The 144,179-nt window shown below is 38.6% G+C and overlaps 2 protein-coding genes across 8 annotated transcripts; one reads left to right on the top strand and one right to left on the bottom strand.

Annotated features, from left to right (window-relative positions):
- Positions 1 to 64,539: 64,539 nt before the first annotated feature.
- On the top strand, positions 64,540 to 86,094 carry FANCL (FA complementation group L). 7 transcript variants are annotated; one of them, XM_082048330.1, is made up of 14 exons: positions 64,540 to 64,699; positions 67,066 to 67,124; positions 68,048 to 68,108; positions 68,990 to 69,046; positions 70,716 to 70,813; positions 72,929 to 73,025; positions 76,294 to 76,362; positions 82,584 to 82,734; positions 83,539 to 83,622; positions 84,174 to 84,219; positions 84,309 to 84,390; positions 84,981 to 85,097; positions 85,317 to 85,388; positions 85,913 to 86,050. In XM_082048330.1, the coding sequence occupies exons 1-14, from the start codon at positions 64,604 to 64,606 to the stop codon at positions 85,946 to 85,948; spliced, it is 1,125 nt and encodes a 374-aa protein (XP_081904456.1). In that variant the 5' UTR covers positions 64,540 to 64,603; the 3' UTR covers positions 85,949 to 86,050. The 7 variants fall into 7 exon arrangements, with proteins under 7 accessions (XP_081904456.1, XP_081904457.1, XP_081904458.1 ...); XM_082048333.1 differs by having other exon boundaries at positions 64,592 to 64,699; positions 67,071 to 67,124; positions 85,913 to 86,094; XM_082048334.1 differs by having other exon boundaries at positions 64,620 to 64,699; positions 68,053 to 68,108.
- On the bottom strand, positions 85,645 to 126,114 carry VRK2 (VRK serine/threonine kinase 2). Its single transcript, XM_082048329.1, has 14 exons — positions 125,860 to 126,114; positions 125,477 to 125,617; positions 117,739 to 117,794; positions 117,152 to 117,221; positions 116,236 to 116,323; positions 116,017 to 116,125; positions 114,663 to 114,755; positions 105,604 to 105,736; positions 97,274 to 97,394; positions 94,713 to 94,771; positions 92,842 to 93,023; positions 88,903 to 89,076; positions 88,396 to 88,572; positions 85,645 to 86,255 (listed from the first exon to the last, which is right to left on the bottom strand). The coding sequence occupies exons 2-14, from the start codon at positions 125,610 to 125,612 to the stop codon at positions 86,010 to 86,012; spliced, it is 1,644 nt and encodes a 547-aa protein (XP_081904455.1). The 5' UTR covers positions 125,613 to 125,617; positions 125,860 to 126,114; the 3' UTR covers positions 85,645 to 86,009.
- Between the last annotated feature and the right edge of the window lie 18,065 nt (positions 126,115 to 144,179).

Raw genomic sequence — 144,179 nt, 5'->3', positions numbered from 1 at the left:
ACATCCCTATATCTGCTGAGCTTGAGCAACTGGAGAGACTGGAGTAGAACGGGAAAATACAAATCTGAGTGGCATCTATATATTAGTCAACAGGCCAGATTCTCTTACTTTACCCTCCTAGGAAGAGAGAGAAATACTCATTATTCAGAGATACGCTGACCCTCCGAAGGACCTTCCCATCCACCCCTGTGAGCTTTCTCAGGCAAATCAACCTGCATGGATACTTTACCAGTATTGATCGAGAGATCAGCTACCAGAGATAATAACGTTGTCTCTGTACTGTATCCATGCCTAAACCCAGAGTTGTACAGGCAGGAATGACTAGTGAGAAAAAGCACAAAAGTTTATTGAGGTAGAACTACTGTAAAGCTTGGACATGAAGGAAAATAATAGAAAACTGAATTTATTCCTAAATCTCATTTTAACCTGCTGTATGTCTGACTCCTGTAAATACATAGTCAAAGAATTCTGTGGCTGCTCTAAGCAACAAAAGAGTCATTAATTTCAAACATGCTACCCTGTTCATTTCCATTTAAGTCTCTTCTGCTGACATGCCTGATACTGTTTCACTGGGTGTCGATGCTCTTTAATCTCCTTTTAAGATTCCAGTCATAGCTCCTTAATGTTTATACATTTTCTGTAACATATTAACTCCAGAAATACTTAGATATCAAAAAAAAAAAAATCACACACACAAAACCCACCAAACTTTTAAATGAACACACAGGATAGTGTATGAGAGCAAGCACACAACTTCATATTTGGGACTAGATCTTATTACAGACTTTGGAAGGACTTAAGGCTCTCGGCTCCTTGTGTTTGGTATAACACACGACATTACGTTTATGTGTACCATTGCCCTCTACAGGATGGAATTCTGGATTTACGTAAGCACTGCGATTATTTTGCTTTTCAGCAGCAAGCTCATAAAGCAGTACATTTTAAATTTTGTCTCAGAAGATTCTAGATTCCGTATCTGATAACACAGCCTGTGATATGAGAGGCAACAGAGTATACAATGTAGATCAGCTGTACAAATACACATTTAGAAACATTCCTTCAAAGAGCAATGATTGTAAATAGAAATGCAGAAAGCAACTAGCATCTTCAGTCCCTCAATAGTGTATTTCTTTATATAGTAAGTAGTTTTTACAGGACATGTCCAATAAGGACTTTTGCATATCTAGACTATTTTGAAAATGTGTCACATTTTCAAAATGTGAAATGTGAAAAGCATTTAAAACATACAAGAAGAAACCTGCAAATACCAATCTGGCATTCTGTCATATTATTTCACCATTATCTGCATTCACAAACCTGCGACAGCAATTCTGGATACAGAAAAAGAAGAGAGTTTTTACATGTCATTACTTACACAATATGCCCAGTTTTCACTTAAAATCTGCTCTCTGGGCACACTTAGAATGCTGGAAAAGGTTCACGGCAGAAACAAAACCTGAGGGGTGTTTGTAAGAACAAACTGACTCTGAATGAGATCTGACTCTAACAAATGAGAAGTTTTGGCACTGATTTAAAAAAAAGGCAAAGTTCTCATGGAATTCCGACCTGCACTTTATCGGAAATTTCACACTTCACAAAGTATTTATCTCGGAACTTTACAGAGCGCAAAAATGAGTTTTAGCAGAAACACCGAGACCATCTCAACTTCTACCATGGTCTGAACTATCACGTCTCTAGTTGCCTGTGATTTTCAGATTTAAGTTTAAATCAGATTATTTTTATAAAGACAGACCGGGAGACCACTGCTCCAGTTTACTTGTTAGGAATGTACCCTTCATTTAGAGAATAAACTTCACCGTGTAAAATTCATACATATAAAAATAGAACAGATACACATAGGCCTTCTAAAACTGAATAAGCCCCTATCAGGACTTTCACATGTGTCGGTGGTATATGGATCTCTTTTATTATTATTCATTTTGGCTTTTGTTAATTACAGAAAAGGAGAAATATCTTTTATGGAAATAAAAGCTCTTTTAAAAAAACATTTCAGAAAAACATGGAATGAAACATTAATAACAAACTGAAAGGATAAGCAGAATTGAAGTCTGAAAAATTCTATATTTGTATTATACAGGCATTGTTTTCATTCTTGGCACCTTATTTTTCATGTACATAAAGAGAATGTGAGCTACAGCAGGGTGAGACAAAGATCAATGCTGAATGTATTACTTGGCATTGGTCAGACTCAGTTTAATAAGAAAAGAATTGATCCATTAAGCTAAACCTAATTCTTGGCCGAAAATGGTTGAAATCTCTCCTTTATACTGCTAGCTTCATAAAGACCTATAATATTTGGAAGAAACAACTCAGAGCTGAGTTTAATAAGATTAAGTGTATTGCAAATATACTTAACGAGAATCTATCAAGTTGTTAATGATTACTATTAATATCAAACAATTTTTGTATAGAATTTTTTATTAGAGTAGTTGTAAAATATAGCCATGTGAAAAGCAATATAAAAAGGGTTTTAGGTAATTTGTAACAGCTACAATTGCAGAACCAAAACCTTAACCTATAAGATATAGTAATTTATTTTATCAATCCAGTTTCTCATACAAGTGCAATTCAATTTGTAAAGTATTTAAGTGCCAGTCATTAACACTGTATAGCAAAGTGCAGAAGGACAGAATCTACTACATGTGATTGTGTTATTATATGTGAAGAGACTGCAAAATAAATTACTTTTTCTGTCAGCAAGGCTGGAGACCTATTGTTAAAATCCAACTTCAGATTTCTATGAACTCCTCTCCAAAGCAGTTGTTTCCTAGCTGAGACGGCTAGAAGCAGTTCTGGGTAGGGGGAGCTTGCCCTGTGTTGTCAAAGGGACGTGTTGACATTCATGTGCCTCCTGGCATTGCCAGCAGGAACGTCCCCAGCCCTGCAAGGCACATCCCAGCTCTGTCTTGTGGCCTCTCTTTGGACAAGTACAAGCACAGGTTGAAATCTGACCCATCAAACAGCCTTTAAAACTGCCTTGAAACACATTTTATAGACAGGATTTCCTCTTTTAACAATATCTAAGAGAATGAGAGCAGGAATTATTCCTTTACCTAGGATGTGAGCAGAAGAGGACATAATTTGAATCAATTCAGCAGTGGTTCCAGTTTTAATTAAGATGACAATGCGACAAAAATACACGCACACAAAAAAAATCAAAACTCTGAATTCAGTGAAGAGAATTATTGAAATAGTGGGTGAGACTGAATGGAAAACAGCACTGGAGGAAAAGAACAGAGAAGGAAACGGAAAGTACTGCAAGTCAATTATTACATGCCTGAAGGTTCTATGAGCTGTCTAGCAGCAGAACATCGAGTGTTAAATATATATATATAGTGGACGAAGAGGAAAATGCAAGAAAATTAATTTTTTAAAAAAGCATATTTAAGGAATAAAAACATAGAGAAGACAACTGGCAAGATTATAGCATGAAGTTAAAAGACTGTAACATACCAGTGAGGAAAAGCATGGGGGAAAATGAAAGGAAAAGTTCACAAAAGGTGAGGAAATTGTAAATAAAGATTTTTTTCTTTTCAAGCACGTAAAGAGCATAAGGTCACTGAGAGAAACAGAAGCACACCTATGAAATGGCAAATGGCAGTTTACTAACAGGAAGGAGACACTGCTTAAAAATGAACGCTCCATTTTATTGTCCATAAAACAAGGTTGGGACTGATGACAGGATCAGACATAAATTTCCTGGGGGAGGAAGAATAAACACCAAAGAAAATCAGTAACACACCAGAACAGCTCATCAAGAAATTAGAAAGTCTGAAGGTTGACAGAACTCCAGGAATAGACTGAATTAATTCCGAGCTCAGAAGGATATGTCAGAAGAGATAGAGAAATCATTAGCAGACATATTTAAAACCTGTTCAGAAATACGAGCTGCACTGAAGAGAGGTTAGTGACAACATTATCTAGAAAAATACAAACCCCTGACTTCACACCCATGTCATACTCTTGAAACATTATTATTGCAGGAAACAATATGATGAAGAGTTTGTATAGCTGCAAGAGAGATTGCTGGCACCGCTCACCAAAGAGGTATCATGCCTAAAAATGCCCTCAACACTTTTTTAAGAGTCATTAGAATTTATTGATCATAATGAATGGTACAAACATGTATTCCGCTCTCTTTAGAAGAGTCTCGGATAGATTGACACATGGAAGACTCATCTGCAAGGTCAGGAAGTATGGGAACAATCTAAGAAAACAGGTTATGTTTGAAAAACTCGTAACCTAATCCATGAAAAGAAACAGGACCAGATTCAGAATGACTAAACTATATTCAGACAAACTAAAAACCTGGCAGAGTAGAAGTGAAGACAAATTCTGTGTAATAAATTGCTGCTAATAAAACTAGCAGTAAATAACAAGCAAAGGAGCTCCACCCTTGAAAGGTGTAAAAATTCAAGACTCTCACGTTGATGTACTCCATTCATTTCTGGTTTTCGCAAGAGAAAGAGGTGAGGAGCAAGCCTTCTGAACATTAGAACAATTAAGAAAGGGAAATAATTTTTTTTAAAGTCAGTGCAAATTGCAATTGATGGCAGAAGTAAGCCTCCGGAATGTTCTCTGTTACTGTAATATAAAACAATAAGAAAACATGTTGGCATTCTCAAGGATCCTGGGGATTGGCCCAAACCTTACAGTAATCAGTAGTTTTCTTCACAGATGTCAATGCACCTTTAGGTGAGATTATTGTCTATTTTAGAAAATCACAGAATTTTCAGCAGAGGAAAAAAAATTAGGGGGAATATATTCTGACTCCACTAAGGAGGAAGCGCTCATGTTAGAACTGCCAGAAACACCAAAGGACTTGCTAAGGATGACTAACCAAAGGAACAAAGTAGGTAGATTTAGAGGACAATCAAAGGAAAAGAACACTTAGTGGCTTAGAATGGTTGAAAGCTAGAGAGAAATAATTGTGGGGCAGCTCTGTTCCACCTTTATAGCACATCATCCCAATGGTAACAGTCATACATAGAGTTAATGTCTTGATTTCCTATTAAGATTAGGGGGAAAAAAACAAACCACAGTAAAAAACCAAACAAAACCAAACAAAACCAACCAACCAACCAAAAAAAAAACCCAAACCAGCCACAAAAACACCACCACACAGACGTCTGATTATAGCATCTGTGATTTCTGTCATGCCTATGATGCTTCACTTTTTTAAGAGGCTTAGTCCTGGTTGGTGGTAAACAAAGAGGAGTCCCCGAAAACCAGCATTTATCACACAGCCTGATTCACAGAAGTCCTTTTGTGTTTTCAAATGAAGCTGTTAAACCATCCCAGAAAAGTTACTGGAAGGTGTCACTGTGGCAGAGCACGTGTGTGCAAGTGCACGTGATGCGTAGGTGGTAGACAGCGGAAATTCTTAGTTAAAAGGACCTAACGACTGAAAGAGGAAAAAGACAAATTACGGTGCAGCTAATAATATGCCTGTTACACAGTGAATGCTCTTGCATTTACTCTATTTGAAATCTGTTACATGTTATTGTCTATTTTGCTTTTTAATTTTCAGCATGGTCTCCTTCACTGGTGTTCGTGTTGAACTCAGGAGTTCCTATTTTCAAATTGCAGTGGAAACCTCATTTTGAACAATTTAGTCAGGCAATGAAGGAAAGCTGGAGGTAGTCAGGCAGCAGAAGTTTCTGCGATACCTTAGCATGCTGTCCTGATTATAGTGCTATTATAGTTTGCTGTTCATAGAAATCAAGGAATTTATGAATCATTAAAAGGTGCAGGTGATAGAGAAGTTATTACAATAGCATTCAGAAATAATACAGAAACTATCACAAAAGCTACAGCATTAACACCATTGACTGAATATAAATGCAGTTGTGAAATTCTGTGATAGCTCCGGATGTACATATGCCAAATTTTCGACCAGCCTCAAACCAGTCACCTGCATGGGTTTGATATGCAACTGCTTCTATACGAAACTGGTTTGAGTGTACAGAAAATGTACCAACACTCTTTAAAAAGTACATTTTGATTGTGTAAATACCATGGGCTGGACCTTACGAAAACATGGGCTTGCAATATTAATAGGTCTTATGCTAAGTTACTTATTTTCTTATTTTTTGCTCATAATTTCCCTATGTATTAAAAATATATTAGGGATCAAGCCCACTAGCCCTTAATTACATTAGTGACCAGTTACTTACATGCACTGTTCCTTGCTGAGGACAAGACTTATTTTATTTTCAGTCATTCAACAAGGCTTCCGTAGAACAACAGCTAAAGCATTTCTCTTTGTGTGTGTAAACATCACACATGCAAAAGAAGGAATATAAACATTTGGGGAAATTGTTACTTTGTTTATCTGAAGATGTGATTTGTAAAAGCCTGACTTTCTGAATTTCAAACATGTCTCCTGAACAACATGAACAACTAGTACTTAACATGCACTGCTACCACCACCAAAGGTATCTAATTTTTCTTATTGATATTATTATTTTAGGTGGATAACCATAAAACTATCAAGACCAAATCCAGACCTATGTAAGCTTTATGCTTCAGAAAGCTATTCAGCTGCTTTTTAAAATACACAAAAGCAATAGGAAGTGAACAAGATTCAAGAGAAAATATGACATTTATCACATGTAAACAGAATTTGTCATATCCAAAAATTCGCTTTTTTTTTTTCTGGTCTTTCTTACACATATCATTTTATTGACTGTTTAAATTTCTGTGGGACTCAAGAGGGCAGAACCACAGGTATTTTGCTCAGCTGCTACGGCAAGTTCTTAGCTGTGGTCATTTTGCCTCCTATGACACCCTTCCTGCTTCTCATATTAGCCCTTGCATTAGTCCTCTGCTTGCTATTTTTCCAACTTCCTTTAAAACAAAGAGGAAAGACTCCACGCAACAGCAAACCAGATGAACCTGTTAACTGTAGCCCAACTCCCCTTTATCCTCTTTGAACGGAGAGGCCTGACAGTTCACTGAAGGGGAGCGGCAGGTCAGGTTTGAAGTCCATTAATGCAGCGGCGAGGGCTTGCTTGCTCAACACCTTTCCACGCCGTCTCTCACTCTAGTTAGAGCTACAGTAAAACTTCCTTTGCTTTGATGAACACTGAAATTCACCAAATTCATCTCTCAGAACACATTCAAGACAGAAGGAAAATAACTATCTTTACTAATCTGCACCATTTTTCTTGACATGGGACGAAATAGGCAAGATTCCTCGGTGTTATCTATGCTGACTGGATTATCTTTCTCCCAGGGGCACCTTGGGAAAGTCCTTTAGTTTCTCTGAGTCCCAGTTTATCCATCTATAATACAAGCCTTTGTCATGGTCCTGGCCATTTCAATAGTACATTCACAGATTCTTACATTTAACCAAAAGTACAAAGGACGGGGCAAAAAACATTTAAAGGATGGTCCTTCCTTCCTTGCAGTGTTCCTCAGCTGTACGTGGCATCACCAAATGCAAAACATTGGTTTGCATGGAAAAGATACACTGTTTGTATAAAGATTTTAAAAGAACAGCAAGCAAACTCTAGAAAAGGTGCTATGGGGAAGGAGGTGTTCTCCACCTGTGAGGAGTCATTTAGTTGTTGACAAATCCCTAGTAATACTAAGCTGTAGTTTTACTCTTCATCCTAATAGCTGGGATAGAGGAATTTATACATATAGGTTTTCACAATGTGTTTTCTCAGAAATATTTATCATTATCAGAGGCCATAGATGGCATCCCATAATGCTGCTTCTTACTGTAGTTAAAACGGCAGGGAAGAAATCTGTCTCTGTCCTCAAGTTCCATTACAATAAAAAAAGCAATAAAAGAAAACTAACAAATGCATATAGAGTAAATAGCTATTTCTGATAAATATGTGTCTGTCATCATGGCTGCCCAGTGATGTAATCACTTGCTCTGCTGTCACAAATGACGACCACCACAAACCAGCCGTAGGAACAGTATATCTTTATAGAGCACAGCACATCGCTGTGCATCTCGGAGAACAGCCTGGCTCTGTTTTCTCCCAGAGACACATACCCTAACATTGCGTACATGAAGACAGCAACAAAGTCTCACTTCAGCCTTAAATCTCATTTTTCAAGAACATTCCAAAATACCACGTGAGGCAAATGACTCTGTACTAACTGTATCTGTCTCTGAAGGAGAAAGTGTTGTGGCACTCCAGCTGGGATTTCCACTTCGCGTAGGTACGCTGCTGATAGAATTACTCATTGATAACTGATCAATCGAAATTACTTCTGACAATTAATAAAATTACAAGTGCAAAGTACTACTTATTGGCAAATACAGTGTGCTGGAATCTGCATGTTTCTTCATGTCATATTCCCTGTGCTGGCTTCCCGGTAGGATTTTTAACAATAAAATAAGCTGGTTTGTGCCTAAAAAGCATATGATAATGAAGTTTTCCCTTTATATATCTTATATTGTGAATACATCTTGTTTCTTTGTGTAAGTTTATATTGTACGCTTCTGGATGTATTCAACCTCAGGTCAGAATTATTAAAGAACTTTCACAGGTGAACACAAAATCTTTATTTAGCAATAACACCTAGCAGAACTTGTGGCAGACAGTGTGCCTGCCTGGCAAGGATGGCTGCCATACAAATAAAAAAGGATGGGAGAAATGAAGACGCTCAACATTCAACCGGTGAAAAGTTGAAGATCCACAAAACCCTTGAAGACACCGAATAACTTGCAGGATTAGGATGAACATGTAAAAGATGAAAATTCCTGTATGCTAAATCAAGTGCAAAGCTTGGAAGTGTTACAAAACCAGCAAATGTTTATATGTATATATTTAAATGGAAAACAGAGTAGAAAAAGGACACAGAAACTGACCTTCACCTTTATGAAGAGGATCGGTTATTCTCATTCTACCGTGTGCCACAGGGCTGGCAACCAAAAGCGAGACGTCTTCTATTTTTCACTTCTCAAATGCAAGGATTTATTGTGGAGAATGCAAAAATTAATGAAGATGCTTTTAAACCATTTAAATATGGTTTCTACATAACCTGAAGTTACTGCCCTCACATCTGGATCTCTAATCTCTTACATTGCTTGTTTTCATTCACTGGTTTCAAAGACAAACTAGTCAGGTAATGGTGTTTTTCTCTTTTTCATGAGTAAAAAGCGCCATGCAAGAGATGAGAATTAGGCTCCTGCTATTTAACAATTACTTCTACCAGCTTTGTGCTTTTAACAAAGGATTGATATTGACTTTCCCTTTGGCCTTTGAAGCTCCAGGCCACTTAACCAAATATCCAAATGTGTGCACTCATGTCAGTAACAACATCTCAGAAGATCCACAGCAAAAGACAGCAGAAGTATATCTTCTTGAGGCTTTTTTTCCCTTGTGCACATCAATTTCTGCATATTGCACTTGATAAAACAGCTTCTTTATTTCTGAATAGATGCTTCTTTCCCAAATTCGGTGCTAGACTGTTCACTGCCAAGGAAAGACAAAACCTTCAGCCCTTTGCCTGATATTTTCAGTCAAAATATGTGAGCAGCCTATATAGTGCAGCTGAACAGCTCGACCTCAAACCATTGTTGAAACATACCTGCATATTTCATTCCATTTAAGGCAGATCTATAAATGGGACTCTCAACAGTTCAAATTCTCTTAACTCAAATGTTTTAATGCAACTAACAGTGAGGATCAAAGGTTTCTCTCATACTCTGTTACGTTACTAAATGCATAAGGTCCGGCTGAGCTAAATGTCAGTTTCTGACATGCTTGATTCAGCCTTGCTATTTAGTAGTAATTATGGACAGAAGTCTCATTTGGGTGTATTGATCCAGTCTTTAACACGAGGAATAAATTCAGCAGCTGAGCTATGGAGTGAATTCTCAATCCAAGAACTTCTAGAAAGAACAAAGAAGCAGCAACATGTTTGTTGTAGCGCTGGTTCTTACACACGTATGTCTGTAATTAAATATGCTACAAGATGTTCCTTGGGAAGAAGCCACATGTCGAACAACAAAAAACTCGTGGCCCACCAACAAGCCATGTATGTGAAAGGTTCCATTCTGCTTCATGGAAGACAGTATCCCAATTCGGGGAAGCATCTAATCATATGTTTCGGTCCATCAGAATTCATGAGAGCCCTTAAGTATGTGCTTATTTTTAAAAGATGCTTAAGTGCCATTGATTTCAAGTACATGCTTAAGAGCTGTCCTCAATATAAATGATTTATGAAACTAGCGTTGATGGGAGTTTTATCACTGATTTTAATAAGAGCAGAACAGGAATGAAAGAATTTTCAGAATCCCAAATGCTTATCCAAATTGAATGTCTATGTGACAATAAGGAAAGTAAAACCATATAGCGCTGCATATTTACATTTCAGCTACCTAAAGAAAGAAATTCTGAAATGAATGAAAAATCCTCAGCTACTCATGCTAACAAAAGACACTTATCACTGAGAAGGAATAAGAACTTCTCTGTCTCTGTATCACCCTAAATTTTTACCTTAATGCAGATTTTCTTAGAGGTTTGTGGGTTTTTTTAAGACTAGCAATACAATGTTCTGGTTAAATATACTTATTTTTTAAGTTATAAAAAAATCCATAATATAATTCTATGAGAGTTACCATAATAGACTGTAACAGCTGCTATGGTCTATTGTGTAAATAAGTAATTACAGAATTTACAGACTATCATGTAAATATGTAATTATGGACTTTTTAAAATGTGCATTATTTCCTCGATAGTCTATCGTTTAAATATGTAATTATGGACTTTAAAACATGTATTATTTACTCAGACTGCAACAGCTCCTTAGGACAGAGCTGTTCTGGCCTATTGGGTAAACACGTAATTACGGAAATTTTAAAAATATGTATTATTTATTTGCTAGTGCTGTTGTCAATACATCATGACAACCATTTTTAAACGGCTACCATATAGTCAATATTCTGTCAAGTTTTCCTAGGTCACATAAAGTACCTCTCGGCATGGTCACAGTGCCATATAGCGAAGCCTTTCCCTTGCCGGGTACCTTACCACAGCGTCATGAACAAAAACCAAACAGAGGACTCCACAAAAAGTTCCATTAATTGGCCTTTTCCACAAAGATTCATCAATGCAGCCATAAGAAAACCCTTCTGTCATTTCTTTCATGATTTTCATAAAGTTGAGTATATTTCCCTGTGGTTAGAGGCTGGTGTGTGCTAGAATATTCCTGGGAGGTTTTCCAGTAAAGCGATGAACTTAGAGTCATGCAATTAGTGGGGGGGTTATTTCCTAAACCACATGTGCTCCTAGACGAGACCTTCTTGTGTAGTTTAATCCAAGAGGAATCCAGTTTTGGTACTGGGAGACCATCCCACAATGGGAATCAGGGTGCTGGAAGTGGACATGATCCCTTCCAAACATCATTCTTCATCTGAACCAAAACACTGAGGTAGAAACATCCACAGAACACACTCGGTTGTGCCACCTGCATTCTGATTGCTGTGCATCTTAAGCAGGAGACAGGTTAGAGCACAGTTCTGTAATTTATGAAGAGAGGCATTTGGGCAATGTACAAAACTATGAATTCCCGAAATGCTTCTGATGACAAGAGAATATTCTTCAAAGTGTTGGGAAAAAAAATTATGAAGGGGGTTTCACACACCTAAGATGGAACTTCAAAAATACTATTATTCTGAAAAAAGGGTAATTACCATTACCATTAAATATTTATGGTTTTAAACTACCCATAGGCCCCGATCAGAGAGGAATGCTAGGTGCTCTGCAAACATTTATGAATGTCTCAACCTCAAAGACTTCACAATTTAAGAAATATTATCAAATATATTATACTTTATAGAATGCTTCTTGGAAGGAAAATGAATGTGTTCGCAGGCCAAAATGTATGCACCAAGTGTAGGATCTGCTGTGTCTGCATCTATATATCAATAATTCTAACATTTAGACATGATTTTCCTAATAGACCATAGCAAAAGCAAAACCAGAATAACTTATTCTTGTAAATATATAGGACAGTTATATAGTGCGGGACTGTGTCACACTTCAAACAATCCTGTCCTTACATAGGAAATAGGGTTGGTATTGTCATTTGCCTAAAATTAACTCCTCAACTGGAAAAGGAAGGAAAGATGAAACTCATAAAAGGAAAAATATTTTACTAGTAAGGTACATTGCCATAGGAAGATATATATTATTCATTTTTACTAATGCTGCTTTCTCCATAGTCTACAAGCCTCACGTAATAATAAAGCCTTAAGAACTGAACCTGAATGGAAAACACCACATTGGGTTGTTTAAACAAGAGTACTGATAAGAACAAAATAACTTCCATCCTAAAGAAAGATGGGAGGGCAGCGGCAGGACTGAGACTGAGTCCAGCTCAGCCCTTCAGGACGGGGCTGGAGTAACTGAGCCAGTCTGGAACTTCACTTCTGAGGAACAGCAAAATAAACTGGGATTGCATAGTCCTGGGGAGGTGACACAGCAATGTGCTTTGGGTACTTGGAAAGACAGAGAGGAGTGAACACACGGCTCTTTATGTCCAGTTTAGCTAGGACAAGTGATACTGAAATTCAGTATGGGAAGGGAGATTTAGGGCAATGGGTCACCCGGGAAGACTGCAAAATATTTGTTACCGAAGGTTTTTAAAAATGGAGTGAATGAACTTTTACCAATAATGGCACAGCCATTCTGCCTTTGAGAAAGGAGGGTGGCCTCTTGAGAGCCTTTCCTGCCTTGTTTCTGCTCCAGAACTAACCACAAGCCCAGAACTGTAGTCTTATGCCTAAAAAGTTGATGAAAGCCATTGAAATTTTAAACAACAAAGAACTCAAATATATGCTGAATAATACACATCTTTGATACAGTCTAAATAAGGATAACATGCATATTTCAAGATCATACTTCATTTTAGTTCCCCTGAACAATTATGTACAATAATACTATTTGTGCAAAGATAACCTTAAAGAAGACTTCACCCTGACAAGTCATTAGCTGTGCATACATAATGCTTTTAGTATATGCAACATTAGTATGGCCTATTATTAGTCAGGGCTCTGAGTGCACCAAGAGGCTCTGCGACCACTTGTGCCCCTACCCAGGGGCACCAGGTTGTGCTAGACTGTGAGAAAAGAGCTGTGAGAAGACAATTTCTTACTTTCCTATGCATCAGTAACATGTTAGCTTCAACTCTAAAAAGGTCCCACTGTTTCTTTTCGAAAGGCAGAAAAAACTGTTTCATCCAAACCTATCATTCGATTAGCAAGAGAAAAAAGGCTGACAAGTCAATGTATAGGAATAGGAACTACAAGTGACAAATGCAGACCCTGTTAAAATGAGAAACAACACTCCACATCTGGAGCTTTGAAACCTCCAGCCCGAAAGAGGATTTTCAGCTCTCTGTGATGAGTTCCGCTGATGTTTATGGATTTTCTGTGACCCTGTCTTTCTAAAAGCAGTTGGAAATTTTTGTTCTCTGCGTACTTCACCACCTGTATAAAGCAGGAAAGTTGTAGGAACTTGGAGGAATAGCTGCATGCTACTCTCTGCAAGCTTGGAACTGAACGATGGGATTTCCTTACAGAACCTGAGAATCCACAGTACTCCTTGCTCTTTTGAGCTGTTTATTCTGGAGCTCAGCCTGCATTTGCAAGGTCATGCCGGATACTACTCGTCACACTATGTTGCTTATGCGTGAAATCCTCATTTTGTGCAAAGCTCACAAATATATATTCATGTCATAGTATCTTAATGTCCAGGGATAGTTTGAGCATGCCAAAATGAGGGTGGCTGCCACACATGCTCTGCATTATTGTGGCAAAATAAGGCAAAGCATCAGTTTGAGACTAGAAATCTTATGGGAAGGTTAGCATAGCTGCACTCCTGGAACTAGGCGGCTGGTAAAATAGATCTTGCCTTCTGTGGCTGTAATTAGTTATGTGTAAAGTAGACACGCCAAAATTGGAAGCAGTGTCCATTTTGTAATAGTAATTATTATTGTGAAGCCATTTTCAAGGTGGGATTATGGGCACTAAACCACTGGGACTGACTGTGCTGCCCATGCGTTAAATCCTCATTTTGTGTAGCCTTAATGAAAAAGATAGTTTCTTGTAATACGTTCTGTTTTGTCAGTTGCTCCTACACAGCAGTATAGGGATGCTTGCGTTGTGCTTAATACATGCAGTGATAATTTTTCCACATGCTCTTTCTGTAAATGTTCCACCACAAAACATTCTGTTAAACTGGAATTAAGGTTGTAAATACGCATTAATAAGTTAGAGTAAATTCTGTACTAATTGACTGCCCATACAACCTCATTGACATCGATGGAGACAAAGCTACTGAAGAACATGATGAGCTGGATTCTTATCCCAGAAATGCTATTCTATCTCCACATACAGATGTATGAGAGAGAATCAAACCCTGTGCTGAAGTTTATAAAAAACACGTGCTGGAGTATCAGGAACTCAAGATTCAACTCGCACTTTACAAACATAAAGGACAGGATTGCAAAAGCACCTGTCAGTGGCCTGAATCTGCTCTCATTGGAGTGAATGGCATTTTTACCATTGACAGGAAAACTAAGCCAGGAATGAGCACTTTTGGAAATCCTATCCTTTGTGATCCAAATTAGAATAATTTAGGTTTGTTTTGTTCCCTCAGCTAACCGCTTTGTAAACTCTTATCTGCCTTTCACCTACAGTTACATCATAGGATGAACTGCACATCACAGTGATCCCAAATTTATGTTCCAGACACATAAAATATATCCTACTGGCAAAATCTCTGTTAATTCCTTGAGGAATCAAAGTCAGTATTATTTCTCCTCTTAGCCTTGACAGATCTGTCCATTCTTGTAACTCAAATATTTCTTTTCTTTCAATTTGATAAGATCATATTTTACTGTTAACATATTAGGAGAGGGAACAGTATCAGAGAGTAAGCAAATCAGACAATAATTAACAGAAAATTAAACAACAGTAACTGATAAAGATACCTTCCAACTAGTCTTTGAATGAGAGCACAAAAATTCACTATAGTGTTGTGAGGCTTGGTTTACTCCTGCCTGTAATTTACTTTGAGGTCTTAGCATAAAAGGTGCTTAGAATTGAAAAATATCATTATTAGCATAAAAATGAGGTATGTTCTATTTATTTTGTGTATTAATTTAACAGAATGTATTATTACACAACTTCATACTGTAAGCACAAGGTCACACAGGATATGACTTGTCACACTGTGTTGCCTATGCATGAAATCCTCATTTTGTGCAGAGCTCCAAAATATATATTCATGTCAGAATATCTTACTGTCCAGCGACAGCCTGAGAGTTTCATTCTATTACATACTGGGGAAACAGATTCAGCGTCATTTGAGAGGTCTCTTCTTCTCTCAATACCCGAATGAACTCTCATTAATCAAAAAACTACAAGCACTCACCAAAAGGGAACCGGCCCCATTAATGCTCTGTTCAGTTTAAGACAATATTATATCCATTCTGCCAGCATTTTTTTTATCATTTCTACGTGACTATCCCAATCAAACAGCCAAAATACGGCACTGATTTATAAAGTTAGTTACCAAAAAAACAGAACCTAACTTTACTAACTACAGTAAATGAAATAAATTGTTTCTAGGGATGGAATTTCACTGGCACATATCTCAGGACAACCCTGGAGACAACGTGACCTGCTCCAAACCTCCAATCAGCCCAGTAAGCACACACTAAAAGTTCAAGATTTGCTTAAACTGAACATACCAATGTTTGTAGTTTGATAAGCACGAGTTCCTACTTAACTCTGTTAACTGCCAACCACCAACTCCTCATTGCTTTGCCCAGCTTTAAATGTTTTTCTCCTCTAAACACATCCATACTGAAGAACCCGAGACAGCAAAATTCTTTGAATATTAAACCTCAGGGAAGCCTTTATGTTAACAGACATAAAATTGAGATTATTGTATAAGCAGTTTCAAGTGGGACAGCTTGCTCAACAAAATCCTTAAATCTAAGGAAATGTCAGTTTGCATTAAGAAAAGAAATATTACCTTGGTCTTCAATAAAACAGCAGAAAGCAGTAGCAGTTTAGAGATCAGAACAGATAACCAGTGTAGCCTCCAGACCAGAACAGCAGGTTTGACATGATACTCAGGTAAATAGCCAGAACAGAACAGCAATTAACAGTTAACAGGCCACTTAAATTAAGAGCTTTCCTTGAGAAAACAGCCTCAGACCTTCAGAGACTGATAGTTCAAGCAGGAAGTGGCAAAAAATCGAAGTGTATGGGGAATTACCTCAACAGGCCTTTTATCCACACAATGTACAAACCCAGAAATGCCCGGCCTAAACGTAGATATAGAGGAATGTATATAGCCGCAGATAGAAGGGAATAAAGTGAGGAAAGGAAACGAGATTTTGAGCAGTGATCTTCCGAGCAATTAAAACATAGTTTTCTTTGCCATTGTCTTCAGAGCCAAAATTTTGCATGGTTTAACACTTAGCGTCAACCTCTGCTTTTTAAACTTTGTCATGCAACTTGTCGCCACAACACCTGGTGATGCAAGACAGTGCCGAGGGTTTGTATCAACACGGACCTTGCCTTGCAGGCCATTCTGACAATCTCTTAGTGCCTGTGTGCTCCCACAGACTCAGCAAAGAGACAATTGCACTGGAGAATCAAACCCGCAGTCCCCACTCAAGCACACCTGAAGTGGCACCGATACGCACCTCCACGTTTCTGTTTTCCTCATTGTTTCAAGGCACCACCGCCACGTTGGTGTGAACACAAGCTCCTCAACATCACAACCATAAACAATTGTTAATACCCACTGCCTTGGGAAGGGACGTGGTCAAGCATGAAAGGTGGATGTCTCAAAGTGCCACAGTCCCAACCCCTTTTTTGTTTATTGTGCCTCATAACTCTACGATATCAAGCATTTTTCTTTCATTCATGAGTTTGACCTACACAAACATTTAAAGTCAAGCAGTTCAAAGAGAAATAAAGGAAGATGTAGGTTTTCTACCTCTCTCAATGTCACATATCTCAATGCACTCTGAATTTGGGACAGAGCCCCAGTAATACACATAGGTTCAGCACCGCATCAGAAGAAGTGAGGAACCACTCAACTGTCTTCCCCATCCCATGTCCTGCTACCACAGCAGTCATTGTGCTGGTCCTCCTGCTCCCAGCCTCTACCCTGACACAAGAGCCTGCAAAACCCTGGAAGCAATAAACACACGTTGCCACCTCCCCAACACTGACACGGGGCTCAGTGCCGTGCAGCAGGACACACGGCCCATGTCTTCATAGCACAAGAGCGGGGGAGGACGCTGCCTGTTAGCCAGACCCAGGAGGGCAGAGGGGTCAATTTAGTTTTGCAGCTTTCTAGCATGGAGACGTGTGGGGCCAGGGGACTTTTTGATGGACGCGTGGGAGCAGCGCTTGCAGTCTCCTTGAAAGGGTCATTTCCACATTTCACAGCAGTGGCCTCCGGGGGTGCCAGTGTCAGCTCAGCAGCCTGGGGGCTGCAAGGGGAGGGACCCAGGTGCCTTTTTGGCTGTTTCATAGGGCCCACTGGGGCGGGGGGGTGGGCAGGGTGCAGTTCTGGGAACACCAGGAGCAGCTAAACCCCTTACTTGGTGGAGGGAGGTTGCGGGCAAGAGCGTTTGGAGGGGAAAGTGTTTAGCAGTGAGGGTGTTTTGGTGCAAGGAAGACCGGGGTGATGCTGTCTGGGGTGAAGCTGGAAGAAAGGGCATTTGGGAGTGAAGGAGACTGCAACAAAAGCATTGGAGGCAAAGATGTTTCGGCAAAAGGGATTTTTGGAGGCAAGGACCCTTGCAAGCAAGGGTGCTTGAGACGGAGGGTGCTTGGGGGCAAAACAATTTAGGAGCAAGAGCATTTGCAGGGAAAAAGCATTTGGGGAGAGGGCATTTAGGGAGAAGAACATTTGGCAGCTAGAGCGTTTGGACGTGAGGGTGTTTTGGGGAGGGAGGGTCTCAGTGCTGTTCCCAGCTCCCAAATGACTCCTATGGTCCCCAGGTTCGCTCTGCGACGCGGCTGTCGGACAGCGGGAGCATAAGCCGCATGCAGCCCCCCCCGCTTCACCCCCGACACCCATTTCGGGGCCTCTCACTCCCCCTCGGAGCCTCACAACCGGGGAGCAGCAGCGGCAAAGCCCCCCCTGTGCGGAGCGGGCAGCTGCGGGGCATCGCGGCAGCGGGCGGGCGGGGGGCGCGGCGGGGCCGGCGGGGGCGGAGCCGCCAGTGAGCGCCGGGCGCCGTGACCCCGGGGCGGGGAGGCGGCTCCGCGGCCGCGGGGACGAGCTGCCCCCGCTCCAGGCAGCGAGGGGGGTGCAGCGAGCCCGGGGGCAGCGCGGCGGCGTGCACAGCCCGTCCCCCCCTCCCCGCGACACCGACACACACACACACACACACCCAAGGCACCCGGGGAGGGCTGGGGCGCGGGTCCGGCCGCCGCAAGCTCCGCACTTACCCGGGCTGCGGCGAGGTGTCGGCGGGCGGCCTCCGGCAAGGCGGGGGACTGGGGGGGCCGCTTGGGTTTGGGGGGGGGGGTCCGTAATCCAACAGTCTTTGGGCTGCCAAATGTAAACACTCCGCCATGATTTCTTTGTTTAGATAATTGAACCTGCCTCCCTCTCCCTCGCCGACTCTCGCTCGCTTTTATTTATTTATTTCCCCCCCTCCCGTCATCATCATCATCATCATCATTATGGCCTGTGTGGGGTGTTTTTTGTGTGGTTTTTTTTTTTCTTTCTTTTAAAGGGTTGTTATTTAGTAGCTGCATTTAACGTCCGCTAGTTTTACAAATATTTATGTATATCTATATGTATAAATATATACATATGGGGGGGCGATTGGAAGCATTAAGGAAAGGAAGTTGTTCCCGCAGGTTTGGGGGTTACGTTTGTTTCTCGTCGCTGCAGCTGAGGCAGCTGCTGCCGGGGGCCGGCGGGGATCGGCCGGTTGGCCCGGCGCGGTTCGGTTGGCCCGGCGCGGTTGGCCCGGCGCGGTTCGCCCGGCGCTCTCCCGGCAAAGGCAGCGTCTGCCAAACCCATCACCGTGCTGCGGGGGAGACGGGTGGAAACTGCCAGATTCAAGTTTCTTTACTGCATGTCCTGAAAATTCAAGCCCGACATGAAATCAAGCTTGTTACTATTATCTATTACGATTATTATTATGCAGGAATTCTTCGTCAGGAAATAACAGTCAGAATTTTGTTACAGGAAGTGTTAGTACGACTAAAAAATGTTTCATTTGCATTCCTACCTTGACAGCAAGTTTCTCCATCTGGAATATCAGAATATTTCCTGTGTCAGTACTACCTGAAAAAGATTTCAGTGCACTTAATCAGTGCTCATAAATCCCTTTCCACAGACCCGATCCCATCAGATCACAACTTCCCAGGACTCCCGTGGAAGTGCCCCAAGAGGATGCAGGAGGCTGAGTTGTGGTGCCAAGCACATCAGCCACCCAGGAGGGACATCTTCCTCAGGGCATTCCAGGAGTTTTAGGTACCACATCCCTCAGGAATTGTGTCGAAGAAATTCTCCCTGGCTTGTATTTTGTTACTTTTTGTATTAAGTAAGAGTACTGCCCAGCTTTCTCTCCTGATGACTTTACCATCATTCAATTCATTTCTAGGAGGTATTTAAATGCTGTGAAATGTACAGCATTTCAAGAGTTGTCTTTGCTGCTGATGTGTAGAAAGCAATACCACAAAACCAATTTAAAAATCATTTTATATAGAAAAACAAGGTGATTTACTTACACTGTTATACAGTGGAGATAAAATGCTTAGTGACAGCGTGCCAATCACTGAACTGGTTGCCAATACATTTTCCTGAGTCTGTTAGTACAAAATGATCGCCATTCCTATAGACAACTGCCTCTGCTTTGAAAATAAACAGACTACTTGTGCATTCTTGGATCTTAGCTATTGTGTCTGCCTTTGGCAGGTCCTCATTCCGCAAAGGGATCACCAGTTTGCACCCCCAAACCTCCACTAAGTCCCACTAATCCCTTGTAAAGCCGTTGTTAGTTCTTGGGATAAGGATGCCTCTTTATGTACAGTGAGCACAGAGAAAAATAACCAAAAAGGAGTATATATATATAAATATATCTATTACACTGGCATGAACTCATTCAGTCAGTAAGAATACAGGGTTGTGTTACAAGTTATGATTTCAGAACTCCACAGTTATTTGTAAACTCTTTTACAATAAAATACTGGGAAGTTGATCAGGTCGATCAGAGCAGACAAACATGCTGGCGACTCTCCAGCCACCCCTTCCAGTCTGACATCTTTCCCGTATTTCATACACCAAAACAATCCCCATCGCTTCGTTTTTCACAGCGACCCCTGCCCTGCTGCCCCACTGTTTTCTTGTTCTTCTAAACAGAAGTTTAAGGATATTTCCTAGTTTCTGCTTCCTCCCCTTCCCTCTTAAAGGTTAAAGTATTTGTTTATGTTTCTGTTTTTATTTCTCTGCCAGGATTTCATTGCAATTTATCCTTTGTGGAATTTATACTTGTGGCCATTTAAATTCATTTCAGGCTAGAACTTGGCATGAAAGTTCACAGCTGCTCAGCCAGATTTGTATTACTATACTTAATTTATACTCAGCTCTTTGTTTTTTGTGTGTGTGTGTTTGTTTTTTTTTTGGGTTTTTTTTTTTTTTGTTTTTTAATGAGAGTGAAGATGGAAAAAAATTTGTTTTGGTTCCAAATGGTGGCATCATGCTGTACTGATTTCAGATCTTGTCTTCATTCCACTAGCTTTTCAAAGGGACATGCCAGAGCATCTGAGACATGCCTTGAAAAAGGTGTTGCTTTATAATCTTTTAAAAATGAATTATTTCAGTATAAAATGTTGTGAAAATTAAGCATTGTGGATGTACAAGGGTATTTTATTGCATTCTTAGATATGGCTTATGAACACTGAAACCAATGTTCATGTGATCTTAAAGAGGGCAAAGTCTTTGGTATGCTTTGAAGAATAAGTTTTGCACAAAGTTGTTAACAATTTCTGTGAATATTCAGGCAGTGCTGTGTTGGCCTCTGCAGCTACAAAGAAGAGAGAATGACAAGCAGATTTTTATTGATTTAGATTACATTGGGTAGCTTAAATTTCCTTTCTCTATTCATCAATTTAAAAAACAAAAGAAGTACTTCATCTAACCCGAATTCCATTGTATAAGTCCAGCTGAGTAATTGCTCGATAAGTGTTTCTACCAAGTTTTTTGTTTGCTTCAGGATTTTTATTATTCAACATGTTTTTCCTACAGTGCCCACCCCAGCAGAACATGGCAGAGCTACTGGTAATATTAAATAAATGTAACTGAGATAGTATGTTTTTACTGCAGCGTTCTCTAAGGAGAACTACCTACTGGCCTGAATGGGTGTCAAAGTAGAGGGATGGGTTGTGACGTAAGGATCATAGAAGAAAGCCTGCAAAGACCTGTTCTAATAAGATCATATGAGGATCTTTGTGATCCAGTGTATGTAGCATTTCATTCTGGACACTGTAAAAGGCTGTTTTGCAACTGTGAATGCACATTGCAGGTTTTTAAAACTGCAGAAAGAAGCTCAAATAAAGATAATATGCACATTTTCCTCCATTCTTCTCATCTGAGGGTTAAATATTTATACTAAAGTAACTAGTTCCTTTGCAAAGCTGTTTTCTATACTAGTTTACCTTCTCTGAGATTGCATTTGAAATGTATGTGTAGAAAAGCACAGTGATGTGTAGACTGGCAGTATTTTAATCAATGCAATATGACAATACATCCCCTAGTCATAAACGATTGCAATGTGAGAGCTATTTAATAAGCTTCACTGTTGTACAAGGGAGTAGAAAAGAAGATCTTAAAAAACAGCAGTAGAAGTCTGTTGCCTAAAAAGATAACATCCAGATTCTAAACTAAGGTTGAGATTAAATCTGTCCATCTAAGAGCACAGAAATCTACTGGACCAAAAACGAAAGACCCAGGCGCTGAGTTGCTTTTTTTTGTCAGCAGATCAGTCGGCTGCAAATGTAGGTAAAAGCAATTATGGAATAAAATATGAAAAATAAAGTTTTCTTTGAGTGCTTTGCATTGAGTTAACAAATTGCTATTGCACAATAGTAACACTGCATTAATTATGTCACTGTTTTTCCTTCGTGATAGATTATTGTTAGTAATTCATCACTGTAACTTATTAATAGTAGTATTAGTTTTTAAACAGAACAATCATATTAGTAGCATACTTGTCATATTAGTGAAAATTAACAAAATGATGAAAAATTGCTACCAAGGCTTTGGGGTTCTAACACTGCAAGGAAGTCACTTTTTCCCAATCCAACAGTTTTTCAATGAGCATGTATTTTCTTGTACACATAAAGAGACTGTTTTACAGTGTTCTCTGTCCAAAAGCCAGGAGCCATTTCGAAATATTTACACCATCCTTTTAACGCCAAATGTGTGTATTCTTTTCTGATTCTAACCCTGTATGTTCTGCCTTTTAAAAGCCTGAGAGCTGTCATTCCCAACCCCTGGCATGAGGCTGTTTGAGGCCATTAACTCCCTTTTTGTTGGGATTTGTTGGGATTTTGTTGGGATTTGTTGGGAGTCAGTTGTGTCCAGCGTACTTCTGGAGGACAATACAACTGCTTTCAACAGAGGAATCTGCATCTCCTCCAGAGGCACCAGGGGGAACTTGTCTTACATGCCTCCAAGCAGTCACTTGCGGGATGAATTTGTTTGGGGTTTTGGGGGCTTTCTTGAGAAGCAGATAGCTTCTGTGAGCATGCTCCTCTCCATTCTTCACCCTGTCCTTTTATATTTCCAGCATTTTTTTCGCTGGCACGGGATCTCTTGCTAATATGGAAAGATGGTGTACGGATTTCCCTAAGATCTCTAACAGTTACAACCTGAATTAGATAACAGGGTTATACAGTGGGATTTCCTGCTTCCTCCCTCACCAACATCTGGTGCCTCAGAATCAAGAAAAGAGAAAACATTGCCCAAACCCTAAGAATCCTGTTAGGAACTGGAGTCACTGCTGCTCTGTGAAACCAGGAGGCAAATCTCCAGCCTCTCACGTGTTTAAAAGCCAGCGAAACACAGCATTTCCCCATTTATGCAACTGGTTTGGGTTGGCTGTTCTATAACATACAAAGCAGTTTCTCTGTCCTACATCTGATAATTTAATGGAAGACAGGAACAGCTTTCATTTGATTAACAATAGAATGTCACAGTTGAAAAATAAGTATTTATTGCCAAGGAATAAACAGCAATGAAATAAAGGGTCAAACTGGACATACCTTTTATTCAGTAATCACTTGAACCTAGTCAGTCAGAGGCAAATTAAATGGTAAATGTATTGAGTTTTCAGAATGACCAAAAAGTAGCTGTTATATTCACAGGTTGTTTCTGTGCAAGATTGTTTCCTCTGAACGTGCTATTCACCAGTGAAAATATTTTGGGGTTTAGAAGCACAATCAGAAGCAGAATTGCCAGTATCTGTCTAACAATCCTCAGTCTGTTAGTGACTTCAGATACATCTCTACACAAAATCACTACTACCATAAGCTGGAACCACCCTAGGGGAGTGAGCCAGCTGATCGAGACTGCGCCAACCACAAATGTGACCCGCACATATAATAGGGTTAATAACAATGACCTTATTGCAGAGATTAATTAATGCTTAGAAAAAGCTTTTTTTCTCTGAACCGCTATTGTATTAGCCAGGTTACAGCATCTCTGTGAGCAAAAGTATGTGCAACTGTGACACCTAGTCTATGCTTTGCTAAAAAGAAGTTCCTCAGGAAACATCCATCTTGATGTTGGCACCAGCTTTATAATGACCCCAAAGTCCACATCCACTGACCATCTGCCCTGAAAGCCTCTCAGCTTCTCCCTTGGCAACAAGTCTGTGTAGGATTGAAGTGCTGCTTGAGCTCGCAGATCTGAGCTGGGGCCAGTCCCTCTCCCCACCTTTCCCAGCCATGTGTGCAGAACTCACCCAGGAATGGCCCCACTCACACGTGGGGCCACAGTGTCAGCCCGTGCCACCCCAGAACCCCTGCTCTGCAGTTCCCTTCCTTGCTACTCGGCTGCTTCTCTGTGTTTTTCTTAATGGCAAACAAGCCAAGGGGAGAAGCAAGTGGCTTAGATGACCCCACCCCAGTATGTGAGCAACAACAGACAAGTTGGTAATTTCTTGTCTTTTTTTCTGAGATTTAATTTTTTAAATAATTCTAAGCTCTTAAGGTGTTGTGCAAAAGATGGCTGCAAGCAGCTGTAGTACTTCAAAATTAAAATCTCCCCAGCAATGTTTATAAAATTGTGCATGTATTGTGGCACTGATTTTAATACAAAACATTAGATTGACATCAAATCTACACATAACATGCATTTGACTGACATGGGCATTTATTTTACATTGATGTGACATATGCCAAGCATAACAACAGCTCTGACTGACAACACAGCGAGAAAGGACTTGTGTTATCCATGTTCAATTCAGAATGTTTCCATTTTTCCCTATTTAGTGGTAATAATTGTGCTACTCATATGAGAAGATATTTTTGGAGTAATATAGCACTGCAAACTGGCCCAAGTGGCACTTAAGTCCACCGCAGAAAGAGCAAGAGGTCTGTCTAGTCTCTAAGCATTTAGAAAAGATAACATAACTAGGGCTCCAGTGAATTGGAGTTGTCAAAATTCACACCTAAGAGAAAGGGGGGTGTTGGGCCTGTTGCCAGGAAACAGCATCTGGTATCACATTTCTAAAAGGATGCATGCATATGAATGCAAGTGGGAGCTGCAGCATGATCAATCTAGCACAGAAACTGCACCTCCTGTCTGCGCGGTGGCACCCGCCCATTCCAACCTCCCTGCCCTGATTCCTTGACAATACGTTACTCAACAGCCAGAGGCATGTAGACAGTCATCTGCAGGACCAGTTACAGGTTCATCTTCAGTGTGGCCAGTGCTACAGACTCTGTCCAGGGCCAGAAAGCAAGCCTGACTACTCTTCATAAAACTAACTGCTCACACAATATTTAACTTGCTCCCTGACTCAGTTCTGAGGCCACACTTGGGCATAGTTTGAAGGACAGCACATGCAAAGAGGTTGTGTGGACAGGACTATACTAAGCCTGCCATCTGCCATTCTTCCCAGTCCTCCAACAGCCTTTTAACCTCTATTTTCCATGCCCTGGTGCCATACTCCATGGTACAGCAACAAACTCTCACAGTGCTTCAGTTACTGTGAAGACACATACACACACAAGAATAATTCTGTTGGATGGACATGTGGACACCACACAGAGCCCAGAGACTCAGCGTCAAGTGCTATGCAGTGTGGTCCTGGCCAGCTAATCTGCCTTCCCCTTAGGGGCAGAAAACATATCCGTCCTTGCCCTATTCAGGAAGGTCATGTAGAGATCTAGAAGATGGAAGATAACAGAAGGGAGTAATACTGTAAGTATTACCCATGATTCAGGGCATTGAAAGAGGTTGGTAGTAGAAATTAGAAATATTCACTGTAACTTTTCCAAGACTGCTGAGTTTTTTTGGAGGACAGAAATCTCCAGAACGGATTCTGGTAGAGCCGGGTAAAATTGTTACTGGAAATTCCCATCTCTGGGCAGGCTCTCCAGTGCCAGTGCTGGTGTGAGCAGATGACCAAGGACTGTGAGAACATCTGGGGTCCTGACAAGGACACATTATGATGTGATTCTGTAATTGTAATAATTAATATTGAATGGAAAGTATATTTCTGAGTTTTCGTAAGTATACAGACACACAAGTAACTTGCTAGTTCACTAAATTATGAAACACACTGATTCAAGAAGGGAAAACTAAATAAAAGGATATTATTCTGGGGCACCCATTCTACCAATGACATCAGCACAACTTTCACGGACTCTATATACATCCAGTGCAGGGTCAACTTCAGAGCTCATTTTTAGACAGATTTTCTGTTCACTCTCAGTATAGTCTGTAATGCAGAAAATGAAGACATTTTCTTTTTTTGGGGCAACAAAATCTAACTAGAAAGATGGCTTACGTTTCTGCAGAGAATGGCAAAACAAACTTACATAAATATTTTTGAAAAGATAAGTTTTAGCTGAAAGTAAAAAGACAGCAAATACATTTTTATGGTAAAATTTCAGATCTTCCCCCAGCAGTCTGCTAATCTCTCGGCCAAGAAAATCTAGCCTACTATAAATCCAGTGCTTTCAAAGGGGCTACAGACTCTAATCAATTTTGGTTTAATCTTACAGTGTTCTCAAGCTAACTTTGCTATAAAGAATAGGTAATATACATTAAGAGCAGCCCTTGGGATGTGTTTTGATGGCTTACTCTGTTCCACTGAAGTCAGTTAAGAGCTTTTTGACTGATTTCTGGACATAAAAGTTTAAACTGGATCATACAGAAGACTGATAAATATTTTTTGCACTTTTAAACTACAGAAGCAAAGTAATTTGTCTGCCTGGTACTGCTGGTCAACTGCTTCAGGATTCAGTCCTATAAGCACTGATTTATTTGAATGCTATTTTCTGTGTTGCTCATGACTTTGTAGGATCAACTGTCTTACTAGAAGGTTCCTAACACTGATTTGAGAATGCGCTTAATATAAAAACCTGAAAGAAAGATTTTATTGCAGAATTTACCTGTTCAGTGCAACCCATGGAGCTGTTGTCACACGCCAGTTCATTGTAACGGTTAAATATTCTCTCTTTATTTTGCATATTTTCCCCACAACAAACTTCTGCAGATACAGATATCAAAGATCTCGTATCAGCTGAAGAGAGTTGTTAAGGTTTCAGTTTTAAACATGCATTGCGAAATAGTAGGTGTATTGCAGTTATAAGAAATGTCCAGTGTTTAGTTTACATAAGGTACTTAATAAAATATTTGGAAGTAATTAGTAATCAATATTTTTTAAATAGAGTGCTTTCTTGCTAACTGTCAGCAATGATCCCTATCACTTACTACTAGAAGTATCACTGCTACTAGAAGTAGGTCGGCTAATTTTTAGTCCATGTGAGAACTGCAGTTTAGAACTGGGAGCATATCAAGAAGTTACACGTTGTTATGGTGAGCAAATACATTTCCTTGTAGGGCTGTTAAATGCAAACAGTAGTGGAGTGGAGTTTACATATCTATTCTAAATAGATGTTTTTATAGCTTGCTGTGATTTTTAAAAATTGTATCTACAATAACTATTTATCAATATGTTCTAATGAATTAGAATAATTCAAATTAATTTTGAGCATTTTTCCTTTAAACCAGCCTCTGTTTTGCCTTACGTGTCCGTTGCTTTACATTTTGAGACTTTGACAAGCCATATTTCTAGGTCTTTCCTCTGTTGTGTTATTTGGGCTGGTTTTGTCTAACTCTGTAGGCTGGTGTATACGGGGGGAGTAGTGCTGTCCTCAGAACAGACTACTGGTTACCTGCCCTTCACCTCAAGTGCTTCCAGCATCTAGGTTTGTCAGGGAAATGAAGCAAAAGGTGTTTCCTGGAGGAGGTCAAAAAATTAGTTCCCAGAGGGTAAAGAAGAGCTTCAAACTCCAGAGGGAATGAGAAGGTAGGAAGCAAGAATATCCCAAAGTGGATAAAGCTGTGTGCTAAATCCCACTCTCTCTCTCAGCACTCGTATCAGCACAACTGAATGTATACAGGCATGTTAAGATTTTATATCAATGCGGTGCTCATGAAAATGAGAGATTAACAACAGCGCAATATGATGACCCCGCAAATCAGCATAATGGTTGAAGAGGTATTATTGTGCCATGTGTGGCTTCTCTGAAAATGGTAACAAGCAGGAGATGCGTGAAAATGCTGCAAAACAGAAAAACCTGATGGTGAGTGGTTTACAAGAGGCCACATATAAATGCAAGCTGAACTGTTGCAATTACCTTGATTTCCTCTGGAAAAATAGTACATGTGCAAAAACAATTAGCTCTCCAAAGACCCTTCTTACACATGTCAAAGAAAACGGCCTTTTGGATGTTTCGGGTACTCAGCTCAAGTTGTCAGTACAAGTTTGTAATTGAGAACTTAAGCCTCTGGTTTACTTGTACAAACTTCTCCTTGTTTTAACTTTGTCTGTTGTTTAACCTAAGTTCAGGTCACTCTGAAAGACTGAATGTGCTCCGATTTATTCAGATTAATTAATACTGAGAAGATGTGCATATAAAGACACTCTTTTTGAGTCTCTGTTGCACAGGAGAAATTTAAGATCTCAAGATCTAGACTGTCCTGCTAACCTGCAGGTTGTGGCTGCCTTGATCAAGCACCAGAGCGGGTATGTGTTAACCAGTGTCAAACACATACTGGTAAGAGACAGCCTACGACTTTGGCTTTTGCTGTCTGAAATGCAGAATATTATTTAAAGTCTGATACACAGCTCTGCAGCAAACTTCTGTCCTTTTGTAATGCTTATACGATCCCATTATATAGTTATGCCAGCAAAAAAAATACAGGCTATGTGAAAATGCACTGTGGTTGTGATGTGTATCCAGATGGGGGCTCATTAGGCAACCAGAGTTAATTTAGTGTATAACTTCAGGTAAGGTTTAGCTTTTTTGTTTTATTCTTGGAAATTCTAGTTACTCTAACCCCTATGTCTTAGTCAATACTTAATCAAAAGTAGCCTTACATCCAGCCAGACTACATGTCACATGCCAGAAGCACTTTCCTCTGGTTGGTATTGTGCCAGGGTCATTTGGAAAAGAGCATTCAGGAGAGTGGTAAACTTTGTGGATAGTAAAAAATTATTTAGGATAGTCAGCACTACGAACACTGCAAAGATGCTCAATGAGACCTAATAAGCCTGCACAATGGCAGCCAAATTTGGCATTGACAAAGATGAAAATACATATTGGAAGGAACAGATTGAATTGCTCATGCACATTGCTGGGTTCTAAATTAACTGTAACAACTTGGGAAAGACCTGGGGGTCACTGCGGGCAGCTCAATTAAACATCTAATCAATGAGCAGTGGAGGTTAAAAAAGCAAACAAAATGTGAGAATATATAAAGACTGGGATGGAAAACAATGACAATATTGTAATTGCACAATTATACACATTGTTGGCACACCTCCCCTGAATGCAGTATTCATTTCTGGTTGTGCCATCTTAAAATACATTGTGGAAATGGAAGAAACCCAAACTTGGGCAACAGAAAGGAACAGAGACAAGGAGAAACTTCCATATTAACAGAGAACTGTTCCGTTGAAAGAGGAAATTAATAAGTGGGGACATGATAGAGAGATATAAAATAATTAATGGTATGGAGAAGGTCAATTGGGTGCTCCTATTTACTCTTCCCCATAATGTAAGAACAAAGTGACATCCATTAAATTGAAAAGAAACAAATTTAAAACTGATAAAAAGGAATACTTTTTTACACAATGCATAATTAGCCTGTTGAACTCACTGCAACAAGCTATCATTATGCCCAAGAGCTTAGTAGGATTCAAAAAGGATTATACACTTATTTGGATAATGAGAGCGCCCAGGGATACCTTAGATAGGATAAAAATGGTTGGGGGTGGAGATATACGAACCCTCATGCTTCAGGGCATAAACCAATCATTAGCTGTCTGGGATTAGGAAGAAACTTCCCCTACGAGCAAATTATTCAATAATTGTCCATTATGGGTTTTCTTGCAAATTCCACTGAAGCATCTGGTCCTGGCCACTTACAGCAGAGACAGGGCACTGGACCGCCGATGTGATCCTGTATGGTGTCTCCTGTTTACATTGCCCAAGTGGTCCTATGCATTTGCCATGAGCCTGGGAAAGCCACCTCTGTACCAGAAGGGCTAGTTCTCTCTGTTCTGTGACCTCCTTGCTGCATGGCTAGTACTGGGTATTTATTTATGCCTTTATTTGTGATACAGACAGGCCAGGATAAGGTTTTGTCTTTCAGAGAGGACAGATTTTTCATTCGAAATGCATGCATGGATTGCGCTGAACCATCTAATGCCAACACGTGACAGGGTTTTATCTTTGAAAGTTTTGTAAAGCCTTTTGTAGGATGCACTGATAGTCAAAAGAGCATGTGATTCTACTGAAGTATTATTAAATCTATTTTGGTTTTGATTTTGTTCCTTTTAAAAGTTCACTTGGCATAAATACATCTTGATACAAAGTCTTAAGGAAACAGTATTTAACTTTTCTGTTGTGCTACTGCTATAGCAATCTAGGTTAGATTCTCCAACAAATTCACATCAATTTACCTGCCCTAGGAAATCAGTGAGATATTCTAAGTTATTTTTTGGCGGTGTTTTCACCATAGAAAAGTCAAGTAAAACCTACCAATTTTTCTTACTGTATAATAGATGCCATTGAGATGTTTTTGCATTTATTTTTATTTTACAATTTGTTCTCTGCCATCCATTTACCCTGTTTTTAATTCATTTACTGCATCTTATGATCCAAGTTTTACTATTACTATCTAGTTTTACTATTACTACCTAGTTCTACTATTACTATCTAGTTTTACTATTTTACTGTTACTATCTAGGTTTTTTACTATTACTTTTTTTTCTACTACTACTATCTATGATTTTACTCTTACTATATAGTTTTACTGTTATTTACTATCAAGTTTTACTATACCATTTTACTACATGAAACTCTGCAACAAAGAATGTGTCAGATGAAAATATAATTCCTGCTTTAAACCAATCGGAAGAGCAGGCACATACCTACCTAATGCAGAACTGGTACAATTATTCTGGAATAGCCCTTTCACGCATCTGTGATTTACCAACCTCTGTGCCTGGAACTCTCTTCTCCACACTTCTTTACCTACAGATAGTCCTGATAAGATCCAGTAAGGTCAAATAATTATTAAATGCAACCTGAAGTGCCTTTGTTTAGTGTATTTGTCAGGACACATGGCTTCATTATTAGTTCTTACAGTACTGTGACCTGACAATATTGAAAGCAAAAGGATAACGATGCTTCAAAGACAAACTGTGGAGAAAGGAGTCAACAGTGAAGAAATAAAGCTAGGTACATTAACTTGAGGGAGTAAATTCTTAAACTCAATGGAAAATCAACTTTAAAACATGTAATTGTTTCACGATGCTGCATAAAAATCATCCTTAAACCACACAATTATAATAGTTTTTCTCACAAGAACTATGTAAATGTATTTAAATCCAGCTTATAGAAAACAGACACAATGACTACTTCTAATGGTGGAATAGCTTTTATGTTTTAAAACCAACAGAATGTTTAAAAGTTTTGTACGCTTGCTTAGAGTTTTGAAAATTTGGAGTAAGGTTTTCATACCAAAAAACCCCAGCCTGTTCTCCTCATATGTAACTTCTTAGTCTGCAGTATGTGTATTTTAATTATACATTTTCCTTACATAAGAATAGCAACCCACCCCGTTTTGAAACTTCAGAAGCCCTTAGGAGGTGTATCCAGTGTTTATCAATCTACAAGTAGCAGATGCAATTTCAGATGGAATATAACGGAGAAAATGAATGATGAAGTTAAATGCAGGGATCAGCATTTCCAGAAAGCCTCATGAATAATGACAACCAAGTTGGAAGCATAGTTTTAAAAACTGTATTCAGGGAGAGCAGCTGGACTGAGTTAACAAGTAGTTTACAAGAGCAATACTAGAAACTTTGTAAGGCTTTCGTTTGAATTCAGCCCAAGTTAGCAGTGACCAAAGGAGTTACTATATAACAAACCTGACAGTGGCCTAGATTAAGTGAGTTTTCTGGTTTTGGTCCAATTCCACACCACAGAAATCACCATTCTGAGTGATGCTGGTCAGCATCGCTGTTGGCAAGTCTCAAATAGCTGTGGATTGACTGGGCACATGGAATGAACAAGGCTGTGAGCCCCGTGGGGGTTCCTCTGGGTCATGCTGGAGGCTCTGCCGAAGCAAACAGACCTGCTGCCTGTGCTCTGGCCATTTCCAGATAAATGAAGGTCATCAGCCTCTGGGGAGGCCAATCAGTGCCTTTCTGACTTTAGATTTCACACATACAGTGGTGTTTTCTGGCTCCTAAAACCCCTCAACTGTTGGAGGACTTTAAATATTCATGTGAGCAAAATATTGCAGAGGATAATACAGCCAATATAAAATAAGTAATCATTTCCTATAGGTTTCTTTGAAAAAGGCTTCATAAGCACTGTTGAATGTTCTTGGTTGAAGCAGTAGCCAATACGGTCCTCAAAGGGGCCTCTGTTGTACAAGTCTCAGGTCTCTGCCTGTTAGGGGGCACAAATGCTGCTTGTTTTGAGATGGCTTTTGCAGCGAGGATACACTAAGTGGATGTCATTTCAGTGTAGTGTCACAACAACGTTTTTAACACTTCCACTCCGGAGTCCATCCTTCAAATGAGCCCTCATATTCGTTCAGACCCTTTTTTAATGCACACTTGCCCCAGCCTAAGACGCTGATTTTGTTGGCATTGGTTAAGATTTTTCTTGAAAGACACTCTACCCCCTGATCAGCACTCATGCTGCCCCAACAGACCTCTCATGACAGCTGAGAATCAAAGCCGTTGTCTGGTGGTGGTCTTGAGGTTCTTTCTCAACAACTTTCATATCAACTGAGAACGTAAAATCAAATGTATTATGATATAGAAAGAGAATTTCATACAAGGGACCTGAAAATGCACTGTACAAGACTGTATTAAAAAAGTAGTCACATAAAGACTCATTGCTACAGCATATTTTCTTCATTATTTCTGCCTCATTGTATGTGAAACTATATTAGTATAATGAAGTGAGAAATAGTAGGATATTGGATATTATATTTCCTGCCCAGCAGTTTTAGAGAATCTAGCTCAAGGCAAGAAAAAATGCAGTCTTTCTGCCCTGAAGAATAAACAAAAACCTGTTACAGAAAGAAAAGTGTCAGTAAGAAATCAGGTGGTCTCTTCACATGCATCAGTGCATTTCTTACCATAGCTTTATAGAGGACTGCTTAGGGTTTAGTTTAGTTTGGTTGGGTTTGGTTTAGAAACACTCAGGCTTCTTACACCAGGATATGTACTTATGTGTACCTTTCCTCTTTATAAAGAATGGAGACATTTGGAACATTGAATAATCAAGCTGCCATTGCTAAATTACTGATAATTGCACAATTATAGAAAATTATATACTAAGAAAAATGGAAGTTATGAAATAGCAGAGGACCCAGTGTTGCTGGGATGAATCTTAGTCCTGCTTCTACAGAAGACATCTTGCATTCTTTTTACATAAGCTACTTTTAATGTATAGCACTGGTGTAAACTATGTACAGCAGACTTATGCACTTAATAGGTTCAAGTCAGAGAGTTATTGTATTTCACCAGCTGCTGTTCAGATATTTTGTAATTTATGAAGCTTATTAATTTACCAGGTATTTGTTTAAAATGTCACTTTTCCCTTTACCAGGTCTTAGCAATAAAACAAAAATGTCTTATCAAAACAGTGGAACTTCACAGAACTTCCCACATTATTACTTGAAAGTCCATAAAATTAGAGAAAATATAGAAAAAAAAGTAGGACTTAAAGGAAAAATAATGCTGTTGCCCTGAAAATAACTAGAAACATGAGTGGGAGACTGGTAAAAACAAACAAACAAATTTTAAAAGATCAGATGACTTAATATGTTGTGTAAACCAGCAAGAAGTAACAATGCAATACCTAGCCAGCATCTCACGAACGTGAAGCGCAATATACAGTTGCATTGCCATCTGCCTACTTGATCTGTTGGAACGAGTTGCTCCTGGTCTTATGCAAAACGAGTTGTAAAGGGCTGATATTGCAATAGGACTGTGCATCTCGTGTATTGGCGTTAGGGACAGGCCTGGTGCACTGCTTAAAAAGGTGTGAGTGCCATTAGCTCAGCAAGCACAATGCTTTTCATTATACTGGTACTCACTTCCCACCGTCAGCTCTCAAGGCAAAGCAGCTCTGTGTTCCAGAGGCAGAAATCTAACCTTTTAATTTGAAAGCTCACAGTTCTAAATAAGTATACAGTAATCAGAAGTCAGTAAGGCAAGTAGCCCATGTCAGAGGTTGTAGTGAGGCAATTTTATTCCACTTTCCAACTGCTAGATACTTCTTCTCCCTTATTCCAGTTCAGACTGCTACGGTAAGACAGGAGGGCTGACAAGAGCTCCCACTGCATGGAACTGAGAACTGCAATCACTGGAATAACTTTGGGCAACTTAAGATCAAAAAGATCCAGTTCTTCTAGCTGGAATCCACAATAGATTACTAAGTAATACCTGGATACTTTGCACTGACTGCTGCTTGAGAAGATGTTTGTGCTGTTGGAGAGCAGGAACGCGACCCCAGTGAAGGCCAGGTTCCAGCCCTGCATGTCTAACTTGTTTAATTCATATTCATTCACTTGCATATCTGTCTTACCAACTACCATTTATTTTCATTTCACCCCATTACAAACAGTTTTGTCTGTATTACAGCAGAGTTAGTAGTTACTTCACTGGATCTGTTACTTTCAGTTCCTTGGTGAATTTACAACATTAATTGCACCAAAACCACTTTGTTTTACCTCATAGCCCACACTAAATCGCTTTTAGTGAAATTTCCCAGTACAGATACCAGTCTACTATATTTTTAATTCTGTCCAAAGGAGGATACTACTTCAGCAGTTGTCCCCAAACTCCATGCTTGACATGTATCTCAGAAAGCAAAATTATCCTAGGGATCAGATGATCAGTTTTGCTGGAAAAAGCGATTTAGCCTTCAGCTCAGGCTTTCTTTTCTGTCAAGAGATCTACTGTGAACTGTGTTTTCTTTCTGAGAACTTTTCATATTGTTTTATATGACATTTCTATACTTTCTTCCTAACACAACAATTCCATCTTTGTTTGGGGGATAAGGGCTGTAATATATTCTCATGTTTGCCACAGAGCAAGCACCGATTCATCTAAGATATGACAACCAGCATGCTTTCTTATCTACAAAAAGGGTCATCTGTTGTGCTTAAGAATATGGTGCAAATGATTGTACCAGTATATTGCTAATGCTTAAATCTACATTTCTATGTAAAATTAATTTTCTCTTTTGTCTGTAGTTGCAACTTGGAACGCTTTCCTTATATGCACTATAAAATGTTAATAGCAAAATTTAGTGTGACTTTATGACTGGAGTGTCATTTTTCTCAGCTTGATCAGCTCTTTCAAATGGCATCATTATGATCAAAGTTGTTTACAGTAATAAAGCAAGAATAGTTCCAATAAAATAGTAGGTGCCTTTACAGTTAAAGAGTAGTTGGCATTTAAGAATGCTGCAGCTACTCATTCTGTGGGTGCAGAATCACAGAAGTCCACAATATAATAGAGTTAATGCATGTAATTACAAGATTGCCCCCCTCAGGACTTGAGGGCATTGAAAGAGACAACAGGAAAAACATTATGAATCTGAAAGGGGGGGAAGTAGCAAAACTGCATATGTTGATGATATAAGGAGAAACAACTATGCGGTCAAGCTTTGAAGTCTCCAAAATTGTGGATTATTCTAATGCAACATCATTCTTCACTAGTAACTTGTCAGTGGTTATTAATTTAAGAGAATAAAATGGTGGCACTTTAAATTAAGGTAAATTTATAAATATTTTACTAATGTTACATGATTAATACAAATTACTTTAAAACTAAATTACTGTAGATACGCTTTAACATGTGGGAACACATGGATGATATTTCAAAAGATGTTTAATAAATGACGTTCTAACTACCAGCTATAAACATTAATACTCTGGGACATATGAAATAATTCCTAAACCCTAGGTCTCTGTAAAATCTTTAAAGAAACTTTGTAGCAGTGAGAAAATAATCAGTGATGGTGATTTAGACCTGTTTTACCCCATGTAAAGCATAAAGCTGAAGCCTGAGAAAGCAGGACTCAGGGAATGTAATGTGAGCAATGTGAGCAATGTGATCCATTACTAACTGGGAGTATCTGGTTCTGGTAATACATTAGGTGAAATTCCAGGTCAGAGGTTGCAATGCATAAGATAATGAAGAAAATAAAGAAAATTTGTTCAATGGAGGGAAGAAAAAAGATGGATGATTCTTTAGTGAAGCACTAAAGCCCAGTACTTCAGAACACATGGGATCAACGCTCGGCTCCATCAGGACAATAATAATATGTGATATTTGTGATAACTAGCAGTTTGTATCGAGGTTGAATAAGTGAAAACTCACTTCAAATGTTCCTACCCTTGGTAATAATTTATTAGCAAAGGTTTTACCTGGGACAGCAACAAGTAAATCCCAGACTGATCACTACTCTCCTACAATGAAATCTAGTAACAGCACTGGTTCCATTTGAGGGCTGTACTTTAGGATTGTAGGTCCCTGACAGAGGACTCAGGATGTTATTGATTTACATGACACTGTTTTAACTGAGAACACTGCAAAATAATTCAAAACCAGTTTGACATCTTGGAAGACAACCTTATATTTAGAAACGTCAAGATTGTAGAGCATGGAAAGAGAAGCCAATGATATATTTTTTCAATGAATACCAGAAGTGGTAGGGATGCATACCTATAAAACTCCTGAACAATGTGTTGCAGCACATTGTATCCTTGGAAAGGCCAATCAAGTAGCACATTATATGGTACTTGTGAAATGTTGCAAGTCTTGGAATGAGGAACAGAAATTTGAAACAGGCGTATAAATCTGAGTCATGCTGTTAGGGTTGAAGAATTTTCTTTTATCTGGATTACCCTGCTGCTCTTATTTGATGTTGAAAGGTGTTTATAACTGTTAAACTGGGAATGAAAAATATACAGTAAGCCAGCAAGAAGGCTCATTGAGGAAATCAAAGTTATCTTTGACTCATGGGATAAGAGGAGACCTGTGCGTGGTTCCTGTGTTTTCATAGGTAGAACAGCCTTTCAGAAATGATTGCCTCATGTTTTCTGTTGGTAAACTACATCCTTATTACATAATTGATTTTTTAAAATGTACAGGGCCGCATTCTCCTCTTTTAATCTTACAGAAGTTTAATGACTTTCCTTGCCTCTAAAGCAATTTTAATCACTAGAGACTCGTGTCTACAGGGTACATAACACTGTGGTTATAACACACAATGCCTAGACAAACACAGCATTATTCCTGCTTCATCCTTCCTATACAAAGAGAGAATGAATTCCGTTCTGATCCTTTAGATGCTCGTTATCAGACAGATTTATACAAACGATTGTCTGTACACATGGTTGGAAGAGAGTTGCAATGCAGAAAGTTAAACATATGCATAAAGCTTTGTAAGATTTGGGTCATAACAACAAATGGGTTCAGTCTCTCTGCATTCACTGCCGTGTTTTCTCATATCCCCTCATCTCAAAGTGACAGCTGCTTTTTAGAAACTCTTTCCAGGATCATTTATTACACTTTAAATTGTTAAGACTACAAATTATTTTAATTGGTATTATTTCTTGTCTCTCCTCTGTTATTTCTTCCAGTTCAACCTGTCCAAACCATGAACATTGGATAACGCTCACAATTCAGGTAGTAAGACAAGTATTTTTGGCCCGAGGATACCCTAGGGCCTCTGAAATGACACTAGATGAGTACATTTAGATACCTAGTCTCAAGGCTGCAGCCAGTTAAGGTCCCAACTATGCATCTTCTTAAGGAGGAAAAGTCCTATTCTTACCTAAAGTCTTTCCAAAGTCAGCAAGGAAATGCACTTTTTTTTTTTTTTTTAATTAGAATCATTTTCTCCACAGAAGAAAAGATCCATTTAATCAGTCTTTGCCTGAGAATGTTTACATCTCTCTCCCCACACACAGCATCATATGGAACTGTATTGGGGGTACATTAGAGCTGCAGATGCATGAAATCCCTTTGCCTTTCTTCCTATAAAAAGGCAGGTAAACATTCTCCTCCACATCCTCCTGATGCCCTTCTGCAGCCGTCTGAACTGTCAGCTCTCTGTCTCACTGCTAGCATCTGGCAGCCAAATGCGTTTCCCTTGTCACAGAACATACAGGATGACTTAAAACATGACCCACCAACAGACACAGTAAGTGCACAGAAGGGAACGTGTTGCTTACAGCAACTCTTTGCCTATTTGTTGCTGTCATGCTCCATGGTTATATTCTTTTTACCTTTGGTCTGGTGGACTTCCCAGTTGCAACCTGGTGTAGTTACACAAAGCAGCAAGAAACGTACGGATCCAAGAGCCAGTTTTCCTTTCTCTTTACCTGCTGTGTTCTCTTTTTTTCTTTTCTATTTTTTTTCCTTTCTTTTCTGGCTTACACAAGGGTGGAGCAAAGGGGCATATCTGATTAATCCTTTTCAGACTGGAAGGCTTTGCAATTTTATTACAGGACAAAATTATTATGAACAGCTAAAGCTAGAAATACTCTTTGATACGAAGAAATTTATTTAAAAGTGTGCCTGCAATGCCTGGTAAGACCAGAGCTAGAATATTTGAATAAGCCCTTTGAAGCTTGCAGTCGCCTGAGTTCATTGTCGTCCAAAGCTATAGTCCAAGATGACTGGAGCTGCTCCAGGCTTTGCGAACTTATTACAAGCATAGGTGAGTTGCTGTCATGAAATTGGAGTGTCCATTAAACTTCAAAGGATAAGCTTGATCTAAGTTTTCCTTGTTATAATGTGTAATACTTATTACAGAGAGATTTATTAAGCTTCTCTCATTTTATAGGCTGAATCTAGTGTAGGGTCATGGAACATATTAAGGTTTTGACCAACAGTAAAGAGCTGAAATTTTCATATTTTGCTATTCATGACCTTGGGACTACCTAAAATGGCAGCCACCTTTAATTCAATGCAATTGTGCCTAAGCACAGCTGTACTTTCACTCCATTGATGTTTCAAGAGACAAAAAAAACATGAGAAGATGACTGTTGAGTGGGTTTAGGAGGCATTTTAAAAGCCAGGCACTATGCTAGGCCAGAAATGAAGGACCCTGTCATGTAAAATAGTCTAACGCTCAGGTGGTAATGCTATAAATTGAGAAAAAAAGATATATAATTTAGTAAATTAAGTTTGAGTGCTCTGTCCTATCCTGAACTAAGTCTGTGTCACTGCTGCACATTAAAGACCTATACTGTGTGCCTGAAAAATCACTGTTAAAACAGTGAGGTTTCACACATACTTCAATATTGCATTCCTATCTACTGGGAGTGAAATTATCAACTGGCACAGCACAGCTAATAATCTTATTTTTTCCTAACGGTATGGAGCAGAACTGCAAGGCAGATGAGAGAAGTGTTTATACTGCTTATGCTGGTGTAAATCTATAGTAGCTTCTCAAGACTGAGAAAGTTTGGAAAGTAACTTTATTTCCTTTGAGACCGGTTTTACAGACCTGAGGGCGGGCTTCATCTGCCTAAGAACAGCTCTGATATCACCCAGACTCTCTTGGTATAGTTAGTTATAATTGAGCCTCAGGCACAATTAGTTTCACCTTGAAAGAGACTCAAATACTTCAGTGACTATTTGTCTTGACCTACAAGGGAGGTTTGTGTGCAGTGGGTACCTCACTGCAGATGTCGAAAGCTTGTGAGACAAATTTCTTCACTGTGTTTAGTTTTCAGAATTTCCAGGGCTCACTTTCATCATTGTTGCTCAGGCATCACAGATGAATGTGGAAATGTAAAAAAATCTTAAATTGGTAGAAGCCCTGTAATACTGGAACACATACACTACAGAGTGGATGGTGTTGTTTTCCATGTATTGTACTAATACAATGAAAATAAACATTTATCTGTCTTTCAGAATCAACTAAAACCCAACCGAACAAACAAAAACACAAACCAAACCAACTGGATTTCTTTCCTTCTTATATTCTTTATGGTACATAACAAAAACCAAGTAACAAGGTTGTTTCTGCTCCAAAAAACCCCAAACATTTGCAAGGGTTGCAAACCCCATCAGGTTTACAGGACAACCACCCCAATTGTGTTGAGCCACTACACTCAAAGCAGTTCTTAGTTACGATAACAGAAGATCCTACTTTCACTTCACATAATGCAGGATAATTCTTTTATAAACTAAGCTAAATCATCTTTAAGGGTATCACTGGAGTTATTCTGGATTTACAATGACGTCACTATGAGCAGAGTGTGAGCGTGAATTTGTGTCTTACTCCATTTTTAGATGCAGTTCTCACAATTTTGTTTTTATGGAACTTGCCACACTGGGAGGGCCAATGGTATGAATGTGTCAGGCGACAGGGACATATTTGCTCCTCCTGAGAGCTGACAGTAAACAGAAGGTTGGCCTAGCGAGGAGGTTAGTCTCCAAAAGCTTCCTGCATAACCAATGCAGAAAGAATTAAGATCCTCAAGTGACTGAGAGCACCTGAATTGGGCTGCTCCTCTCAACTGCTCTGTGAAGGGTCCTTTCACTCTTTCACCTTCTCCCCAATATAAACTGGGTGCATAAATGTCCATGAAGGTGAAAAACCTCCCTGGAGAATCTATTTTGTGCATAGACTACATGAGAAGTGGGAGGATGCTTTTTATTTTGGGGGGTTAATTTGGACTGCTGTACAAGTGTATTTAAATATTTTTGTGAAGAACAACCTTTTGCCTACTGTCCAAAAGAATTTATTTGTTTTCATGAGTTTGTCTCAACCTTCGAGTTATTGTAACAGTTTTGTGTATTTAATATACAGCGTGTGTTAATATCACAGACAGTTTTATAACAGCATTATAACATACACCATTCCCTCCAGCTTTTTATGGACATCTACGCCTCTGCATTAAACTACTGTAGCTTGTGGAATTTACAGTAGAAATCAAGAATGAAGCCTGACGAAAAGCCTTTTAAATTGTGTTGTATACATCCGCCGCATCCATCTTGCAAAAGGACTAAAATGAAGAGAACTCTTATGTGATAATTTCTAGCATCGTATCTTAGTAAGACTACAGGATTACCATTCTGCTACACAAACCATAAAGAAAAAAAGATAGTAGTACAGTAGGAAGGCTAACTTCATCTTTTTATTTGAATCAAGTTTAATTATTTATGTTTTCTGAGGAAAATAAAAACAAAATGGCAACTATGTGTTCTTAGCTTAATAGAGGTCTCATTTTAGATTCTGTGGCATTAAAATACAACTAATATATCCTATCTAGAAAAATAAAAGCAGAAGAGAACCAGGAGAGAAAGACAGAGAGAGACAGACAGATACCTCTCTTTCTCCCTAACTCTGCAAAAAAACGGAGCTAAATAACAAGGAGTTTTATAATTACAAAGTAGTCTAATTATTTATTGTACTCTGAAGATATATTAATTCTTAATTTGAGAACTTCTAGATAATGTTTAATGTAAGCTTTATGCAAGAGATTAAAGATTTTATTATATTTAACAACCAAAAAGAGAAGACACAAAAGCTGGATTGTTCTTTTTACCTTAGAAACGCTCTGAGTTTCTATTGAAAAATATAACAGACGACACGAGTTATACTTCACATTATCAGTAAATACCACCATAACCTCACCATGAGGCAACACAGGTTGTCATATCTAGTTACTATGTTCTTAGGAAATAAATGACTTTTGGTTATCATGGGCCGATATGGCATGACAGTGTAAAATCATATTCCAGTCTGTGCTGAGCAAGATGATAACATATGTCGCCACTCTACTAAACCTGTGAAAATCCCTTGCAATTTCTATTTATTAAACCTCATGTTCACCACACTGTACAGTATATGGCTTCTTCACCAGTTACAGTAAAGCACTGCTTCCTGTTAATTGCTTCGGAGGATACAATTTCAATAGTAATCGACCTTAAACAAACTACTCAAAACTCTCTTTAAAGAAATACTATGAGCATTTTTCAAAAGTACGAGTATGCTACCAAATTACCTCAAGGACGGCTCTTCAGCAATCTGTGTCACCTCTTTGCAGTCTACTAATTCAACTGAATTTAGCTCACAATTAAAGCACAGCTGACCCATACTAAAAGTACATTACCTGTATTTAGGTTCTATTTACATAACGGTTCTTATCTTCTTTATTACTCTGTCTCTCAATTTTTCTCTTGTTTAGTTTACTACAGATACGCTTAATGGGGAATTACCATCCTGAAGAAATGCTTTGAGGACAATTATGATTAAACAGTCTCTGTATATTAGACAGAAGCAATTCCTGCAGAACTGTCTTTGCAAAGCAAAGAGCCAACTGAAAAACTGAACTCCAGAGCTCAAGACCAATATGTTCATATAAATGTCCCATCTCTCTTTCACCAAACTAACATCCCACAGTAAGAAGCTCCACATTGGGTGAGAAGTTCTGTCTTCTGCTTTCAATGCCACTGAGTGTTGTTATCATGCATGACAAGATCCTAACCAGCCTTATCAAGACGTTATTTCATAGCTTTTTATCATATCTCTCATGTAGCCCTTTGGTGAAGCTGGTGATGCCAATTGTTTCAGTCTTTTCTCCTTATCCTCTGTTATTCTTGCCAGATGGAACTGAGCTGCTTCTAGTTCTGCAAAACTTTTATTTGCAGTAGGTGACCAGGACTGTACGTGGTGATTTAATGACATCAAAGAGTTTTTCATATTATTCTTCCTTCCTCTACCAAAACTTTTTACTATAGCTGCATGCCAAGTGAAGGACTTTATTGCACTCTTGGCAATGCTATCTAGGTCCTTTTCCTTTGATACAATTAATTTAGAACTCACTAAGGTGTAAAAATAGATAAAAAAATCCTTGTAAAGTACATTAATTTGCATATATCAACACTGAATTTAATCTGCCATCGGGTTGATCATTCATTCACCTAACTTGTTTATTTTCTTCTGAAGTTTCTTATTACCCACTCTGGACTTGATTAACCTGAATAATTTTGTGTCACCTGCAAATTTTATCACCTCAATGCTCATCCCTTTTTCCAGTTCATTAAAAAATGTATTAAACTATGCCACTTCTGCTGAATAGCATGAACTTGGATGTCAAATTCTACTATGGCGAAAACTGAGAATTCATTTCTTCCTCCTCTTTGTATCTCCTGTATCTCCAATGTATCCATGAGAAAAACTAAGTAAAATCTTTTTTGACTGAAAGCTACAGGAACTTTGTTGGGCCTGGAATTTCTATTGTTGTCGCCAGTGTTGTGACTGCTTAATTTCTTTAAATTTTGTGAGGCTTTGAAAGGCTAGACTTCAATGATTAAGCAGTTTATCCACATTTTTATGACATATTCAATGAGTTCTAATAGACAAATTAGTATGCAAATGTCCTGTTGTACACAGATAATCAGAAAACAATTTTTATTTACTAGATCAGGCTCATTTAAAAGCAGTATTTATATTATGCCAGTTCTGGGGTGTATTGTTCTGAGGACTTTTGACATTGCAACATGTGTCTTTATCTAGAATATTTGTTTGAAGGGGTTAATTAAATTCCTTCAGAATGTGTGGCTCCCCATATTTGTCATTTCTGTTTGAGAGGACACTTGGCACACTCGCAGCCTCTTTTAGCCCTGCAAGGTTTCATTTGCAGAAGCAAACAAACAACCTGTTTCTCCACCTGACATGTAATTGCTCCCTGGGATAGTCTGGCAAGCAAAATCATTACCAGCACCAAGAGGCTAAGTTTCTTGTTCCTGCAAAGAAGGATTTGCAGTTGTTAGTTCAAATATAAAAATTCTCTGTATTTCTAACTAGTAGATTTCCTTGGTTCTCTGTCCCTTGAGAACAAGTTATCAGTTCAATGAAGGCCAAAGAATGGACCATACTATTAATAGTACTCCAAAAGTAACCACACTGTAGGTAGGGGTGTCAGGGATACCTGTCTTCCCCCTGAATGATGAGCCATTGCTATACTGGTGTCCTCTGCCTCATGACGAACGTGAAATTAATAGCATCATTGGAGCCTTCCACTGTCTGAAACAGACTTTTCTGAAGCCAAATGATATTTTGGAAGGTGGAAAAGGGAATGAATAACAGAGGATAGAGGGAATTATTTAATCCACTTGCTGACCTCCCTAAGATATCTTGGGAAAGCTTATTGAGTTTGCTGAGGATTTAGTAGAAGGAGGTGACTGGAAGCTATAAAAGTTTCATTGATGCTTCCCTAAAATTGTAAAGTAATCCTCTAAGTTACATTAATATTTAACTCTACATCTTGATCCTCTGTAATTCCTTTAAAAGGAATCTATATTATTATTTTCGCAGGAACATGGGTTACCATACACTATACACAGGATTAACATGTCTGTCTGGTAATTATGTAATCTGCATGTAACCCATGTTACAGATTTCTTTGCCATGCATAACATTTGTGGAGCTTTTTGAACAAATGACAGCTCGATATGCAGAACAGAAATAATTTTACACAAAGGAGTCCTTTTACAAGAAAGAGCCCCTATCTCTTTACTAGATTACCTGTTGTACACACTGTCAGAAAAATTCTAGTGAAAGGGTGGCACATGTCAATTGTTTTGGTTCTAAATTTGTGGAGATACTCAAAACTTGGAACCAGTTCTGGGCAAAGCAGCTGTGGCTGACTATGCTTGAGCCAAGGGGTTGGGCTAGATGATCCCTTTTAACCTAAACAGTTTGGTGTAAATGTATACAGAATATGTAATGATTATTGTTTAAAATCACTTAATGTTTGCTGTAACTACTAACAGACAGTCTAAACACAGGAACTAATTAACAGGTCCAACAGAGACCAAGCTCTGTCAAACCAAACAACAGATGAGAGTAGTTCAGCCTTTGATGAAGCCTGGAATTTCCACTTAACCAAGTCCTTTTGAAGTTAGTCCTTCAAAACTTCTGAGATGTTTCAATACATTTACAAAATTTATACCTAGTGCCTCTTCTTTGTGCATAAATTTAGTCCAATTATATAGGTCCAGTAATGAATACAAACTATCAAAACATTGCCAAATCTATGCACTTCTGTCTTGTGAAGAAGTGAAATATCCACCCTTTACTGATTCAGCCAGTAACAACTCAGTTCATTGTCTCAATGTAGTTAATTCCCCAAGACATAATTTTATGGGGGAGAATGTGAAAAATGCTTTAATAAAAACTAATGCCTCATTATTTTTTTCCAGTAAATTAATAGAATGAAGTATTAATTAAACTATTAAACTCTTATGCTCTTTTGGAAAGACTACCTTTTTTCATAATACAAACAATGTATATGTTTCAACAACGGTACTTAAAATTTTTTTGAAGGAATCTTAATGCCATTATTGCACATTAGACATGTTTTATGATATGTTAGTGTTTAGAGTATGAAGAAGAGACTTCACACTTCTTCCAAAGCAACCTAAAGGACGTCTTGAAACCAGAACCCAACAGGGACAGGAAATGTTTATGGGTTAGAGGAGCATGGGCTACCAGAGCCAACTTAAAATAAGAGGTATCAGATGCTTCTGGTGATGAAAATCTTTGTGTAAGGTGAAATGGGCTACGTTCTGTTCCTTTTATTCCAAAGATGAGATGGATTTGAAAAACCTACCTGGCTCCTTGATGCAAGGACTCGCCACATGAGATAATCTCCAGCACATTACTATTGGCAAGCAGATCTTTCACCCTTTTTTCTCCATGCATTACAGAAAATATTAAATCAGTTTGGTGTCCATAAAAACTTTTGATCGTAGGAATAGCCTAGGGTACTATCATTATCTTCAGGAGAACCATTTGTAGATCTTCAGTAGGTAGCACTAATTTAATTTCTTTGCTAAAGTGGCTGATTTTCTAGATCAATATTTGATTGAATATGTTTGAAATGTCTGCAGATAAAGGCCCCTTTTTCTGGCCCAAAGAGTTTTTGAACCACAGAGGTATACTGTTCTAGCTCCCCTGGGATCTGACTGCAAGGAGGTCTCAAAGATCTGTTAGAAACCTTCCTGCTGTTCCTTGTGTTCTTCCAGCAAGACTTTCTAAAGGTTGAGATGAGAAGAAAGAAGATCAAGAACCAAAATGTCTTTATATCCATTTTTTAATCTTTCCTAGTGCTTCTCTTAACTAAAAATAATCGTTTATAACACCAGTTTACAAAAAAACTTCTGTAATAGGATCATGTGAAAGGAAGAAAAAAAAACCCTAGTGAGGGCCAGTCCTTCAGATTTGCTTTAAGAAGATGCTCCAACAACTTTTGCAAGCCATTGACATTTGAAGGGCTTTTTCTCTTTCATGACACTAATTAAAGCAGAATATCAATGTATCGTCATCTTGAAAGTGATCTATTAAAGAGAGACGCTCAAGGCTGAAAAACCAGGGCAATGGACACGTTTTAGAACTTCAGAAGAAAAGTTGCCCAGTTATGTTAGATAACTACAGAAAAGCTTAAAAGTGAAAAGATATTCTTAAACAATGATAAGAGATGCTGTTGCAAAAATGGCATGATGTGAGACCCTGCATCAATATATTCCATATAAATTCATGCCAAATACATGCCCACACAGACATGGCCCTCCCTCAGCCCCATGCAGAACGGTGCTCGTGTTCATGCTGTTCAAATTGAGAGGTTTCTTTAAATCTTCAAGACCTAGACACACATTTCTCAGAATGAGACAATGGAAACTTCTTGTAAAATTGAGATAAGAATTGCACTAAAGAGTAAACCATATCTCCTATCTTGACTACATGTAGAGCTTGATGTTAAATGATTAACAGTATACATACTTCTACATAATAAGATTAATTCATCTTAACATTAAAATCAAATCTAAATAAGAGAAAAATGATGGTGATTTGCTTCATAATATTTTACTTCGAGTTTTGATATTATTTTTAAAAGTATGTTTAACTTGTTAATAAAGTATGTGCATACTTTTCCAATTAACAAATTAGAAAGAAAACTGTATCAAAGATAGTGAAAGCATGTGGTTCCCTATCAGTTCTATGGTAGCAGTTCTAAATCATCTGCTGCAGTGTCTAATACCAGTTTTCTGCCATATTTATAAATATTATTTGCAGGGTTCCAAAGTCCCCTGCTTCAAAAATGCCTTTTCAATTGCCCAATATTTGAGCAACATAGTATACTACTTGAATTTATTTCAATGTGAAGTAAAACATATCTCTGTCAACCAAAAATACATAAGCTACACCAATAGCTGTTTAATATGCCATTTCAGTGACCCTGGGAGAGCCTTTCAGTCTTTCCACTTCTTTTAGAAGCAGCAAAATGCACCAACATTTCTGTTAATCTCTTGGGAAATACAGGAAAAAAAGTTTTAAAAAAAATCACTACCACTCTTGTGTCTACCATGTAATTTAGAAAGATGCTCTAACTCCAATGCCCTGTATGTAAATTGAATGTTGGGTTTATTTCATAAAAAAGAAGAAAAAAAATAGCAGCTTTGCCACCCATTATTTCTGCATCATACCTAAATGAGTAGATTATATCAAAAACACCTCATCCAGTTGCTGTACCAGGTTCTGCTAACCGAAACCATAAGCCTCCAGCAGCGAAGTCAGCTACCCAATAGTCTCTGCATGGATCAAAGTAAGCCAAACAAAATCTATGTTTTGTACTTGCTTCCAATATGTTTGGGAAGCACTGTTAATGAAAAATGAGGTTGATGTACCTATTGCACACTTTTGGATTATTGTTCACAACCATCAATCTGAAACCTAATGAAACAGAGACCACCTACAGTGGAGGGATATTGTGTCCATCTGACAAACTGCATCCAATTTACTAACTGATGGGATGGCATAAGCTGCCACTGGTCATATGATTTTCAGCTTCTGATTGGTAATACATTAAGCATTAGTAATGGGGCAATGCCGTTTCCACTATCATTCTCTGGCAAGAGTAAAAGTATTACATAGCACGCTATAATTCTGTGATAACGATAGCATGCAATGTGCTGTCTTCTCCCCTCTGCGGACACAAAAATTGTAGGAGACTTGGCTCCTCCAGACTGTCTTTATGGAATTAACAAAGAAATACGCTTGCTATGACATATATTGAACCTTTTCAGTGCATTTCTGGGTAACTTTATGGGCACATGTGTTATGTATGTCGCAACCAAACTCTGCGGGAAGAGATAAAATAGTGCACACATCACACAATGGGTATAAACAATGGACAACCTAGGCTCCAACCTGCATAGTACAAAGAGGTTTTTTCAAAGAAAACTGCTGACTCTCTAAATGGAAGATGCTTTTGTTCCCGCACCTGTTTTGCTCAGTATCTTGTTAGGCTGCTTCTACGATATGTCATACTAATAGGGAGAAGCAAAACAGGGAGAAATTACGATGGATATTAGTTGATCTTCTTGTTATTGCTAGATATGATTATTGCTTTTTCCTGCTTGGGCTCCCTCAGTGTACTCCTAACAGAGTGCAGCTTATTAAAAACCTTGCTGTTTAAGTTTTACTAGCATAATAACCAGTTCTCTCTTTATGGTTGTTCTGAAGTCGATTCACCGGCCACCTGTCTGTTTGTGAAATAAATGTTGGGTTTTCCTAATGACTATTAAGGTTTTTAACGGATTTTTAGAACATTGTAACTCTTTGAACTTGTCCAGTGCTGTGTTCATGCTTGTGATTTATGCTTAGCAGGTGTTTGTTTGCTATGGGTTTCTAAATGTTGGCTTCCTACTGTAAGAAAGGAATGGGAAGGTGGGAATGGGTTTATTGTACTCTCTATATTGTTCCGCAACTACAAAATGGATTTCCAGCTGACACTCTATGTGCTGCTACGTATTAAGCCACAAAACCCTGTCTATGTCAACAATATACCAACTAATGCAAGGGAATTCACAGTTAAGACTGAAGCTCCATTATTAACTCACTAGGTTGTGCCTAGGTGTTGCTGTACATTTTGTACATTGTTTTGATATGCAAGGTGTTTCAAAAAGATGGACCCCATTTCAAAGTAGTACTGCTTCTTGTATACAACCTGTATACCAGGAAGACTGCAATAGGTAAACAAAAGCAGGTGGGCTCACTATACAACTTCAGTCTTCACTATGAGATTCTGTGCCCTGACTGTTTTAACCAGACCTTTTATATTTCCTGAATTTTATCTTTTGTTATTTCAGTTTTTCAACTTTAAAAAGTTTGTTGAGCACTTGTGATCCAGTAAAAAATATCCTTGGATATTTTTACATGAAATGTTTATCTAACTTCTTTTAAAAGATGTCATTATTCACATCTACAAAACTAAAATCCAGTGCAGTTAGCTAGATTAGAGCAACCTAATTTTAAAATGTGTATTACTTACCTATAAACTGTAAAACCTCTTGTCAGGGTCACTGCAGTGTTTGTTACAAATATTTTGCCCCTAATTCTCACAGACATTATTCACTTTAGAAAGGATAAATGCCACTGTGAAATTACGGATTGTTAAGTGTAACTGAGAGCACTGAGACGGTTTTCAGTACTGTGCCCATACAAATGGTGCAATGCTGCAGAAATCATACTTTTCGTTAGTCTGCAAAAGCTTCTGAGGCTGCTTCTGTCACCTGCAGTTTCATTACCCATAGCCTCCCCAGTCAGCAGAAAAAAAATGATTGCTTTCAGTGGGCTTTGGATTAGTCCACATTTTAATATGCCTTTCAAAGATGGGGGTTATACATGCACAGATCGTCTTTTTCACCCAAAGACAGGTCCTACTTTACCTATGAGTCATAATTTAGTTTTGTCCTCAAAGGGATCCATTGCATTTTGGTCACCTTTTCCCCCCAAGTTAGGTCATCTTTTTTCCAGTGCTGCTGACTGAGCATGATTTGGGGCTTCCTTTTGTTATTACATTCTCATCTTGTCACTCATGTTACCCAAGTAGTCACTGGCATGATTTGTAGTTGACTCTGATAGTTTTAGAAAATGTTGACTTTTTTTCCTGCTGACTTAAAATGGCACTGGTATGCCATAAAGGGAGAAGAAGATACAGCTCAGCTTTCAGGAAAAAATACAAACCAACCCAATACAAGATACTGCAAAAACCTGCAGCTGGTTATCACACTTACTACTGTGGGCTGGCTTTGATTCACCTTAAGATCATGATTACAGCAGTTTAAATAAGTATCTCACTTAAAATTAAAGCCTACTATAAAGAATGAAATCTTAACAACAAAACCAGTACACTTCATGATGTTTGTAGGATTCTATCCGAAATTTACATTTAAACTAAAATAACGTCATATCTCTCCTTTGCAGTTTAGTTACTGGTTTTTATTCTTCAGCCATTCAGTGTGTTTGGGAAGTTGCAATGCATACAACTTTATTTATCATATAACTTTCCACCATATCATTGAGATATACACTAGAGTTAAGATTGGCTTGGCATTTGCCAAGCAAAGGTTATTATTTTTGTTAAGTGTCTGCATGCTCTTTTGACAATAACTCTTCTGTTTCCTTGTCTCCTCTGCTTAAACTTCATAGTACATACTAGATAATTTAGAAGATCTTCTGAAAACTGCTACTTATCAATGTCTGTTAGCTCCACTTTGTAACTCTCATTTGAGAAAACATATGATTTTATAAACTGAGGGCAAGCACCTTGTAACAGTTCTAAGAGAGATGCTTCTCATATCTGCAAGGCAACTTAAGAGAAGGGACTGGATGTAAGAGATCCCAATTATATCATTTTAATCTTTAGTCTTAATCTGGCTCATTAATTTCTGTGGATTTTTCTATAACTTTATTGATTTAAAAAGAACATAGACAAGATTATAATAGGCCTAGTTAGCAGTACAAGAATACAAACTACCTGCCAAACAGAATGACATATACATGTGTTTCTGTAAAATCTGAAGTCTGGTATCATACCACAGTGGAATCCTATTTTTCTCATTAAGTCTGCAACAATGCTGTTGAGAGAAGAACTTTTTTCTATAGTGTTTGAATTACCTTCCTTTTAAAATGCTGCTAAGTGTGAAATTAGCGTTGTCCCTCAAAGTGCATAAGAATAATTGTCAGTAATTGAACACAGTTTGGGGGCTAATTATATAAAAATTGATATTAAAAGAATAGTACAGGATTGATTAAGTTCCGCAGTTCATATTTAGTTTTCAAATTACTAGAGTTGAAAGGCTGTGGTAAGAAACAAAAATCCATTCAAAGCTGCTAAAGCAAATCAAGGTTTACTAGTCCTATGAAAGACAAATTATTCAGGTGAGGTAATGTAGGGAGGACAGTGAAAAAGCTCTTGACATTTCCCACAGATTTAAATTATCGGGTGTTTTCCGATGTCATATGTTGATCGAATTTAATTTTTCCACTGAATTTCTGTTTAGATAGTTGGGATTTCTGTTTTGGTTTGTTTTTAAAAAAGGGAAAACTCATCATGGAAGAAATGCCTTTTTTAGGTGTATCAACTCCAGAATTCTGTTGAGGATCCAGTGGAGTCGGTACATGCTGAGATGTGAGAGAAGCATAGCCTGTCATGACCTTGATCTACGCTTTTGAGTGGGAGCAGGAAATTAGTTTGGGGGAGAATTTTTGACCACCACTTGCTCTAATTGTACAGTGTCAGAAATAAATGGGATCTTGACAAAAGTAGAGTAAATGAACTTACCACTGTTCCTCATGCTGGAAGGAATTTTGCAACGCCAAAAGCAGTTGAAACACTCCCAAATTTTCCTGGAAGAAGAACTGTAACAAAATAAGACAGAAGGGAGAGAAATCATGTACAGTGTTGCATGTCATAGGCGCAGAGGGTTTCAAGACCTATTGTGTATTTCTTCACAACCAGAAATAGCTGGAAATTGCTGAACAATTAAAAGGAAAAGAAAAAGCCAAATAAACATTCATCCTCCCTAAAACGATATTGGCACAGAAATATTTCCTTTTCAAACTAGTAGCATGGAAAGACCATTAACTGGTATTTTGAACAAGCACACGACAGTGCAGAATGTTTTAGATGTGAACAGCCCATTCATGGAACATTCAAAAGACTGGACAAAACCAATTTAATTCAGTTGGTTCTTTTCTAATTGAAGCTTATAAGTCTTGTCAGGAAGATGATACCATTTTAAGATTTGTTTATTATTGTTATTCTGTACCTATATAAACATTCAAAAACAGACCCTTTCAGTAATAGTTTCTGATGCTAGAAATAAAAGGCAACATGAAGGAGCTTTCAAGTTGTGTGAAATATAACAGTGGCAAAAATATGCAGAAAAACTAACAGCCACTCAATGTTCAAATACTAAAGCAATAACTATGATTCATTAGCAGTCAATTAAAATGTTCAGGAGATGAAGCCAAACCATTCTTTCTACAGAGGAGAAGTCACTGACTGAAGTTGTAAGTAGGGGAAGAGGAAACACGCTCAGATATAACAGCCAACTGTAAAAGCATATGATCAAACAAATTTGTCTACTGAAATGGATGTACAAACTACAGTTAATGAATCTGACGAAGTTGTTAATGGATTGGGATGCATTAAATCTATAATATAACACATTGCTATAGGCCCCAATATGCTTTCTGAAGTAGATGTGCCACATAAAACCCAATTAACGCTCCGAGACAGAATACAAACTGAACTTCACCAGATGGTTCACTCATTTGGAGTTAATTCAGACACTACTGACTGGGTTAATAGTATGGTCACTTTACTAAAACAACAACAACAACAAAGTTATGAGAACTTTATAGATAAGAAAGACATGAATAAAGCAATCAACCTAAAGTAGTTCCCCAGAGAAGCAGGTGAAGAGGTCACATCTAGACTTCAAAATGCAAGAAAGCTTTTCGTTTGGGATCTCAGCCAAGGAGCCTGGCAAGTCTAACTCTGTAAAGAATTTACTCCTTCAACTCTTCTCAGAAAAGGTTTGCAAGAATGAATATGTTTTACAATTCCACCGGCACCTGATATTTAGGGGTATCTTGTCTCAGATTTTGAAGGGTGTAGGCAGCATGAAATCAAGTAATTACTACTTACCTGCTGGGAAGCAAAGAAGATCACCTCCCAAATAAAAATGTTTAATTTCTATAAAGGAGAAACATTAGACTGAACAGAAACACACCTTGTGTTTGGCCTGGAGGAATTTGTATATGTAGAATAAAACAGTGACAAAGAACTAGACTTGACCCTGTAGAAACGGATTTAAGTGTATGAATGGAATACCCCAGAACAAGGGGGTCTGCATACATAATGGGCTTGCTCCCATTCTTGAAACATATTCATCCATATCTTCTTATGGTTAAGTACTTGCACCAAAAAACACATGACAGTATGTTGAATGGCTGAAGAAAAGCCTTTGGAATACAGAAAAGATTATCCTGCAACTACTGCAATATTTTGAGATTAAGCAATGCCCACAATCTCAGCTGCGTTATACACTATTTTAATATTTACTGACATGTAGTTCTAACCCTATAAAACACAACAGAATGCTCACACTGCTTTTAGTTCAGAAGCAGTCTCTTGTCTAAGGCCTAAGAAATCACAACTATTTAAAAATAAAATATCCCATATACAAACGATTATTTTCCTAAGTCCTGCTGTCCTTATGAAGCCTTATTTTATACTAGCACTTCGGTTTCAAAATATAGGTGAATTATTCTACTGTTTCAATCTAACACTGCCATTTAAAAACATGCTTAACTGAGATCTGAACATTACATAGATGGCAGAAATCCTCAATGTTGTGAATGCTGCCTTCTCTTTAGCTGCCTTAGAAATACAAGTCCAAGGTCAATCCGAAAACAGATTTTTCTTAAAAATAACCCTTCCTTACAAACAGCTAGCACGTATTACTGAGTAGTACAACATAACCGCAACATTACTCAGTTTCACCAGAAAAATCTTTCAGTGGCTTCAAGGCCATGTTGTTTGAAGACTGAAACTTCAAAGATCAGCCTCAAATCCTAGTCCTTCTATATGACTGCACTCTTCGCAAAACCCTTCCTGATTTTCTTTGTGATCTTTCATGATTTAATTAGAAACATTTTTAAAAGGCACTTTTTTTTAACTATAGTAGTAACATCTGCATTTTCAGCAATATACTATTTAATCACATTGGGTTATAAAGTGAAATTCTTAGTACTCTGTGTAATATCTTGAGAAGCCATGCATTTGGTCTTTTAGTGTCCCTGACTCATCATCTTATATTCTTTCATCAACATTTTAATAGCCACTCTTAAGAATGTAATTTGATGGATAATTCTCTAAACCTGTTTCAGTTCTGTTATTTCTTTGAAAAGCTGTGCCTGTACACATGTTTTCTTTCTGTGACTACTGCACCTGAAACTAATTCCAAGCATTCAAACCTACAGACTTCAACACAGGGCCAGCATAAACTTGATAGAGCTGTGCTAGAATGTGTTGTGCAATATTCTGATTCCCAGTTAAGAGAATTTTGTCAGTGTCAAGAATTTCACTTTTAGCTTTAACGAAAACATGTTTATTTACTATATATCTAATGTATGGTGTGCAGTGTAGTTCAACTTTAGACCCCTGAAGTCTCTCTTAACCCTGTGCTCAGTCCCTATGTGCTTGATTGGATCTAGCACTCGCTGTTTACAGATAGTCCTCTGTTCCAATGTAATTTCGTCAGTAACTCTGATTATCAACTATCTGCAGCTATTTTGCAACAGACTGGGTTTAAGCAGACTTAATTTCCTTCTTGTTAACTTGACAAAAATAAAACTCCATACAGTAAAGCGGAATATCTATGAACTTCAGGGAATTTTGAATCAAACCTTCCCTGAGGATAGCACCTACTTAAAACCATACCTGATCTGGACAGCTCTGAAGAGGATATTTATGTTAAATGTTTACTTAGACAGATAGGCTCCTCTGGGGAGTAATAAAGAACAAAAGCCTAATTTTAAGTGCTTTAAATTGTTTTTGGAATGGTTGGCTTCTTGCTATACAGATATTGCTTGACAGTGCTAAAGTCAGCATGTATGCACAGTCCTTAAAGAACAGGATTGAAGCACTGAAACTTGAGACTAATCTCTCTGCTCTCAATCTGGATATTGAAAATAAAGTCTGCAGAAATGTGGCCTTTGCAGATTCTGCATAGTTTACCACCCTTGGGACAATTCCACCAATCCTTCTAAACTGAAACCCATAAAAATTCTTAGTACTTCTACAGCATGCACACAGAAAATAAGTTAACCTTACGAGTTATTTTGGATAAACAAAATCTTTTTTTGTATTTATGTACATCTACATTATACCAGGTGACCAGTCCTTATTTCCAGGCAGTATTGCTAAACTCTTCATGTTTCAATACACCCGCTTCTTGCTTTCTTAAACAAAGTCTTTACAGCACTTGGGTCCTCGAAGCACCGTTGGACTGAATGTATCTTTTGACCCACAAGTGATAATTATGATGCCTTGTTTCAAAGGTGGAAGGACTCTGTATGGCAACTTACATCACTAGTTAATTCTTAAAAAAAGTAATAAGCGGAGCCATTGTCTGAACTCTATTTCATTACACATGAGCAAATCTGGAATAAAGCTACTGCAGTCAGGTTAAAGTCAATGAACTATATCAGATTTATATTGGCTCAACTGAGATCATAAATTGGTCCTGTAATTGAACCTTTAGTTTTAAATATAACATTTGCAATTGGCTGTTCTGCCTAGCGAACACACAACTGTATCTTGACAGACTTCTGAACTTACTAGAATTAGCTGAGAGAGGGTGATTATAGGAGGAACACCTAGTTCCGTCAAAGAGAGAGGTAAAGCTAGAAATACAGAGGTGCTGACTTTGAAGTAGATTATCCTTAAATTTCATTTGCATTAGCTGTGTTTGTAGACCATAAGGAGTGTTAACTTAAAGCAAAATAGGAGATGGTAAGGGTGTGATGTTTCTGTCATGCTTTTTTTTTTTTTTTAACTTGAAGGAAAAAAGCGGTAGTTGAGTATAATTGACTGAATACCCATTTGCAACTGGAGTGTATTAGATGTATTACAGCATTTTCCACTTCAGTTTAATCCAAAAGGAATTCAGTTCATGTGCTTCAATACCATATCATGATGTGAATCAAAGCACAGAACATAGGGACAATCAGAGATTCACTTCAAAAGCACAATGCTGATCTAAACTAAAATGACACTAAAAAGAGATGAACTCCCAGCTACAGAAAGGTATTTGTAGGCTTTGCTGAGGATTGTTTAAACACTCACTGGAAACTGTCCTACAAAAAGGCCCTGAGTGAATCCTATCTGCATTCTTCCCTCAAGTGGGAAGACAGGCCAAGAAGGCCTGTGAGTGAATTTCTTTTTAAACAGTAAGATAAATGATCTTGTCAAGATCAAACTACACTTCCTGTTTTTTAGCCAGCTAAAACTAATCATGCAATATAAGAATGGCATGTAAGACATCTCTGAGGACTGAATTGTTCCTAAAAGAAATGATTTGGAGAGGAACAAGGACTTACTGAGATAACATTAACTCCTCTGCTGACCTTTAAGAGAAAACATCAATTGCAGCACAGATACCTTTAGCCCAAGCCAGCCAACCTGGCTGGGTTAAGGGCTGAAATACAGGAGTGCTCCCTTTTATATAACGTCTTCCATCTTCAGTGCAGATGAAAGCCCTCCTGTGCCGACAGTCCCTTTATGTCCTTGCCACAGCTCACCCTCCTGGGCCAAAAAGGTGTCTTACAAGTCAACTTGCGGAAGAATCCCACGTTACTTGACAACAGGTCATGTTCAGGGGAAGGCAGAAACTGAGAGTGATCCTTCATACAATCAGCAAGGATGTTCACAGGGTGACTAAACTGTCATGCTTATGCACCCACAGCAGCCATCTCAGCTCTGAATTTCTGCTTACAGAGATTTTCTGGAAAAGGCAACATAATCTGCTTCAATCACCTTCATCAAATATTTAAATCAACCTGGATGGTTTTGGTAGAAGCAGAAGAATCTACTGTGTTCCCTCACTCAGGCCGATCAGCTGACGAAGCACTTTTTGGCATAGGAAGGACAGTCAGGTCAAGTGTGTCTTCAGCATCTTCAACCAGTACAGCTATTCATGAAAGGAGTATCTGCCCATAGCCTGACCTTGGGGTACAAATCAGCAAGTTAACTGTAGGCTGCAGACACAGCCTAAATGTAATTAGCTCTTTTGTTTAAGAACAAACTGACTCTAACCACTTCTTGAGCATGTGGTTCTTTCAAGACAAAAAGGCAAATAACTCAGTTACATTTAGAAAAATGGCTTTAATGAACAGGAAAATGGCATTTAATCTTTTGGTGCATCCTGCATTTTATGAGTAAATTCCGTGGGAAACTGTGTAAATGGAACGTAATTATTTTTAAAATAGAATCCTTTGTTATTAGCTACATAACTGTCATGTGTACATAAAGCACCCCGCTGTACAGACAAAAGACTGGAAAAGTTTCCTGGAGAGTTTCTGCTATTGAAAGAATAAAAATTGAAGCAGTGGGGTGAACTTTTGGTTCACAGACGCAAATACTGAATGTTAAACCTGGCTGAGAGAAAATCACTTTATTCTGATAACCGAATTACTTAGAACAAAAATAGAGAAAATTAAGAACTGAAGAGCAGAAAATTAAGGTGGAATGCAATTTAAAGAGTAAGTAGATGATGCAGGCTTTCATTTTCATCCCCCCCAGTGTCCAGCTAATTAAAATTACAATCAAAATGAAAGTCTAAACTTGTAAATATCTTTAGCTAATGATTTTGTCTTTTTAATCATCTTCACATTCAAAGACTTTATTTTATTCATTTAGAGCTTTACAATAAAATGAAATTGTTTTTCTCTAGTAAAATCCTTTTAATTTTCGTTATCTGTTTCTTTTTACATCATACATTATGTATTTCTCTTTTTTCTAATTTCTACACAGTATTCTCTACTTTTATAGTCTGTGCTCCTCTTAAACATTTACTTAACTATTATAAAGTTAAAGGTAATAAAGTGCTATAATGTAAACTTTTTGCTTTGCATAAAATCACTGGAGTTGCATCTACTGGCTTGAAAACTGATCTGAACAAACACTAGCTTTCTTCATAAGGTGCATAACGCAGATAAAATGAATTTTTAAGTCACTGATTACAAACAACTGTAAAATTAGTCAGACGAGTATTCATCTTCTTTGTTTCTAAGACAAATAATGGATTTTCCTCAATTTATAGACTGTGATCCAAGAATAATGGCTGTTTTTCTGTGAGATTTGAGGCAACTCTTTTAAATGGTCCAAGAGCTAAAAGTAATGAAAGACATTCTTCACATAAAGGGCAGCAGTGATTCACCTTTCTGACCTTGCTGTTCTAAAAATTAGTATTTGCTGTCAGTATACATTATACTTCTCAACCATCTGGGAATATGGATTTTATAATCTAAAAATGCATACAAACTTAGAGCCTTTGTTTTGCATGTTTATGCTATGAAATTTACTAAAGAACATATTTAGTTTCTCTCCAAAATTTGGTTTTGTTATGTCAGTTTTCTAAACTGAGGGCAAGTAAACCTTGAAAATATAGAGAATATGATGCCCAGTGATATAGCTCTGTTTTAATGACTTTACTTATTTGGATAATATTGGCATTTCTAGAGAACATAGATTTACAATGGGCACTAAGGTCAGAACTTAGCTAGTCGAAACAATATACTTTACCACCATACAAATACAACATTTATTTAGTAACACAGTTCATTTTGACCCCAGTGTTACTTGCACAATCCAGCCACACTGTGAAACCTGAGGATTCCAAACTGGATCCTGGGAGTCAGACTATAAATTCTGAGCTCTGCTTGAGAGATGGTTTTGTATTCCTACAGTACTTAGAAAACCCCACAAAAAGGCAGTGCCAGCACCCAAGAGAAATACCATAGGTTCAAAATTGTTGGATTCAGTGGCTGTTTGATTCGGTGTGAATACATCTCAAGCTGCTAAGCCTTTAACTCTACAGGAAGACAATTCTCAAGTTTCCCATCTGTAATGACTGCCATGGATCCTACAAGTCACATGTGTACAGGAGATCCCATTCACATGCAAACACAGACCATAGGTGCATTTGCAGCCCTTAACAGTTTTCAACCTACCTGGGAAGATTTATACTGTCAGTCGTCACTACGGTATCTGAATTATTTCCAGGTAAAACCTATTAGCAGCACAAGAGACCCTCACAGAGCTATCATGAAACATCTGATAAATGTTTTAGGGTTTGTTAAATTGCTAGCTAGAACAAAACAATGTTTTTATTTGTTTCTTATCTTTAGTTTGGTTTTCTCAGAAATTAACAGGAAAGAAGATGTTAGCTTTATACTCTATCTTGCAAGATAACAATCCGGTTTATATTTATATTGGTGTATATATACACATCTCCACTGAAATATTCTCACTTAACACTTGTAAAAGCACGGCCAGATTTTGGCCCAGCATCTTTTGGAATCTCTAACAAGATACATTCCCTGGTTCTAAAAGGCAATTTTCAGCTGGCTGCTTGGAAGATCTCCAAGAGTTTGTGCTCTGCAAGGTTTGAAAGGGATTAACTGCATACGCTTGTGCCTCTAGAATCAATACAACATATGGATTGGCCTCATCTTGAGTTGCCACTCACTGCAAAGGGAGTATTTGTACAATTCAGGAAGATGTAATTGGGCTTAAAGCCTCTCTGTTTTTTATGTGCAGAAGTTAATTTATGTGAATGCATTAATGTTCATACATCAGTCACTTCACTGCCAAAAAGAGTGCCAAGATTTTGCCAAGACGTACAAAGATGAACATGAGCTTTGAGGGCTCTCTAGACCCAACACACTTTAAAATATCCAAAGCTTACTTAATCATTTTATAGTGTTAATAGATCAATCAGTTTTCTTGGTTTTGGTACCAGCATACATTTTCAGATATTAAAGTTCTTAAATACAGAAGAACATCTGCATTTAAAAATCATCAGGACAGACACACTGGCTGCTTCAGACACTTTTGTTAACAGCTGTACTGCTTTGTGCTGAGGTATTATAACAGAGATGTCCAGAGTCTCCATCTGAGTTTGTGAACTGTTAATGACGCAAAATGGTTTTAAAATAGCCAGAAATAAAAGTATAGTGCAAGATAATTATATGCCAATCACTAAAAATATTTTGTAGCAAAAATTGCTTGGGCAAAACAGAGGAAGGGGGATACAGCAAAACCGTGCCAGTAACAGGGTGTGGACTGGGAGGACTGTGATAGAAGGGGAAGTCTGGTGACTCTCACCTGTGTGCTCTTCCAGTGTCTGATCTAACATTCATTTTCAAAAACATTGTTTTGGCTTGTGGATGAGCCCTCCTGATGCTTTCTTCAAGTCAGCTTTAGTGCTCATGTCACAGCTTCAGCAAGCCAAGCCAGCCTAAAAACCAAATAATCAAAAAACAATTTTTTGGTCAGTGTACAAAGTAGCCCAGTGCACAAGGGAATCAATGGGAACCAGAGTTGGCACAAGTAAAAAAACAGGGCTGCAGGGTCAGGAACAGGGTGAAGGCAAGAGCACAACTGTCCTTCACAACAACCTTTAGCTCTAGAAAAAACAGTACAACTGTATACCATTTAAAGCATTCTTTTGCTGTACTTAATTATGAGACCTTTCAGATTTTTTACCTTTAAAAATTCGTTAGGGCTGAAATTCTTAAACTGTGGTCTATGGTGCATTGTGCAGAGGCCTGTGAAGCTGTTTGTGTTTTTAGGTCTGCTTAAAAGGCAGCTAAAATATCCTAAATGTTTTTCTAGTATGCCTTTTCCTTACAAACAACTACTGCTTTTAACACCAGAATGTGTGATCACTAGGTAGTTGAGGAATCACGTCAGAAAGAGGTGCTCTCTGAAATAAGAGATGTTCTTCTGTATTACAAAATAATGTAAACTATGAAAGTTTAAAAACACTTGATCAATAGCTTTGCACTTAGTAACACTGACCTTCAGTGGTGTGAAATACTATCGTAATTTTTCAATTTGCTATTATAAAATTCAAATTTTATAAACATATTATTATCTTTCCATTATGATTACTTATTCTCACCAAGGCCTACAATGCTTTTCTATAACATCTAAATGGAAATGGGATTAGGATGAGATTCTGTCACTCAGGGGATTTGTGGAAAAAGGTGGGGATTCACACAGAAAAGGTCATTTCTTAGGGGTGAGATGAATAAAATGACACTGAGTTATGATGAAGGACAGCAATAACAGTATTAGCAATTTTGCATGTTTTAAAATTGATTGGTTTGTGTTGGAGATACTAATGCTGGAGAACAATGCACTGCTATTTTCTTGCCTTTCATAATATCCTTAAATAAATAACTAAATCAAGCTCCTAAGAAAACTATGTTAGTTCAGTGAATTTTTTTTAGATTACTAAGTGATTTTACATGAACTCTGTCTTCTGTAAATATACTTGCTGTCTGATTGTTGTGGGATAATTTTACTAACAAAATCTACTCTATTAGATATTCAGAAATTGTCTCTTTCAAGAGCTTAGTCTGCACGCTGCCTGTTTTGTCACTCAAGTCATGAGGTTCTTGATTATTTAACCAGATGAATGTAATATTTGAATGGACAGATGATAAACTAAATTATGATTCTTCCAGCAAACAGCGATTGTAATTAATTTAGTAAAGGTGGCCCGTGGCTAAAAGATCAGACCAGGACTCCTTCACCTTAAGAAGAATACCTGTCAAACCTCTTTCTTGCTTTTATTTTGTTATTTTCCTGTTTTAAAAATGCTTTAGCCTGTGTGCCAGACTGAAGTAATGTGAAGTTTCAAGTAACTGCATTTTTATACAAATTTTAAAAGTGTGCAATACATAAGGTGTAAGATAATGATTAATGTTCTCTGGGCCACAATTCTACAATATTTTATAGTTCTGATACTGCAGTGTTTTTAATTTAGATATGTTACTCCATAACTGCACTTGGCTAAAGTGACTAGACATTTCTTTTAATGTCAGAGACTCTTAAACACAGCCAAAGGAAGAAAAAAATATAAAATAACACCAACTGTCTTTGGTTTTGCATTTGATGTAATTATGAAATAATCTCTGTACCTAGTAAAGTACAGAGATACTTCACAATTAAATAAGGTAATTTCTAATGTAATGCATATTGAGAGAAAACAGCCCAAGAGAATAAATGTTTTGATCAAAATGAAATTAATAGATAATCTGAAGGATGGAATTTACTATGAAGCATTGGATTAACTGCTCAACGTGAGCCATGCTGGGTATTGAAATGCACATGAACAGCTTTAAGGGAGCAAACTCTGGGCATATAGGTTTAACAAAATGGTATTTAAAACCTGTTTGTCCATATATTCAGAAAAATTTCCTTGAATTGGTAACTGAGTCTTACACTGTCCAGAGTTCTCTGGACAAAAAAAAAAAAAAAAGTTACTAGAACAACATTCTTGCAAAGAACTGAACTTCTAGAAGTTGACTTTTTCAGGTACACCAATAACTTGCTGGTAGACTGGAAATCAGTGACACTTGCAAGGTGTAAAATCCATGTTAACCATCACCGTATATATATTTGTATCAGCATGTATTCCTGAAAATCTTACTACGATGAATTTAAATGGCAAATCTTGGGAATCTTTCACCTCTCTATTGGCTCTTAGTGCACTGTACACCTGATGCTTGGGCAAATCATTGGCAGAATTTAGATACAGGACAAAGGAACTTTGGCAGCATATAAAAAGAGCACAGAGACTTTAACATCCAGCTCAAATGAGCCAAAAAGGCTTCATGTTCATTCCCCCACATAGTAGCCATATTTCTAATAACCACAATATAAAACCACAAAGGGTTTGCCCCCTTTTGACTCCTCCGTTTCCACGCTATCCCCATGTACAGGTCTCCCAAGCTAAGGGTACAAGAACTACCTGCAGGTATAAACACTTCTGTTGTTTACTTCTCTTCCAATTTTTCTCTTCCACAGGTACTGAGCTGCTGCCAGCACAAAGAGACAGTGGCTTTCTGCCATAGAAACATACAGGAAACACCTACAGCCACTTCCCAGGTCTGGAACAACTGAGCTCCTGCCATCTAATATTGCTTTTTCTACACTTTGCTGAGCCTTCTGTACTCAAATCCACAGAGAGCACTGGTTTAAAGATACGAGCAACTCAACATGTTTAGGGAGAAATAACTTTTCCTATTACAAGAGATGAAAAACTGGAAAAGCTGACAAGATTTAGCCACTTCAGTCTTTCATACCCTATCCAACAGTAGAGGCCTTACCAGATGGCCTATACATATAAAGCCTCGTACAAACATCAGTAACATACTGGACGCTAAATAGATCGCATTAGCATTTGTTTCCAAGGGAAGAAACCTCTCTCAGGTGCTAGTCCTGCAACACACCTCTTAGACATCATTGGTAAATCACTTATCCCTTTGTAAAACTTTTTTTTTTTTCTCTTTTACACATATCTATTTCAGGAGAAGCTGCCTCTCCCTGTGCTTTGCATGATGATCAGCCTTAGTGATGTGCAAAACCTTAAAGCCTCCTGAAGCACAGATAATAAACCCCAAAGTTTTGTTTAAGTGCCTTTCCTCATGCTTTCCAAAATACACTGGCTGATAGGTTCTGGTGGCAGCCAACCCAGAAAAGCGAGGAGAGTTTTTATCTCAACACCCATGGGAGAGGTTAGAAGAGTTTTTATCATTTTAAACGTGTTGCAGCACAAAACACCACATGATTCCCAGAAAAACAACGCACAAATTGAAACAACAATAGCTCCTTGCCTTGGGTGGCACTGCAATCTGCTCGGCCCAGCTGGCTGCACATCAAGATTCTCCCTCGACGGTTCTCACTGCACGGTGCTTGTCCCCCCAAGACGTGCTACAACGCCAGGAGGCCCCAGGGCTGGTCGGCAGCTCGGCCCAGCTCAGCGCCCAGGAAGGCACCGCGCTCCTCAGAGCTCCAGATGCTGCTCAGCCCGCCTTAACGGCCCACACCTCCGCTGTGGTAACGGTCGGCACGCGCCCGCCTTAACGGCCGACACCTCCGCTGTGGTAACGGCCGGCACGCGCCCGCCTTAACGGCCGACACCTCCGCTGTGGTAACGGCCGGCACGCGCCCGCCTTAACGGCCGACACCTCCGCTGTGGTAACGGCCGGCACGCGCCCGCCTTAACGGCCGACACCTCCGCTGTGGTAACGGCCGGCACGCGCCCGCCTTAACGGCCGACACCTCCGCTGTGGTAACGGCCGGCACGCGCCCGCCTTAACGGCCGACACCTCCGCTGTGGTAACGGTCGGCACGCGCCCGCCTTAACGGCCGACACCTCCGCTGTGGTAACGGTCGGCACGCGCCCGCCTTAACGGCCGACACCTCCGCTGTGGTAACGGCCGGCACGCGCCCGCCTTAACGGCCGACACCTCCGCTGTGGTAACGGCCGGCACGCGCCCGCCTTAACGGCCGACACCTCCGCTGTGGTAACGGTCGGCACGCGCCCGCCTTAACGGCCGACACCTCCGCTGTGGTAACGGCCGGCACGCGCCCTGTTTGACGGTGGCGCCGCACGCCTCGCCCCTCGGGCGCACGCGCCGCCCGCCGTCACGTGCTGACACCGCCCCCTCAGGTAACGGCCAGCACGCGCCCGCCCTAACGGCCGCGCCGCGCGCCCCGCCCCCTGCCCTCAGGCGCGTGCGCAGTGTGCCGGCGCGGGCGTGGCCTCGCCCGGCGGCGCGTCGGATTCGAACGGGCGGACGGGAGCGGTGTGGAGCGACATGGCGGGCGCGGGGGCTGCCCTGCTCCGCCAGTGCCCGCTGCTGCTGCCGCTGAACCGCGAGGGGACGGCGTACGAGGGCTTCGTCACCGCGCAGGTACCGGGGCCCGCGCGCCGCTTGGCCGGTGGCCGTTATCGCACGTCAGCCTCTCCTGCGCTGGCGGACGGCCCCGGGGCTGTGAGGGGGGAAAGCGCTTCCCGCCTTTCCCCTCGCCGGGGCCGGCAGCTGCTCGGCCGAGCGCGGAGCCGCCGGGTTCGTGAAGCAGGAAACGTCGGGGGCCCGAGCGGAGGCACCGCGGGCTGTTCTGTGCCCTCGGGCCGCTGTGCAGAGGCGGCCACATCGCGATCCCGCGGGTTCGCACTGCTGCGGGACGCGGAGCTGCTGCTGCTCTCGCCGGTGCCTTGTGGGCTGCGTTTGTTGTGCTGGCAAGTGTTTTGTCAGCGGAATCAATGTGCCGGAACTCTTGACCTAGGGTAAAGGTTAAAACAAATTACTAATTTTAGCTTTTTTTTTCTTTCCTCTTACTGTTTTTATGAGGTTTCAGCTTAAGCAGCTGCATCATCTCTAAGAGGATGTGGTAAATTGCAGAGCAGGGAGAACAGCATGGACATGATACTGTGAAATCAGTTAATTAGTTAGTCTGGTGAAGAGCTATGACAGGTTGACAGTGAACACTTTTAAGCCAGCTTCGCCATCAAAGACACTGTGCAGGGACACTGCAGCCACGTCTCATTGAAATTTCGCACAGGTTGCTGCACACAGACCACAGAAACAGCTCCTAACAGGTGTATTTTCATTTAGAAATAGCATGGGATTTTCTTACCATAAAAATAAGTCAAAAGACGTGGGCTGGGTCACACTTGCATTTTCAAAATTGTTTTGCATTTCAGAGAAGTTTTGCTGTCAAAATTAGGGGGTGTTTTCGTGACTCATTCAACTTTCACAATACATTTGCAAGCATATGTTTATATTTGCATTGTTCTAGCAGCTGCAAGTTTTGAATTGCCCTGTGTGTTAGAATGTATCCTGGAGTTAATGCAAAGGTTAAGACATGAGGTGAGCATCTGCTCTCAGATGTGATATTTTGATTAGGGCTAAGGCCACAATGTAGCCAAGTCTGAGGTTATGTGCTTAATTTAAGCAGGCAGTAATCATTAGATTTGGAGGCGTTTGGAAGCAAGTGATGCCAATGGGCTGTATTCTGCTCTGAAACTGGTATCTGGCTTTTGCTTGTGAGAATCACAGGAACACTGAGACTGAAAGGGACCTCTGGAGATCCTCTAGCATGGTCAGCTGGACGTGGGGATGTTCAGCCTGGAGAAGAGAACGCTTATTGTGGCCTTTCTGTACTTAAAAGGGGTGTATAAGAAAGATGGGACAGACTTTTCAGCAGGACCTGTGGCGATAGGACAAGTGGTGTTGGTTTTAAACTGAGGGTAGATTAAGATTAGATACGAGGAAGAAGTTTTTACACTGAGGGTGGTGAAACACTGGAACAAGGTGGCCCAGAGAGGTGGAGACGTCCCAGGCCAGGCTGGATGGGGCTCTGAGCAACCCGAGCTGGTGAAGCTGTCCCTGCTCATGGCAGGGGTGGCACTGGTTGGGCTTTAAAGGCTCCTTCCAACCCAAACTGTTCTATGATTCTATTCACTGTAGCAGTCATCTAATCACAGGAGGAAATCTTGTTCATTCTTCCTGCTGAAGAAACCTCAGAATTTGTAGACACAATTCAAGGAATGGTGAGCTGGAACAGAGTCTGGAATAAAAGTTTGGAGATGAGTTAACTGCCCTCTTCACTTCAGGAAGGAGTTACTCACAAACCTCTTTTATTTCAGTTTTATTTTGATCCTCCCATAAGAAAGTAGGAGGAGGATGATAAATAGGGATAATAAGTGAAAACACAAGTAGGTGACATTTAGGAGCTGCCCCATATGGATTGCACTAATGGGAAAAAAAATTACATTTGTGTACTTGGGATTGTTTTTGTTTACAGTTTCCAAAACCTTACTGAAATGTGTTGCGGATCAGTTCCCAAGTTTCTTGTTATTGTAGTACTTTTATGGTAAGAGTCTGTTTGGACTTGAGGACAGACTTTCACATACTTCAGCATGGCTTGGATTAAATTATACTTCTTGGTTTTGTCCAGATTTGGACAATGTTTGGTTTTCTTCTAAAAGGTGTTATTTCTGCTTTATCAAATGGGGTGCACTGATGAGGTTTTTACTGAATTCTGTGAGTTGGAGATCGAGAGTGTTACAACTTCAGAGTTAAAATCAGCTTTATTTCTACCTGTCACACATGCTGCTTTTTGTCCTAAGTAAAGAAATTCTGAATAATATTCCTGAAAGTCACATAAGACAAACTTTATGTCTTAGCAGCTAGTCTTATGGGGAATACTTCCTACAAGTGTCTAACTATTTTTCTTTGCTGACCTTACTCTTAACTAAATGTTTATTTTCAAGGGTAGAGACTTCCGTATCAGGATACTGTTACCAATGGATTTGCAACTGAAAAATGCAAGGTAAGATAGTTTTATGGAAGCAATTTCCAAGTGTATGTAACAAAAGCTTATTTTGCTATAAGTGATGTGGATATGAATTATTATTTTTTCCAATATCAATATTGGTAATTAATTCTTACTGATTTCACTTAACCTTGAAACAAAATTGTACAGCGTCAGTGTTAACAAACACTGACAATAAACATTTGCCTGTATCAAAATATTTTGTTGTTAATTAACTTTGAAACCTGTTGTAATTAATTGGTTGTATTTATATATAAATCAATGTACTTGGAAAAAATGTTCATTTAAATCAGATTATTTATATGTTACCATTTGGGAAACCGAAAATTCAGTGCAAGTTTGTAAATTTAAGCAATTGTATGCTTCAAGTTTTCTCTTTCCTGCCAATATGTGTTAATTTCCGTCACCCAATTTTCTTTAAAATCTCTGTTCTTATTACTGTGAGTGTTTATCATGGTAATTTGTGGGGGGTGTATTGTGTGCATGCACACAGACTTGCATTAGGCTTTACTGTCATATTCCGCACTTCTGCCTAGGCCATAGTGAGCAGATGTGGTATTACATAGCTTTATTATATTCTAGGTTGGATACTTAAAACCGCATTACAGGTAACTTTGACATTTTCAGGGTATAATTTTAAAATATTGGTATATTTTATGAAGGCATATTAGCTTGCAAGAATTATGTTGTTGTTTTCAGCAAAGAACAGAGGCTTTTGTAAGTAAATGTTTAATTTTTAATGGGCTTTGGGATAGTGACATTTGAAAGTTTTACATGACTTTGAATGTGAAAACTCAAATAAATTTTGAAGTATTGTTTTTTGAAGAAAACTTTTATGTTGTGGTGTAGCAGGCTTTCTGATCTGTTCTAAAAATTATGTACTGTGAATTTAAAATTTACACAAAGTACTGTTTGTCTAGTATAGAGTGTAGCTGGCACCTAAAGAAGATACTGCATGGATATCGGCATATTTTAAAGCAGGTATACAACATTTCAAATAATTTCTGTTACACGTATGCTTATTATAATTTCAAAAAGCTGGTACTTGCATACCAATTCTGAAAGTGTTAAAGAACTCTCCTTGCATTGTGATGCCAAGATTCATTTTGAAAGGCTTGAAGATTTGTAGGTCGACCTAAAGAGAGATGGATAGAATTTAGTAAATATTTATTTTTCTTCAAGCTTTATTTTTTTGAAGATTGAGCTAGAACAATTTTTAATGAATGTCTGCTGACATTTTACTGAAATATTTCTATAATCTCTCAATTAGATTATTGTTTTCTGGTTTTAATAGATATATTTTTTACAAGCTGTTCATAATGCAAAGAAGATAATTCACGTTGATTATTGATAAATCTAGCTCATTCTGTGTTGTAGACAGTCTCACGGACTGTGAGCTCCTAACTAGGGAGTAGACATGGACACAGAGTTGAGGAAATGGCAGTGTAAATATGTACCACATCTGAAGATAGACAGGGATCCTTAACCATGGACGGCATCGAGAAGCAGACAGGTCTGGAGAGTTCTCAAAGGAAATGTAATCAAGAACATTTTTGAGTTATTCTAAAGCTTCTGTTCTCATTGGTGAAGACCAAAGTCTTTATAAATATCTTCATAAATACATAAAGTGTAAAGTCTTCATAAACTATCGAAATGCGTAACGGCATGTGATGTGACAAAAGGAATGGTTAATTTTCAGTAAGGTCCCTGTATTCTGGGAGGTTTATTCTGTGACTGAAATATTGAAACATGTTCTTTTATGTTCACTGGTTTGACAATGCTAGAAAAATAGTTAGGTTTGAGTTGTCTACCACTAAATGTTCTCAGTTGAAGAAAACAAGTTGATTCTGTGTTCCCTCCAGAGGTTGCACAGCTGTCCAGATCTTGTCAGTTTTATGGTGGAGCTGAAAACTGTTTTGGTAAGTGACAGAATGTATGTGGGAGAAGGGATGTTCTTATAACTTCGTTTTTCACTTTCAGTTTCTAACAGTTTGTGGTTTGATAGATGGATTTATGGGGGTTTTGTGTGTGTGTGTGTTTTGGTTTGCTGGGGTTTATTTGTTTGCTTTAGAAGGGGGCATATCATGTGTATGCTGTTTGTGCAATATTTGTATAAATATTATTTAGGATTTTAAGTGACTGTGTTCTTTGGAAATTGGAGTGTTATAGAAAAATTAAAATCCTGGCCAGGGACATCAGTATAGAGCCATGCACTTTACAATTATTTTCTTGGAATTCCTGGTATTCTTCAGGTGGCAAAAAAAGCTTATACAGTCAGTGGATTGCTGAAGGTGTTTTCACCTATGTGACGACTTGACCAATAAATGCAGAAAGCTTGTTTTATAGTTTCAAGACTGCTGTTTACTCTGTTTTTAAAAAAATTTCTAATCTGGGATGGAAAAGTAATAAAGTCTTTAGTTAAGAACACAAAATCGACAATTTCGTGTCAAAGGTTACTTGCTGCAACCTACTTAACTTAGAAATAAAACACAGTAAGTATTCTTCAAAACAACAACAAAAATACCTTCTTGGTATTACATTCGTGCTCTAAGGCAGGAACACCTTTCCTCAGTATTGGTTCAATCCCTGCCAAACTGGATTACACTAAACCAGGCAAAGGCACTTGGAACGGGACTGAATAAGAATGTCTACATGTGGCTATTTTGGAATATTTAACAATAGTTATTCCAATCTATTTGCCTGGATACACAAGCACTCAGAAAACAGGAGTGCAATGAAAGTATAATTAAATCAAAAGAGTAAAATAGTAATCCTCAGTGCAGATAGTAAAAACAGAAGACACTGTGGGAGAACTGGGCAGAAAGGATTGTTATACTGATTTTTTTAGTTGTTTTGTTAAAGATGCTTTTATTTTAAATTACTAATAATTTCATTATAAACTTTATTAATTTACTTGTCATGTAAGCATAATTTAAACTTAAGTACACTTCTAAAGAACAAGTAGTACAACATAAATGTAGAACATACGGTTTGGTTTTGTTTTTCTCTGTAGCGTGGCATTACCTTTTTGTTAAACTTTTTTTTTGAGGTATTAGGACATAGTTGATAGATGTCTGTACCAAAACTTACTTTCTGTGATTTTTTTTAATGTTAAAACCGAGAAATAGATTTATTTTTTTCTTTTAATTGCTATATAAAGTTGTATATAGCTACTTAAAAATAATATGAGGATTTCATATATGTGTCGTCTTTTGTGGCTGTGGAACCCAGGACACAGCTGTGGGCTTAACAGAACCTTATTTTGAAATGTTCTTTCTGTCAAGATGTTTGACTTCAAATTTACTAGCTGAAAAAAAGGCACATTTGATATTTGCATCTGAAGACTATGTTGTCAACATCTGTGTGATTTTTTTAAATTGCAGATGTTTTCATTACCAGTATCTGAAGTAATTTACCAAACAGCTTCTTTGTCTGCTTTAGCTGGAGGCTATAACAAAACAAATGCAGTGTACAGTTAATTTTACATAAGCTTAATATTTTTGAATGAATTGCAAAAATCACATGACTAAATAGATGCAAAAATATTGAAATCTCTCTTAATGATGTTTTTAATGTTCTTTTAAATAGGAAATTGCTCTAAGGAATACACAAGACCTGCATATACCACGGCCGCCAGAGTACTACTCCTGTCTTGTCAGAGATCTAGAAACATTGGGTTGGAATAAGTATGTTTATTTTATTTCTTAACAGACATTACCTTTAGAATATCTGTTCTTCTTTTGTATTTGAGGTTTGAACATATCAAATGTACTTGTTCTCTTAATTTATCCTGTTCAGAAACTGTTTTACTTTAAAAACAGTGCTGCTTTGTTTTTAATTAAAAAAAAAAAAAAACACAACAAAGCTGTACCAACTGAAAGTGTGTTTTCAGTCTCAAATAACTGAGCTGAAAGGTGAGATGCTACTACCAAGAAATCAATTCTTCTTTGACCTATAAACTATTGGTATAGTAAACATTTAATACAACTTTATAGTTCTCCTTTTTCTTCTTTCCCCTACTTTTTACAGCTTTTTTGACTATTCCTATATGCTATGGTTGATCATCATGTACCTTTATGCTTTCATAAAAACAGTTCATACGTTTTTTTAGAACTAGAATAATTATTTTTAAAGAACAGTTCTGTCTTGCTCTCTATAGCACAAAGATCTCCTTAGACAAAGGAATAACATAGTTATCCCTATCCCTAACCCATAGTTATCCACAAAAGGTAAATCTACAAAAAAAATTATGTGAGTTGAGGGGAGAATTTTGAAAGCTGTAAATCCAGAAGTCCAAACCAGCCAGGTTTGGGATTTCCCCACCCCAGGTGACAGTACATGGAGGGGTGAGATACAGGTAGTTTCTGATCTTTATAAAACCCTGTGATATAATTTTTGGGTAAAGTTAGAATAAAGCAGGAGTAATGAGATTTTTTTTTTTTTTTTCAGTTAGAGGAAGAATGCTCTAATTCTTTCTAAATAAATTGAGTTTCATTGGCTACAGTTGAGTTACACTTTTATCAAGACTTGTATTTTTTTCAGCTGGTGTAGAGAAGAGAGGTGTCAAAATACTCCCAGGAATCTGTAAAGACTATTGCATTAAAGTTACTCAATGTTAAACATGGAGTAATATATCACTTTCCCTACTTACTACCACTATTGCTTTTTCCAGCTGTTTTTTTCAGTTCCTTCATCTTGAGGCTGTGTCATTTATGTAGATAATTTTTTCTTTTCCCTTCCTTCCTAGGAGTCTGCACACCCTTTGGTGTATGTCTGCTTTTCCTTGTGCAGGTGTCTCAACTCTGTTGCCCATTTCACTTGAAAGAGAACCATTTTTCCCAACATTCTGGCTCAAATGACTGGGCTAGTATGTATTGGTTTAAAAAATATCTTACTTAGGTCAGGAAGCAGATGCTGTCTTTGAGCTCTCATAGGCCTTTCCATCCATCTAGGTGATAAGTTGTACAATAATCTTGGACTGCTTTTTATCTTTACACAACAATGACATAGTAAAAATGCCAAAATATCCACGTGCCTGTTTCACTGGTAAATAGGGAAAAGTTTGGACCTTTGGGGAGTTGTTGAAACTACTCAGCAGAACATATTTCTAGAGAACAATGTATTTTATAATTGTATCCATCTTCTTTGTTGTGGGAAGCACAAATCAGTGACATCTTAAGCAAAGAGTCAGTGATTATGTCAGAAGTTTTAAAACTTATTTACATTTAGTATGTACTTGCTACTTGCTTGGGTGCATGTGTACTGTGTAAAACTGTCATGAAACAAAGGCAAATCATCATAAATAACTCATTTTGTACCTGTTCAGTACTGTTTTCTGCAGAAAATCAATTTCAGAATATGAACCAATATCCACTGAATTTTCCACAATAATAGTATTGATAATAAAAGAGAAGTTCATTGAAGAGAAAAGCAAATCAAGAGCATAAAAGTCTCATACAGTAAGAAACTGCAGAAATGGATCAAAGATTTGACAGGAAGTTTAATGTGTACATAAGTAGAGGCTGACAGGAACATGCTGTGTGTGTCAAAGGTTCCAGTGATGGAAAACTGAAACACAGTGCTCACTGACCACAGCATGAGCCTTGACACAAGCTGTAAATAACCCCAAGATGTATGACTGCATTAAGCAGTAGGCTGGTGTATTAACAGCAGTAAATCTAGACCAGCAGAAATGGTTGGCATGTAGGACTTCCTCTGATTAATATTTGTAACAGACTAATAGGAGTATTGCAGATGTTTCAAACTGTATTTCTTACAATGCTGTTTCTCTTCTCTTTCAGAGTCGCGTATGTGGATACTGGTCTTACCACAGTCAAGCTAAAAGCTGAAGACTCCTGTGGTCGACAGCATCTCATCATTCTGAAGTTAAATGCCAAGGTGAATTTATGCGGGAGAAAATATTTTAAGGCTTCCTTGAAATAAATGGATTTTTGTTAACTCGTAAGGGTTTTAGAGACCTGGTTTATTTGTTACTGTGTCTGTTCTGCAAGATAATGGGGGGGTTTTTTTGAGAAATATTTTCTAGAGAGTTTTGAGACTTTAACTTAATTTAAAATTAATATTGCATTATTATTATCTGTAAGAATCTTTTCATATGAAACTGTGCATCACATGAAAAACATGTTATGATACTGTAGTTATTTTACTGGGTTACAGACAAAGCCATTTGGGAGACTTTCATTCATTATCACTCCATCCAGAGACTATGCATATAACAAGAATCAGAGGATGCTGGGTTGCTTCCTTAGGAAGCCTTACTGTTAAAGCTATAGATAGAACGATTCGTGAAAAACTAACTATGGAAGTAGAATTCCTTATTTTTAAAAAAATCTTGCTTTTTTAGTCTAAATAATTGGCTGATTTTGGCAGTGCTTGCAAAGCAAATCTATGGCATGTGCAGAAGCAGGAAAATGGTAATTCTTCCTAGTACTTAGAACCGAATTCAAATTGCAGTTTTTCTTCATAGAATTTCTCATTTCCGGGCATAAGTCTCTTGTCAGACTTTCTCCAAGTGATTGCTATTATGAAGGATCAATTGCTTGTCCTTTTTAAAACACGTCTGGCATTTAAACTTGCCATGAGAGGCAGTTCATATGCAAAATGTGGTTTTGGTGACGTGGGGATTTGATTTTCCTTGATAGACGTACCTAATACATTTGAAAAGATTTTGCTTTTTTGAAGGGATTTCTTCTTGTAACCTGCTTTAATACAAGTATACTTATTTTTGTTACACTGTTGCTTTGGTTAAGGTTAGTATGTGAGCTGAACCTTTCCTCCCCAGTACACATCGCTGGCTCTTGTCTATGTTCTGGCAGATCGGTTTGGTCAGCCTTTGTTTTCTGAAAACAAAGTGTGCATCTTTGCAAGTATAAAATCAAATACATTGGATTTTATTTATCAGAGTTCATTTTGTATCGCATGGGAAGCTGGTTGGGTTCTTGCCATTTCAGATCCCAAGCGTTCAAACAGGCCACCGCAAGAATTTGCGCACCATGTAGTAATCAAAGTGCTTTGGTAATTATCGGAATGATTTGGCAAGGGTTATGAAAATACTTTTTCTAGATAAAGTTAGCTGCGTGCTCAAAAATGCAATAAGAATATTATGTTTAATAATTGCTTAAATTATTCTAAAGAATAATTGGATGATTCCAGACATATAAATTTGAATATAACTGTAATAACATGATGTCATTGATATGCTCTGGTATAGTATTTTAATATACTATCTCCCGGGAAATCATTTGCCTTGTTTTCTAAAGGATTTTACTCAGTGGGGTCTAAAAGCATTGTGTACATATGTACAGAATTGTTGTTTTGTAGTTCTTGGCTATTATCCAGTGCACAGTACAATATTGTGCTCTTAAAGAAAATTTGACTTAAAATGCAGGGTAAAAGTGCTGAACGTTTTTTGGTTTGTGTATTTTAAGTGATAGAAAGTTAGTAGAATCTGTTTGCAAGCAGTTGTTCAAAGGCACCCTACAAAAACTGCGTTATATGAATTTACTTACCAAGAAAGTAAACACATAATCGACTAATGCCACTACGATTTAAAACCAATCCTATGGAAAAATTGTTGTGACTTAGTTCATTCTAGGCATATTTTTATACCTTGAAAACAAGTTTATTTTTATGCAAGCATTGAAATATTTCATGGAAAATAATACCTACACGACAAAAACACTAAGAGTACAATGCCTACAATACAAGATCAGTAACGCTACAGTAAAATAAACTCTAATAGCTTTTGTGGATGTACATTTCCAAGTTGTAACTGCTCCTGTCCAAATGAGCTGTGCTCTGTCACTGGTTTTTAACTTGTCTGCTTCCAATCTGATAAAATGATAAAGCATGAGATATTCAGATTGTAGGAGTTGTTTTCAGAAAGTGGATACCTAACAGAAACCACAAATGAAGGCGAATGAAAAACCAAGTTTGAACAAATTTCCGTGAAATCCATAAATCCACTAGATTATTATTAAAATCAAAGCAGTGAAGAATGGATGCTGTGCCTCTTTTTTGCTCTTTGCCATAGAGAACAATTATGAACTAACTGCTGTAGAATTACATTTTACATAAAATGAAGACACATTTAAAAAGCTCTGATAAATTAATTGCCAGATGTCTGGTAAATAAGGACAACGTCTATGTCAGGAGGTTGACTTTGGATGGAGAACAGTTATGGCAAGCAGCACAGCTCAACTTCGCCTTTTTGTCTTAACTGTCTTTAAGATGGGGCTTTTTTTCAGAAATCTCCCCAAATAAATATCTGTAACATTTTCTTGTGTTGGCATTTTGTGCAATACTAATACAATTTCTATAAAACCACCGTGTACATCGCTGGTAGGATTTGAAAGGCTGCGTAGGACTAAAGGAGGGAGCTTCTCAGGAGAATAAAATTTTGGATAGGTGCTCTTAGAAATGACAGTTTATTTGTTATTAGATATTTCTTTCCTTTGCTACTTTATTTTTCAGAAAATACCAGTTTTTTCCAGGTTTCATATTGGATGCTGAACAGCAACAGATTTACTACTGTAAGGAATAGTCAGTGGTTATTTTTAGAGTTATCAAACATTTTTGTAGTTTCAGTTTTCTAGATACAGCTATTTTTTCTTTCCTTCATTGATACCTTTTAATTTGAGGAGGGGATGAGTAGCTGTTTTCATTTAGGGTGTATGTTCTCTTTCTAAACAGTTATGTATTTATCTGATTACTTTCAGTTCCAAAACAAAAAATGTTGCCAATCGGAGCAGATATTCTAGTTTAAATGAAATTGAAAGGTGGGGGTTTTTTGTTGTGGTTTTGTTGTTGGAGGTAACCAAGGAGAATTTTCTTTTTTAATATTTGATCTTTTTTTGTCTTAAATTATTTTTGATGTGTCTCTTAACACTGAACAGAGAAAACTCTGGTTTTTCTGTCTTTACTAAAAACTGGTAAATAAAAACTGTTTACATGTAGATTTCTTCTCTAAATGATAAGTAACATTAATAACCATTGCTGAAAATGCTCTACATACAGTTTCCTCTAAGAACCAAGTTCTCAAGATGCTTGAAGTGCTCATATTTTATTATCGAATTTGGCAGCTTAGGATCAGTCTGACTTCAAATCGCTTAAAAAACCCCTAACACCTGTATTTTCTTTCCCTCAGTATCCAACAGAACCACCGGATTGCCTTGTGGATTTTCCTGTTCAGTTTGCTGTTTCTTGGATGCCCCAGGTAAACTGCTGTACCGTGCATGTTTTTTTAATAACTGAGATACATATGCAATGTGTAGGTGGTAATGAGGGCTTGGACTTTATTTTTTACCTCTAGCTTTTTTCCCAGTGTGCACTTCTACACATGCTCATATAATAATACCGAACTTCATATTTCTTATGATACTGTTTTAAATATTCTCCTTGCCGTGTAGTTACATGTTTTGCAGTCATACTGTCTGTTTTTTTTTCTTAAGCAGTTCATACATCTGAACTATCTTTAGGAATGATATTAGGAAAATACATACACAAGAAACAATTGTCTTATAGAAAAGAAGCACTGTCTGTAGTTGACAGACATTAAATAAAAAGGTTGTTCCCCAGTTTGTTATCCTCTATAGTTTCCATAACATAATAAATTTTGTTCACTTGCAATCAAAATAACAACAGGAAAGTACTTAATAGAGTTCTGATTTCATAGTGTAACCGATACTGTTAATATAAAGAACCAGGAGCCACTGCCTTTTTTTAGTCTCTCTTGCATTATTTCATGTATCTTTTTTCTTAATAGTGCATTAAATGATTAAATGGATTAAATCCATTGATTAAATGGATTTAAATGTGACTGCTTAGGAGTTAATTTGAATTATCTCTAGAAAATAGTTGATGTTTAATTTCATTTGTTTCAGGAAAATAGATTTTACTTAGATTTCATAATTTTAGCTCTCATCAATAAAGCCTGTCTTTATGGTACTAAGTTTACATAGGGAACAGGGCTGAAAGGTTGAATCAGAATGAACGGAAGGTGGGCACAGAACTTTGACTGCAAAGCGCAAGGTTTTGTGTGTCACCTCAGGTCCTCCAAGGCGAGAGCTGGAGGAAATAACTGCAAGAATGGACCATTGCAAATGAAAAACTTATTTAGTTCTGCATGTAATTTTAGATGTCAATTCTCTGCTGTGGTTTGGAACAATTTAAACAGATATTGGTTTTACCTTAAATTGCACTGGATTCCATATACTACAAGCAGGATTTCAAGTTGTGTTTCTAACCTCGAACTTCATACATACTTTTAATAGTGTTTTGTTAATTTTATGACCTTGCAGTACATGTTGCCACAAATTAACAACATTTCAAATATCCCTGGCAGTCTTTGCCTCTCTGTGTTTACTGTTAGTCACTTCAAAGCTACTAGCTGGACTAATGTTTTAATAAAATATTCTTGAAAAGCATGATAGGAAGCAGCCTTCTTCGACAAGTTGAAGATGGGAGTGAATATATTAATATTGACACTACAAGTAAAAATCTAATGTTAAAAATATGACATTTTAATGCTTACAGTTAGAATTACCTGCAGACTATCTGAACATGTATGTTTTGAAATCATGAGATACTAATTCTTGCTGCGGATAGTCTGCTATATTATTGAACCAAATACCAGGCACCTGTGCATTATGCTGATAGAAACATTTAGTTGTACAGTAGTTTTTGAAAATTAACCTTATCTGTGTGGGTGACATGAACATAACATGTCTGGGGAAAATAATGTGAATAGTAATTGTCTGAATTGTATTTATTTTCAAAATGCATGGAAATCATTGCAGTGAGTAGTCTTTGTGCTGTGGTAAATGGGGGGTTAAGGTTAGATAATACTGAAACACCACTGATAGCAGAATTTAGCAGGTCCTGAAGTGGCTGAAAATTTTAGTTCTTAAGAGGGAAAAAGAACATGCTCTGCCTGTTTTCCAGTAAAAGTTTTGGTACTGATACGTCTCAAATTTTAATATTTGTTGGTCATACTTAATGTATAAACTATCAAGCCTTAATTAAAATTATGCAATTGCACTAGAATATAAACTCCCATGAAAGAAAATATAAATAGATTTCAGGTAATTGATTTTTTTTTCCACCCCCCTGTGTGTGCTGTTGTTGCCTATTTCAGGTTCTTTTCAGTGCTCATGGACTTGAAACTTGAGGGGTTGTTGGATGGTTGAGTTTTCTTTATTCTTTTTTTTTTTTTTTTTCTCTGTATAATAATAGACATGGCTTTATGGCATCCATATTAAAAATGGGTAATTTTCCTTATGGTCCCTGTCTTCCTGCTGGGTTGATAATGTTTTGATGTATTTTTCTTTTGCTCTGATGAGAGGTCTGCCGCTGCTGCTCTGACATATTCATTTGGATGAATAATTATAACTTGCACAATGTCAAGCTGAAGATGGCAGGGTTTTGTGCGTCATGACAAGCCTGGTAGCCAGTGCAGGTGTCTCACAGCATGAGCAGCAACAGCCAGTGGATTCTGGCTCAGAGGAGACATTTTAGAGTAGTAAGAAATCAGCACCAAGGGCAATGCCGCTGCTGCTGCTACTGCTGTAAGTGCCAAATAAATGCAGAGTGCTTCTCAATGACAAGCGCAAGAACATCTATGTATTTCAGTTCTATTCTTTTTTTCCTAAATAACCAGATAAATGTGCTGTCTCCGCATTTCAGCATACGTTCTGCAGTTTTAATGCATCTATATTCTGCTGCCCTCACATCAGGGTGGTGTTTCTATACTGACCACTGCCCACCTGGTTGGCTACATGAAGGTCATGAGAGTGGAAATTAATGACTAATGAGGTCATGCAGCCAGCCAACGATGAACTAATATAAAATTCAGAAGGTAAAGTGGAATGAATGAGATTGTTTGGATATTTTAATGAAAATCCAGGAAAATGCATCATAATTGTGCTTTTTCTTAGCAAATGGGCTTCACAGACACAAGCTTTAAATGCACCTATAAATACAAAAGCCAGAGATGGCTGACAAAACACTTGCTAAAGATTTCAGAGTGTTTGGTCTCGGTTTCATTTGTGCTAAGGAGAGGGGAAAATTGTTAAAACTTCTGTTAGAGAGAAATAAATTGTTTCCCTATAAGGCATAAATTATTTAGGTGATACAGGTGATCCCTTTTCTAGCCAACAACTGTTCACTTTATTAAACTGTATTTTATCTATGAATTTATAAAGGGCAAACAATTAACAGCACCTATAGTTTAGCCTACTTTACCTTTTCCATTAGGAGGTTTCCAGTTGTTTCAATTTGGGATAAGCCAATTTCATGTTAGGAAGAATTTTAGAAAAAAAATCTCAGAATAAAGATATATATTTTTTTAATTGTGCTGCATTTACCTTAACTAGAACATTCTTACTACGATTTGATTAATGTTTAGTTCATCAAGGATTTGGAGTGGGTGTTTGAAGTATTTCCATATAACACCTATTAAAGTTACTGAAAGACGTCATGGATTTTAAGGCAGGTGCAGACTCAAGATTTCCTCAATTCTTCCCAGCCTCTACGGCTCTAGAAACGTGAACTAAGAGTAGAGTGATTTTGTTCTATTCCTTCGTATTCCTAATTGGCACGAGGAGCTTCTGGTGATGAGAGGAGATGAGAGTAGAAACAAAAATGTTGCAAAGCTCCAGCAGCCTCTTTCCTGGTAGAAAAGAAGGTGTGTTCCCCTCAGAAACAGGGCCAGAATCTTCACCACCCAAAATAAGCGCTTCATCTCCTACCCATTGTTGAAAGGAGTGGCGGATACATACAGTCTGAGAGCACAAAGGGAACATTTGGGTCAAAGTTTTCTAAAGCTGCTGGGGAATCATCAAAGTTGATATGTTTACGTGTCTGTTTTCCTGTAAAATAACCAATTTCACTGAGTGGCTACAAACACCTGTGTTGAGAAGTTAAGATCACAGAATCACAGCCCTCCAAATCAACATTAAATTGCGGTTCAGTCCAGAGGACTGCGTTGGTATAGTTTGTAGCAGTATGTATCACATTTCTGCCTCATAGAGCTTCAGACTTTGAGGCGGAATATATACTTTGCTGAGCGAGAAAACAGTCTGTACTGAGCATCACTTACAGCGCCTTTTCACAACTCAGCACTAATTGTATTCCTCGTTTTCTACTCTTGCAACTTGAAATTTGAAAAATCCGGAGAAGTGTTGATGGTTTTTTTAAAGCTGTGACACAGGTCACTGGGGGTGATGCTCTAATAAACCAGCACTGTTAAAGCCAGATGAAAGGATCTGAAGTGGAGTGCTCCAAACGAACATTTTCTCAGCCTCTTATTTTTCCATATGAAAACTCAGAATGAGTCCATCTGATCCGAAAATGCATTTTGATGATGAACTTGGTAATGGTGGACTCTCCAATCCTCATCTTAGAAACTTCTTTGTCCCAGCTGTGGTTGGTTTGGCTCAGGTCTGGTCAGAATCACGCAGGGTGTTTCAGCTTGGACTGTTGTTGCGAAAGATTAAATTGCCCCCAAGCTATTTGTTTTTATAATGGAGTAACCATCTGGGTTTTTTTAGACTCGGGTGGGCAGCCAGTGGTGATACCCTGAATTATTACTGTCTTTTCCAAAGAATAGTTGACATATTTCATAATGCATTTGTACAAAGGTTACCAAGAAACAAAGCGTTTGTGTTTTTGACATTATTAACAACTATCTTGGCATAGTGTAAACCAACAAACAACAGGATTATAGCAGTGTTTTCTGAGAGAGTGTTGGGCAATGACCAAAAATTAGTTGGTTAATCAAATAAAAAGGAACGTTATAGTTTGCATGGTTTGCATGACAAGCATGTGATGTCTTTAAATAGCTATAGATGCATTTATGTATATAGCAGGAGACAGCTGGCAACATCAATGAAGCATGCAAATAAGATCAAATGAACAGTGAGTTTTAAAAAAAAGAGATTTAACTACCTTTTTAAGGAACATCATTGAAAAATTACAATTAGTATTAAAATTAATTGGATTTTAAAACTTATCTGTGGGTTATAATCCCTTGATGTTTCTTTTTTCTAGTGAAACCCTTTGAATTCCCGGAAGATAAAGATAAAAATGATTATTAGAGGATTTATCTGTATGTGATATAGAAAAATGTAAAAAATCAAAATGGAAAGCAACTGTTGCAAGTACCAGAAAATTATGCTATTAATTTAAGTGTCATCAGAGCACAAAAGATCACATTTCAGGACTGTGTGAAAATTATTAAAATACTGGAAATAATAGTACTTAAGATGAAGATATTCTACTCTAAGATGTGGTTAAGTGACTGACACTATTATATCACTTCAGGTATTATAAAAGTAACAAAATGCTTTTAAAGATAATAAGCGTTACATTTGGAGATTGGCAGTATTCACACTTTTCTGCTTAAGTGCTTTCCTACTTTAATATAATTTAATAACAGCGGGGAAAATGTAGCATTTTATTTCTAAGCTACACTGTTTCTTTCTAAAATATGTCTGCATAAGATATAAAAACTTAAATTTCCTCATCTGAGAATGTTCACGGGAGTTGCTGCTTTTTGTCCAGGTGAGAAAGGAAGAACGTAATTACTAAAGATGAAAGGAAACCGTTCTGTGTGGATTGTGTTATTTATGGGAAAACACCTCTTGCTTTTCCTTTTGGACCCCAAGAATTTGTTCCCAAGCCAAAAGAAATATTTTGGTTATCTCTCAGCTTGGAGAACAGTGATTCCTTTTGTGCTCAGGGAGGATTTTTGAGAGGCTTCTTTTGCATTGCTGTTCTGTAGATTGTCCTGTATAACGAAAGATTTTTCTGATTCCAGCTAATCCACTCGCAAACATTGAAATCCCTGGAGTGTAATCCGCTGGTTATTAGATGGTTTTGCCTTCTCTTACTGTATTTACATGGTTTGAAATCTAATGTTAAGCACCTGTTTTTATACTCCTTAATTTTGAGATAATGATGACATGGGTAAGCATTATTCTTAGAGTCTTTAAAAAATAAATAAGCTACTTTAGTGATGTGGGTATTTCTGTGCATTTAGGAAGTAGAGACAAAATATCAGAACGTTAGAAGTTTAATAGTAGATAATGACAATTTTAACTTTCTTTTTACAGTAGTTCATTACAAGTTAAAACGCAAAGAAATAGCTGTCATCTCTTTGCAGAAAAGTTTTCTGAAAAAGAGTACAAAACTCTATTAAATGCAGGTATGATGGATGTACGTCACAACATGTTAGAACCCCCAGGATTAGAGAATTGATGCTCTACTTAGGATACAGCCATTCTTTGCTTGTGTTAATTCAATTATAAAATCTATGTGGTTCAATGTTTCATTGGACACAGTAGATTTTAACACTTCTTAAATTACCTACATGTTGTTTTTTAAATATTCTGTAGGTAGAAGCTAGAGAAAATTAATTTAAATGTCTTCTTTTCTCAGAACTCCTTAATAGACATTTACAATCAGTTCCTGGTGGCATTAGAATCACTGAAAGAATTCTGGGATGCCATGGATGAAATCGATGGCAAGACCTGGGTGCTGGAGCCAGAAAATCCCACCCGGAGTGCTACAACAAGAAGAATCGCAATAGGTATGAAAAGGTTTGGGAACTAAAACTCGGGGTGCTGCTTTGCAGGAAAATATTGTGTATTTATAAATTATCAACAAAATATTGGAAATATTGGAGTGCAGCCAAAGGGGGAAAAAAGGGGGTTACAAGAGGCAGGTGGAAAGGAGAAAGAAATAAAAGAGGAAATAAGAGGCTTAGGGTGTTAACCATCTGAAAAGTACCTTAATTCAGATGCTCATGTCTGGCATTTTAAGGTCTTTATTTATATATATATATATATATATATATATATATATATATGTCATAAGGAGTCTTGTAATTGGAAAGGAGAAACTTGCCACTGTCAGAGGTTAGAAATACGGGGGGGGAATGTAATCTGTGAAAGAATGCTGGGGAGGGGACTGACTTTGATTTTACTGTTTAAAATTGTCTTTGTACTTTTTGACTGTAAAAGTTGATGAGAAATTAATAACAATTGCATCTCTACTACCTTTAAAATTTCACTAAGGTTTCAAATGGATGATGCCATCTAGCTTGAGTCTGATTATTCAGAAAGAAGTCCAAGTGTTAAAGTTAAGACTAGTCTATAAGAAATGCAAGACTGGCAGGTTTTTTTAATTAGTTGCTATTTTTAATTACAGCCCATTGAAATGTAGACATTTAATATATACTGATATTTTGTACAACTAATTTGGATACCTACCACCTTCTTTATTCTTTGTCATAATGGAAACCAGCCTCAATTAACTGATTTAAAACTCCTTTTAAGAAGGTGAATATTTCTGTTTTGAAATACAGAGAAGAGCCTTTGCTTTCTCACCGCAGGGAACAACGTCTCGGTGAACATAGAGGTAGATCCTCGGCACCCAAACATGCTCCCCGAGTGTTATTTCCTCGGAGCAGACCATGGTAAGACAGCAGCCACGGGTGTAAGTTCTGGGGTAAGCTTGGCTTAAGCAGAGCCGGGAATTAAGCTGAATATGTGCTTAGGAGAGTTTTTACCAGCCTCAGGCCATAGCATGCTGGTTTGCTCCATGAGACACTTTTTTTCTAGTGCTTTCCTAGCACAGTTTAGAGGGAACCCAGTGTCCAACAGGTGATTACCCGATCATCTTTACATTTTAATATAATTTTCTGGGGTTAAAAAAAAAAAAAAAAATACCTTGTACATCCTAATGTACATCCTAAATGTTTGGAAATATTTACATCCTTTACTCCATGTCCCACAGCTTTTTCTAGCTTTCTAAGGTGAATAAGATCATATCTTCACCAGTAAGATATTTTAAATAGTAGTGTAATGAATACCCAAAAGCAACAAATAAGAGCAGTCATTTTACTAAGGTGTCTTAAATAATTAAGAAAAGCCCAAGCCCTGCCTTCCCCTTCAGTGCTGAAATATGAGAGTGGGGGAGCAAAGGGATCCTAAAGATGATGTAATAATTTACGTCCGTTGTTTGCAGCGGTTAACCCTTTGAGAATTAAGCTGAACAACAACATGCACTCATGGTAAGCACCTTCAATAATACAGGTTTGAAACCAACGTGCTGTTTGCCATTCCTAGTGTTGACTTTTTTCTCTCTCTCTCCTACCTGCAGGGATCCAGAAATCAGTTTATTACAAAACCTGCAAGACCTCTTAGAAATTGATTTTCCATCTCGTGCTGTGTTAGAAAAAAGTGTAAGTTGCTTTTTCGTTTATGATCAGTCGTAATTTCTCCATAAGTAAAATTTAAGTGGTCACTTTTTAACTGCCAGCAAAAATAAGAGACTTAGAGAGGTAATTGGATTAATGTATTGTCATAAGGACTTCTGAACTTCAAGCAACAATTGTCAGAGCTTGTTAACCTTTGATTAGAGGTGCACACTTTCCTGAGGCCTTCAGTGCAGTTTGGCGATTAATAATGGGCTTCACTATTAAAAAGGAAAGAGGAAGTTCCAGAGTAGCTAATGAGATGTGGAATATCCAAACATTCTGTTATGGATGTTGATGACTGAAGTTCTAATTAAGTAGAGCTGCTTAGAGGGGACAAGAGGCCATCCAAATACTGGTGCATCTCAAACAAACTTGGAATTAATTTTTGACAATGCTGTAGCACTGGATTACTAGCTTCCCTTTCACTTGTAAAATCTTTAAATTAATACCTGTTAGTAATTCTAAGTAACAAAAAATGCAGGAGCAAAGACAAATAGATGAATATCTGTTCTGTGTTACCAGCCCCCTTTCTTCCTTTCAGTTGTACCGTAAGCTAAAACGTGTTGTGTTTTAAGGATTTTGCCAAGGACTGTGGAATCTGCTATGCTTATCGGCTCGCTGGCGCTCCTCCTGATCAGGTGTGCGATGATCCTCGATGCGGACAGCCTTTCCATCAGGCTTGCCTTTATGAGGTAAGGTAATTAACGGGGCAAACCTTGCTCATTAACTCACAGATTCTAGAAAACAGAAGTGAACCCACTCCCCTTTGTGGTTATACAGACTCTGACTTGCCACATACCATGGCAGATGCTGATCAAACAAACTCTGTTTGGAAAAAACCCTGGTAATGGATTGTTCTCAAATTTGATATGAAACAAATATGAACTTGAATCCACTTCCTTGTGTTGCAGTGGCTACAAGGACTTCCTTCCAGCAGACAGAGCTTTAATGTCATCTTTGGTGAATGTCCGTATTGTAACAAGGTAAGGAAATCTGATGAAAATGAGGGAGCTAAATAGTGTGTAGTAGCCAAATAAAGGCAAAACTGTAACAGCGTCTGTTATACAACAGAATTTGTGGCTAGCATTTTCCCTTTGCACATTATAAAGAGAGGAAAACATCTAATTCCCATGCATTTAATGCATCAGTATTAACCTAAATGGTGTTTAAACAGTATAAAGACAGCTACACACCAGTTACCAACAGGCTAGTGTCAGAATAATTAAATAACACACTCCATTGTATTGCATGATACTTTTTTAATATTGCTGTAGCAAGGTCCAGTTTCAGGGGGGAAGAAAAACAAACAAACAAACAAACAAAACAAACAAACAAAAAAAAAACACACACACCAAAAAAACAACCTCCCAACATTCATATCACAAAATAGTCTTGTACAAATAGTTTAGTGCATATGTAATTATTGAGTGCTGATTTGGAAAGGTTAAGAGAGAAGTTGCCTTTAAAAGATGTATATTAACAGCATTTTTTAAAAATCTTTTTCAAGCCATTGACACTGAAATCTTCAGTGAAGAAACTCTGAGGAAAAACCTGCATGATGGAAACACCACTGCACTTACACTGAAGACACTGAAACAGCGACATCAAAGAAAATACAAGGAAAGTACTATTAGTAGCAGCAGTACAAGTATAGCTATAGTGTAGTGGTATGTTTCCTCAGCAAACGCAAGCCTCAGTATACTCCATAAAGAAGTACTAGTGATTCCAGAAGCAGCTTCTTGCGATGATAATGGATGATGATCTGTAGCTAAGCGCTGATTGTGGGTTGGTTTTGATTCTGAGAATATTGCTTGGGAGTTGAATGGTGGCAACTCACTTGCAGTGTAATGCTGCAGGAAAAAAAAAAAAGTAATAATAAACTTAACATTGAACAAGTGTGACCTAGAAAACAAAGATGCCATCTAGGTATTTCAGTTACTCTTGAGAAAGCAATGCAATACTTACAAAGTCTTAACTCCAGAATTTGCAGGTATATTTTTGTAGGTATATTTTATATTAAGTGTATAACATTAAGTATGGTTAAACACCTTCTAAAGAGATATACTCTATATTTATTACTGAGGTCAACCACTGAAATTCTTCTATATCTTTAACTTGTTTCAAAAAAAAATGTTAATATATTCACTCCTTACACCATCCTGCTAATAAAGTTTCAGCCTGGAAACCCTGGACATTACTCTGTTTGGTTTGCCATTTTAATTAGTGGAAGTTTTTGCACTTCCTAGTGAAGCTCAGGTTCTCCTGGTTTATCACGGATAGCATAGATATGCCAGAGTAAGGCAGTGGTTGGAGTTTTTTTGGTCTCCAGAATCAATGTCACCCTTAGCTTACCTTTTTGATCTCCATCTCTGAAAATAATCCCCAAACACTACCATTCTATTTCTCACATATCCAAGACTTGACAGTGTTTTCCGCTGTCTCTTCAAAAAATTCCTACCTTTGGTTTCCTTTCCATTATCCCATTCACAATGTTATTTTTAGCAGTACATCCCACTTCGATTTCAAGTCTAGAAATACAGCTCTTCTGGTGAAAATTCATAACCTAAACTGTATTTCTCTAATAGAAGTTTCCTGGCTTTTTGTTTTATTCCTCTTTCCAATTAGTGACGAACATGTCTGTTTCTTTTTCTTTAATGAAATGTGGGCCCTATCTAATAGAAAGATACTATTATGTCCAACATAAAGGCAGCTCAGGTTTTTTCTTCTCTGCTTTTTGTTGTTTCCATATTGTTTTCTAGATGTTACACAAATAGCTAAGTTACTCTGCAGTGTCAGGATCTACAATCCACACTGTGCTCGCACTTCAAGTAGACAGGGGAAGCTGCACCAACTTTTTTCCCTGCGTCTTGTTGGAAACCTAAAGGTGTCTCTCCATATCTACTTCTTTTCAGACTACAGTAGCTTTTATATAAAATATACAAGAGGGAAGAGATTTGCTACTTTTTTTGCCGATATCTTTTAAATTTTACATTTGAGGCTAGGAAGCGGCACTGGAATATCCTCATGTTCCAAAGTTGTGTTTGTTACTTTGAGGCACTGTTCTGGCAGGGCTCCGGAGACTTTTCAGAGTCTGTCTGCCTTGCTAGCAGCCAAAACAGCTCCAGAAATTGTTCTGCTCGCCACTTTAGCACCTGATGCTCACAGGTACCGCTGTGCTTTTTGTGCTTCCTTCTCCTACCTGTCCCCGAGTCTCCAGGCAGTGATCAGCAGACTGCCTGAAGCAAAGCATTTTGGATTAATAATAAAGCAATCGTTAAAGTTGCTGGTTCGTGCTTATTAGAAATTGTCCTCATTTAACAAGTTTTTTTCTATATGAAAGAAAAACAGGGTAGAATCTCTTTGTTAAAATACACATAAACTGCATAGAAAAGGAGTACAGTGTGATTGCTAACATGTACTTTATTCTGCATTATTTTTACTAAAACCTTGTTTCATTTTTTTCATGTACAGTTGAAGAGTAAGACTGAATACATTCATTCAACCCTTTCATGAAGTAAATTACCAGTAATATTTGAGGTGAGTTAGTTAACTACTAAAATCCTCAGATTAAAAAGTCAGAATTTAAGAACTTAATTAAAGAAGGTTTCCACTATATAGAAAAGGAAACCAGTGAAGGAAGTTTCTACCAAGAAAACAGGGGAGTCCATAAAGGGAGATTATAGTTTCTCAATGTTTTTATCTGCATGCTGGTGCAAGATTCAAAGTGTAGTGTCTTACTACCAAACTATAGAAGAAAATGGGGTGTTAGTTTGCTAATTGTTTGGCCAAGCAACTATACACAAACTTTTAGTGTTTGTAGCAAACATACCTGTAGTTTGCACTTCGTGGTACTGTGGGTTTGGGTTTTGAGGTTTTTTTTTTGGTGGGGGTCTGTGGGTTTTGTTTTTGTTTTAAACCCTTATTTGTAGAAAAGCTGATATTTCCTTCCCTGGGTACTACAACTGTTCAAAGGTAACACCAAAAGCTCACCTTTGGTGGGTGGTCAGGCTCCTGGGTTGCAGTGTGAAATCTAACTGGCGTTGCTTCAGGCTGGAAGTGCCGACGTGTCAGCCGAGCGTGGGGCCGGCTCAGGCCGTTCGTTTCTTCCTCTTTCGCCTTGGTTTGCTTCTGGTGCGCTGGTTTTGGTGACAGCTTCCGTAAGCGAACCTGTTGGGATGTACAGACAGGAATTCTGTATGCTGAAGAGAATTCAATAACGGTCACATTTATCACAGGTAGCATTCCAATACTTGGACATGTCAAGCTTGAGACAGGTAAAGGCAATGCCCTGTTTGCACCTATTCCCTGGGCTGACAAATCTGAGTTTTATGTTTGGAATAACACAAGCCAGTAGCATACAACAACTTCTGGAGTTTGTGACATAATACTTGGCTATTTTTGAACACTCTTCTTCCTTGTTCACCCCAAAAGGTGGACACTGAGCAAACAGAGCAGACAAACTCCCAGGAGAGACCATGAGTTGTTACAAATCCTCACCTGCTGAGGCTCTGCTTGCCGAACCACCCTATTTAATGGACTTGGCTTTCCTTCATCATGGAGTTGTTTGCCTGTTACTCCCATACAGGCTTTGTTTTGACACATGTGTTCATCACCTTCCATCTTCTTTTGCTTCTGCTGAGCTGGTTTTGGCATAGGCTTTGGTAACTGAACCTGTTATTGTACAGGGAACAACTTTGTTTAGCAAAAAGTATTTCAAAAAGAAAAATGTTGCATCTTCAGTACCAGGAACATAGAATGAGAGTAAGGTTTTAATCTTTTTCAAAATAATAGTTTTCAGTGTTTGAATTATCAATAAATGTCCTCTTCAAACAGCACAAAGTTAGAGCAATGCTATATTTGGGAAGTACGCTATAAAATAAATGAGAGTTGTATGTTTCAAAACATTCGCTAGTAACCTTTATTGGGAATGATGCCAGTAAGTCACTGTTTCATTAACAGGTAGAGCTGAATGCATTCGGTATCACTGGACTGAGTCAAACACAAAACTCCCTAAAATCATCACCAAGTTTTCTGGCTCCGGTAACCTAATTGAAGAGTTAAGGCTCATATTCTTTTACAGTCTTCTAAAATGCAAATGTGGAATACACAGTGGAGAGTTGCATGAGTTAATGCAAGTTTTTTCCTGTGCTGCTCTAAGCACTAAGTATCAAATGATGTCTGGTTTTGGCTCTTGTAACTTGGAAGACAAATGTAGCCAAAACACAGGCTGTATGCCACATGCCTTTGGTACTTTGGCACACTAATAACTCTGCAACTCTAACGTTTGCATATGGGCCTCTATGCAGCAGCTGGATCTGAATATAGCAGCTAAAAAAAATAATGGGCTGCTTTTTCCTACTGCAAATTAAATACATACAGGAGATAGAAACTGCAAAACCTACATACCGTTTAAAATGCCACTAGCACCTCATACATTGCTTAATCCAAAACACCTTTTAAGAATACAATCCGTAGTTCTGCTCTGTGAAAATTACTGATGGTTAGCAACATAAAGATCTAGCTGTTCTGAATAACTCAAGCTGCTTTCAAACAGTTCACCCCAGAAAAAAAAAAACGCTACAGACAGCCCTGAGAACCTAAAAATTACAATATTCCATACTAATAAAAATCACAGGTTGGTTTTGATGCAGTTATTCATAGTAAGCAGTCAGCTGGCCTTATCATACTTCATCTGGCCCTAACACTTTCACAGGGGTGAAAAAGCTGAAAATATTTATCCAATTCCAAAAACTGTGGTAAATAAAGTTGAAAATTAACACAATATTTTATCATCTATGTTTGGTGTGCGATTGAAACAAAGAACCAGGATGTAGCCACTCTTAGGCTTCTTATGTCGTCTCACGATTAGATTCTTGTACTATACAGGGAGCTGCATCTTAAAATTCATGTTTTCTAGCAATTCCTCTTCAAGAAGCTGGTGTTACAGGATCCCTTTCTTGGTACTTACGGGTGTTTACTGGTCTTCAGAAGGGAATTAACCCAAAAGCACCTCTTTCCTGTGTACCAAACTGGTAGAGGTGGAATCAGACAGGTCATCTGGAGTCACATTCTGCTCATAAGCAAGAAGTGAGGAGACAGTGGATTGTTTGTAGTGGCTCCCACTATTCTTAGGTTGCCTCTTTAATGGGAGAAGTGTTTGGTGAATAAAAGGAGAGGTGGAAAGGGAATGCAGAGGGCCGAGATGAAACGAGTCAGCCCCAGGATAACGACAGACAGCGCCGTGAAGAGATGCAGTGGGAAGTGCCTGCCTGTCAGAGAACAGTGTCAGGGCTGGAGCACCGAAGTGCACCAAGCCTTGAATATCCACAGCCAAACACCACGGCCTGGAAAATCCAATTCTCCGAAAATAGCAATAAATGTAGAGCAAGTTCAGTTATCTGCTCTCTCCAGTTGTATTTAAGTACTCCTTAAGTCCTTTGAATATCCCTAGAAATTTTTCTGCACCTGTTTTGCAGTGAGCATTGCAGGAAATTCGCACACACAAGCAGCAGAGCTGGCCAAAGAAACACACGTAAAACCAGGTGATCATCGGAGCAGCGCTAACATTCTTACTATCCAACAAGCAAGACACTCAACACAGAATTTCTCTGAAAAAGTGATGACAGGTGCCAAGTTTTAGTAACATGCAGACATTCCCCCTGATCTTGTTCTTGGCCATCAAAACCAATTCTGCGTCAGCCTACAGCACGAGAGTGGTGAGAACTGACACTCCTCACTCCTGGAGTTTTCAGAGGGGTTGTGCACTTGCAAACAGCAAGTGCTACAGCAGCTTTTACAGCCTGGAAGGTCGGGATCAGCTTTTGTGCCAGCGTGCTGTCATGTCTTAGGCCAGGCAATAAACATTTAAAAAAATAAATTTACTATTCGCTATCTGCCTCCAAGAAATCAAAGACTCTTGTGAAGCAGAGATCCAACTGGATCAGCTGGACATCGGTTACCAGCTACCTGATATCCCAGTTCAGAAAACAGTACAAACATTTTAAAAAGCCTCTCAAATTAGTGAGGACAAAGTGGTTGCCATCCCAGCAAGAGAAGTACTGTCATTGAATTACCTTTTGGGTTTGTTAAAAGACAAAAAAAAAAAGTTATAAAAACAGAAAAGTCAATAAAATTGCTAAAATAAGTATCTGTAATTACCAAGATCAAAACCCAGTGCCTTTTTATTAAACATGAACTTTTGTTCTGCCTTCCATAATACGTAAATAGTGCTGACAATTGGTTTGCGAGGCACTTGCTACAATAAAATGTAATTGTATCATGAGAGAAAGGTGACAATCAGGAGATCATGAAAAAATTACATATTCTCACTGGTGGTTAATTAGCCATGCAAAACCCCCTCAAACAGATATTCTCTTCTATTAGGAATGATTACTATGCAGGCCTACAGATGTCAATACCACAGTCATTCAAATACTTCTTTCCCTACTAATTGAAGGTTGTAAAGCTCTGGTGCCAAGGTTTTGCTTCCAAAGAGCTAATTTATGACTAGAAGGATATTTTATGTCTTCAGTTGCAGCAGCTACAAAACTCAGCAAATCAGAACCATCTGTGCACCGATACTTGAATCACCATTCATCTAGCAGCCTATCAGTCACATTAGTTTGCATCCTGCATTCTTGGCTCACGTACGCTTGTGATGGTCCAAAGTTCACCAGAAATATTAAAAATGAATGGTACCTTGACCCTGCCTTATTGCACACGCAGCGGAGACAGAAACACGGCTTTTGCATACGGGCAGTTGCGCGGCAGAGGGATGCTGGGACTGACATTTCCCAGCAAGTCCAGTAAGACTGCTAATTACCTCAATCGCCACTTATTAAAACACAGCTTTATTAACTGTGTACTTTCAGCCTTAAAAGTACAAAAGGAAGAAAATAACAATAGCTGTCAGTTTTAAAATTCGGTGTTAGTGCATCATATAGTGTCCCAATAACAGTTAAATCTCAGAATAATACCTCCTCCACGTTCCTGGCTGCAGGAGTATAAAGGCAAATGACAAAGAGCAGTTTGAAAGTGAGAAAATGAATTAAATGCTTTCACTAATAAAGGTAACTTTGCTTTTAATCTGGAATGAAGGAAAAACCTGGCATTCAGGCTTGTCTTCAAGATGTTAGTGAACAAAGTCCTTGACTTCCCCATTATCCTGAAAGTAAATCATTCTCCACAGACCTACCGCTTTGAAGTGAGAGGCTGCAGGTCAAAAGGACTCATGACAGTTCTTCCTCCTTAAGGGTTGACATCCCACGTTTTAGCAAAGCCGGGGGAAACAGGAATTAACAAACATGGTGTATTTAAGGCATAAGAACTGCTGTGTCAGTCTCATTTTGAGATCTTAAGCTATTTCCTCTTCCACAAAAGAAAAGGCAACAATCAAGCAGGAGATGGCAGAAACGATCCCAGAACTGTCTTTCTTACTTTTGAAGCTGTAGCCGCACGGTGGTTTCGCGCGCACGCTGCGGCAGAAAATTCCAAAGGGCCGTCGTAGCGAGTTCCGCTCGACTCTAGTCCATCCAGCAGGATTTTCTTGAGCACTTCATACTTTGGCTTCTCATCATAAGCTAAGCCGTAAACACATGCCAAAAACTTGGATGTTTCACCTGTGGAGCATATTTTAATGGAAATTTCACTTGGTGCAGACCTAGAACTTCAGAAAGAATTTCATTCCAAAATGGTTGCCAATCCTACATTGCCAAACAAGATGACACAATTTCAGCTACAGACACGCTCAAAACACAGAACTGACAGTATCTTGTCTTGTTGAGATGAGAAAAGGAAAAGACGGATAAACAAGCTAAACCCTGAGTGCTATGTCTCATTATGCACATGAAAGCTAAGTATAAAAATTAATCAAAAGACTTTATCGACAAATATTGATAGTTGTGTGTAAAACAGAAGTGTTTCGTATTTGATAGATCATAATACCCCTTTAATTATTAACTACTCTCACCAACACTATTTTAATCTGCACAGATGCTATACTCTGAAGGCTTTGGAAAAAAGCAACATATTGTTTAGTTCTCATACTCCAACAAATATTGGTTTTGAGATTACATCCTAAAGCAGTCTAACAGCAGCATTATTTTGCTATTATTGAGTGGTTCTGGAAACAGGGAAACCACTAAATGGGCAGAAATAATGCCATTAGGAAAAACATATGGGGTGGATCAAACTTCGCTTTCAGTTGGAGACCCAAGTGTATCCTAAAACCCGAGTACTACACCAGATATTAGCATCTGGTAAAATCCCAGCAGGAAAGATTGATTAAATATGCATACACATCATGAATATATTTTATGTCATACACGATGCATTCCAATAATTCCAATACAGAACGTGAATAAATAAAAAATAGATCCTGACTTTTGAAGGAAGTTTGGTGTTCTCCCTGGGTTACTTTTGTATTTCAGTGAAGGAAGAAACACAAGACAAACTGTCCATTCCTTTGCTTTTTCAAACTCTGAATACTGAGCAATAAACCTTTTGTAGACAGTTGCTTACTATTTCCATACCAACAGCTACTTCTGTTTCTAAAATAGTTACTAACACCTTGGATTACATACGGCTAAGATCCCTTATGTCACTCTATGGCATAGATCACAGATGAGACTGATCAAGATTTTTGTACTACAACACATTGAGGCTGAAAATTTAGTCATCTTTATATCATCTACTTAGTATTTGATGATGGGATAATGCAGGAAAGCAACAGAACATGAGTTCCTGCAATAAAAGCGTTAAGTATCCTGTGTCAGTAAGCACCAAGAACCACGTATTGCAGAGTGACCAGCGTTCAACAGCATCCAGGAATTTCCCTTCTCCCCTTGCGCTAACAAGCCTTTGAGCTGAAAATGCTTCAAGTATAATAAGCTTTACCTGAAGGGCCTGATCCAGTTCCACTAAAGTCAGAAACATGAGTTCAATTTAATTGCAACCTGAATTAATGAGTGCGACATAACCTAACAATGAGTATTACATAGATATTGTGTCAGCAACTAAATACAGGCAAAACTCTTCTGTCGGATGGGTGTGTGTAAGAGCGGTTCATGCAGGCTGCATTTCAAGGGCTTGATTCTGCTTGCACACTGTAGCTTGCCCTAAGAGCTCAGCCCTGGCAAATGCCTCTACCTTAAGGTGCAAAACTTCGCAATACGTTTAAGATTTTAAATTGAAGACTCTGTTAAATTTGTGTTACTTTTACTTCTGCTTCCCCCAAGTACAGTAAGACGTTTCAGTGGGTTTTGCAACAGGCTAACGAGCTGTATGGTACATAGTGCGAGCACACTTACCACAGCTGCTTCCAGAAGAATCCCATTCCAGCACTGAATGTGGGAGCTCATCCATAAGTCTGAAACAACATGAGAGTGCAACAATTTAATGTGGTTTTGGAGCAGGTGATTCTTCATTTGGGATTTAGGAAGACAGCAAGCCTCAATTCCAAAGGGAGTGGACCTCCAGGATAGCTAATGATTCACAGTACTGCTTTTAAAACAAAATCTCCTCTTACCAGCTACATTTTTAACTCTTTGGAGACTGCTGATTTCAGCAAGACCAGGCTGACAGCTAAGGCTGCACTTTAAGTTTTTCTTTGCAGATGTTTTAAGCTTTCTAGAAAGAAAAAGCCTTTGAGCTGAAGTTGCTTTTTCTGATTTCAGCGCAGTGATTAATATTTGTATTTTGGAATTTACGAAGCACTCCTGGTCTGCCTACTAGTCATTTAGCATCAGGTTCTCTCTGCCACATGGCTCATGGGCCGCGGGGTGACGGCCCTCAGGACTGCAAGCAGGCACGGCAGGGCCAAAGGGGGAGAGGGAAGTTAGACAATCTTAAGCCCCATGCACTTCATAAACTGAAGGGCAGGGCCACAGACGTACTTTCTGTCCATCCAGAAACAGAAATAGCAAAGGACACTGGAGCTCAGAATCAATCACGCACTAAGAATGGATGAAGCAGCAGCAGCTCTCACCTTGTGCAGACATGAAGCCGGATCATCTCCCAGCAGCTGAAGGAACCTGCAGCTGCACGAGCCCGCTTGCCCCAACAAAGTGAAATCTGTTTGTCTATCTATTAACACTGTTAAGGAACCCTTTTTTGTTTATTTGCTTAAAGGAGCCATAACGATCCAATCAGTACCAGGATGTGCTCTAAAATGCAAAAAGTTGGGATGCATTGGCTAATAACCTTCAATTTTCTGCTGTGTAGTATCAGAAATAGGGGTTTCAATTTGGGGGAAATGAAACATTTAAATATAAATATTTGCCTGTAATCTATCTTAAAGTCTAATTCAAATGGAGCTCTCTTCTGATTACAGCATAGCGCAAACATTTCTAAACTGAAACATACCAGCAGTCCTTAATGCCCAAAGCTTCGGCACAGTTGCCTCATCAACCCAGCGTTACTAGAAGACTAAGAACTTGTAGCAAAGGGATGAGAGGAGGAATGAAGTGGTGAGTTTGGGGTGCTGCTCTGGCTCCTGCCTTTTGGCTGCACCCCAGTGCCAGCCCCAGCCCCACACAGACCCCACAGCAAAGGACCCGCACGCTCAGAAGGGATTTGACTGTGCTGGTAATGTATTAACTGATAAGCAACCGGATACACTCATCTATCCGGATGTCTATTTCTGGCCTTTGAAAACAGTATGGGCACTGAAAATTAAGATAAATAGAAGGGGATGACCTGGGGAAGTTACTTAATACCAAGAATTTAATTCAAAAGACTAATAGGATATTTCTGATACATGGAATCTGTATCATTTTCCATGCATTTCCTCTGAGCTTCTGTTCACTGGGCATCCTGCAAATGCGAGCAATTTAAGGGTTAACCGCAAGGGAAGAATTAGTGAAGCAGCTTGATTGATTAAATTGATTTAACATTGAATTGTATAAGTGTTACCTTGCAGGGGGTTGTGTAATGATCAGAACTTCTAAAGGAGAAATATTAAACATAACATCCGATGTCAACATTTACAGATGCAATCTGTATTATCCGCAGTCTGCAGGCTAACCTTTTCTCTGCTGAGAGCCCATGCCACACTGAATTTGCAGATTGATTTCTGTGGATCAGCTCTCCCTATTGTGTACCTCTGTTGTGACTTGCCCTACTTAAAAGTTTGCTGCCTTCTCCAATTGCGCCGTTACATTTATGGGCAACTACTCTTCTGTGTAGCTTTCCACAGGCTACACTGGACCACATGCAATTAACTCTCTGAAGTCCCAATTGTAAAAGCAGAGAAAGAAAACACTAATACACTCTGTTGCTTTAGTAAGCTGTAAATGAGTCATGCTGGGAAAAAGGAAAGATTTTAATCAAGTTCTTCAATATTTTTGTAGTTAATTGTTTGCAACAGCAGTAGGCTTATATAACATTAAAAACCTACATAAAAACATCTGAAAAATAGTATCATATAGAAAGTAAAATAAATTAAATGCACATGTGGAAAAATCTTTCCAGAGACGTCTGTACCATAGTCTCTGGAAAGTACCCATGAAGATTCATGGAAACACAGAACTTTCTGATGTGCAAGACGACCTGTACTAAGTCACAAATGCTTTCTTCAAAGAAGAGTATTAAAAAAACTACACAGCAGACAAACCAGCTGTGTACCGTGCCTTTGAATTTCTCACCTGTCCGTAGCAGCACATACATGAGCATGTGTAAGAGGGTATATATGCACAGAGTCCACATTTTTAACCGCTTCTAGTATCTCAATTAAGGAAAATGGTATTAGCTTTCTCGTAAGGTGCTATGCTCGGAGATGTAAAGGTGTCTTTTTTCAGACCTGTTTTGTTAAACAATGAGGATTTTGCAAGCTAGGATGCATGTGCGCACGTATGTGTTGGTTTATACTTACTTTGTTTTCGCAGCCTGGACAGCTACAGGGTCGTTCAGGTTCTGTTCCCAGGGCAGCTTCCCACACAACCACTGCAGCATGCAGTAGCCAAGGATTTCAAGGTCACCTCGTCTGGACGGGGCTAAAAAGTAGGGAGGGAGGGGTGGAGAGGGAAAGAAAAGAATAGGAAAAAAAAAAAGATGAAGAATAAGAACCTCTTCTTAGGAAGTAAAAAAAGACTTTGATTGAACTAGTGTTGATGAAATATGAAAAAGCCAAATGGGCAAAGTGTTTTGTTTATTCAGCTGTATTAGCCCTAGAACGCCCCGGCGTTTGGCTGCAGGCCACGGGCAGGCAGTGACTTGTTGCTGTTGTAGCCAGGGTCAGCTTCCTCACCTCCTCCAGCTCCATCCTTCCTCAGCCTGGCCTGTCACATGGACTTGATCCCCGTGGCCTCTGACATGATCCAGACAGCCCATAACCGAGTACCAACACTTTCTCAAAGAGCCAAGCAGTAAAACAAAGAAATAAATGTCTGCTGCTAAATTGCTAACACATGTTCCAGGAAGTCCATGGGGTCCACATTGGTCATGCAGGGACCCTGCGAGTGCAGACTAAACACTGATGGCCTTTCCTGTTCTCCTACAGAGCTGCTTGAACTTGGAAGATATGACAAAAGTGCCATCTAGTGTACATTTACACACCAAAGTTGTCTCCTTACAAGTACCGTGTTCAGAGTCATAGCACAGGCTAAAATACACTTGCTGTTAGCTTGTGTAAACTTACCACTACTACTTCCAAAAAGAAAGTTATTTCAGGAACAACTTACTCTTCTCTTGCACACCCCAAACAGATACACTAACTACAGAATACAAATACAGTAGATACAATTCCATCAAAAAATAACCCCATCCCCAAACATCATCTATGCAGGAAAACAGGTAACTGAAGTTAATCTACAGATTGACGTTTCCAAGAGAAAGAGGAAAAAAAAGTGTGATACTAATCGAATTGCTATTGCTTGCTGCTATTCAGAGGAAACGAAACTTGAAAATATTGCAGCGATCCTGTATGTTCAGTTTTTCTTTGTACACATTTGACTTGCAGCCTATAGTCTGCAAGTGAAGACCACACAGAATCTGCAAAATCATGATTAAAGAAAGACAGATGTACAAGTTAAACATAAGATCTTCCAAAATGAATTTGCACCTTCCAGGAAAAAAAAAAAAAAAGAGGATTTCAGATTTGTTTGGTACTTTTTGTCCAGTGTGAAGACGAGTAGTTGAGTGTAGTGCTGTTAATCCAGCTGTAAACGGTTATCACATTTTATGGGCCTTCATTAAATAAATTCCAGAAAGTCACTCAGCAAACCTATCTTTTAATTTTAAAAGTCATCTGCTAAAAGCTACGGTGCCAACACATCATAACTGGTTCTTGTTACCATACACACATTATTGTAAAAGCAAAGATTAGTTCTTCTATGTTCTCTATCTTAACTGCTATTAGACTACGGGATTATTAAAGGCCCTTCAATCTAACAGAATGCTACAACATCCCTTGGGTGTCGTTTATTTTCTGCACTAGATTCAGCAACATCCTAATGCAAGACTTGGCTCTCATATTAAAATAAAAACACACAATCTCTACCACTTGCTGTTCGGTAGTGATTTCTTCAGCCATAAATCTCCTGTTAACTGTGGAACAATTCCATTCATACACATGTGTTCACAACTCCTTTTTCCATTATGGCAATTCCAGATTACAACCATATCAGGCAGCACTTTTGCTTGCGGATCCTCTAATTTTCACCCGACGCTTTCCTGGCACCTGTTTGTGTAAGATGGGCTACAGAAAGTGGCCTCTTGAGAAAAATTGTCAAAAAGACAATGGGCCACTTTTTTTCCACGGAGGGACTAATTGATATGAATCTGTAAACAATGCTAAGTCAATTAGATTTCAGAGGCTAACCTAAGATAACTCATTTTCTGACAAAACAGTCCCCGGAGAGTCAAGTTTACTTCACAGTTAACGGTTTGGCCATGACTAATTACCTTCTCGCTCCCATGCAGATCGTCCAGCCATTTCCTGACTAACGAGGGCAAAGCCGTCGCAAACCGGGAGGTGTGTGTGCAAGTGAGACCTACGAATAACACAAAAAAAGGTACGTACCTCACTAAAAATTAAACGGGGAAATGTTTTACACAGAGATGGTAAACTCCCGTATCGCTTTATCTCCCAGGTCACTGCAAGTGTTACTACAGAAAGACATTTCCATGTGTTTTTCATAGAACCACATGCAAATGTCAGCATTGGCTGATTTGACTGCACAAGCTGATTGTTTCTCTCTGCTGCTCTGTCAGCTCGGTGTTAGAGATGTGAACTTCCTCAACTTCCTAAAGAATTTAGAGGCTTAGTAGAAAATATTCAACTCACTGATCTTTAATGCATATTATCCACAAACAATAGATTTCTAAGCCTAAATAAAGCATTAATACCTAAATGTCAACTATATGTTTACTTGAAAAAATAAATCCGCTAATACAATTGGTGGTTACAAGAATTCTTGATAAATATTAACTGAGAGAAGTCAATCTGGCTTAATTTTAAATGTGAGAGCCATGCAAAAATAAAACAATTCTGCTTGATAACTTGTCACTGCTACAAGAGTATACATTCAAAATAGTACTTATTTAAATCAAATTCTTTTCTCTGTAAACTAAAACCTTGTTGGCTCTTTTTTTTTTCTTTTTATTTTTAATAGATCTTTGATTTCTGCTTTTCTATTAACCAGAAATTGTTTAATCATTACTTTAGTCTCATATGGAATACTATTTAGCGGGAATATGTTGGCAATATTTTATTTCACAATATTTTTATAGTTTAATTTGTTAATTTTAAGATTTAAGGCCTGGTTCTGTCCTCACTCCCGCAAAGATAAATCAGGAACAATTCCACTGAATTGAATGAATTAACAGCCATGTCAACGAACTCAGAGTCAGGCTCTAAGGAGTTTTACACACACCACAAACACACTCAACATGCAGGCACGGGGTTCAACGTTCACTCAGAATCACGTAACTGCAGCAATCCACCCAGAGAAGAAAATCTATTCTGTATCTCCATAGACCGGATTTGGCAACTATCTGAGCCCCTCATTTATATGCAGATTCCTATTCCAAAACAGAACATAAGTGATATCACACCAGCCACAATATGCTCTCCAAACTACACTGCTCTCAAGAACTCGGCTGAAACCCACGTAAAAATGGGAGTGTTCCTTGATGGCCCTTACTAAGCCAACTTTCTCAAGCCTTTTGGAACGATCTAGGAGGCTAATGAGTGACAGATGAAATGTTCTTCTATTATTTTTAATTAGCACTGTTGCATTATAATTTCAACATCGGTGATTCTTTAGATTGGAAGCTTTTCATAACGAGGATCATTTTAGTTGCTCAGATTGCATTGACACGCAGTGGAACCTCCAGCTCTCGCTGGCGTCACAGCACACACGTTCCTGTTCATTCACAAACGCAAACTCGTACCATAGCCATCAATCCAAAAGCCCCTAAAGGAAAGGAGTGTTAACATGACCACGGAGCAATGTAATTAGGTTTAAAATGTATTATCACAAAGTTTTAATATAATAAATGAACTAAAAGTGATGTAACTTCTTGACTCAAGGTTGAGATGATTAAAATAAAACAGACAAATACAAGACTTGTCAAAAATCAGTGCATCTATTAGGGGCAGGAGAAACAAAAAGAGCAAAGAAAAAGCTAATAATTAAGTATTGCTTCCCCAGGGTCCTGGTCAGTCTGAGGAGCTCAGTGCAGCAGGATAGTCACTAACTGAATAGTGGGTGGATTAGATAAATATAGATAAATTTATGATAAATGTTAATGCTTAGAGACCATTCTGTACAGTTATCCAGTCTCAGGCAGGGCAACTGCCAGCAGGAGCCGGGAACAATCTCTCTTTCCCTCATGTCCGGTTCTGCACCGTTAGCTTGGCACATTGCTGGAGTACTCACTGACAAAAACCACCACCGCGGAATACCGGAAAGAAAATAAATCCAGGGCAAACACGGCGTCATCACATCTCTGCCAGAGAACCCCGTGTGGGACATGGCAGAGCTGTCCTGGAGAGTCACAACAGCCTGACGAGCAGACAACATGCATGGGAGCTTCACCACGAGATCTGGCTGGGAGATAAAACTGTGGTGGCAAGAAGTGCAAGGGACCTGGTCAGAAGTCCCACTTCTGCTGGGCACACATTTCTAATCCAACACTCAGAAACTGCAGCATTTTATTTATTTCACACTGCAAAGTTCCGCCCATTTTTCACCAGGACACTTCTATTTTCCTTTTATTTTTAGGATTTACACTTTGTCCCACACATGATCTTTGGGAAACACACACCGAACTGCAGCAAATCAATCATTCATTTGACTGCCAAAAAAATCCAACAGGCTTCCCCTGACTCTTAACTCTGCATGGACAGACACCAAATAAACCTCTTGATCCAGAACTATTTAGAGCTGAAGTTCTCTGGAAGTCATGCAGGCTCAGAAATAATATGTTTCCAGGCATGGGTGTTTATATTCTTGCACATCCTTCCTCACAAAATGAACCCTACATATATTACAGTCAACCCCTGCATGTAATACATGCATGTAAAAGAAAAATGGCCAAGCACTGAGCTATGTTTTTAATATCAAACAGCAGCAGTAGATACAGGTTCTGCAAGGATTTTGGTAGGAGATCTACGCAACGCAAGAGATGGCGAAACTGGTAAGAGTTACTGTGAAGTGTTGTTAAAAGGAAGAAGAGAGTTATATTGAAATCTATGGCAAACACAAACATATGCTGGAGTGAATTCAACATAGACAGTTCATACTCTTACGTTCATCAATGATAGCAAATTAAAACTGGTCTTACACACTCAATGCACAGGACTGGAGTATTTAAAAAAACTCAATATGTTAAGCGCAATGTATCTCCAGAGAAATTAGGTATTGACTGCATGCCTCAGTGAGTAGAAAAATCTACAAAAATCCATAGGAGACATTGATCCAAATATTACTTTTTAACACTAACTATGTAACAACTTTTTAAATGCACACTGGGTACAGATATAATTCTCTTTAATTATCAATGAACAAACAAAAATGTAATACTGTTTGTACAGTATGGTCTTTAGAAATGAATACAATTAATACACTCAAATACTACACTACAACTAACAGCGTAGTTGTGCCATATGAAATTTGCATCAAATTAAAATGTTTTAAATTTTAAAAAAAACCCCACATGCTCGTTGCAATAAGATCGAGCCACCCAGTACAGGAACGCTGATGGGGTGGGTCAGATCCTGTGGCAAAGCCCCACATAGGACCCTGACTGGGTTCAAAGTGAAGTCCAGACACAGCCAGGGATGCAGCTGATGTTGCAAATACTTGTGAACACCCGACAGGTCTGGAAGGCCCCAGGCAGCACTGCGGCACAGCAGAACCAGCCTGCGGGGCCCACAGACCCAGGCAGGGCCCAGATGAGCTGCACAAAACTGAAGGGAATAAGTCATCATGCAACGGGGTTAAGCTGTCCATTCGACCAGGGAACACCAGTGTTGATTTAAAATAGGGGGAAGTGGTTGCATTTGATTGGCGTTATGCAAGGAGGTGATCAGCTTCAAGCATTGCCAAGAGAAACTTTTGAAAGCAACAAATTAATAATTTGGTTTTACATTTCAGCATGTACCTCAAATTGCTCTGTATGTTCAGGCAGCTACTTTATGAGCAAGTCAAAATGTTCTCATTTGTCTAGCTCAATACAGCAACTGGTACTATTCAGGGGTTTTGAGGTTTGAGATATTCATGTTGCTACGTACATTCAGGAAATGCCCTCTGGAAAGGATCTCATTTATATAAAATAACATTTAAAAATTAGAACTCTATTCCAAGAGCATTGAAATAAAAAAATACTCCACTCTGATAAATTGGGTAACACCAGAATGAAGGCCATTTATGTAGCTTCAATTTGCCAACAGTGAAGCAGACTAAGGTAACGGTTCAGCAGCTACAAACAGTTTTCAGAAGAGCACCCACCTCACTTGGTGCGTGAAACTGCACCGAGACTCAATCCCGAGTTGGGAGTACAGGAGATTGCTGAGCAAAGAAGCCCTTTGCCCCAGCTGGTGGAAGTCTTTTAGTATCCCGAAACATCTCCGCAACTCTAAAGCTCACACAAGGGGTGAGATGAGGGAAACCAGTTGCTGCGTTCTGCCATCTGGACCCGTGCAAGCTCCAACAGAAGTTGCTGCAGATGCGTATTTTCCCTGGGATGCTGAGAGACCTGCTGCAAATGGGAAAGTCTGGTAATTTGACCTTAATGGCTTCAGGCTGTTCCAAGGCCAGAGCTGAGTCATTCGACGTGAAGAGTTTGGATTCTCCGCAAGATACCAGATCATGTTGCGCAGCCTTTTCTGGCAGGAGCATCAGAAAAATCTGCGCATCTTCCATTTGCAGCTATTAACAAGCACTACATTTTCAAGTGTAAGATGGGGATACTCTCCCTCAATCTGCCTTTCTGAATATTTCATTTTCTGGAGTCCTCTGCTTTTCACCAATTCCATCATGGCTTTAGCTACTTGACAAGGTCATCTAACCCATAGATTGCAGAAGATAACAACTTAAGTCACACTTGCCTGTGCACACCCTTCACCACCCACGTCTGTAAAATTTCTCTATTCCTTCAAATAAAAGGAATTATTTGTCCTGCAACCACACACCCATCAACAGACACCTGCCCACTAGACAAACTACCTGCTACCACTATCCAACTGCCAAATCCCACCTACTCCAGTTTCCATCTGTTCTCCAAACAGCATCCACATCAAATACCAGAACACAGCCACACTGCTCACGCTACCAGGAAAAACAGCCTGAGTCAGATCTCCAGCAAATGCACTGCATGCTTGGGAGGGCTAGAAGAGGCTGAAACAGATGCCCTCTTCATCACAAAGTATTTTTTAGCAGGTGAAATTGTGCAATTGTCTTAGTAGCAAATACTTGACAGTCTTATTTCATTTTTCCTAATGACCAGAGTTAAACGATTTCAGGTTTTAACAGCACCGGCAAATTATCAAGACCCTCTACATTACATGGTCAATGGTCCTTTTAATAGAAAAAGCAATAATATACAGTTGTTTGTGCCAACTAAAACTCGTTAGAAAGTATTAGTTTAAGGTAACAGTTCAGCAGCTATTAACAAGCACAAATTTCTACGACAGTTTTCACTGGTGACACTATGATCCTAGCAAAGCTGGCAGCACAAAACCATTCCTTCTGGTTCAGAAGATTTTGGGGCTGATGGGGAGGACAGGGGAAAGAAAAGTTAACAAAAACAGTGGTTTGTAGCAAGAGTCAAAGTTTTTCAATAATCACCATTTTTTTACCTAGCATAACATTAGAATTGACTTTTTGTCTTGCTGACATAGCAACTAAGAAAGTTGTGTTGCATTGACCATATTGATTGCGAACAATGCAGCCATCAGTGGGACTTTGCACCATATATTTTCGATATTGACCTCCCATTCCCTTTTCCATGGCTCTATGGGTCTGCTATTGGATTTGGACTGCAGTGTAATAAACAGCTAAGGTTTAATTAATGGTAAATGAATACAAGACATAGGTTATGACTTTAACTAATTAGGGAATTGTTGAATTAAGTCTGCCTTGGAATGCAAGGCAGTACAATCAATATCCAATAAAAGGACTATGTATGTAATTTACCTGCAAATGTGTTTCCAATACCATCAAAGTGAGTTTAAATAAGTAAGATATATGAAAGGCTACTGGAAAAAGATTACAAAAAGTTAACACTTTATGGCTTCAAAAAAGGTTTTTCTCCTGGCAGAAGGAATGTCATCTTGAAACATCCTCTCACAACACAGATGGTGACACTCAGACACAGCTCTCCCTAAAGGACAGTGCAGACTTGAAACATTTTTCCTTGACAACACAACGTTAGAAAATATTGCCTCTGCCTCTACAGAGGAGAGCAAACACAAACCAGTACTCCCAACATGAACTAATTAAGTTGAATGGCAAGCTCTTCTTGGGACATCTTGATCCACCTTCCAGTGCCGTACGTCCAGCAGCCTTTCGGTTTGAATCGCGCTGCCCCCTTCCCCCAGCAGCCCTGGAAAAGCATTCCCAGGTACAAGAAGTCACCACACAAGGGTCTGATCAACCCTGAGCAATTCCCAGGACTACTTCTATTGTATACATCAGCTCACACAGCCTGATTACTCATTCTGTAATCACTTCTCTGAAATAAAAAAAAGAAACCTACCTACTCCCTTGTGAGCATCTAGGCTGGTAAACTTTATTGTCCCATTATGGCCCTTCCTAGGATTTTCCTGATACTGTTTGTGGTTCCCATTGGGACAATATCTGTAGGAAAGTCCATAATCTGCAAGATAAACCTGGAAGACATGAACAGACAAATGAATAATGCTTTTGTCCTTTGCAAGTATAACCTTTATAATTAAGTCTTAAGAAACTGATAGGTTAAGGACAGCCTTAGATCTAAATTTTATTAAACCAAATGGTGCCTCAGGATAAAATATGTACAACTGGGGGCTATAACAGCTGCCCTCCCCATTTAAATCCTTCCACTACTATATTCTTATCTTATTCCAGAGTCGAGCAGAATTTCAGTCTTTTTATTTTGCTCCTAAGCTCTCCCCTCTCCAGGTGGGCATCGAGACATCATGAACTGCAATATGCCTTTTATGTATCCTCACGTTGCTTATGGGATCCCTTCCTCACTTTACTTAGACAGGCACATACACATCTCTGTTCAAATTTTCCATCAGCTGAGACTGTACAATTTCATAAGAGCGGTGCAACTTAAAACCAGAGGAAACGAGAGGGAGCAGCTTCCCCCAGCCAGACTGGCCACAGGGCTCCAGCACTGACAGGGACCGTGACCACGTAAAGTGTTAAGATAAAGCAAAATAAACTAGCCCTCCTGCCCCAAATCACTCCTGAATTCATAATATATCTTAAAAAGGCACAGACTTCACTCTAAGTTACTCTGAAGCAAATCCATATAGCTAAATCAGCATAAAAGAAAAAAACATCTGGGTCCGCACTGTGTATGTTGCAGCAAGCTCACGCATTCTGCCACATTTACCTTTCCACCCCAGCACAGGTGATTTTGTTTCTTATTTTTCCAAAGATGCTTTACTATAGCCACCTAATAACCAGAGGGAGGGAGCCTCTCAGTTCTGAATGATGTGTCTGGGAGATGCACTTGTATATTGTTGAGACTTAACTGTGAAAGCATGAACTGACTTTAAACTTAGTCCTGCTCACTTTTATGATATTTGGAGCTAAAACAGAACAGCTCAGGAGAGCTGAATGTTACTTTCAGTTCTTCTGCTCCCTGTCAAGACAAACCCAAACATGCCATCTGGCTCCTACGCCTCTATTTCTCTATAGGCATCATGCATGCAGAACCGCATCCACGTCAATTCTGCCACTCACATAATTTAGATTAAGGGCACAAGTCTGCACTATGCAGTTCAGATTAACATGTTCTACCCCCCAACAGGGGTAGACTTAATACATGCACACGGGCAATTATTGCAGCGCAGCTGACAAGCACTAACTTGTTGAAAGCAGCTGGAATTTAATCAAAATCTGTCCACCCCACAATATCCCATAGGTTATTTTCTCATTTTCACACTCCCACCTGGCCTTTGCTCCTCACATTGACCAGTTCTCACATTAGGTAATTGCTTTTTTTTTTTTTTTTAATAACTATCCAAGTATGGTATTTTCACTCAAAAAAAAAAAATTAAAAATACTCCAGACTGGTATTATATTGCCAATGGAACTGATCTCTGGGGCTTTTAGAAGCTAAACCATCTGATAGAATACAGAGATCATTTCAACTGAATCTTATTATATTATGAAGGAAAACTTCTCTTATTCAAACCTCAGCTTTGTTTCCTCTTTAACTAAAAAAAGTTTACACACTAAAAGTCTACAATAAACTCTTCTGTCACTCACTGTAATTTAATTATGTTACTCCTGGTAGAGGAAAAACAAACACAAAAACCCTCAAGAAAACTTAAACACGTTATTTTGTACCACATTCTGTTGAACTACTGATTCCTGTTTGTGCTCCAGGCAACTTCAAATCCTGGGCTGGCCGGTCTCTTGGTTTTAGTGTTTCTGCTGCAGGATCTGTGCTGATTTGGAGCGTGTAAGCTGGGATGCACACTCACTTCCTGCAGGCTGAAGGCTTTTAAGACTCCCAATGATGTTTTTCACCTGACAGACTATACAAACTGCGATACAAGATTAAAGACCGTAGGCAGGTTTAAAAAATCTAGGACAAGGCATAAGCTTCATTGGGTTGACCGATTTGATTTTCTCCTGCATTTGTTCTCCAGCGTATTCCTGATGCTCTGGTACCTGCCCTAATTGAGCCCACAGCTGGTGTGAGAGAATTAATTTAAAACTACCCTAATATCAAGTTTTACAAGTCTTCTGCATCCTTTGTGGGCTGGGAAGGGGACAGTAGGCTAGAAGGTGTATTCTTCCCAGGCTAACTGGTACATTTTGGATTTTGCTTACTACAGTTTTCTGACACATAGAGTTGACCAAATAGAATAAGATGAAATACAGAGCAGATTTAAACCTTTAAAAATCCAGGCTATGTCTTTTATTAAAAAGAGATTTTTAACTGTTAAAAAAAAACAATGCAAGAAAAACATCCCTGCCAGCCCTCTGGTTCTGTCTGGGCTGGGAACGCTAGCTTATGTGATAGACATTCCCATATGGCAGCCCGGCTTTGGTGGGCTTTCAAACTAGCTTAACAACCAGCAATCTAGAAAGTAGCCACAGATATTTGCTTGTCAAACTTGAACTACATAAAGAAGTTAGTGGTTATCCTACAGAGAAATCACAGTAGCTATGTACCCTTAATCCATTTTTGAACCACAGATTTGTTTAAGGTACCCTTGTTAGTAGTATCAGCAGAGCACTTTTAAATTTACACTGAAAAACGCCTCTAAAGGTGAGCAGTAGCTTTAGGTTACCCTGACTTCGGTAGGAAGACCTGGAAACCAAGCAGCAATCACTTCTTAAAGCCACTCACACACAATTGCAGAAACATCTATGATTGCACCACAGTTTGCTCCAGGAGCTGGTCACGAATGTCACTGTTCAGTTTCCTTCTAGCTCTGCCATTTTTCGCTGCCACAACTTTTACATGACAGTTTTTCCACAAACATGGCAAAGGCTCTTGGCCACCAACAAAAATCAATCCCCTCCAGCTTGTACAAAACCAGCAATGCACCGTTACAACCTTGCCACAACCATTATCAGAATGACTACGTTATTTTAAATTACCGTTAATTTCTTTTTATCAGTTCTCATTATAACCCTTTCATCATTAAAAAAGATATATAGTTCTTTATAGCTAGCTGTCACTTTTTGTTAATGTAACACAACGTGCCCTTCCAAATTTGCTGAGAACATGGTGAGTAGGGATAGTTAACAGATTTGTAGGTTGATGCGCGTTTTTTAAGGATATAGGAAGGGGGAAAAGATGATGAGTATTAAAGAATATTGAGAAAAATCAAGTCAGTGTTAGCACGTGTTTCAATATCATAAATATTTTTCATCTGCATGGGTTTTTTTTCGGAACAACAAAACAAATAAGAACAAAAAGAGAACAAAACATAGTAAGATAAACAAGTAAGATAAAGATAAACATAGTAAGATAAACAAGACACTTGAAACAAGAAATGGTAACATAGGTGATGAAGGTGCAACAAGTGACAGAAACCTGGACCAGCTGGGTTAAGCTGTGTTACCCTGCAAACTCCTTCCTACGCACTTTATTTTAATTCATTTTTGTTCAAGTTTCTCTTTTTTACACATCCCAGCCTGCACTAGACTCAGCAGTGCTTAGCACGGTCTGTTATTAATAGATTTTGTTATAGATTAGGAGCCAGATTTCTGAAGTCTTCACACTTAATTTCATGCAAACATGAACGTGCCCATCTTATTCAAGCAAACTGCCACACAGGCACAAATAATTATTTATATGCAGAAGCAGCCAGCTGGAGATTCTGCAGCCCTCTTGTCCTTTCTGTGCATGACTCCATCACAGTGCTTTATACTTCAAGTGCTAAATATCTGCTAAACATATAAAATTCTTCCAATTTGTATATGTTATGATATATAACTGCCCTGATCTGGGAAGTTACAAGCCTGGCACTATGCATTCTTGTGGTATTCTCTTTATCTTGAAGTACACATAGCAGGAGATCCATTGCTGAAAGGATAACAATACAGTGATTTTCTTTGTACACTTTCTTTCCAGTGGTTCCATTAATAGGCTTATGTAATGCGCTGTAAATAATTAAGTAGATACCTACTAATAAGAGGGAGATTAGTTGCTAATGGCCATAGTGCTGTCAGCTTCAGTTGGATACATGACAAAAAGGCTAAAGGTCGACTGAAGTCCCTCTTGGGCCAGGAAGTCTGAAGCACATGTTTGGGACAGCAATGGCATCTCTCACAAAATAAAAGCCAAGGAAGGAGGAAAGCGGGTTAAACAAATGAGAGAGGGGAACAAATATTACATGACTTGTCAGTGGCAAGCCCTAATGCTGGAATCAATTGAACTCTGAGATACTTGGGTCGTTACTACAAAAAGAAAATAAACCAGTGTAAACAGTTCTATCCAAATGTAGCAGCAGGACTGATGAAAAAAAATAACGCCATCCAATTGTGAAGTGACATCTCAGATCAGGCAGCATCCATGACTTAAAACTGTTTCTGTATGGTACCTCCGTATACTGTATCCTTCCTAAAAATGCATAAGGGAGAACAGAAAAGATTCTCCTTTTTCTCAGTTCACCTGCTCTTTAGCAAATCTGTCATACTGGACTAAAGAGCAGGAAGCAAAATGATTCATCTCCCAATGAAAGACAACTTAAAGTTGGAATTATTTTCATGCATGTTTTTCCTATATGATCAGTATGTGAGCTCTGTATCCTCTATGCTGTTCCACTGAAAGCTGCTCTTAAAACTTACGATTTCAAAACATTTTTGTATTCTTTTTTCCTTTTTGGTTAGGGCTATCTATGATAATCACGTCTGAGAGTTTTATTCTGTAACTGTCTTGCCTAAGAAATGCTTAAAATCAAAATCAGAACCGAGGTACAAATGCAATTAAAATTTACAGCTTAGAAATCCAAATAGGCAACTTCTGGTGCAGACTTGAGCCTGCAACACTGAAATAAGTCTGCCCATATATTCCATGGGGGGTGAGGGGGAAAGAAAATACTACACGGTAATTATTTTGAAGAGGCATTCTTCCAAACATTATTTCATTTATTAAAAACTCTTATTTTAAGCTTTTGCCTGGAGACCCTTCGGCCATTTTAATAGTATCATATTTTAAACGAGTTTAACGGATTTGAATTTCTTTTTTAAAGCCTATATCAGTAACACATTTTCAGTTTCATGATACAAACAGGTACTACTATGCACCAAATTATCTTTAACTCACCACAATACTGAGACAGTGCTTCACTTGTTCTGTAATTTATAGGTCTGATCACTTCAAGTTTTGTTCCAGGCCCCTCCAAGATCCGCGGGCTGCGCACTTCCCTCAGTCCATCACTCTTGTTCTGCCAGTCATCGTGCTGGGTCCATGTTCAGAAACGTATCGACTAGAGAATTGATCTTTTGACCTGTAACTCACTGAATGGCCTCGCTCCCTTCTACTGAATAGATCTGCAACAAGCTGCTCTTTGAGGTCACTTGATTCTGATCTTCTAACCATTTCTAAACATCATTTGGAGGTCACAGAGTGACAGGACCTTTACTTTATTTGTTTCTCAGCCTTGCCACAGAAGGTAGGGGATAGCAGTATGGATTTCACATGTTCTTTCAAAAAAGGGACTATGATATTTATTGGCTGTGGTGTAAACGTACCAGGTTAATTTACAGAAGAGAGAGAAGCAGCAGAAAGTCTAACAGAAAAATGATGTCTTTTGGAACTGCAGGAAGTCCGTGACGAATTCGCACATAAGAGTTCACATGAACAGCCACTACATGACAAAAAAAGCACCAAGATGAGTATAAAGGTACATATGACTGTTTTAAGAGATATATGTCTCTTCACCAAAACAGAATATGGAAATATATTCTGAATATATATATTATTTTTAAGATATTAGTTAGGGGTTTCCTTTAAAAACACATTTCTAGAATTAAAGAATACTTCAAATCTGTTTTCTCTTAAAATCCTAGACCCTAAAGAGCGAGAACTCACTGGCATAAAATTCTGACCAAAAACTCACCACAGAAATTGTTAGGTCAGACAGCTTTGTTATGCCAACTCCCTCTGGAACTACAGGTTTCTCAGCTTGTATGCCTGAATTGGAGTTTGCCACTGGCTAGATGCTCTCACTCCCTATTTTGAGATGAGGTTGATTACTTCACCTCTCAGTCGCACTGTTTTTAAAAAACGAGACCAAGACACTCCAGATATCCACCATTTCAGCAGAGATAGAAGGCTGGACAAAACACTTCACAGGCATTTGGCAGCACTAACAGTGTCTGAGGTTTTATCTGAAGTGTCCAAGGTTAGTACAAGACTGCCAAATTAAAACACAGCATTTCCGACAACACCTTGGAGGCTACAGGACAGGAGATTCCACATTGTTGTCACATTTAGTCAGCAGTAATCCTCCGCAGAGCTTCCCAAAACACAGTTTTGGTAAATACATATGACATTTATTACAAATATGTGGGGGTATAGCTCAGTGGTAGAGCATTTGACTGCAGATCAAGAGGTCCCTGGTTCAAATCCGGGTGCCCCCTTAAAATCCTTTTTTCAGGCTAGACATGAGGAAGCCATTTTTTACAATAAGGGTAGTAGATGACTGGCCCAAGTTGCCCAGAGCGGTGGTGGACGCCCCATCCCTGGAGACATCCCAGGCCAGGCTGGACAAGACTCTGAGCAGCCTGAGCTGGGTAAAGATGTCCCTGCTCATGGCAGGGGGATTGGACTGGATGGGTTTTGAAGATCCCTTCCAACCCAAACTACTCTGTGATTTTATGATTCAACTCACCAGCATGTTATAAAGCCAGCTTAATTTGTAGAAAAGGCTGTTGCAACGTCGTGAAGTCTTTCTTAGGATCTGGACATGTTTGGAATAGGAAGAAGCAACTTTCATGGCAAAATTACATGTAAATTAATAGCACATGCAAACAGCCAAGCCATGACAAATGCAAAATCCTCTTTGCAAGTACTCATGTACCTGAATCTGTGAGAGAATGTTGTCTAGTACTGCTCCTAACCCAGGTAAAGAACACTTACTGAAGTACGGGGGCAGACAGCACATCGGAGTCAACAGCACCAGGGGAAGGATATTCAATAGTGGCATATCTAGGTCTGCCAATTTGAAAGTTTTAGCTTTGGTGTTGGTGAGATTATTCCTTCTTTTTATGCCCCACAAGCCACAGAGCATACGTGTTTCAAGATATTGTGCAAGCTGTGTCCGGAAGATATTTTTTTTGTTTGACCCGAAACAGTCCCATTATGCCCCTGATGCACAAGCTAAAGTACAGTACACACTACCTTAAAATACTTTTAGAAATTATCATCCCTGTCTCCACGGCTGTAGACTGGTGCGGTACAGTCATCACGGCTCCAGCCAAAGCAGCAGACTGGGGGCACTTGCAGAATTTCTGGGGCCCATGACTGGGAAGCTTATCTGAATAATACCTGAAGAGCTCTAAGTTTTGTTAAGCATACAGAAATGAAAGTTTAATTCCTACCTTACAAATGCAAGCAAATATTAGAAATTCTCTCCTGCTAGCTCTTCTGAATCAGTATGTGAACTTTTTAAAATGATTTATAGAAAAATTTCAATGGAAAAGAAATTTTACTGAAAATTTTACACAACAGCTTTCAGCAGTAACATACACTTTGTATGTTTCGAGCCAGGAGCTACTTAAACTGAAATGTTTATTGATTTATTTACTAAATATAACAAGTCATATTTCCACCTAAAACCTCTGTCCAGTAATTCATAAGTACCTTATTTTTAATTTGTCATGGAATTTAGTACTCATGAAAACAAAATACTAGTATAGCACAACCTTCATGCGGACAACATGAGAAACAAATCAGAAAATCACCCCACAAGCTGGCTGATTCAAAAGCAGCCGATCAAAGTCAGCTACATGTCTGAAAATTTTATGATTACTGTAAATGGACATTTCCAAACTTATTTCAATGTGAGAAACAGCAGCATATCTCACTGTCATAAAAACACACAATAGCCAAGACCAAAAAAAAGCCATTTGAATTATGTTAATGTGTTTGGATAGCAGATTGGTTTGCCTCTAAATAGCCTCCTCCTTTGGATTCAGCAGGCTGGTAAACACCATAAACTGAGATTATGTACTGGCTGCTACCACTGTCTAAGAACATGGTTGTTTTAAACAGCCATGATAGTTTCCAAACTATGTGTTTTAGAATGCTGAAAAGTTAAATTTGACTCAATCATTTAACTTGAAACCTGTAAAAAAAGCAGACATAGTTCAACCTCCAATGGCAGTGAGCTGTTTTGCAAGATCTGTTTCTTATCACTGCAGTAGAAAAACAAAAATTGAAAGAAAAGATGAAGTATTGCTCACAGCTAATTACATTGAAGTGAAGCTAGAGATGTCCTTTTTTTTCCTAAATTATTTTTTTCCAATAAAAAAGCATACTTAAATTTTACTAGCTGAAGAAAAAAGAAGGCATCAGAAAAGCATGTAGAATATGACAGGATCAAGAGATTTGTTTCAAAACATTTCACCAAAACACTCCAATTTCAAAGCTAGCTTTAGTTTTAGACTGTTATAGAGAAGCAACCTTAGTCCTTCTTACCTGTTATATCCACTACAATGCGCACGACATAAGAGTTAAATGCATGGAAACACAATTCATGACAGTATTAGAAAGCTAGAACTTCCTGAGAATGAAAACACAATGGACCATATCCTTAAACTCTACTAATATACTGGCATAATCTAGAACAGCAATTAGATCCTCTAATTTACCACCTTGATTAGTCTACCATCCATACCAGTGCCCCAGTCAGCAGAGCACAAAGGGAACAAAGTAGTTCCATTCCGCTTTCTCAGACCTTAAGCTCCACAGAGCCCCTCTCAGATTTGTCATGAGGATGTGTATGTCCTTGCATAAACTTGTTTTAATAAAAGAACTGTTAATGCAGAATATTTAAACTTAATAATAACTTAAAACTATTAACCAGTTTTAAACACATTAGAGTAACAGTGTAGGTAATTAAACATGCTTACCTCATGTGGATTGGTGTAGCCCAAAAGTAGATTTGCTGCTTTAATGTCACCATGAACATACTCATTTTCATGTATATATTCCAAAGTATCCAACTAAGAAAGGAGAAGAACAGAAAACATCATCATCATTATCATCTCCACTCTGCCCCTGACCCTACCACCAAATAATTCTCACTTATTCAGTGAAACCAAAGGCTATACAGACTGAGCTGTGTGGTTTGAGTAAGAGCACAAGGACCACCTGCTCTGTCCCCAGGGTCTGTTCCCATTGGGCACAGAGCCGATGGCAAATCATAAACAAGCCATATATTTGCATGAGGTATCCCTGGGTAGCTACCTGTGAGTATCAGCTTCTAAGGTCACAAAGCAGGAATGAAACTTAGTACTTTATAAACACTGGAGGAAATGGTGAGAACACCAAGCTCTTAAAAAGAACATATAAACCTTCAGGGCTGATTGAATAATAATTTGATCCTGCCAGTTATTATGTGGCCTGCATTTCACGTCTCCATTCCCCCGCATCATCATCCTTCTTCAGCTCCTTACTGAGATACTGTAGCCCTAATTGTTATTAAAAAACACGTTTGCACTCAGCAACTCATACAAAAGACAACCTAATCCTGGCTTTTGGAGAATCCAAAGAGTGTTACAAGTTTCTCAGTTATGTGACTACAAACCCTAAATTATTTAGATTAAAAGACACTAAGACACTCTTTCTGCGAAAACTTGTCATTTTTACTCAGAGTTCCTCTTCCTGTAACATATGACCACCGCCTCTACTCCACGTGCTGTGCAGCTCTGTTCAGTAATAACAGCCTTTCTCAATACAAATGATATTACAAAGGAGCACAACTACAATCTTCCATTAATGTGTGCCAGTTCACACACATTTGAAAACAAGACTGATATTTGCAGGCTGGCCTAGTCCTGGTCTGTACAATCAGTGTGTTCAAACACACTGAAAATTTTGCATTCAGGCATGCAATTGTGAACTTTGACAAATATGGATGTCTAATACAATACCCTTCAGACACGAAAGAAAAAATCAATACATGTTAAAGCATATGAGAATAGGCTTACACATCTCAGTCTAGACACACGTTTTAAGTGTATGGTCTTTTAACCTATTAGAAAAAAAATTTAGTTTGAGCCCACCAACTTCCAGTCTGCAGAGGTTCTTGAGTTTCTTCAGCTTTTATTTTTAAAAAAGATGAAAAATCAGAAAATACATAGCATTTACACATGTTTAATTCTAAACTCAAGATCTATCTAAAGGAACTATATTAGAAAGACAATTTTCTAGTTGAACTCAGCAAGTTTGAGACATAGCAGTTTCCTCTCACTCTGTACATACTATTCGTGCCCCAAGTTGCAGAACAGTCTCCTTCTTAAATCTGCCTCCGCAATCTTCAAAGATTCTTTGAAGGTCTTCCCCCAGTCTCTCCATGACCATGAATCTATAGCTACCAGGAAATAAAGAGAGGAATCCTTTAAGACAAGACTGCAAGTTTGCATCAGATTGAAAGGACTTCAGTCAATTTGAGGCTTAATTACAATTCATCCATCACGTTACCTTTTTCCCTTGTACTCAGCCAAGCCTGATCCCCAAAACACTGGAATTCCTAAACATCTTATTTTTTTGAGATTCATCCATTTTCTTACTGTAATAATAACAAAAAGATAACATTGGGTTAAAGGTAGCTAGAGTATTTCAAGTGGGGTGTGGGGTTCTTTTTGCTGGTTTTTTGTTCGCTATCAAGCCAAGACTTCAAATGAAACAAATACGAATTATTTGCCAGCTTGTGTAGGAAACAATTCAGACCATAACTTTACTCTGAAATTCTCTACATTCTGCAAAACAAGAAGCAGGTTTTTGTTCTAGCAATGTGGTACTTTGTTCTCCTAGAAGGCAGATAAGCAATTATCAATAGCTGAAGAAATAATTCATTTAGAAGCTCTACTTTATTCAATACAGAATGCTTCAAGCTATCAAACGTGCTTATGTCTACCAGCAAACTTAAGTCATCTAAAGTCTTTAGGACAGTTCTCATGAAAAAAAATATCACATCCATGCTTAAGTGTCTGTAGAATCAAGTGCCTTGATTATTACTAAATCCTGTGAAGATTACACACACTCTTAGCTCTGCACATGGAAAGAGTTACTAGCAGAAATACGGTCACCAATTAGTCCATGTAGTAGCTGTGTTCTAAGGCTGGCCTCCCTCTGGAGGCCATTTGTTGTTGTGCACTCTGCAGTGTGCACGTAAGAAATTTGATGTGCTTCTGTTGTCCCTTCTGATCAGAAAGGACCATGATGACATCCAGGTAAAGAAATATATAGCAATTTAAAATTATAGCGTCAAGTAGGATTAGTTCAGTGTATATGGAATGAGTTGGCTATCAAGCTCTAAAGCAACAGTTTTTATTAGATGTAGTCAAACCCAAATTTTTCTTTAAATCTTCCTGAATCAAACTGATATGTTACTTACTCTGCTCTAGTTTTGCAGCCCGCTGGTAAAATTTCAGTTCAGAAAATAAGGGGCCATTTTCAAGATATTCCTGTTGAGAAATAAACAAACTTAGTATCAAAAAATGCATTAGAAAGACAACGGTTTCTAATGAAAAGTGTATGGATGAACCCCCCTTTTTCCCACCTCCCATATACCATACCATGTGAAATGTAATTTTAATAAGTAGCTAAGAAGAAAAGTTGTTTGGCAATGCCTTTTCAGAAACAACACAGATTATTTCAAGAATTATTTAAGACACTATTTCCAGTAATATTGTAGATCAGGTGTGTTTAAGTTCAGAGTCTGACTTTGCTTATGAAACTGTTGAGGGCAGTAACCAAGGAAAGGAAAGAATCAAGTCAAAGAAATACTACGTGTCAGGGAAATGCCAAATACATCCCCAAGCAGAGAAAGTAGATTAAGTAACAAAAAAAAAAAAAAAACAGGGAAAAAAATCCAAAAGCCACAAGCACGAAATACAGACCCAATGGTGAAAATAAGGATAGATAATTAAGAGAAAGAACTGCATAGAAGTTAACAATTTAGAAATGAGATCTGCACATTACCACTTTAATTACATGCACTGCATCATCTTCTACAGGAATATGAGTTTGGGGGGAGGCTGCAAAATGAAAAAGAGATGGAGATCAAACTGTATGCAACAAAATATAATTGCAAACAAAGACCAAGCTAAGGTCATATAAGGTGACCAAAAAAATACACTCTGAAGATACCCAACATTTTGTCTGAATTCCTGTTTTTAAAGGTCAGAGTTTTGCCAAGTTCAAAGAAAAACAAAATGAAAACAACACACACACAGAAGTTTTAATTAACAAGTCCAGAAACTATTTTAACCCACATTTTCAGAACTTTCTCTCTCAATGTTAATTAAGGAGTAAGCAGGATCTCCCCACTGCAGGTTTGCACCACAATGAGGCATTCCATTAAAATGGACGATGTTTAAGTCATTGCAGTCAATTGGATAACCTCTGTATGTGGCTGCTCTCAATCCACTGTCGTGACAATGACACCACTTAAAAGTTACAACCTACATTATGCCCTTGACAGGATTGTCTGCTTTCCTTTATTACAAATTAATTTGGCCCTGGAACCTTGATTTCTGTCCTGACATTCTTTAGACCCTGGCCTAAGTTCGGGGTAGCACAGCCAGCACCTGCCTAAAGGGGAGATGAGGGATTTTGCCTCTTAGTGCAAGTAGAGATTTCAAAACAATAATTGACCACATGTGCCAATTACAGCCCAGGAGACAGAACCTCTCTGCACAGACAATGCAATCCTATTTTCTTCTGACCCTGAGAGAACTATCAGTTCTCTCTGATACTACTGAAGCTACATGGAGCTATACTGGGATTAAAATTTAATGAGACTAAATCATCTTTTAGAATCATCACTGAAAAAAACTAAAAAGAATACAGTTCCAAGGAAATAAGTGTCCCTTTCAAACTTCTTATAATGATCAAATACCAACAACAGTCCAGGTGTGAAACACTTCAACTATGAGCACACACAAAAATAGACTACTTTTATCCGCATAATAAAAATCAAGTAAACTTAGATCTACTCAAACCAACCAAGCTTACATTTTTTGATGGTCAGGGAACAAAAATATTTTTTATAACAGACTCCTTCAGCTGCCATCTTCCTTCAATTCTATTCAGCATCTGGGTTGAATTTGGCAGCATACACACCCCAAACACCCACAGGCTCCCCACTGCCTTCTGCTTGACACTTCCCCATGTGAATTCTTCTGTGCTAATAACACATTAAGATAAAATGAACATATCCTGAAACAGTAGCTCTGGAAGGTGTGAACTATCCATAGCCTCAAATGAGTAGCAGTCACATTCAGAATACACTTTAAAACTATCCTGCAACCAGGAAGAAAGTTTTGGTAAACTTTGTTCTTACCATGTTATTGTATGGAATTGGGAATTAAGGCACAGGTGCTTAAGTCTTTATCTTTCTCTGCCACATGTAGGCTGTGTGTTAATAGCTGAAGACATTAGCTTAAAGGAACACATGCCATGTGTTTTGTTATATTCAACATCACATTACGCAAACAGAATTAGATGTGCTCCCTTGCTGACACAGATCAAGAAAGGACCTATGTATAAGAAAATGTATTTTAATACCAAGTTACTTAATAGAGGTTTGGTAGGTATAGAAAAGTACCAAATTTAAATGTATTTGAAAGAATCTGATCTAACTTCCCTGTAGACATCTTGACATTTTATAAAGAGAGGCCTCGTTCATGGTAATCTGGAACAGACAGTAACAGCTGTCAGGGTAATGAAGAAGAGCAATTAACGGGAGGTAGCCCAGCAAAAGGGTCTAACCCCCACGGTTCTTACGCTATGCCAGTGTGGATGCTTTTTGGAGTCACACTGAAAGAATATCATGAAGAAAAATAAAACCAAAACTAACTGGCAATCATTACAGTGTGAAAAGGGAGAAAAGTCAAACAAAGCTCAACAAGACACAGGAACAGATGCTCCATAAAATGGGTAACACGGCATTCAAATCTACAAAAGGAGAAACAGTATTATTATTTTTACTGCACATATATGAAACAAGGCATAATATTCACAATGAATAACACTCTAAACTTCTTACACAATTAACTGCATACCCACAGATAGGCAGGAGTTGCATGCGTACCTTTTGTAACATCATTTTAATTAACCATTCATATATCAAGCAGCAATACTTTAGCCACTGCTCAGAAACAAGACAGACTATTTTTTGCCCATAAACATACATAAATTGTTTTTTAAAAATTGTCTCATTACTATGTATAGTTACTTAACAGACTGGAAAGGCTCCCAAGGTTTAACAAACAGTCTGATTACATACCTCATAGACCACCACCACATACTCTCCTGTGAGTTTAGCTCATAGTTAATTACTCTATACTCGTAATTAGCCATGTGCTAGCCTCGTTCTGTGTGGTAGCACATGGCTATTTATAATATTACAATCAGTTAAATGTTAGACTGCAGGACAGTAAGCAGACACCCTGCAGGAGAGCAATGCTGATAGGCAGGAGGTCTCTGATGGCACATAAGTACACACACAGAGTACCAGGAGCACTATATGGTGAAATTATGTGTGCAAAGGATATCTTAAAATAGCATAACAAGTGTGAGAGTTCCCAATTTACAGTTCATGGTGCTTTTATCAACTAGAGATGCACAATCTCCTTACATTTTTGGGGAGGTGTGTTTATGTACGCACACAATTGAAACCATTGTCTGCATAATTGTTAACTGGGAAACACTGGTGCAAGATGAAGCTGTGTAGGGGGCTGTGGCTTTTTTTGTGAGACTCGTTCTTGCATGCAACAAAACACTGGCAAAGGGCAAAGCTCTGTTTTCCCTTCATCCCACCGTTGCAGCTACCATGCCAGTGAAAAGCATACAAATTTAAAATGCACTCTAAAATAAAGCAGTGCAGAAGGATTCACATTCTTTGCCATAATTTCCAACTGTTATGCCTACACAACACAGCAAATAACTTACCTCAAATTAACCCATGTCTAGAATTCCCTAGTTTGACCCAGGCGCAGCAGTTATGGTCTTATCATCCACTTTAATCGAGAATTTCATCCATTTTGTTGCTGAGTGCCACAACCTTAATTAATGTAGCTTTCTAAATGTTAATAAGACATGGTAACAAAAGAGTGTTTCTGGATGATCTGCGATTTCCTACAACCACACAGCACAATTGCATGCAGTCTGACAAAGCAACGTGCCAGCTCTATTTGCCAGTTCAAACGTGCTTGTTGTAGTTTTAGCAGTTAATTTGTGGCAGTCACATTTGGAATATGGCGAAATATTTTCAATGGCTCTCACAGAACCAGTTTTGTTGACAAAGTTTACACAGTGGAAAAGAAAACAGCATTGATTTGGCAGTTTGAAAAAACATCCCTGCTCCTGTCCGCAGCTGGTGTCTTTGCCACTGCTGGATATTTTGATGATATTGTTTGGGAAACATGAATAAAACAATTTTCAGAAGTTCTTGGGTTGCTAGTATTTAATTCATTGGTTAACTAATCCTGAGGAATGGTATTGTCAGCTTAGTTTTAAAAACTAACTTCAAAAATGCCACACTTCAAAGTTACAGGCTACCTATAAAAAAAGCTGGAAAAATTCTGACCCTGCTTAAGTCAAGCCAAGAGCTGTTAAATTCATCGGCTAACAAACACAGGGGAGTACTGCTGAGAGCATCTAACAATAAAGAACAATCTAAGTTGTAGTAATACAGTTACTAAAAACAAAATGTACACAAATAAATTAAAAGTAGCATCTGTGATTTAACACACAACTTCAAATATTTCCTACATATGGAGTGTACTAAGGCAAATATTTAAAGGCGAACAAAGCACATTGCTGCCCCCCAGACGCCTCTGTGACATCCAATACTTCCCAAGAACTGAAGCACTCAGTGTTTGAAGGGTGTGTACAGTCCATTTTTAATGTCACCTAATGAAGATCTGTTTCTCTGCTCACTTTAAAGACACATCATCATTTCCTGAACAGACTTGCCTGAGCAAGGTTTATGAATGGGTTTTTTTAAGATTATTGTTCTAGGTAGCTTTAAGAATGTTGAGTTTCATTATACAAATTACATACACATAGCCCTCTGTACCATGCTTGTGAAACCATCTTCCACAAGACCTAACTATACTGGTTTTGGTAGAAAATTTTGCTTAACTGCTAAACTGTTTTGCAGTTAACTGCAAATATCTCCAAGTTAAGAACATTCAGCACTGGTAAGAAATTTTACTACCTTTCTCACTCATCTTTCTACGAAGCCTTGATCTTGATTCACCCGAGCCAAAGTTTTGTATTCCACAGCAACAGAAGCCACTGTTTGACTTTCAAAGTTAATTACTCTAAGCTGGAATAGGTATGACACATTCTTTAACCCCAGGCAGAAAAGCTTGGTATGGTCTGCTCTTACAGCCCTCTCAGATGGGAGTCCAAGCCTCCAATATTTAAAACTTGATGCACAAACTGTTTTCTGGCAAGATTCTGCTCCAGCCCATCTGCTCGTCTGACATGGTGCCCACTCAGAAGATAAAATGCCAGTTGCAGTGTGGTACAGGTGCCAAAGACAACTGAAGGGGGTGCCTTCCATCAGGCAACAGGTGCCCTATCGTTCCTCCAAAGCTCCTCCTGTTACTATATAATACTGCTCAGAAATGCATCCTCCACCGAAGAGAAAACAACCAACCAAACACACACACAACCTGCTCACTTGTGTAAAAAAAAAAAAAAAAAAAAAAAAAAAAGGAAAGAAAAAAGAAAAGAGGCACCTTTAAGAGATGCCTCTTTAAGAGATGGAGCAGACTGATCCTGTACCATGTGGTCAGCCCTAAGTAATCACCAAGTAGTAAAATACAGCTAAATCTATGATTTAGTTTGCCCACAGACAGGGTGAAAAAAATGGGTTATCTACTCTCTATATGTGTATTTATATAGTTTAATATTAGCGACTAAATAAAAAAATTCTTTCCTCAAGTGGTGTTTGTCTGCCACTGAATTTATTTCCACACTGAGGTTCACATCTGCAGGTACAATGAAAACTTTGCCAAAATGCATTTTAAAATGTGAAGGTTAAGAAAAATCCATCCCTAACCAGACAGCTACCTGCTAGTGCTATTAATTACAAGTTTTTGCTATTAATATTCTTTCCCTTGAGTTTATAAAAATCATGCTGAACATATACTTTAGGTATCACTTTTACTGCATTTTTAATTCATTTGCCATACTACAGTAAATATTTTCAGTGAAGTTAATTCAAGCAACTGCTGAAGTACTTAATTTCTATAGAATCAATTGCTAAAGCTGGTTTCCAAATGCAAACCAAGGAATGAACAGTATGACAATGACAGAATGTGCTCCCATCAATGCTTCACTTCCCTGACACATGTACACCCCTGCTCACAGCCATGGAAATTACTCTTTCTGAAATAGAAACAACCTTTTTCTCACACCTCTAGCCTGATTCCTAGAACATCAGGCCTCAGAATATCAATGACAGAGACAGAAAAGGCCACAAACACATTATTTTCCCCTTCCTGGAATATGGGATGGGGGAAGAAAAACAGGAAAGGATAGTGGGCTGGTTATACTGGTGAGAGATCTCCAAGCAGGGCAGAATTCGACTGTGACTTTGTTAATACAGACTTTCCTGAGCTTCCCATATTGTAACAACACATGCAAAAATAGCAGTCAAACAGCAACATCTAAACACCTGCTGCAAAGCCAGACACACAAAAAAATCATTTCAAAACCTAAAACTTACAAAGTTGCATTACAATACACACACAATACATTTACAATGTAATAAGTTCTATTTTAAAAGACACTATCTAACAAACACGTATGCATATAATATAAAAACTAAATAATTTGCAAAACCATCAGTTCCATGAGAAAGAAGCCTGCAAACAGATAGTGCTACGTACAGCAGATTTCACCGTGACGTTGGAATTTTAACAAACCATTGCGTGACCTTTCTGCGTTTAAATTTTCCGTCCAAATTGTGCATTAATAGAGTGCTTGCAACAGGACTAGAGAATGATTTATATAAAGACTGGTGTTAATTACTGACTGTGATCAGGAAGATAAATGAGATAATGTGAGGCTCTCAGTAGCACCCTCCTCAACTCTTGCTTAATTTTCCAGTGTACTGCCACTGTTCTCCACAGGGCTACAAGCCCGTCGTGAGACCACCAATATGTCACATTCTTCCTCAGTTGCTCTCTATTCTGTTCCTTCTTATCAAGGGATAACAGCTCTGAAGTGTCTCACAACAAATTAGTACCAGTAACAAAAATAAAATAAAACTTCTAACATACAACAGCATAGTTAATTCTCACTTATGATCCATATTGCTCTCACTACAACAAAAGCAATTCTTGAATGAACATCTCTAGATGGCTTCTGTTACTCTGGCAGCAGAGGAAGGTCTCCAGTACTGTGAGGAATTGGTATTTGTGAGCCTTCTGCTGCTGGGTTTGCTCTGGTCAAGGGAAAAACACAAAGGAATCCAAGGGAAGGAACAAATCAACAAAGAAACAGATAAAATGGCACAGATGGGAAAGAAGAAGAACAAAACCAGGGAAAACATTTGTGAGGCAGGACAGAACTTGTAGGTAGCGGTTACTTTCAAGTATATAATTAGAAGTTTAGAAGCCCTGCACCTGAAGAAACTATTTGCATCCTAGGGCTCATGGTCAGTAAATGGCATTCAGCAGCTTTGATTCACTGAACAAAAACTTTGATGGCATGCAGCCCTTGTAAATATATTTTGCAGAGATACTGTAAAATTTCTCAAGAACGTTGTTATAGATTAATGGAGTATGGAGTACCCTTAATGGGAAATTAAGCTATAACAACGGACATCAAAATCTTTACACCACTACAGTAAAAATACTTATTAAAAGATATAGCTGGCAAAGTTAACCTTTAATTTCATAAAAGGGCTGTGCTGTTCATATCTGGCAGGCAGTTGAACTTGTCTGCACTCTCCTGTCTCACTCACCTCTCCGGAGCTGAAGCTCTTTCTGGATTAGCTTCTCTCTGAAAGTTTAGTGGCCCTCTCACATCTCACTGTATACACACTAAAAACTAGTCTGAACAGAACAGAGAAAGAAGGTGCCTCACAGCACTGACCACCAGGATCTTACTCTCAAGCTTTGACATCTACTTCACTCCCCTTGACTCTCAGAGGCAGCTGAACGTTTTTGTAAGATTAAGCCCCAAAAAAACCTACTGAAAGGTATACTTTTCATAATAAAAACACACATCAGAGATAAATAGATGGACTAAACACCAGCAAACTATTGTTGCTGTTATGTTTCTTGGATGAAAACTGATTTAGTCCTGGCCAGAAAATCACATTTCCAGTAACAGGAAACCCAAAGCACTCCAGAGCACGAGACTGGCGTAAATCCAAAGTGGCAGCTCATGAGAGCATCGCCATTACTTTGAAGAGCATCAGCTGGCGGTGCTCGTCGGCAGCCTGGCAGCAGCACCCTGCCTGCCCCACAACAGCTCCATGAAAAGCACACTAGAGGCAAACTGGGCTGGACAGCCCACGGACAACACGCCGCACTATCAACAACAGGGTGTTGTAAGCATCAGAAAAACACAATTCAACACAGATGAACACCAGCACGTAAACAACAGTAACTTTTAAAACTCATGCTTATTCATAGCAGAAAGTTCCAAAGAAATGTACACAGCCCCCTTCTAATCACCACCAGTATTTTACCTAAATAAATGAGGCCAAATCCTCCCTGGCCGATCTGACTGCCCAGCCTCCAGACTTTTCCTTCCGTGTCTTTCAGGATCATGTCTTTTGGGAGAGGAACCGGCAGCTTGTACCTGCCTCTATCCTTAGGCGGCATCGTACCTTGAAGGGAGGGGAGAAAACGAAAGAAAAAAGTTAACTTTTGTCAGAAGAAACAAAACACCCCTCGGTGTTCTTCGCTCCGCTGGCACCGAGCGGGGGAACCAGCGCCCCGCGGCCTCCCCGGGCGATCCCCGCGGGGCCTTGCAGCGGAGCGGCGGGCGGGCCGGCTCCCTCAGCGCGGCCTCCCCTCCAACGGCCGGCGGGACGGAGTCGGCCCCACCGCCCGCTGCTCCCGCACCCACCTCCGCAAGGCCCCCGCGGCCTCCCCGCTACAAACTTCCCGGCTGAGAACTTCCTGCAGTGCGGGCCCAGCCGCCCAGCGCCTGCCCGCAGCAGAAGGAGGAAGCGGGCTGCTGTCCTCCCGCGGAAGCCCCGGGGCGGGGAGCGGGGCGGGGAGCGGGGCGGCCGGGCGGGACGGGCGTCCCTGAGCCGCCCGGTTCCCCTCCGCGCGGCGGGGAGCGGGAAGAGCGCGTGCGGTTTCCCGCCTCCACCGCCCGCTCGCGCAGCGACATTCGCCTCAGAGAGAAACGCAGAAGTTTTAATGGCGAACCTGACCCCCCAGCCGCCTTTGCTCGCTCTCTTCTAAAGGCGCACTTTGCAAGTGAAGAGGTTTTTTTTTGTTTGGTTTTGGGTTTTCGTGTTGTTTTCTTTTTTTTTCTTAAATTTTCCTGGGGTGGATTAGAAGGGGGTGGTCGGTAGGCTGAGAGAGGTTCTCCTGCCCCTCTGCTCTGCCCTGGGGAGACCACACCTGGAATATTGTGTCCAGTTGTGGCCCCTCAGTTCCAGCAGGACAGGGAACTGCTGGAGAGAGTCCAGCGCAGCCACCAAGATGCTGCAGGGAGTGGAGCATCTCCCGTGTGAGGAAAGGCTGAGGGAGCTGGGGCTCTGGGGCTGGACAAGAGGACACTGAGGGGGGACTCATTCCTGGGGATCAACATGGAAAGGGTGAGTGTCAGGAGGATGGAGCCAGGCTCTTCTCAGTGACAACCAATGACAGGACAAGGAGTAATGGGGACAAACTGGAACACAAGACGTTCAACTTAAATATGAGAAGAAACTTCTTCCCAGTGAGGGTGGCAGAGCCTGGCCCAGGCTGCCCAGGGAGGTTGTGGAGTCTCCTTCTGTGCAGACATTCCAACCCGCCTGGACACCTTCCTGTGTAACCTCATCTGGGTGTTCCTGCTCCATGGGGGGATTGCACTGGATGAACTTTTGAGGTCCCTTCCAACCCCTGACATTCCATGATTCTGTGAAATAGGTTTGGGACACACAGAATAAGTTCATCAGGTTGTTCCCTGCCTAAGGTAAAAAGAGGCGTTTCCATGCACAGCAGAGACTTCTGGAGCTGAAACAAAGCCACAGAACTGTCAAGGTGTCACCTCTCAGGCCACTTCTACCTCAGGTCTTTCTGCCATCAGACCACCCCTGTGGCTCCATCGTGTCCCAGCAGTGTTTCTACATGCAAAAACATAGATACTCATCCAAAGCCAACGTGCAACAACTGCCGCGTTTGCACCGGTTGAGGAGACAAAGACTCATTCTGCCGGGAGGACCGGGAGCCATCAGCAGCCCCACAGAAGAGGCCACGACCACCTCGCAGACCAGCAGCCATCGCTCTGGGAAGGTACAGAGGACAAGATACACCATAGTCTGTTTCACCATTGATGTACAATAACACATACACTCTGATGCTGTTTTGGAATAGTTAGGTCAGGCTATGTAACATCCCTTTGACTGGTACAACACAGATACCTACATAGGTAGCTGAGGTTTAAGATCTTCAGTTTAAGTTTTTCATCTTACTACCAAAAGAAAATAAATTACAAATTTACAGCATCAACTCCATCCAAATACAAGAGTAACTGAAGATGTAGCCATCTTCAATTCAATGTAGCTCTTTTGTAACTTGTACAGTTTAACATTATCATATAGTATAAAAAGGTTTAAAGTATTTACCCCACAAGTAACAAAATAGTTGTGGGTTTTTTTTTTATTTAGTTAAGAAAGGTACATGGTGTGTTTTGTTTTGTTTTTTTTAAGGAACAGAAAGAAGGCTAAAGATTTTGAAGCTTTTATCATTCATTACAAGAGTTTAAAAAAGCCCTCAAAGACAGATACACAGGAATGTAATAAGGGCTAATAATACTACTCAGCCAAAACCACAATATTTACTAAAAAGAAAAGTTTTCTGCACATACCGACCACTTCTAAGGAGTTTATTTATCACTTAAATACAGATGTTTACCTGTAAATAAGCATAACTAAGAGGACCACAAAAAAATTATCTAGATCTCACTAACACATTTTTTATGCAACTCTCTTTTAGACAAAGCAAAACAAAAAAAATTAACACATATACCAAAAAAACCCAAAAAACAAAACACCAACAAAAATACCAACAAAAAACCAAAAGCTGTACCACAACAAAAACCAAATACTTTACCTAAGAAAGGCCCTAATCAACTTAGAATTTGATATTGGGGCCTTTTGCCCTATAAATAGCACATGGCTGTGTTTTGTGGGTGGGACTAAAAACCCCTATTTTCCTGTTGGGCTGAACGGGAGACAGGACTTTTTTTTTTCCCGTGCTAATCAAGAGCCAATTAGCAACCCTCCCAAGAAATATGAGCTTCATTTGGTCAGGTTAAAGCCTCCATTGCCTCTTAACAGTTGCTTTGAATTAGCAGTTTGGGGATGTGATGTAGAGGAATGAATGACCAAAATAATTATGAGGGTGGGGGGTTTGTTTGTTGTCTTCTGTTTTTCAGGAAAGCTCACTTATGATAGAAGCAGTTTCCCTTCAAGTTGATATAGCCAGTATTGTTGCCTAATTCAGGAATCCTTATAGGAGAAAGGTGTATATGCTAATGAGTGTATGAATATACATGCAAATGAAAATACTATCAAATTACTGTTATTTTACTTACTAATGGCACAGTGCTGCAAACAGCTGAAGGCCACAGGCCTTTCTCATGAAGAATCTACTCCTCAGGCAACTCAGGTGGGCATTTTCTCATTACTCAGAGTTATATAAGTGGTGGAAGGAGCTTTGTTTAGCTATTTGTTTTAGTGCTTTGTTAATTTTGGGGGTTTATTCATTTATTTTATTTTTTATGTGTATGCTGGTATATAATATGTAAGAAAAATATCTGGCCATTTCTTCTAAGCTAATACAGGTATGTTTACTGTTATGTTACTGGAAAAAAATGGTGGTTCTCTACTCTTTAGGTTATTCTATGATTATTGCTGGTGTTCTGGGTTGGCTTTTCTGCAAGATATATGCAGTGGTCTAGTTTGGGGATGCAGATATGAGTGTAGGCCACTTTACCTAATGGATAATGGGACTGCTACTTGTTTTCTGTGTAACTTTTGAATGTACGGCTCTGCTCTCTAGCTATGTGTTCAAGTGTCTGATGCTGTTTAGTATCTCATCTTTTGGATTTGTAGGTGCCCAAGAGGCATTTTGAAAGCTGGAAGTAAGCCTATTGGGTTCAAACTTAGGAAGGTTTATCCTGGTTTGTGACTCAGAAACAGCACCATACTCCTAATATTCTTTCTAAAATAAGTTCTAGAGGATGACAAAAAGCCATCATGTGTTATCATGAGTTGTGTTTAAAAAGTGTGGTGATATTCTTAGGGGGTGCCTTATTTAAATATTTAATAATACTGTGAAGTGTTTTTTTTATCTGTCCTGAGGCTGTATTTGGTTTTGGTTTAAAGCATTGCATGTTAAACTTTAGGTCAATTTGCCATTTGTTTCAGTTTTTTTTCCTCCTTGTTCAAATACAAGCTTGAGTGTAAATATTTCAGTCAATTAGATGAACTCTTGCGGTATCAGGTACACAAGCACCCTTGAATTTGCTATAGTAGGTGAGCAAACTTTTAACTTCTCTCACTGGTGCTTTGTGATACTTTTGTGGTATTTGACACCAATATTTTGGCACTTCCACATTTAATTCTCCTCCTCCACTCCAGATCTTATTGCTTAAAATATCATGGCTAAATTTACACTAGAGATGTAATGTCCCTGTATTGAGACCATTGACAACAAGGTATCAAGTTCCAGACCGCCTCCTGGTTTTTGCTGAGAAACGTGTTTGTGTCTGTATGTCTGCAGAGAGTCCCACACGCTTGCTGTGCTTGTTGAGTTGTCACTGTGCTTGCTGCCAGTTTCTTAGAACTTTTAAAGTAACCACTTTTTACAGTATCGAGGGATTTCCAACATCCAGGGTCATGTTGCTCATCTCAGTCACTGTCTAGGTGCACTGACACCCATTTTAAAGACTCTTGACTCTATTTTGTGTGACTGGCCCCATGATTGTGATCACATAATTACAATAATTAGGAAGCTCACCTCAGGATATTATCAGAGCAACCCACCCAAACCTAAGTCCATATGGTTTGAAGTAGCTAATGAGTTAGTTAATGTGCTATGTCCAGGAGTAATGGACACTCAATATGGGTGGCACAAAGACATAATTTACCAACTTCCTAACTGATTAAGGTTTTCTATGTAGACAGTTCTTGTATTTTGCATCTCACAACAAGTTCAGAGTATTAAAGGCTTTTATGTGTTAAATGGAGCAGAAGAAAGCAACTGAGACTTTTAAAAGACAGGCAAGAAATTAGTCCTCTCTTTAAAGAAAAAAAAAAAAACAACAAAAAAAAATTGGAGATCCTAGAACTATTGTCTTAAATATAATACTAAGAACAAAATATTTGAAAAACTCTCTCAAAATACGAGTAATAATGATGGCAATAGGTGAGATTTGCTTTAATGCTATGTAGCCTGAATGAATGAATGACTCCCACACTTCAAGAGGGGCTGCTGTGGCCTCTGTAACTTGTCTACCTGGTTTCCCTTGAATGCTCACCATGCTGCTGGTGCCATGGAAATGTGTCATCAGTTCTACATCCTGAACTAACCAGAATACGGGATAATACAACAAGGTCAAACCTTCTGACAACAAAAGCACCAAAGTCCCTGAAACAGGGAAGAAGTGATTCCTGTTTTTTGAATGAGCTACAGAATCTATCTGTCCCGTCAGGGTCAGGATTCCTCTCCCCAGGTGCGTTTCTGCTCTGGCATCATTTTAGTTCCTGTTGGGATGAGATGTTACTCCCAGATCCTGTCACTATAACCGAAAAGACAGTCAGACCCTAGGTATGTTCCTTATCTCTTCTCGTATGTCAGAGGTTTTACTGCTCATACCTTTAGAAAGCAATTATTTATGAGCATTGAAGAAAAAGTGTTTTCTTAGCCAGGTTTAGTTACTTTCAGAAACGTGCAAAGTGATAATGTAAGTTTATTGTTGTTGTGGGAATGGATTGTTTTTTACAGGGGGAGCAGAATGTCTAGTAGTTAAAGCAGTGAAGATGATCAGCAATGGTTTTTCTTATGGGAGTAATTCCGGGAATCCTAATTCTGACTCTGCTAGTGACTGACCTTATACAAATAATTTCATATCTGTTTCATTGTATACATCTGAAGCAGTCTGGGTGGCTTGTTTTAAAGCTCTGAGATTCTCAGGTGAGACTTCATGTGTATTATTGCTCTGGCTGTGACCTGATGGTGAACATTAGCCCTACCTTACGTGACATGTGGTGCATTAGAAGTGGTTTCCCATATAGACAGCTTGAGTGTATGTTCTTCTTTCTATCATTGTTTCAAGTGTTTTCTATTTGAGCTTCTCCACTTCAAAACACATGAAATTTGCCTGAAGTTAGTTATCACAGCTTCACAAAGAAAATAAGTACGTTTGCCTACACTGGTATCCTAGTGCATTTCATCCTGGGGATAAAAGTGCGGGTCCAAAAAGCAGGAGTACGGTTGCTAAGGTTATTACTTGGGCCCTGTGTCTTTTCAAAGGATATTCAGGAATGGAAATGAATGAATTACAGGAAAATTAGCAGTAGCACACCCATGTTCTTCGTCTGCAGGAAGCAGTGATTCTTTTTTTTTCCCCCATACAGCAGTGTATGTGAAACTGTTTAGAGAAACAAAGAGGAATTTGGCAAAGCACTTTGACTTTTGAGATTATGCACATAAAGTTGTCTGAGAAGGGAAACTCATCTGTCATAGCATTCATTATTCACATATCAATGCTACTTTTTATATATAAACTTAATTATGATGATGGGATATATTAAATATGACTCATTTTACTGCAAGATTGATTTTTTTTTCCCTGACCTCAGAATAAATATTGATCTTCATGATCTTTAAATGTAGTGCAAAGGTTGTTATATTAATGGCATATTAATAGAAAGTAGTCCTGACCATGTAATATTAATATATTTGCATTGTTATTTCTCAAATCCAATCCAGAAGGAAAGAGGAAGGGTGCTGATGTCGTCTTTCCCAGGAGAAATTGGGAAGCTGTTGCATTTTAATGACTATTCAGACTACTTTCAATTTGTTGTTGTGCTTTGGGGTCTTTTTGTGTGTGTGGTGTTTTTTTTTTATTAAAAATAGTGGTGAAGTGGTGAATAGATTGTATACTACATCTAATAAGATAGCAATATGTTGCTTTAGCAGCTTGCCTAGAAAAGCAAGGTGCTGTCCTTACCTGATAGCGCTGCACTACCCATTGCCATGCAGTCAATTCCGTGAGCAGAACCATAGTTGTGAAAGGGGACTGATGGGATAATTTGACAGTTTTAGTTAGTAAATTCAGTCTCTGTGGCTCCAATTTCTTCAATAGTCATGCCGGTAATTTCCTTAACAGCTGATTTTTAAAAGCAGTTAGCTTATTTGAGTGAGGCTTTGCCCTGCTTATGTGACTCTTTTTTTCTGTCTTCTAGGCTTAGAACTGCTGTTCTAATGGTTGGCTGAACCAAGACAGATCTGTTGTTTTAAAATATTCCTCATAGAATAGTTGTATAAGAGTTTTCTATAAAGTCTGCTCTATAAAGTGCAGGGATAAGAGATCATGCCTTGAAATAACCTTTGAATAATAACGTGTAGTTTCTAGAGGTCCTGAGAAAACAGTACCCACTTAAAAGGCATAAAAGTATTCCTCCTTTATAAATGCTGTTTTATGAGTGGTGTTTCTGTTTAATACATGTTTTGAGTGTTTTGTGTCAGGTTGACATAAGTCAAGAGGGAAGATGATAACTTCTGTAGTTTACAGACAGAAAGGAAAATAAATGTTTCTAATATGACATATTACCATATAGAAAATACTTTAAAAAGTGATTTGAGCAACTAAAAATCTGATAACCTGACTTAAACAGTTTGCAGCTTTAGAACTAATTTTGAAAGAAAGAATAATAACAGTCCATAATGACTTCAAGATATTTAATGCAGAATCATATGGGAAATTATTAATTAAGCTGGAGAATGAGTAAGTGCATAAAGTGTGAAATGCTGGAAAAATGGGCAAGGAGTAATAAACTGAAGGGAGAAAATTGCAAATGACAGACATTACTAGTTTCCTAAGGATCTACCTCAGGACCTGTTCAAGTCAGTATTACTAATTCCGTGAGCAGCAACAACAAAATAGAAATGTCCTAATAAGATTTTCTGATGAATATGAAGTTACGAGGCACTGGAGTATTGATATAGGAGAAATAGAACAAAATTTTGTGATACAAAATTTGAGGCTATGGTTTTTGAGATCGCTGGTTTGAAAGAAAAAGGGAAAAATCTCAGAATTACTATGGGCTGGTAATGTGACTTAAGAAGTCTGAAATCATGCCTGATTGTAGGTTGTGTCAGATCAAGTAGTTTTTATTATGAAATTCAGAGTACATATTTGGTAGTCTGTCTGTGAGAATTTATCTTTACTGTCGTGTATATTCCTTGAAGTGTTAAATCATGAATGTTATCTTTAAAATGATATAGGCAGAGAGCAATGTTCATATTCGGTTCTGTGGAAAGCAAAGCTAGATCATGACTGTAAACTGAGTTGGAAGAGGACCCTTTCTGCTAGAAACTGGTTCTTGTAAGAAACAGAATTGAAAAGAAGTTAAGAAATCTCTGGAGTAAGGAAAATTATATAGCCTTTTCAGATGCTAGGTATATTGAGGTGAGGGAACACACAAATTCCTTTGCATAAACAGTAAGTGGTGGGGAATTAATTTGATAGATGAATCAGGAGATGGGCAGAGGATAGAAAGGGAATATTTGTTTTGTACTTAGCAAAATAACATCAGAAACACCGTTAAAGATAATAGGCTGAGGGTAACATAATGTGAATTATTTTGGGATATGCTGGGCTAGATTTTTGAATCAATCTGTCCTTCTATTTCTCTGCTTCTTCATGAAGTGAAGACCTATTACTTGGGTATACTTTCATCCCTTGAATGGGAAAAAAAAGCAAGACCTGCTGAGTTTTGAGATTTCCACCACCCCTCTGCAATGGAATTTCCTTAAAAAAGGAGCTATTTCAGCTCATTTAAGCACCATTGTTAGTTTGGTGCTTCCAAAGTATAGTGATACAATAACAGTTATGCACTATTCAAGTAAATTAAGGCAGTGACATTTGAGTAGTATTTCAGTAACATCCTGGGCTCAGTTTGTCCCAGAACTTTTAAAGGGAAAATCTGACCTGCTTATTTGTTGACATAGTATTTTGATGAAAACATAACTTTCTTCATTTTTCCATGATTTAAAAAATGGGTAACTACATATATATTAGAGATTGCAACAGAAACAACTAATGTATACTACAGCATACATAATATACTGCATATGGTACTGTTAATTTGCTTGTTTTTATGTCTCTCTGCTCTTTGCATATCTGCTTGTGTGTGTGATTGGAGCCCATATGATTTGAAAAAGCTGATTGCCTGCTGTGGTATTTGTCCTATACAAATTCTACATTAAATGACAAATTTTAGACCCGTCAGAGACAGAAGACTAAGTCTACCCATTGAATTCCTATTTGTATTATTACTTTCTAATGAATTCTGTGCTACAGCAGGTGTCAAATCATATCTGTTGTTTTGCAATCGAGTATGAATAGAAGATGTATTGCTATAGCAAATGAATCTAATATGAATCTAATGAGCAGTAATGAGCAACTGTTTTGTCATTATTGAGACAACCACTGTGATGCTAATAAACTCTCATTTCTGCTCTTTAGAAAAAAGCACTGACCAGGATTTATAACATGGCCTTAATGTCCCAAAAGCCTGAGGCAAAAGAGAAAAGTGGAACCCCTAAACTGAGCATAATTTAGTCATTTTCTGTGTGGCAGGCCTCTTCTTTTCTCTTATTAAACTAAACCTGGTTTAAGTCTTTTGAGCTTTCTTACATTTGAAAGGAAAAAGATGAAGAATGAGTGTCTATTAAAGGAACATAAAGTTAAGAAGATGGGCATTCTGCCTTAATTTTCCTTATTGTAAGTACACTAATTCCATACTTCTACACTTGACAGTGCTTTTGTAATGATAAAGGCAACTATGTGCAACTGTTCTAAAAACAGTCACTTTAAAAGTAACAGGCCATTAAATCAATATAAACTGTAATATATTTTGAGGTAATATCACAACTGTCTCTTAATTGAAACTTATTTTAATTTTTTAATTTATTTTTGTGATTTGTGGATCCATAAGTCTGCTGAATAAACAAAAATATCTTTGACACAGTAGCTTCCTACGTAACTGATATGTAGAAGAGTTCTGACTTCTGTGTGGCTCTGCGTTTTCCAAGCATAAATAATACATAGAATGATACATAAAGCTGTGTAAAAGGGACAGCTGGGTACATGGTACTTGGAAGTGGAGCACAGGAAAACTAGTCAGCAATGCTTTTCTAAAAGCTAAGTACTATACTTCCATCAAAAAATAATGCTTCTGTGTATATAGTCTTCATGGACTCATCTTTCTGTGCAATAAAGCTAGATGCACTGTAGAGATTCATTTCAGTATTTCATTTTGAGGTTCGAACTGTTCTGTGTAGGGTACAGCTGTTTGTTTTACTACAGTACACTCCATACTTGCTTTAACTGCTGAATGGAGACTATATTGCCACTATTTAAGGTATTATATAGACACAGCAGTGAAACTGAATTTGTGAGCAAGACAGGGGGTGGGTCGTAGGGCAAATTACAGCAGTCATCTCTCAAAGTTGCAAATAAGGTGTCAAAGGTTGTGTGAAAGCCATAAACTGTTCCTTCCATGCTGGAGCGTTAAAAGGACTTTTGGCCTGCTGAGCAGTAGCTTGCAATAGTTCTCATTTACTGATGTTTCAGTTCCATCTCAAGGCCTAAGAGGAGAGGGGAGCAGGAAGACCGGGTGCTGCTAGCTTTCTATCAGTTACTCTGCCAATGCAGTGGTGTTAACTGAGTTGACCATTATGTCCAGCTCCTCTTCCCATCATCAGTAATATATGGATCATATTTACTCACCATTTAGGAATATCACAGGGTTAGTGTTTAGCAGTGCTTGATGCACAGAGTTGAAAAAGGCAACTCGGCTTAACAGCATCAGTATCCTGGAACTTGCCAGGAAATACCTTTCTAGATATATTCATGTTCACTCTGAAATTCACATAGCTTCATTCACTCCCAAAGGAGTCAGTTCTTGTAATTCACAACTGTTCTGTAACACAATCCAAGGGGAGACAGTTGGGAGCTTTTCTTTGGAAGTATAACTCTGATCTGAACTAAAACAGATGACAGGAATCTCCCTTTGATGGGGCTGGAGATAAAGCAGTTGTTCAAGGCTTTGTGTTGTTCACCTTGCAGCCAGTGTTCCAAAGTGGCTTGTGTAGGAAGGAGATTGCTGCTGAAATTTGGGGCAGACAGGTTTGGGGAGAAGTTGTTGTTTAGACCATCTGTGAATTCTTGAGTTATGCAGGGAACTTTCCAGGTGCACTGGCTTTGTGATGAGGGTACTGTTTGCAAACTCTGTCAAGTCCCACTTGGGAAATTGCACCAAGAGGATAAAATCAACAGCAAAATAAAGCACTCTAACTGAAATAGTTAGAAATTCAGCTGAGATTATTACAATTTTTCTGCTTGCATAAGATAAATGTGCCATACAGCCTTTGACAAGTATCTGTCCCTGACATTGTCATTAACTCACTAGAGTGACCTACCATAGTTGAGTGGTTCATCAGATTGACGCTTTTATGGAGAAGCAGGTTGTCATGGGAAGGCATTTGATGAAATCTCTTAAGGATGTAAATATCACTTGCAGGAATCCAGAGGCAATCTCCAAATCCCTAGACAATCTCCAGAGATATCCTTGCTTTTGCTTATGGCTCTTTTCTGTTCTGCTGCCTCCTCTGACTGAATGTCAACAACAAATTAATCCAGGGGTCATCAAGCTCTAATAATCTGTCCCAATCCATCCCCTTGTTCACATAGAATAGAATCATAGAATTATTTAAGTGAGAAAAGGCCCTTAAGATCATAGAGTTCAACCATAAACCTAACATTGCTAAGTCCACCACTAAATCATGTCCCTAAATGCCACATCTATGTGTCTTTTAAATACCTCCAGGGATTGTGATCCAGCCATGTGACTGTTCCCTGGGCAGCCTGTTCCAATGCTTGATAATCCTTCCAGTGAAAACGAATTTCTGAATTCCAATCTCAGCCTCTGCTGCCAAAACCTGAGCCAGTTTCCTCTTGTCCTATCACTTCTTACCTGGGAAAAGAGACCCACACTCACATGGCTCTCTTCCTGTCTCTGGGCCTGGAGCTGGGAAAATAACACACCTTCCGTTCTTCCCTGTTATACCACTGCATGTGTGTACACACAGTCAGTGAATCTTCTCTGTTGTATCCTTTCTGTCAATGTGGCTCAGTTAAGCACCTGATGGAGTTAATGCTTAGGGAAGAGGTACTAGCAACTACCTGACATCCAAGGAATTTTGGCAAGAGGTTTTGGTAGGCATGTGGCTAAATTTGTGGAAGAGGTGGGCATGAAATGTTGCAAGGAGAAAGTAGTAGCCTTAGCTCTACAACAGTTGTATGCAGCATAGCTTTATAAAGTTATATTGAATTGTATTTGCATTCTTATGAAACCATTATCAATGCTACAAGAGCCATGTGTAAACCAGCAGCAGTATCACCATATAGATAGCATCCCGTTCAGATAGAAAAATACAATCTTGCACTTTCTCTGTTAAAGAGCTGACCCTACTGTTAAGGAGTGAAGGGCACCTGAATCCAAATGGGAGAGGCAATATGCATAAAGAAAATAGAGTTACATTCCCTATTCTAATAGGTGGCAGAAAATCTATAAAGAAGCTCTTTGTAAATTTGTTCACAAGGCAATGAAAAAGCAATAATGCTGCCAGGGTAAATGTTACCCATACATAAGATGAGCCTACTGTGTACTAATGTTATGGAAGGGCTATATGTACTGCACAGTATGGTAACATATGTATAAAAAGCACCATAACTAAAAGGTGGTGGCCTCCAGGGAATCCTTGCTATCAGCTGTAATCCGACACTGATCTGGGCCTCCAAACCTCTGCAGTGCTGCTAAGCCTCCTTCACAAACTCTGGAACCGCAGAATTTAAGGTACACTGTGTGGGGAATGGCCTCCCGTTGTATCAACCATATAATGTGTAACTGGCCACAGCTTTCCTTCTTCCAGGAGGGAAAGATGGCCGCTTACCAAGTGTAGATGTTCTCAAATGTATGGCTACACACAATGCATATTGACAAACAGTATTTTTCTCCACTGAAAAATAGCCAGATTATTTTAAAGAGTCTTGATGACATGAAGCCAAAAGCTCCTAGCTGACACTTAACTGTGCTTTATTTTGGTGTTAACTTCAGAGATGAAGTTAATGGTCACATCACAGGATTGGGAGAGAGGAAGCAAATCTGTATCTCAGTTTTCCCAAACTTGGGTTCTTGAAAATGTCTAGAAAACATTTTGGTTTGCTTTGAGTACTGACTCTGAAATATGAAGTATGGAGGAGAGGAAAGATTTGCAAGTGTCTTATGAGAATGTCTTGCTTACAGGCTAAATGTCATCTTTCTTTCAGAGTAATTCTCTGTCAGCTCAGTTCTTCTGTCCTACCAAGTTTTGGCAGGCTACAGATTTGGCCTCATTAACTAGGTTGGGTGTGGAAATGACAGGGTGAAGTCTTATAGCTGGTGACTGTTTGAACAGATGGTCACAGTGACTGTAACAGTCTTTGCATCTCTGGAGTTTCTAGACCTTTCAGCGGTATGCACTGTCAGGCCAAGGTGTACCACTGGATATTTGTATCCCTGGTTGCTGCTTCAGTAAAAGGAAACTCTGTTCCCCCGCCTCTGCATAGTTGTTCCTGCTTCTAACTTGAAAATAGATGACATGAACATGTTAACTGTCGCATATTGTTACTTGGATATATATATTGTTTCTGGTTTCATAGCAATTGTGCTCAGTAGTTTAACATAATTTTGTAATCCAAATAAAAATCAGTTCAGGCTTCTACTACCCTGCAGAAGGTACTTGTTCCCTATAATTAGCTGGATTAGAATTACTTAATTGTGACCTAAATTCTCAAAGTTTCCCTCAAGCTATCAGTGATCTTGTCATTCTCTAGCTCTCATGTGCTTTGATTCTTGACTCCGAAGTGGAGTTTCACTGTGACTTTTAAATCTTTCTTTTTTTTTTTTTTTTTTAATATCTAAATGTACAAAGCAGCGAGGTTCATTTCTAGTTCTTGGGAGATAGTTCTGTCCCTGGTTCTTCTGTACTATTACAAACTTATTTTTTTGGTGAAAGGAAGAGTAAGACAATTGCAAACGCAGTCTTTGGGCACTGCTTTCGTTGTTACTATGATGCTTTCGTATTTGCCTAATGCAAGGTTTTAACTTCATCACTGTCCTTATGCAGACTTCCTGATTAAATAAGAGTGTACATTTGGTAACTGCCCAGATCACCTCTCTGTTGTGAGAATGGACTCTCTGGAGGGTCTTAGTAATGCTGAGCAAAAACTTGGTGTCACCCCCTGGCAGAAAAGCTACCTTGCCCTATGGAAACCCTCCTGCTCTGTTTTTGCTCATTTCCTTTAGTGAGCAGTTGCTGTCATAAGCAACCTGCTGCTTAGTGCAGGAAGCCTTAAAGCAGCTGTGCTTGTGATTCCTGATGAGCTTCACAAGGGACTATGCTGCAACCCTCAGGGGAATTTGCTGCTTCAGTTGAGCTCTACCCTTCTCAGAGCCACACTGCCCTACATGACACTGTGCTGCTGATGCTGAATGTCACTGTAACGCAACCGCATGAGGCAGGCTGATGAAAAAGTCATTATAATTTTCAGTTAGAAAAGGCAGAACCTTAAGAGTCTAAGTGTTAAAAGATTTATGTTCTTTTAGTCAGCTAGTCTAAGATGTTTTGTACAAGACTGTTTGGTAAAGTTCAAGGGTAACTTGATTTTGAAATTTTTGTTGTTATAGCAAGGAGATTTTTTTTTTTCCTGATGGAAAAAGAGAAATTGCTGGCATAATATAGATTTTAAAAAAATAAGTGAAGAAGGAGGTTTGTGGGTTAAACAAAGAGGTCATTTCTAAACAGAGAAAGCATAAAAACCATCTTCATGTTGAACTTTGTAGCTGGAGACAAAACAATTTTATGAGATTATTGCAAAAATAATCACTGATAAAGACACAGGCTCAGCCTCTGCAGAATGGCTCTAGTAATAATCATTCAGCTTCTGATTCATGCAGTGAAATCCAGAGAATGGAAGGAAAAGGACATCCAAGTGTAGTAAGTGAAAAAAGGCTAATAGATATTTTACATTCCAGGTTTAAAGATCTTGTAAAAAGAGAAGTAAAAGAGAATAAGGGAAGAACCTACATTTTTATTTTTGGGGAGCAAGAATGCTGGAGACTTCTGTAACTCCAAAGAACTTTATGTTCAATGCCTGGAATGATATTTTCATTGATTTTTTTTCCGAAGGGTTGCCCATGATGCATTTTTAAGGTGTGGTGGATAAACAGAATATTATTTGCAGCTTCTCATTCCAGCTTTACAGTAAAAACACTGTAATAAATGCAGCACACACGAAAAACATCTGTCAGAACCTGACATAATTTCTTCTTTATAGCTCAGAGTGTTTTTTCATTAATTGGTTGTAAAATGAAAATATCAAAAAACTTGTTTAAAATGCAGAGTAAAAACTATAAATACTTAAAGGGCTGTGTTTATACATGTGATTTTCATGCTGACATTTGAATGAGCCATGAAACACAGCAGATGAAACAGAAATGTAGACAGAGTGTTGAAAAGGCCAAGAGTTCAGTGTGTTATTCTTCTGTTTTACTAGTTACTGTTAAGGCGTGCAAAACGCTTTCAAGTTTTTTGGAAAAAAACCTCAAACCTTATGTTCTACGAGCTAGTATGTGTTGAACTGTCCCAAGTGACATATGATGCTCACATATGAGGTCATTTGAGGATTTTGCAGTTTTGCAGAGAAAGCAAAAGCTTTCTAGTTTATGCATCAAACTGCAAACTTGCAAGTGCAAGTCTTTTGTCTGCACCAAGCTTGAGACTATGGACTGTCATAAAAGGGGGGGAAAAAATCCTGTTAAAGAACTTTTACTGCTTTGAAAGGAGAAGGAGCTCAAAGTAGAGTACAAGCACTTGCTTTTAGTGGTGTGATCACAGCACTGAAGTTGCTCCTAGGGTTTAAATGGAATCCAAACACATCTCAGGGTTCTGCTTCAGCAAGATGCAACAGACTATTAATCTGACATCATTAATGGATATTTGGCAGAAGCATGAAGTACCAAAGGGAACCAAACTCACCTTTATCAGCATTTAAATTTTCATAAGACTTGCATCTGTTTTGCAAGTGTACTGATGCCTGTCCACGGTGTAGAACATGCATTCAGAAGAATCTGGACTTTTTTTTTCAAAAAACTTCTGTATCTTGTGTGTGGGTGTGGTCTTTGTTTTTTTCAATTCTGCTTTCTCACTTTATTCACGTTCATCATGTGATTCAATCATGTGAAAATGGAAACAGGATTCCAAGATGATATTTTTAAATAGGTCAGCTGGACTTCAATGTAACATTTGGAGGTCAGCACAGGAAGAAAAGATTAAACTAGTGGTGACTCATCAATAAAATGAATTGGATACCTTTCCCAGAAATACCAGTTCTATCATGCTGATACTTGAACCAAAGTCTTTGCAAACCTATTTGAGTCAAGGCGATAAGAAGCTGGTCAGTATGTTTCATGTATGTTTTTTCTGTAAATGTTTACAATTCTTCAGATATAAACATGAAAGTTTGAAAAGTTTTGTAAGCTTTTATGCAAAAACCATTCTAAATACAACTTCAGAAGTTGTTTTGGAAGCCACGGTAGTTCAAGTACATTTGGCAGTCTTTAGCATTATAGCACGTTCTGGGGAACATTTGCTCCTTATGCTCCTGCATGTTTTCCTAACGGATTGCTTTGCTAGACTCAATGGACTGCATTGTACTTACCAGTCTCTGCTCTGTTCTCCAGCCATGTTCTACAAATATGGCCCACAAAAATCCATTTTGCTAGTTTGACATTTATCCCAGCCTTTCAGGAAATTCTTTCAAGCAATTCTGTCAACAAGACCTTTGTCATTACACATAAACATCATAAAATATGATCTATATCGCTTCTCCTTGTAGCATTTGACTCTTCAGATGAATTCAGAAGGAACCTCATCTGAGTCTTGGACAATTTTTTTCAACAAGATTATCTTCACTGGGATAGGTATACTTTCAGTCTGATCAGTTTTTCTTTGAGGGTCTGCAAAATTGTGGAATTTTCATTCTTGGAAATTGCTGTGGTGATGGTTGATCTATTGTGCCTAATGGCAGCTATAGAGTGCATACAAATGTCTATTTTTTCAGCTGGCTTTAAAAGGTGATTACAGGGCAGTTTTCTACTATCCATCTGTACATAGTGTTGTAAACCCTGAACATGCAGTGTGATCCATTGATTTGACTGATTTCACTGAAAGTACTTTCACTTAGTGATGATATAAGAGCCCTTCTTAACAGTTTAATCTTTTTACCTGAAAAGTTAACAAGATATTTGTGATCAATAAAAATGTAAACACCTTCCTATTCAGAAATCCACAGAATTTCCAAATTCCTGCAAGTACTTAGAGCATCCTCTTTTATTTTGAAGATTAACCAGTGGAATTAGCTGAATGTGTACACCTGAATTTCTGAGCATGAGAGAGAGAAGAAAAACAAGGCCAAGTCTTTGTGTCACATAAAAATTCCAGGGAGGAGGACTGCAGGCTTAGTCACTGACTGGTAAGGGGTCTTGGAATTTGAGCAAAAAAGCTCTTCTTGTTGAGTCCTGCTGTTTTCAGGGAAACAGAACCTCAGATGTTCTTTACAGACAGAACTGCTTGGAGGGGATGCACAGCTCCATTGCCAGTTCTACCTTCTAACTAGAGTAAACTCAAGGAGTCTTGAGTTTTTAGCTAACTGATCAGAGAAGGAAAGTGTAGTCCCCTGTTGTGGGAGTAGAGCTGCAGGGGAAATGGGGCTCAGTGCACCCAGCTCAGGCTTAGGAGCCTCACATCAGCAGCAGGAGCAAAGTGACAGCAGTGGCAAGTGTCAGCTTTCACCAGGTGTGCCACTGCAGCATGGAGACTTTAAATGTTGTAAAGACAGCAATGAGTATACTTGAGTTTAGGGATTTCCTGAAATTAAAAAGCAAACACAAATAAAAACTTAGTTTACTAAAGCTGACTATATGAAAGAAGTGTGCTAGTTCCAGGTTCTGGAAAAAGAAGCTGCTTTGGAATAAATCTGACCTGACAGTGAACTTCAGAATAGGCTGATCTTCCCAAAGGAGCTTCCTAATTTGTACCTATAATGAACACATCATCTATATAACTGATTCCTGTATTTGAACCATGCCATGTTTGTTCCATTATATGATGAAATACAGATGTATTTCCAGACACACTGGGAAGCTATTTCTAAATCATCTTTTGCTCCACTGCTGACTAAATAAAGTGATTCCAGGCTTTCAGGGTTTAAAACAGGTTCCTATCTAAACAGTTGTTGAGGGTTGCTTTATAGTCCCTGTAACCAGAGAGGGAGTCCTGCTATTTCACAGGGTGCTTGCCCAGCACATGGAGAAAATGGAGTTAATACTTATGCTATTTTCTCCACAGTTTTCAGAAGCTTTATTCTGTACTGTAGTGTGCACAGTCCTCATGCTGACAAAGTGACTAAAGCCTGTCCCTTTCTAACCATATGGTCCTTATGTTCTTTCTAGCAAGGCAAAAAACCTCTTATGCTTGTTTCCTGGGATTGCTTTCAGAGGGGTGGCCCTTAAAAACCTCAGATAAAGCAACACCACCTCTAAAGGGAAAACTGGGGCTAACTTTACCTCTAGGTAGTTAGCTAGAGCAACAGATTTCTGCTGTTAGAAAAGACTTCTGGCTTTGTGACTTGCTGTGTCTATACCGCGATATCTGTGTCAGTGACTTCTCTGGCCACTGTGTTAGAGGATGACCCTCAATCATCCCACTGTTGTTATTCTTCCCTCCTTTGCCCTTTTGAGAGAAACTGCCCTGAACAACCCAGTTGCACTGAAGTGGTACCTGTGAAAGGCTTGCTTACGTTAAAATAAGAGATACACAAATATCACTTAAACA

This window comes from Streptopelia decaocto (assembly GCF_964273445.1).
Source record: "Streptopelia decaocto genome assembly, chromosome: 3".
Classification (NCBI taxonomy): domain Eukaryota; kingdom Metazoa; phylum Chordata; class Aves; order Columbiformes; family Columbidae; genus Streptopelia; species Streptopelia decaocto.
The sequence above is the reverse complement of the archived record's forward strand: the minus strand, read 5'-3'. Positions and strand labels throughout refer to the sequence as shown.

Excerpts from the sequence above, each read along its gene's own strand:
- VRK2 (XM_082048329.1), bottom strand. The coding sequence starts at position 125,612 with ATGCCGCCTAAGGATAGAGGCAGGTACAAGCTGCCGGTTCCTCTCCCA. Across the intron at positions 114,756-116,016 it reads TGCAACTTGGGGCACGAATA|TTGGATACTTTGGAATATAT; the intron begins GTATGTACAGAG and ends CTCCTTTCTTAG. Across the intron at positions 93,024-94,712 it reads TTCTTCTGGAAGCAGCTGTG|GTGAAACATCCAAGTTTTTG; the intron begins GTAAGTGTGCTC and ends TATGCTCCACAG.
- FANCL (XM_082048330.1), top strand. The coding sequence starts at position 64,604 with ATGGCGGGCGCGGGGGCTGCCCTGCTCCGCCAGTGCCCGCTGCTGCTG. Across the intron at positions 70,814-72,928 it reads GAAACATTGGGTTGGAATAA|AGTCGCGTATGTGGATACTG; the intron begins GTATGTTTATTT and ends CTTCTCTTTCAG. Across the intron at positions 82,735-83,538 it reads AACAAGAAGAATCGCAATAG|GGAACAACGTCTCGGTGAAC; the intron begins GTATGAAAAGGT and ends TTCTCACCGCAG.